The following is a 120,158-nucleotide window of genomic DNA, read 5'->3' on the forward strand; positions in this document are numbered from 1 at the left end:
AAATGGAGTACAAGGTACAGAAGTAAAACACATTTTTTCCTTTTTCTATTAATAATAATAGTGTGGACACATATAACAAAATGAGATGGTGCACATGAAATAAGTCCGAACACGCTGCTCAGCACCTGAGCCTGGGAAACCCGGCACATCAGTTGATGATCTTGTCTCCTGTCATCCTCTTCATCATCCTTATCATCACTGCATAGTCCTTTCCTAGAGCTTAGGAAACACTTCTGAAGTACTCATTTTGTGAAGTTGTGGGGGAGATTTCTGTGAGAATCAGAACCAGTGTGGGTGGAGAGCACAGTTTGAATAAGATTTCTCATCTCCCCACCTGAAAAAATGGTTGAACCCCACAACCCCAAGGATGAAGCTGCATGCTGGTGTCCTCCCTTCTGGGTACTCTGTGGTGAGTAGCTGAGGTAACACTACTTTCCCAGTTCTTCCTAGATCCAAGGCCCCCAGTGCACTTACTGGGTCACACTACCTCCCTGCAGGGTCATGACTAAGAAGTACTGATCCTGAGACCCTACCAAGTGTGGAGCCCAGGGAAGGAGCAACTGTGTTCAGAAGAAGGGGCCGTGTGCTCAGGAGCTTCCTGATGCAGACACCCCAGGAGGAGGCACAGCCATGCAGCTCACTGCACAAGAACCATCAATGGAAGGGCAGCAGGAAAAGGCTGATTATCAATTATGATATGACCTTGGAAGATCAATACAAAGAGCTCATAATTAGACTAATTGGTCCAAAAAATCCACATCTCCAAGGAGTCCCCATCATTAATGGGGAATACAAAGAAAATGTATTCCACATGAGTTTTTTACCCTAACACTAATGAGGAGCTAAAATATATGTTCAACTTTTCTTTCACTTCTGTGTTTTTAAAGATACATATTTAACATCCATTCTTAATAGGATAAAATATAAATAACAAAAATTTGCTAAGTCTACCCTTAAGTGGCATTTACTTGGTCATTATGGTTTTTATGTATTTTTTAAAACATTTAGTCTTCAGTTTCATACTGGGTCTAATGATCAACAAAATTGTCAAAGGACATTGTAGTATTAGAATGATATGAAACTCTCAAGAGTATCTCAGACCATGTTCTAAGAGTCTCCTGTCACTTTTCTTTTTTCTTACTTTGGTTTTCCTAGGATCATGGACATGTCTGCCTTTGTTGAAGGTTGTAGATGTTCAAAAAGGGAGATATGGAGCCTGTGTAAGGGATACACAAACAGGAGCTGCTCAATTTTGTCTCTAACCCTGGGGGACATTCTGAGTAGAATAAAGGTACAGACAGGAGAGCACTCATGTGTTGAAAGACCACTGAGCAAAGCCAACCTGTTTGTAGAGCAATGGCCTATTCAATATTTAACACATTTTCTAATATATATATGATTAAAATATATAATATAATTGTAATATATAATAGAATATATATTCCATATGAATAATAACTATCTAACATTTTGTCCATATTTTACACCTTCATCAAATATCAATCACATAGGTAATACACATTTTCAGTTTAATGTGAATTCAATGGCATTATGTCAGCTAGAAATCACCTTGGATGACATTGCTGAGAATAATAACACAAACAACCTGCCAGGTATTCAAGAAACAACTAGCGGAGACAACAGAACCAAAATCAAATTTTAAGTCTCCTCTTTACTGTTTCCAAAAATCAGAGCGTTTTCAACAGAATCCAGAAGTCTTAGCTTCAGGCACGTATTGAAAACATTCTTAATCCTTCCAGTCCATGAGTAGTAATGAAATCCTGATTTGCTTTTGGTCTCCTCATTAAATGGAATGGGCTGATTATCCACACGCAGGAAGATGTGGCAGCTGCAAGGGTGTCCCAGAGAGGGGGACACAGGGAGGTCTGTGTTGCATTATCTATGCCCACTTGATAATAGATCTTTGTCTTATATTAGCCATTCTTCCATAGCTGGTGCTACTGATGCCACTGGCTGCTCTGACCTGGGACCCACCAGAAAACCGACAGGGAACTGCACAGAAAAACAGGGTCCTCTCCTGGACTGTCAAGAATGTAAAACACAGATTGATTGTGGAGGGGACAACCTGCCAGCACTGTCCTGCCAAGATGCCACGTGCCTCAAACCCACAGTGCATTTCAAACATAGCCTCAGTTAGTTGATCTAAACAGCTAGCACACATTACTAAAAACTCCGATCCTCTCAATTCTGTGAAATAAAATATCATGGTCATGGCACTTATACCTTGGTGAAGATTTTCAGACCAATTTAAACAATCTATAAATAGCTCACACTTCAGGCACTCAGGGATCTCTCAATGAAGGAACATATGTTTGTATACTGTCCTGGTCCACCTCCTCCTGACCTACATAGACATCTCTCAGTGCTGAGGACAGTGTGAAGAGCACATTCCCTCCATGTGGATGACAGTGTGTGGTGAGAAGGATCAGTGTGGGAGGAAAGGAAAACTGTAGTGACATTGCACCATGCTCACCACCACCATGGATGTCACACACATGCCTTGACGCTCAGTCCCCATGACTGACACTGTGCAGTGCTCTCCCCTCTGGGCAGCCACACTGTATGTTGGTCTTTTCTCCATCCTCACCTCCCTCGGCAGTTACCTATTTACACTGGCTCAGGTGGTCGTGACTAAGGAGAGTGGATTCCACATGGATGGTACCCAGGCACCTCCCACCTCATCTTTAGGGCTGACATCTGTGCACACTCAGGTAGGGACTTCTTAATAGGCACAACCAGGGTGAGAAGAAACACAGTGTGGGGCCCACTGACTGGAGCCATCAAGCTGAAAGGCTCGAGGCACAGGTGGCTCATTGACTATGGTGTAACCTTGGAGGCTCAAATCATAGAACTCCTGACTGGCCAATAGGTGAGCATATCACAAACTAAGGACTTCCTAAGAGCAATGGTGGAAGAATAAGAGTATAAAATGAACATCAACTGATGTTTTTCAGTAATTATTTGCAAAAAAAAGTCCATTTTCACTCTTGGATTCTTTAATTAATTTTACGATACAGTAGCTTCCCATGAACATTTTCATTTTGGCATTTTAAAATTATGAATAGTTGCCATTATTGTCATCGCCAATAGCATAGGTTAATGGCATTAAATATAGACTTTGTGTGATACAATAACCATCATCCATCTCCAACATTCTTCATAGTACCAATATGAATCCTTGTTCCCAGTAGGAACACTTCCCAAATTTGCCTACTCCACCATTCTACTATGGAATTCATTGGGAAATTAACACATAAGGGGCATATTGACAGGATCAGGTATTTAGCTTTACTGCATATTCCCACAAACATTGCAACCAGACGCCACAGGGAGAAAGATCAGACTGTCCACCTCTGCAGCCTCCTCAAGGCACTTTTAATATCCCTGTTCCTCAGGCTGTAGATGAAGGGGTTCAGCATGGGGGTGACCACAGAGTACATCACAGAGGCTGCTGCACCATTCCTGGGAGAATGTGATGCAGCTGAACCAAGGTACACTGCAGAACCTGTTCCTAAAAATAAGCAAACACCAGCCAGGTGAGAGCCACAGGTGGAGAAGGCTTTGTACTTCCCACCTAAAGAGGGGATTCTCAGAAGAGAGGACATAATTTTATAGTAAGAGAAAAGGATTCCTGAGATGGGAAGAAGACCATATATAGCAGCAAGAAAATACTTGCCAATGTTATTAGAGTAGGTGTCAGTGCAGGAAAGATTCAGAAGTAGAGAAGGGTCACAGAAGAAACTGGAAATTTCAACACTCTTGAAGTTGGTAATTTGTAAGATCATCAAATTGTGCAGCTGAGAGTCCAAAAGACTCAGCAAAAATGACACCAAAATTGAGAAGCCACAAAGGCGAGGGTTCATAATGACTGTATAATGCAGGGGGTGACAGATTGCCACAAACCTGTCATAGGCCATCACAGTCAGAAGCATATAATCCATACAAATAAAAATGAGAAAAAGAGACATCTGTGTCAAGCATCCTTCATAGGAGATAAGTTCATTGTGACTTTGAATGTTTACAATCATGTTTGGGACCGTGGTGGAGATGACACAAATGTCAGCCAAGGACAGGATGGAGAGGAAGAAGTACATGGGGGTGTGGAGGTGGGAGTCAGAGCTGATGGCCAGGATGATGAGCAGGTTCCCAAGCACTGTGACCAGGTACATGGACAGGAACAGTCCAAAGAGGACAGGCTGCAGGTCTGGGTCCTCTGAGAGGCTCAGGAGTTGGAATTCAGAGACACAGGTTATGTTTTGTGCTAATATACTGCTTGAACACCTTTTGAAAAAACAAAGCAGGTGTTACAAAAAAATATGTAAACAGACACCCCTTATTCTGTAAGCATTTGAATTAAAGTATGTACAAGGAAGCTGCTCATACGTTAGGTCCATACACCTTCAACAACAGTTGTCAGTAGTGAGATTCCCAGTCTCTACATACTCTTTCATTCTTTCTTCATAATTCACCCTCTTTCTGTACTCACATTTGCGACATTTTCATAAGCAAAGTTAGAAATCCAGGAGCAGAGGAGAAAATTTCATGATCACAATGAAATATAGCTTACTATTTAAGGAAAAAAACGAAATAAGTAATGACTTTCCTGTAAGAGAAATTAGGAAGCAGATGATATACCTCTAAGTTAGGCCTTGGAACAAATTTTTTTGACAAGATATTTGTGACTATGTAACGACTGCTTTTCCTGACAACTAAATCAAGGGGGATGCATCATAACCAGAAAGCAGTATGCTCCATTTTCTGCAAGGGGTCTCATCATTCTTTGATCTTCTCATTTTCCTCCTTTGTGCATATTTCTCTTTAAAAATTATATAACATGAAATAAGAAACCTTGCCTTTGATAAACTTCTTTTGATAAACATGATTGACTCAGTGCACGTAATCAATAATAGCACTAACCACAAATGTGCACTAGTGTGCAGTGTACCTGTCAATGATTTTTAAATCCTAGACTGTAAAATCTCCTTTGAGTAGTTTTATTTAATGCAGGTTTATTGTGTCAACCAATACAATATCAGCAAAGTATATATTCTATAAAATGGCACTTAACTCTTTTTCTTTTTCTTGATCCTGTACTTCCTCTAGCCTGCCAAAACTGCCCTTAAACTCAAGTTTTATTTTCAATCTTCTTATTTCTTCATGGATTTTATGGTCAGTCATTCCTGACACCTTGATTTTAATTCTCTTATTTAGGCTACATGAAGGACACTTGGGTTCATTTTCATATCTAGTTCATTTCATTGAACTAGATACAGCACAAAACAGAATATAATAAGAAATAATAAAACAACTTCTTCAAAACTTCCTCATCTGTAAAATGGTGTAATAATTCCCAACCTTGTATGGTTCTCATCAGGAAATTATTTTAACAAATCTTTAAAACTGCATAACTTGTAATTCTCTCCCACTATTAAGTGTCCCTGTGTATATCTTAGAATATCTATACACAGTGATGTCAGACCAACACCAACTGTATCTGCATGTCCACATGTGAAGTTCTCCATGGTCCTCTCTTATACCAAATCTGATATCCATTGTCTAACAACATCCTGACATAGAACATGCTCCATGAGTATTATCTACTCTTATTGTCAATAATACCCATTACCTATATTAAAATATGTTAATCTGCTAATACTTGTGCCAGGACTAACATTGGCAAGAGAACTGAATCAGTATATAAGAAATTTGAGTCTTGGTATCTCTGCCTGATTTCATTCTCCTGCAAATCTGTCTCCCAGACACTTCTACTGTCTTGAAATGGGGAGGTGTTATTTTCTGGTATTTTCATTTTAGTGTTATCTAATGTACAATTTCCTTTACAAAATTGCTTTAAAATACCTGAAAGTACTCATCTAAGTATTCTGCAAAAAAAACAAATGTCTATTGCCCATGAAAATATACCAGTTCACATTAACCTGAGGTCATAATTCCTCTGTGAAGTGCATTCCTCTTCTTCAGTTTTTATCTGATGCAAAGTGCTACCTGAAGAAAGGACACTGTCATTGAGTTGGAGAGTTTATTAATAAGGCAATGATTTCAAAACCCTTCTGCCAATTGATTTGTCACTCAAATAAAATATGCTCGCTTTGGCAACACATATATTAAAATGTAATGATAACAGAGAAGATTAGCATGGCCCATGCTCAAGGATGAAATGCAAGTTCATAAAAGTTTCCATATTAAAAAAAAAGAATGTTCCATAATGTCTTGGTTGGGGAAAGGAGACTGATTTCCAATGGAAAACAAATGCATGTTGAAATTTGCTATTATTGACCTACATTTGTGTCCCTGTAAGAGCAGACAATATCACCTACATCTTCTCAATCCTAATATGTATCAGGAAATGAAGCATCAGCCCGAGTAGGAATATGCTGTCCCTGAAAAGTCCTGAAGAAATTTCATCTTGTGCAGGGAATACTGTTTCCCTCTGGCTGCAACAGAAGAGCTGGTGCCCTAGGCTGGAGTCAGGAAGGCAGCATTTCAGACCCACATCCCACCTGCCAGTGTGTGCACAGTGTGTGAATCTCTCCTCCTCTCCCTGCTCACTGCTTAAGGGAAACACAGATTATAACACCATCCCCACAACATGTGCAGCGTCAAAGGAAATGTGGAACTCAATAAATATTTGGTCACTATGATTTCAATAAACAAAGTCCATGATTAGGTAACTATCAGCATTATGGAGGAAAGCCATGGTCAAGGGCACTGAAGCTGGAATGAGTTGAAACTCTGACACGTGCCTCATGGAAGGCTGCAGTGTTAAGTGCCCTTCAGCTTCTGCCTCATTGCCACTCTTCAAATCCATAAAGATTTCCATCGTGATTTCTGAAACTTTTTCTACTGTGGATGACATTAAATAAAACTAAATGATCCCTATGTCCAAAACATGGACAGAGAAAGACACTATTTCAACTTCCATGGACACTGCTAAAAGGAATGCATGTTCAGACAGAAGGCCACAAGGCTGACCATCCATATTCATTTGGACAATTTTGGACAGAAAGGAAGTGTGGGTTTAATGTCCAACAGACCTGCTCTAGGTGCCTCCCATGTGAAGCAGAACATGGACTTGGAGAGTAAGAAATAGGAAAAAGGAAACTGTTCTAAAATGCACAGTACATGTATCTGTAAGGGCAAAAGTAAAGTGTCCCATCCAGAAATAGGAAAAAAGTCACTTCAGACCACTGAATGCATTAGTTGAGTGGCATGAAGATGAACCTAGTCATGCTAACAGTAACAATAATGTCTAGAATTTTTTTGCCCAGATTTTATTCACATATCTCATATTATACAGAGAATAGCACCAAGTATCTATTTATCTTTACTCATTGCAGTTGCATCAGTGGAAAATCAGCTCAGATGGCAAGGCTGACTCTAGACCCCCATGAAACTAGGGACTACCGTACAGACATAGAGATTGGGAATAACAGACTCTAAAATGGATCAATCAAAATTTTTTTTTAATTTCCCACTTAAGAGTTTTCAGCCTTAGTCCATAGATCTTAACCACTGGTAAATCTCAGGTACATTTTGTAACACTTTCCAGTTTTTTGAGTGGGAATGAAATCAAGACCTAACATTAGGTTTCCTCTGAGATTAAGAGGACTGTTTTCATGCATGGAAGAGCATGTGGTGAGCTCAGGGAGGCTATGGAGGGAGGCCAGGAGCATGATTTACACTGAATGATTATCAGCCTCCCATACTGTGACCTCTCCTGTGACCTGTGATCTCCTCTCTTGTGATCCTCCATAGTGTATGCAGCAAGTGCCCCCACTGCTCTCTCCTGTGAATCCCCAGGAACCTACAGGAAGAGCACCATGGGCCAGGCTCTCTTTCTTCAGCACAGGGATGAGGAATGGCTAGTGGGCTTGCTGATGGAACAGCCTGCCAGGATTCTCCCATGATGCCCTGTGTCCATGGTCAAACAGCCCAATGCAACCAGGCTGCTGTCTCCTAGCAAACAAGAACAAGTTGCGTAATTATAAAGCTCTTTTTTTAATGTAAAAGAATAATAAATGAGGCATGCATTATCAGAGTAGGACACACAAAAAGTGAGACAGAAAACACAAAATCTGTTCCTCAGCCCCTGAGTCTGGAAACCCTGAGTGACAGTTCATGATGTTCTGGCTTCTGTCATCCCCTCATCATCCTTATCAAGACCACCACACATCTTTCCTAGTGCTTAGGAAACATAGTTGAAGGATCAATTGTTTTTATTGTTTTCATTCCTATTGTTTTTATTTCCAATAGGAAATAAATACAGCATGGGTGGAGAGCACATTTTAAATAAGACATAAGACATCCCAGCAAAAGTAATTTTAAAAAATCACAAATACCATACATGAAAATTGACCTCCTGAAATCCCCCCATCTGGGAATTCCAACTTTGATGTTAGTTCTTCTGATACAGAAGCAGTACTTGCAATACCAAGCCTCTCAGTGCACTTTCAGGGTTATGCTGCTTCACTGCTGGGTAATAAGGAGTGCATATGCCAAGACCCACCCATACCTGGTGCCCAACAAAGGCTCAGACTCTGTGCCCAGCATTCCCATGAATATGCTGTCAGCTGGGTGCTTCCTGATGCAGAACCACAGCAGGAGACACAGGCACTTAGCCCACTGGACAAGAACTATCAATGAAAGGGCTGCAGGCACAGGCTGACTGTGGATTAATATATGACCTTGGAGGCTCTATGCACAGAGTTCATAATTAGACTAATTGGTCCATGCAATGCCCATCTCTAAGGACTTCCCAACATTAATGAAGAAAGATGAAGAAGAGAAAATGAAGTTCCACTTAAGATTTTGACCCTAACTGTAATTTGGAATAACCATGCATAATTAATTATTTCTTTTATTTTATGTTTCTTAAATACTTCTATTTTTTTCTTTTTTAAAAAATTTGTTCTAACTGGTTATACATGAAAGCATAATGCATTTCAGTTAATTCATTGTACACAAATGCAGCACAACTTCTCATTTCTCTAGCTGTACATGATGCAGAATCACACAACTCATGCAATCATACATGTATATAGGGTAATAATGTCCATCTCATTCCTCCATCCTTCCCACCCTTCTCCCTTACTCCCCTATGCCCAGTTCAAAGGTAGTCCATTTTTCCCTACCCACCACCCACTATGAATTAGCTTCTGCAGATCAGAGAAAGCATCTGGCCTTTCATTTTTTTGAGATTGGCTTATTTCACTTCACATGATATTCTGTAGCTCCTTGTTAGGCTGAATAATATTTCATTGTGTATATACCACATTTTCTTTATCCATTCATCTGTTGAAGGGCATCTGGGTTGTTTCCATAATTTAGCTATTGTGAATTCAGCTGCTATAAACATTGATGTGGCTGTGTTTCTGTAGTATGCTGATTTCAGGTCCTTTGGGTATAGACAAAGGAGTGGGACAGCTGGGTCAAATGGAGGTTCCACACCAAAAACTTACTACCACCCCCCAAAAATCAATAAATGGACTAAGGAACTGAACAGACACTTTATGAATAGAGCTGCTATAAACACTGATGTGGCTGTGTCTCTGTAGTATCCTGATTTCAGGTCCTTTGGATATAGACCAAGGAGTGGGGCAGCTGGGTCAAATGGTGGTTCCACACCAAAAACTTAACACCAAAAAAAAAAATCAATAAATGAACTAAGGAACTGAACAGATACTTCACAGAAGATATACAATTGATCAACTAATATATGAAAAAAAATGTTCAACCTTTCTAGCATTTAGAGAAGTACAAATCAAAAGTACTCTAAGATTTCATCTCACTCCAGTCAGAATGGCAATTATGAAGAGCCATGTGCCTCAAGTTCACACAGCATTTCAAATATGGCTTCAGTTATTCAATATGAATACCTAGCCCAATTTACATGAGCACCTGTGTTTATTACTGTTCTCTAAAATAAACTTGTGTGGGCTGCCGGGTTCCTGGACGAGCCGCGTGGCATTCGGGAGATTTCCCCAGGAGCGAGTGTGAGGTTTTTTCTTGCAGTTTAAAAATAAAGTTTGTTCCTGCTTCAGTGGCTCGTGATTTGTGCCCAGCCAGACTGCGGCAATTGGCGGCCCGTGCGGGGAACGTCTGAAGCTTCGGGGAGTAGACCGGAGCAGGAAGCCGCGACAGCAGCCCAGCCAGGCCGGAGCAGGAAGCCGCGACAGCCGCCCAGCCAGGCCGGAGCAGGAAGCCGCGACAGCCGCCCAGCCAGACCGGAGCAGGAAGGCGCCAGCCGCCAGCCAGACCAGAGCAGGAAGGCGCCAGCCGCTCAGCCAGACCGGAGGAGGAAGTCCGGTCCCGCCCCGAGCGCTAGTCTCCAGGAAGCCCATCAACCCTTAAAACCCATCAAAGTGGGTGTGGCTACCAGCACAGTTGCGGCTGATCCAGGTACCCGGTTTCCAACTCCCCCACCCTTAGCTGCGATAACTCAAAATATCTCCCACAAGCTTTTGGGGATTGTAGCTATCAACACAAAACAACAACTGTAGAGGCACCTGGTTTCTACCTCAGAGACTAGAGTAGGGAAGATACAGGTGGAAGCTCATTTCCCTTCACACTGGCTATACCCACCACCCTGAATACAGAGGCTCAAACTAGGAATAGACAACGCCACCTACTGGAAGCAAGAAAAACAGTGTTCTGAGAGACTTTTTTTTTCCCTCTCTTTCTCTTTTCTTCTCTCTCTTCCACAACTTCAGCATATGTGAAACCAAGAACTGAGCATGAACAACTGAATTACCAAAGTAATATAATATAGAGGAATTGCATATACCCCACCTCCCCCCCATTTTTTTTCTGTATTTCTATCTTACTTCCCTTTCCCTTCTCTTATTTCTCTTTTCTTCCTTGTTATTTCTTTTCTTTTCTTTTTTTTTAATTCATATTCTCTCTATACCACTTTCAATCTCCTAACTTTTGCTATCTATACATAGGGTAACTATCTAAATAGGAGGTTGAGTCTATACATTCTTCCATAAATTACCAGTCAAGTGGTTAGAGTTCTCCAAAGGTGCTAAGTTAGTTTAACCTCATTCCCTCACTCCTTTCTCTTTAAGTATAACATCCTTCGTCTGAAATTAAGTTTTCTATATGCCACCAGATATGGTACGCCTTTTATGAAACTAAGGAATATATTCTTAAGTAATAATTAAATCCAATATCTATAGTCTTAGAATCTAACTATAAATGTATTAATAATGAAAACTTGTCCTTAGATAATGTACTGTTGATATTGGGATTTGTTAACATTGTCTTTCTCCAAAAAAGAGGGATATTGGAGCTATTCAAGAACAATACAAATATATAAGGGGAAAAACATTAGCTCAACAGTTTCACAAAGCTAGAAAGAATCATGAGCAGTATGAAAAGACAAGGAAAGAAAGGACCACAAACAATACAGGTCAATTCAACATTAGATGAGGTAATATCTGCAGCTGATGGAATGTCAGACAAAGAGTTCAGGATATACATGCTTCAGATGATCTGGAGTCTCAAAGAAGACATTATTCATCAAATTCAGACAATGAAAAATCACTTTGACAATGAATTACATAAACAAATCCAAGAAGAAAAAGATCAACTCTATAGGGAGATAGAGGATATAAAAAACAAACAAACAGAAATCCTGGAAATGCAGGAAACAATAAACCAAATTAAAAACTCAAATGAGAGTATTACCAGCAGAGTAGAACACTTGGAAGATAGAACTTCAGACAACGAAGACAAAGTTTTTCAACTTGAAAAGAACGTAGACAGCTCAGCGAGAATGTTAAGAAATCATGAGCAGAACATCCAAGAATTATGGGATAACATCAAGAAACCAAACCTAAGAGTTATTGGGATACAAGAGGGTACAGAGGTCCAAACCAAGGGAATGAGTAATCTATTCAATGAAATAATACTAGAAAACTTCCCAGACTTAAAGAATGAAAAAGAAATCCAAATACTAGAAGCCTACAGGACACCGAATATACAAAATCATAAGAGATCCACACCAAGACATATAATAATGAAGATGCCCAACATACAGAATAAGGAGAGAATCTTAAAAGCCACAAGAGAGAGGAAGCAGATTACATTTAAGGGTAAACCAATCAGGATAACTGCTGATCTTTCAACACAGACTCTGAAAGCTAGAAGATCCTGGAACAACATATTTCAAACGCTGAAAGAAAAAGGGTTCCAACCAAGAATCATGTATCCAGCGAAATTAAGCTTCAGGATTGAAGATGAAATAAAAATCTTCCACGATAAGCAAAAGTTAAAAGAATTTGCAGCTAGAAAACCAGCTCTTCAAAACATCCTTGGCAAAACATTACAGGAAGAGGAAATGAAAAATAACAATGAAAACCAACAATGGGAGATAGTACAATAAAGGAAAAACTAAGCATAGAGGAAAAACTAATCATGTTAAGTATCATACATAACCAAATATGGCTGGAAATACAAACCATATCTCAATAGTAACCCTAAATGTTAATGGCTTAAATGCACCAATCAAAAGACATAGGCTAGTAGAATGGATTAAAAAAAAAGATCCAACAATATGCTGCCTACAGGAGACTCATCTGATAGGAAAAGACATACACAGACTGAAGGTGAAAGGTTGGGAAAAATCATATCACTCATACGGACCCCGGAAGCAAGCAGGGGTGTCCATACTTGTATCAAATAAAATAGACTTCAAGCCAAAGTTAATCAAAAGGGATAAATAAGGACAATACATACTGCTCAAGGGAACCATACACCAACAAGACTTGACGATCATTAATATATATGCCCCAAACAATGGTGCAGCTACGTTCATCAAACAAACTCTTCTCAAGTTCAAGAGTCTAATAGACCACAACACAATAATCATGGGAGATTTTAATACCTCTCTCACCAATGGACAGATCTTCCAAACAAAAATTGAATAAAGAAACCATAGAGCTCAATAATACAATAAATAACTTAGACTTAATTGATATATACAGAATATACCACCCAACATCAAGCGGATACACTTTCTTCTCAGCAGCACATGGATCCTTCTCAAAAATAGACCATATATTATGTCACAGGGCAAAGCTTAGCAATTACACAGGAGTTGAGATACTACCATGCATTTTATCTGATCATAATGGAATGAAATTGGAAATCAATAATAAAAGGAGAAAGGAAAAACCCTACATCACATGGAGATTAAACAATATGCTACTGAATTAACAAAGGGTTACAGAAGACATCAAAGAGGAAATTAAAAAATTCTTAGAGGTAAACGAAAACTCAGAAACAACATATCGAAATCTTTGGGACACTATGAAAACAGTACTAAGAGGAAAATTCATTTCATGGAGTTCATTCCTTAAAAGAAGGAAAAGCCAACAAATAAATGACCTCATACTACACCTCAAAGCATTAGAAAAAGAAGAACAAATCAGCAGCAAATACAGTAGAAGGCAAGAAATAATTAAAATTAGAGCAGAAATCAATGAAATCGAAACAAAAGAAACAATCGAAAAAATTGGCAAAACTAAAAGTTGGTTCTTTGAAAAAATAAATAAGATTGATAGACCACTAGCCACACTAACAAAGAGAAGAAGAGAGAGAACCCAAATTACTAGCTTACGGGATGAAAAAGGCAACATCACAACAGACAATTCAGAAATACAGACGATAATTAGAAATTATTTTGAAACCCTATACTCTAATAAAATAGAAGATAGTGAAGGCATAGATAAATTCCTTGAGACATATGAACTACCCAGATTGAATCAGGAAGATATAAACAACCTAAACAGATCAATATCAAGGGAGGAAATAGAAGAAACCATCAAAAGACTACCAACCAAGAAAAGCCCAGGACCGGATGGATATACAGCAGAGTTTTACAAAACATTTAAAGAGGAACTAATACCAATACTCCATAATCTATTTCAGGAGATAGAAAAAGAGGGAGAACTCCCAAATTCATTCTATGAGGCCAATATCACCCTGATTCCCAAACCAGAGAAGGACACCTCAAAGAAAGAAAACTACAGACCAATATCCCTAATGAATTTAGATGCAAAAATCCTCAATAAAATTCTGGCAAATCGTATACAAAAACATATCAAAAAGATTGTGCACCACGATCAAGTAGGATTCATCCCTGGGATGCAAGGCTGGTTCAATATACGGAAATCAATAAACGTTATTCACCACATCAATAGACTTAAAGATAAGAACCATATGATCATCTCGGTGGACGCAGAAAAAGCATTCGACAAAGTACAGCATCCCTTTATGTTCAAAACATTAGAAAAACTAGGGATAACAGGAACTTACCTCAAAATTATAAAAGCTATATATGCTAAGCCTCAGGCTAGCATCATTCTAAATGGAAAAAAACTGAAGGCATTCCCTCTAAAATCTGGAACAAGACAGGGATGCCCTCTCTCACCACTTCTATTCAATATAGTTCTCGAAACACTGGCCAGAGCAATTAGACAGACGAAAGAAATTAAAGGCATAAAAATAGGAAAAGAAGAACTTAAATTATCACTATTTGCAGATGATATGATCCTATACCTAGAAGACACAAAAGGGTCTACAAAGAAACTACTAGAGCTAATAAATGAATTCAGCAAAGTGGCTGGATATAAAATCAACACGCATAAATCAAAGGCATTCCTGTATATCAGCGACAAATCTTCTGAACTGGAAATGAGGACATCTACCCCATTCACAATATCCTCAAAAAAAATAAAATACTTGGGAATCAACCTAACAAAAGAGGTGAAAGATTTATACAATGAAAACTACAGAACCCTAATGAGAGAAATAGAAGAAGATCTCAGAAGATGGAAAAATATACCCTGTTCATGGATAGGCAGAACTAACATCATCAAAATGGCAATATTACCAAAAGTTCTCTATAGGTTCAATGAAATGCCAATCAAAATCCCAACGGCATTTCTTGTAGAAATAGATAAAGCAATCATGAAATTCATATGGAAAAATAAAAGACCCAGAATAGCAAAAGCAATTCTAAGCAGGAAGTGTGAATCAGGAGGTGTAGCGATACCAGATTTCAAACTGTACTACAAAGCAATAGTAACAAAAACAGCATGGTACTGGTACCAAAACAGGCGGGTGGACCAATGGTATAGAATAGAGGACACAGAAACCAATCCACAAAATTACAACTATCTTATATTCGATAAAGGGGCTAAAAGCATGCAATGGAGGAAGGATAGCATCTTCAACAAATGGTGCTGGGAAAACTGGAAATCCATATGCAATAAAATGAAACTGAATCCCCTCCTCTCGCCATGCACAAAAGTTAACTCAAAATGGATCAAGGAGCTTGATATCAAATCAGAGACACGGCGTCTGATAGAAGAAAAAGTTGGCTACGATCTACATACTGTGGGGTCGGGCTCCAAATTCCTCAATAGGACACCCATAGCACAACAGTTAATAACTAGAATCAACAAATGGGACTTACTCAAACTAAAAAGTTTTTTCTCAGCAAAAGAAACAATAAGAGAGGTAAATAGGGAGCCTACATCCTGGGAACAAATCTTTACTCCTCACACTTCAGATAGAGCCCTAATATCCAGTGTATACAAAGAACTCAAAAAATTAGACAACAAGATAACAAATAACCCAATCAACAAATGGGCCAAAGACCTGAACAGACACTTCTCAGAGGAGGACATACAATCAATCAACAAGTACATGAAAAAATGCTCACCATCTCTAGCAGTCAGAGAAATGCAAATCAAAACCACCCTAAGATACCACCTCACTCCAGTAAGATTGGCAGCCATTATGAAGTCGAACAATAACAAGTGCTGGCGAGGATGTGGGGAAAAGGGTACTCTTATACATTGCTGGTGGGACTGCAAAATGGTGAGGCCAATATGGAAAGCAGTATGGAGATTCCTGGGAAAGCTGGGAATGGAACCACCATTTGACCCAGCTATTGCCCTTCTCAGACTATTCCCTGAAGACCTCAAAAGAGCGTACTACAGGGATACTGCCACATCGATGTTCATAGCAGCACAATTCACAATAGCTAGACTGTGGAACCAACCCTGATGCCCCTCAATAGATGAATGGATAAAAAAAAATGTGGCATTTATACACAATGGAGTACTATGCAGCACTAAGAAATGACAAAATCATGGAATTTGCAGGGAAATGGATGGCACTAGAGCAGATTATGCTAAGTGAAGCTAGCCAATCCCTAAAAAACAAATGCCAAATGTCTTCTTTGATATAATGAGAGCAACCAAGATCAGAGCAGGGAGGAAGAGCAGGAGGAAAAGATTAACATTAAGCAGAGTCATGAAGTGGGAGGGAAAGGGAGAGAAAAGAGAAATTGCTTGGAAATGGAAGGAGACCCTCATTGTTATACAAAATTACATATAAGAGTTTGTGAGGGGAATGGGAAAAAATAAGGAGAGAAATGAATTACAGTAGATGGGGTAGAGAGAGAAGATGGGAGGGGAGGGGAGGGGGGATAGTAGAGGATAGGAAAGGTAGCAGAATACAACAGTTACTATTATGGTATTATGTAAAAATGTGGATGTGTAACCGATGTGATTCTGCAATCTTTGTAATTTTTGAATAACCAATAAAAAAATAAAAAATAAATAAACTTGTGTGATACTTATGCTGTGGAAAGACTTTGCACGTGAATTCAAACAATCTACAAATAGAAGACATGGGGGGAAAAGGCTCACTCATACATTGCTGATGGGACTGCATATTGGTGCCACCACTCTGGAAAGCAGAATGGAGATTTCTTAGAAAACTTGGAATGGAACCACTGTTCTCTCTCTCTCTCTCTCTCTTTTTTTTTCAGAGAGAGAGAGAGAGAGCTTTAATATTTATTTTTCAGTTTTTGGTGGACACAACATCTTTAATTTATTTTATGTGGTGCTGAGGATCGAACCCAGCACCCTGTACATGCCAGGAAAGCATGTTACCACTTGATCCACATCCCCAGCCCACTTCTCTGTTTCTTAAGTTCCATTTTTACTAGGTTATAATATAAATGAGAAAAAATAGATTGAACCATAATAAATATACACTTGAGTGACATTTATTTGGTTATTAAGGTTTTTTTGTAATTAAACATTCAGTTCTTAGAAATCAGTGGGTCTACTACTCAGAAGGACTGTCAGAGGACTCTAAAGCATTGGAATGATAGGAAACTCTGATGTGTGTCTCAGACCAACCTCTAAGGGTCTCTCAATTCCCTCTGTTCCTGCTTCATGTTTCCTAGGTTCATGGACGTCTCTGCCATTGATGTTGAGTAATTGAATGTTGTAGATTCTGTTGAGAGAAAGTTTGGGGCTTCTCTGTCCATGACACAGACACAAACCAGAGCTGCTCAATATCATCTTCTGCTCTTAGGACATTTTTTAGTAGATTGAAGGTACAGACAGGAGAGCACCACTGTGTTGAAACCCTCTTGAGCATGGCCAGGACCTGTGAATGTAGCAAGGGTCTATTCAATGTTTAACAATAGAGTTTTAATTTTTATCTCTCTGTGCCTAACATGGTAGAGGCTCTGGGAAATCAGAAATGATGGAGAGATTATTTTTCAACCAACATATAGCATATACATATGAAAGGGAATAAGAGGCTGTACCATTACAGAAATATGAAAATAGTAACAGGTCACAGGATAATTCATTTGAATAATACAAATTGACATTTCCATATTTATGATAACTAATTTTCTTTTGCCCATATGTTGTACCTTCATCACATATCAATCACACAGGAGGAAACAATTTCTGTTTAATCTGAGTTCAATGATGTTGTATCAACTAGAAATCAACTTGGAGAACATTACTGAGTATCATAGACACTAGCACCTGTGTCCACCAACAGCAGCCAAAGTGAAATTGTGAGACTCTGGGTCTGATGCACTCATGTTTTTCAGTGTTTTGCAACAATCAGAAAGTTTTCAGCAGAATAAAGAGGTCTTAGTTAGAGCAACATCGCTGGTACATTCTTAATCCTTTAAAGTCCCTGAGTAGTAATGAAATCCAGACCTACTTTGCTCCTATTTGATGGAGAGGGTTAATTATAATATACAGGTGGATGTAACAGCTGCAGGTGTGACCTGGAGTTAGGGATACAGGGGGATGTTCCCCCTGGACCTCTGTCTTGTCTCACCATTCTTGCAGAAATGATGCAACTGGTGCCCTGACTGCTTTGTCCTGGAATCTACAAGAAATCCCAAAGGAAGTGCACAAGAAAACTGGTTCCATCCTGGAGTGACAGGAAACTGAAACACATGATTGTTTTGTGGAGTGGAAAACCTGTCAGCAGTGGGTTGCACAAATGCCATATGCCTCAAATCCACACAGTGTTTCAAACATGGCTGCAGTTATCCAATCTGAATACCTAGCCCAAGTTACATGGACACCTGTGCTCATTTCTGTTCTCTAAAATAAAATTGGGTGATACTTATGCCGTGGGAAGACTTTGCATGTGAATTCAAACAATCTAATAGATAGCTTAGCACCTGGCATTCAGAATCCCCAACAAAAAATCATCCTCTTCTTCATTCACATTCTCATCATCTCCTTCACAGACTGTCTGGAGTGTTGAGGACACAGTTTAAAGGGATGCCTTTTCTCCCCTTGTGGATGACAGTGTGTGGCAGGAAAAGTCAGATGGCAGTTAAAGAGGACTTTCCATGAGATTTCTGTTGTGCTCACCACAACAAAGCATATGAACTCATAGTACCATCCCTGACATTCAGCACCTCATTCTGCCATCTGGGTAGACAAAGTGCATGCTCCACCTGATGGCAAAGAAATAATACTATGCAATGTCCTTCCTCCACCCTTCCCTTCCACAGCAGCTCTTGATTCACACTGGGGCTCTGCTGACTTAGAAATAAGGAGGACAGGTCCAAAGCTCCACCTCCCTGGTGCCCAGTGGCCCTGACTTCAGCCTCCAGATGTCAACACACGCTCAGTTAGGTGCTTCCTGATGCTGACATCCACAGCAGGAAGAGATGCATAATGGCGCCCACTGCACTGGGGTCCTCAAGTTGAGGGGCTGGAGGCACAGGCTGGTTGTTGACTACTGTATGACATTGGTGGCTCAGTGCATAAGGCTCCTAGTTTACCAAATAGCTGAAGGATATCAGCAACTCTTAAGAGCTTCCTAATATTAATGATGGAGAAGAAGAGCAGAAAATGAACATCTACCAATGTTTATCCGTTTATCTCTACTAAGGGAGAGGCTCTTCTCTACTATGAATTTTTTATTCCCTAAAACAAATTTAGCTTTATATTACTATAGTTGCAGTAAATTAAGTTAAATTTTTTTTCTTTTAACCATTCTCAAGTATTATGATAAGCATCATTGATCACATAGATTTTTTTAGAAATATTCATCATCACCATCTCAAAAATCTTTCATTATTACAAAGTGATCCTTTGTTCCAAATATGAAGAACTCCAAAACAGTCTTTCCCATCTTTGGCTGGAGGCATTGCACTTAATGTGGTATTAAACCCATTAATGTTCCTGAAGAGGCAGATTAACTGATCTTGATAATTAGTTATAATGAATTTTCCAACACACATCGCAACTGGAAACCACAGGGTCTGAGATTTAGGCCATCCTGCTGGGCAGCCTCCTCAGGGCACCTTTAATGTCCCTGTTCCTCAGGCCGTAGATGAAGGGGTTCATCATGGGGGTGACCACAGTGTACATCACGGAGGCCACTGCACCCTTCCTGGGAGAATGTGATGCAGTTGACCCAAGGTACACTCCAAAACCTGTGCTTATAAATAAGCAAACAGCTGCCAGGTGAGAGCCACAGGTGGCGAAGGTTTTGTACTTCCCCCCTGATGATGGGATCCTCAGAATAGAGGAAACAATTTTACAGTAAGAGAAAAAAATCCCTGAGATGGGGAAAAGGCCATAAAATGCTCCCAGAAAATATTTGACAATGTTATTATAGAAAGAGTCAGAACAAGAGAGATTCAGAATTTGAGAAGGGTCACAAAAGAAACTGGAAATTTCCATCCTCTTGAAGTTGGTAATTTTTAAGATCATCAAATTGTGCATCTGGGAGTCCAAAAGGCTGAACAAAAATGAAACCAAAGTAAAGAAACCACAGACACGAGGATTCATCATGACCAAATAATGCAGGGGGTGACAGATGGCTACAAACCGATCATAGGCCATCACAGTCAGAAGCATATAATCCATACACGCAAAAATGGTAAAAACAGACATCTGTGTCAGGCAGCCCACATAGGAGATGTCTCTGCTGTGAGTATGGATGTTCACCAGCATCTTGGGGACCGTGGTAGAGATGAAACCAATGTCAGCCAAGGACAGGTTGGAGAGGAAGAAGTACATGGGGGTGTGGAGGTGGGGGTCAGAGCTGACCGCCAAGATGATGAGCAGGTTCCCAAGCACTGTGACCAGGTACATGCACAGGAACTGTCCAAAGAGGAGGGGCTGCAGTTCTGGATCCTCTGAGAGTTCCATTAGATAGAATTCTGAAATGTAAGTTAAATTTTGTGCTTTTGTGTTGCTTGGACACCTTTTGAAAAGCAAAGAGTGTAAGAAAAAAAAAAAAAGAAACCCATCAGCAGGCTCTACTCGCTCTGCATGCATTTGGATTCAGGTATTCACTAGGAAGCTGCTCACACTGGAGATCCACATGCCCTCAACATAGGTCCCAGCACTGAGTCACCCAGGCTTGCACACTCTTTCACTGTTGCTATCTACATCATCTCCACACCCTATTTCAGACATTTAACTGATCAATGTTAAAAGCCCAGGAGCAAAAAGAAGTTCATGATTGCAGTAAATTATAGCCTACCATTTAAGGGGAAATTCAAGAAAAGTAATGTTTTTTATTAAGTAAAAATAATGTTCATGAAAGTTTATTAAGAACCAGCTCAATTTACTTTGTTTTGTTCTAACAAGTTGAGGGCAATGAGTCTCAGCCAGAAAGCATGGTCATGAGCCATTTATCTTCAAAGTGTCTCATCATTTTTTATTTTCTCATTGCCCTCCTCTGCAGATTAAAGCTTGCTCTTTAAAGGCATGTAATGTAATGCAAATTTCCTTGTCTTTGGAACATTTTAAATTTCAATAAATAATATTGAGCTAAATGCACAAAATCAATAGTAACCCTGATTACAAATGTGGCTGAAAGAGATGATATTAAAAACATAAATGATAAAACACTTTGAATAATTTGATTTTACACTGGTTTATTTGTATGAACTCATACAATATCAGCAGAATAACTGGCATATAGAAGAGCTCTTCACTGGTTTTCTTTCCTTTATTCTGTCCTCCTGCTGACCTGTTAAAACTGGTCTATGGTTTTGTGATCTTAGTTCATCAAGTTTGCAGTTTAAGATCTCATCACCAAAAAAAGGCCCAAAGCTCAGCTTTTATTTTTAACCACATTATTTCTACTTTGTGGACTCTCTGGTTAGTTATAAAACTTGAACAACATGCCCTTGGCCCATGCCCTTGGCTCATGCCCCTGTAATATGGGGGAAATAAATAAGTGCAGGGAAAAGTGGTACAAAATTGTGCAGCTCCACTCTGGCTCCACCTCCTGTCCAGGTCCTGATACAGCCCTTCTATAAACATTCAACACCCAGCCCAAAACAGGGCTTCCCTCAGCCTCAAGACAACCCACATTCTCCCTTGCACGTGTACCTGCCTTTAAAAATAAACCTCTGTCCATGCCTCTGTCCAGCTGAAGATTCTTCCCCATCAATATGCCAAGAACCCTACTGGTCTGGAGCTGAGCTCTCCCTCTGCCCTGGGAACCCCTTGGACCCATCTCCAGAAACATCTTTTTCCCCATAACATTACTATCTCTGCCTGAAAGATTTAAGATTCAGTATTTCCCCTCTCTTTATCTTAAATCCCTAGCTCACTAAGAACTCAAATTTCTCAGGTAATTATTTAAATCTGTCTATACAGTGTTAGTCCTGAGACAAGTATTATAAAATACCTATATTTTAACTAACTAGTGGTTAGTTAAAATTACCTAACTAGTGGTTTTCTCTCAGTTAATGTTATATTCATCTTTGGATATTTTAGATTATCCACATACTGTGAAATCAGACCAACACCTGTTGAATCAGGATATCTGCATGTGAAATCCTAGGTAGTTTTATTCTTACTCCAGAGTTGGAAACGACTGTCAGACAACATCCTGGCACTTAGAAAAAGTTCCATGAATATTACCTTCTCTTATTTCAATAACACTCACTACCTATGTTGCAATATATGTATTTGACAATACTTGTCTCAGGACTAACACTGTATAGAGAGATTTTTTAATTATTACCTGAGAGATTTGAGTTCTTAGTGAGCTAGAGATTTAGGATAAAGAGAGGGGAAATACTGAATCTTAAAGGAAACATCCACAAGCCTTTGAGATGTAGAAAGCACAGTTATAAATCTTGAACAACATGCCCTTGGCCCATGCCCTGGGTTCATGCCCCTGTAATATGGGGAAAGTAAACAAGTGCAGGGGAAAGTGGTACGGAATTTTCAAGCACAACCCTGGCTCCACCTCCTGTCCAGGACCTGATACAGCCCTTCTATAAACATTGGACACCCAGCCCCAAACAGGGCTTCCTCTTAGCCTCAAGACAGCCCACATTCTCCCTTGCATGTGTAGCTGCCTTCCTAAATAAACCTGTGTCCATGCCTCTGTCCAGCTCCTGCTGAAGTTCTTCTCCATCACATATGCCAAGAACCCCACTGGTCTGGAGCTGAGCTCCCATTTTCCCCTGGAAACCCCTTGGACCCATCTCCAGAAGTATCTCTTCCCCTGTGACATTACTATATCTGCCTGATTGCACTCTCCTGCAAAACTGTCTCCCAAACACACCTACTTCATGAAATGGGGAAGTGTGATTTTCTGTTGATGTTTCTATGTCAATATTAATTTCTGTTCCCATAAAGTTTTACATTAAAAATTACTTAAAGGGCACCAAAATCTTATCTAAGTAGTACACAACACAATACCTATTGCCCCAGAAATGCACTGTTTAATTACATTGAGGTGCTAATTCCATTTGTGAAGATCATTTCTCTACTTCAAAGTCTTTATCCTACACAAAGCATTACCTGAAGAAAGTACATCGTTTAACCACTAAGGTATGACAATCATTTCAAAATTGTTTTTCATCTCTCCATATAACACAAATAAGAATTTCTATATATCAGCAGGGATATAGGTTTGATCTCCAAAGAACAATGCATGTCAAAATTTACTCTATAAGAGCTACATTTACTTACCAATTTAAAAAAAATCATAATCATTATAGTTATACTTAATAGTTGGATTTGGGTTTTTTCCATATTATTATGAGTGTATTATAGTTGTACATAATGGTGAGATTTATTGTTACATATTCATACATGCACACAATATAATGGTACAATTTGGCCAGTGTCATTCCCTAGTATTTCTCCTTATCCTCCTATCCTCCCTCCCACCGTCCTTTCCTCTGCCATACTGATCTCCCTTTGATTTTTAAAGAGCATTATAGTAACCCATACTAGTTGTGTTTATTCTGATATTACCATATGCCCATGAAGGAGAACCAGATGTGTAGACTCAAAAGGGTCTTGGCATGCATACTGGCTACTTACCAGATGGCCAAATGTGTTGCATGTTTACTGTATTAAGTTTCCTTTTTCTCCAATAGACCAAAATATAACAATCTTTAGGGTTCAGAAACAGACATGGGAGTTCCCCATAGGAAAAGTTTCCCTAGCAGCTGCTGGAACAGTCCCTCATTCCTTCAATTTACTTACAGGTACAGCTCCTCTGCTTCATCACAAGACAAAGTCACAAGGTCCTAGTTCTCCAGCAGTCATTTCTTAATAAGCTCACCAGCCACCTTGCATCCTTAGGGTGGAAGGGGTTGCCTGGAGTGCCAGAGCTGCCCAAGAAGAGTAGGGTGGGGGCAGCTGTGGGATCTGAGGTAGGTTACCAATTTGTTACCAAAAGCTTCAACTTGTCCCCAATACCAATTCAATATTAAAAACAGGGTTTTGAGAAAACAATAAGGATCATTGTTTTGCTAGTAAAGAGAAACACGGAGGAATCTTGTCCTAGAGACTGTGCTTCTCACCTACGTCTTCATCTTAATATGTGTCACCAAACACTGCTGACCATGACATATTTTCTGCATAATGACACCTAAATAAGTCTTATCTGGTTTATAGGATATTTCCATGTTGCTCAGGTAGAAAAGAAAGTGTTTTCATTTGAATCATAAAAGCACCACTTTACTTGATGTCACAGCCCTGCCAGTGTGTGCCCAGTGTGTGAGAATCACTCCACTTCTCCTGGCTCCGACTGCTTAAGGAGAGAGGGAGAAAAACACCCAGCTCCAAAATATGTGCAGCACCAAAGCAAATTTGGAACTTGATAACTGATTGGTCATTGTCACTTTAAATTAAAAGTGTATGATTAGGGAAATGCCAACAATTTTGAGGAAAGAAATGTTCAACAGAACCCAGAGACACCACAGTGGGAAACTCTGATATGTGCCTCAGTAGAAGTCTAGGGTTTCAGGGGATCCCTCAGGTCCTACCATATATTGCTATTTTTTACTTTAGAAAATCTATGTCATGAGTGCTCAAATTCGACTAAGTTAGAGGGAATTAAATAAAAACAAAAGGTTCCTATGTCTGTGACAAGGACACAGAACGATAGTGATTAACTTGCCATGATTTTCATAGGGAATTGCTTCAAAGAATGAAAGTACAGACTGGAAGCAAGAAGTCCATGAATCCAAATTAATTTGGCCCATTTTGGGGAAGAAAGTTCAGGTGAATTCAATGTGGAACACATCTGTTTTAGATGCCTCCCTGTGCCAAGACAAGCATGGGCCCCAGGGAGTCACAAATAGAAAGAGGGACACCTTCCCAAATACACAGCACAGACATGTGGAGCATCAAAATTAATATATCCAAATGAGAAATAGAAAAATTGCAACTTTGAGAAGGGGATGAATTATTTGAGTTTCATGAAGATTAACCTAATCACTACTAACAGTAACAATAATATTTAGATCTTATTTTGCTCAGAATTTTTTTCAAAAATCCCACATTATTCCTGTAAGAGCATGATGTATCTATTTCATCCTTAGTCAATGCAGTTGTATCAAACAAAAACCAACTCAGATATCAATGCTGAATCCAGACACTAGTGACTTGCTCCTTCACAGACACAATAAGTGGGACTGAAAGACTCTAAGACCCATTTGCTGTGTGTTTTTGTTTTCTTCCATGCAACATAAAGTTCTCTATCTATGTCCTAAGGTTTTAAATATAAGGTATACAGTTAAGTTCTTTCCAGTGATGTAAGAATAAACTAAAATAAAGACATAATATTAGGTTTGCTTTGAGATTAGAGGGCTGTTTTTTAGCATAAAGGGTCATATAGTGAGCTCCAAGGAGGTCCTGGAGGGGGCCCAATAGTGTGATCTGTGCTGAATGATCATCAGCCTCCCCTACTGTGACCTCTCCTGTGACCTGTGGTTGTTCTTCCACAGTACATACAGCAGGCACCTGCCCTGCTCTGCTCTTGATCACCAGGAATCCAGCAAGAAACTGCACCATGGACAAGGCTCTCTTTCTGCAGTGACAGGGAAGAGGAATGGCTCTTGGCTTATTGATGGGACAGCCTGCCAGGATTCTCCTGTGATGCCCTGTGTCCATGGTCAGACAGCCCAGTGTAAAAAGGCTGCACACTTTCCTATCTAACAAACAAGAGAAAGTTGCATAATTATAATGTTCCTTTTTTACTGTAAAATAATGATAAAAGGGGCATGCATTTTCAGAGTGCGACAATGCACAAGAAATGAAACCTATGATAGAGAACACGTTGCTCAGTCCTTGAGCCTGGGAAGCTCTGAGCGTCAGTCCATGGTGCTCCAGTTTCTGGCATCATCCTCCTCATTTTTATTACCACCAGAGTCTTTTCATGGTGCTTAGGAAATATTTTTTCTATTCATTCTTTCTGTTTTCTTTTTCTTTTTTAGTACCAGAAATTGAACTCAGAGGTGCCTAGCCACAGGACCATATCCTTAGCTCTTTTCATTTTTTCAGACAAGACCTCCTTAAGTTGATTAGGGCCTTGCTAAGTTGCTGAGGTTGACCTTTAACTTGCAAACCTCTGCCACAGCCTCCCAACCCTCCAGAATTACATACATACACCACTGCACCAGGCTAGTGAACACTTCTGAGGACACATTTTGTACTCTATGGGAAACAGAAGCAGTGTGAATGGAGAGCACATTTTAAATAAGATACCTAATACCCTAGCAAAAATAAAACCACAAACTTTTCAAACAAGATGCCTGAAAATTGATATACTGAAGACTCCCATCTGAATACTCAAACTGTGATGTTTGTCCTTCTGATAGAGAAGCAATACTTTCAATCTTTCTTCCAGGGTCCCAAGGTTCCATCTGCACCTACTGGGTTATACTGCTTCTCTGCTGGCTCATGACAAAGAAGTGCACATGCCAAGACCCACCCATACCTGGTGCCCAACAAAGGCTCAGACTCTGTGCCCAGCATTCCCATGAATAGGCTGTCAGCTGGGAGCTTCCTGATGCAGAACCACAGCAGGGGACACAGCCATGCAGCTCACTGGACAAGAACCATGCACTGAAGGGCTTCAGGCACAGGCTGACTGTGGACTAATATAGGATCTTGGTAGCTCAATGCACAGAGCTCATTATTGAACTAATTGGTCCATGCAATGCAATCTCTAAGGACTTCTCAACATTAATGCAGGAAGATGAAGAAAAGAAAATGAAGGTCCACTTAAGACTTGGACTCTAGCTATAATTGGGAGGGAATTTGTGTACTCAATTTACTGCTCTCACTTCTGTGTTTTAAAGACAATCAGCTTTTAATATCTATTCTCAGTATAAATATGCAATATAAATACAAACAACAAAACATTGCTATTGGAATCTAATGAGCATATGCTTCAGTTACATATAGTTGGTCATTAATTTTTTTAAAAAAAAATGAAGCATTCAGTCATTTAAAAAATAGTGGTTCTGCTCAGGACAATTGTCAAAGGACTCTGCGGCATTGGAATGATGAGAAACTCTAAAGTGTGTCTCAGAATAAGCTCTAAGAGTCTCCTCTCACTACCCTCTGTTCCTACTTTACTTTTCCTAGGCTCATGGACTTGTCTGCCATTGTTCTTGAGTAACTGAAGTTTGTAGATACTGTTAAGGAGAAGTATAGGGCTTGTGTTTCAGTGATCAGACACAAACAAGACCTGTTCAGTCAGTGAAAACCAGCAAAGGGAGGATCTACACTAAAGGGACATTCAACCAAAAGATAAACTAAGTCAAATTAAAAACTAGAAAGAAATCAAAATGACAGGGAATACAAAACATAATGCAATAATAACCTTGGATGTCAACAGCCTAAACTCATCAATCAAAAGACAGAGATTGGCAGATTGGATTAAAAAGCAAGACCCAACAATATGTTCATGGAAAAATACATTTGCAGGCTGAAGGTGAAAGGTTGGGGGCAAAATTTATCACCCACATGGATTCCTTATACAAGCAGGGTTTTCCACTTTCATCTCAGATAAAGTAGAGTTCAAACCAAAGTTATCAGAAGAAACAAAGAAGGACATTTCATACTTCTTAAGGGAAGTATATAAAAGCAGAACAAAACAATTATAAATAGTTGTGCCCCAAACAATGGAACATCTATGTACATCAAACAAACCCTTCTCAATTTCAAGAGTCACATAGACTATAGCACAACAACACTGGGTGAATTTAACACACCTCTCTCACTACTGGACAGATCTTCAAAACAAAAACTAAATAAGGAAACTATAGAACTAAATAATACAATCAATAATTCAGACTTACCATACATATATAGAATATTTAATCCAGCAAATGTATATGCTTTCTTCTCAGAAGCACATGACTCTTCTCTAAAATAGACCATATCTTATGCGACAAAGAAACTCTTAGTAAATACAAAGAGAGAGAGAGAGAGAGAGAAGAGAGAATACACTACATTCTATCAGACCACAATGGAATGAAATCAGAAATCAATGATAAAATAAAAAAAATACAAGCTACTGTAACAAATAGAGACTAAATAATACACTATTGAATGACGAATGGATAGTAGAAGAAATCAAGGATTAAATAAAATTCTTACAAGTAAATGAGAACACTGACATAATATATCACAATCTCTGGGACATCATAAAGGCAGTAGTGAGAGGAAAGTTTATTGCATTGAGTACATTCATTAAAAGAATAAAAAGTCAACAAATAAATGACTAAAACTACATCTCAAACCCCTAGGGAAAAAAAGAAGAAGAAGAAGAAATCAACACCAACATTATTAGAAGACAGGAAATAATTAAAATCAGAGCTGAAATCAATGAAATCAAAACAAGTGAAAAAACTGAGAAAAAAGTTGTTTCTTTGAAAAAAAAATAAATAAAATAGACAAACCCCAGGTCATTCTAACAAAAAAAGAGAGAAACTCAAATGACTAAAATACAAGATGAAGAATAAAATATCAAAACTGACATGTCTGAAATACAGAAGATAATTAGAAACTATTTTGAAAATTTATATTTCAAGAAAATAGAAAGCATCAAAGTCATTAAAACATTTCTAGAAATATGACCTACCCAAACTGAATGAGGATGTCACACATGATTTAAAGAGATCAAGTTCATGTAATGAAATGCAAAATGTCATCACGATCCTACCAACCAAGTAAAGCCAAGGACCAGATGGATTCTTTTTTTATATAGTAACAGTCACATTTGTAACATAGTTTTATTGCCTTGGTTAATTGTATTGTTAGCCTACTATAGATGAAATTATTTAACAAAGAACTGTGATTTTAAGTTTTCAATTTCTTTTCAATATTTATTTTTTGTTTTGGGTGGACACAATATCTTTTATTATTATTATTATTTTATTTTATTTTTTATTTATTTTTTTAAATTAATGAGAGTAAAATGCATTACAATTCTTTGTACACATATACAGCACAATTTTTCATATCTCTGGTTGTATATAAAGTGTGTTGACACCAATTCATGTCTTCATATGTACTTTGGATAATGATATCCATCACATTCCACCATCCTTGCTAATCCCCAGCCTCCTCTCTTTCCCTCCCACCTCTCTGCCCTATCTAGAATTCTAGATAGGACCATATCTGCTGTGCAGACTCATCAGTGCTCCATTAATGACCCTGTTCCTAAGGCTGTAGATGAAGGGGTTCAGCATGGATGTGACCACAGTGTACATCACTGAGGCCACTGCACCCTTTTTGGGAGAATGTGACAGAGCTGAACCAATGTATTCGTCAATGCCTGTTCCATAAGATAAACAAACATGGCCAGGTGAGAGCCAGAGATGGAGAAGTCTTAGTACTTCCCACCTGAGGATGGGATCCTCAGAATGGAGGGCATAATATCAGAGTAAAAGAAAAGGATCCTGGAGATGGAGGAAAGGCCATATGTTGCAACAAAAAAATACTTGAATATGTTATCAGAGAAGGTGTCCGAACAGGAAAGATTCAAAAGTTGAGAAGGATCACAGAAGAAACTAGAAATTTCCACATCCTTGAAGCTGGTAATTTGTAAGATCATCAAATTGTGCATCTGGGAGTCCAAAAGACTCAGCAAAAAAGACAAGAAAATTGAGAAGCCACAGAGGTGAGAGTTTAATATAGCTGGGTAATGCAGAGAGTGACAGATGGCCACAAACTGGTCATAGGCCATAAGAGTTAGAAGAATATAATTAATACATCCAAAAATGGCAAAAAGAGACATCTGCATCAGGCAGCCCACATAGGAGACTACTTCCTTGTGAGTTTGAATGTTCACCAGTAACTTTGGGACCATGGTGGAGATGAAACCGATGTCAGTGAGGGACAAGTTGGAGAGGAAGAAGTATATGGGGGTGTGGAGGTGAAAGTCAGGGCTGATGGCCAGGATGATGAGCAGGTTCTCAAGCACTATGACCAGGTACATGGACAGGAAGAGGCCAAAGAGGATGGGTTGAAGGTCTAAGTCAACTGAGAGACCTATGAGGTGGAATTCAGGGATGCATGTTAGATTTTTTACTTCTTTATGTCACACATCTTTTCAGAAAGCAATGAGAGTGAGAAGAAGAATACATCAGCAGGCCTCCCAGATTCTGTGTGCATTTGAATTCAAGTATGCACAGCAAAGCTGCTCACACTAGACATCTACATACCCTCAACATAGTTCTCAATAGTGCAACACCCAGTCTTGCGCATTCCTTCACTATAGCTGTCTCCATCAGTCAACCCTCTTTCCATTCCCTATTTGAAGACATTGAACTGAGCAAAGTTAGAAGCCCAGGAGCAGAAGAGAGAAGTTCAAGAAGATAATAAAATATAGCCTATGGTTTAAAGGAAAACAGAGAATAAGTAATGACCTTTCTATTAAGAAAAAGCAATCTTCATAAAAGTTAATTAAGAACCAGGAAAATTTACCTTATTTTGGTCTTTGTACCAAAACAAACTTCTATGACTTATTCTATTTAAGACACCATTGGGGCTCCATTGTCTGACAACTAAATTGAGGGTGATGGTCACAGTCTGAAAACAGCTTATGAGCCAGTTATCTTGAAAGGGTTTCATCATTCATAGATTTTTCTCACTTCCCTCATCTGTGAGTTTAAGCTTGATGTTCAAAAATTATGTAATATGAAACAAATATCCTGGCCTTGGCACAATTCAAATGTCAATAAATATGATTGAATTAAATGCACATCTGACTACTAATGTGGCAAAAGTAGATGATATTAAAATTACAAATGATAGGAAATACTTTTGACTAGCTTAATTTTATACAAGCTTTTTTTTCTATTCATACAATATCTGGAAAATATCTGGTATACAAAACAGCACTTTGTGCTTTTTCTCCCTCTGACCCGTTAAAACTGCTTCAGGGTTTTGTGATCTCAGCTCATCAAGTTCAAAGTTTAAGATTCGAGCACCATGGGAGGCCCTAAAGCTCTCTCTTATTCCCAACCATCTTATTTTCACTTTATGGACATCTGGTCATTCCTTATGTGTGGATTGCTGTTCTCTGTCTTAAGCCACCTGATGACAATGCTGGTTTGCTATATGTCAGTTCTCACTGTGATTGTATAAAACAATTCATAAAAGGACAGTACAGGAAATAAGGTAAATACTTCTAGGCAATTCTCAAATTTTTAATATAGGAAAATAAATATATATCTTGGTTCTCATAAGAAATTATGTTTTACCTTTCCAATTGCATATCTAGTAGTTGTGTCTCATTTATTACATATCCACTTGTGGATATTTTAGTATATCCATATAATGTGACATCAGATCAACACCAATTTAATCAACATATCTGCATGTGAAGTTCAGGGGTCCTTTCTTACAATAGAGTTGGAAACCAATGTCTAACAACATCCTGGCACATAGAACAGGCTCCCTGAATATTACCTATTCTTATTGTCAATAATACTCTCTACCTGTATTGAAGCATAAGAATTTGATAATACTTGTCTGAGGACTAACCTCCTATACAAATTGTACAATTATCTAAGAAACTTGAGTCTTAGTATTTCTTCTTGATTCCATTCTCCTGCAAACCTGTCTTCCAAACATAATTATTATTATGAATTTAGAACGATAATTTTCTGCCAATGTTTTCTATGTCAGTATTCATTTACACATCCATCTAGTTTTTCATTAAGATCCATCTAAAGTACCTGTAGTCTGCAACACAATACCCATTGGCCCCCAAATCTACGAGTATAAATTAACATGAAGTCGTAATTCCATCTGTGAGGTACATTTGTAGACTTTAAAGTCTCTATTGGATGCAAAGTGTCACCTGAAGAATGGACATTGCTTATCTGGACAGTTTATTAGTATGGCAACAATTTCAAAATGCTCCTGCCTCTCTCCACGTAACTCAAATAAGAACATCTGTGTAAGATATTGACACAGGACAGGTGTTTGATTTTCAATGGGAAAAATTGCATGTACAAATATACTATTAATGACTTACATTTATGTCACTATTAAAAATAAATCTCATCATATATACCTTGGTCTTAATATGTATCATCAAAACATTGAAACACTGCTGCACCCAGTCATATTCTCTACATGATAACACCTGAAAAATTTTGTCTTGCATAAAGGATAATATTTCCACTTGGCTCCAGTAGAGGAGACGTTGCCCTGGGCTGGGTCAGAAAGGCCACAGCTCAGTTCCACACACTGACCCGCCAATGTGTGCACAGTATGTGAATCTCTCCACCTCCCTCGCTCACTGCTTATTGAAAATAGGGAAAATCACACCCATCTCCAAAACACGGGGCACCAAAGACAAGGCAAGAAGGTAATAACTTTGGTCATTGTGATTTTAATTTTAAAAATTCCATGATTAGGGAAATATCAAAGTTGGGGAGAAAAGCTATGTTTAAGTGATACTGGAACCTTGAAGGATGTGGAATTCTGATCTGTGCCTTAGTTGAAGGCTCAAGCTGTAGGTGCCCCTTCTGTTTCTGCTTCATTTCCTTTTTAAATTCATGAAGATCTGTGTCATGATCCCATCCAAGTTGACTATTGTAAATGATATTACAAAATAATAAGGAGGATCTGTAGCTGTGATAGGGACACAGAAAGACACTTTAAAGTTTTCATTGTTTCCACAGGGCATGGCTTAAAGAATGAAAATACAGACAGGAATCAATAACCCCATTCATCCAAATTGATTTTGGCCAATTAAGGTAGGAAAATGGGGGAGGGGCGGGTTTCAGTGCTCCACAGACTTGCTCTAGCTGCCTCCCTGTGCCAAGCAAAGCAGGGGCACAGGAGTCATAATAGAAGGAAGGAGACATTCTTCCCAGTACAGTGCACATGCATCCCCAGGGTCTATTTAATCCTTATTCACAGCAGTGTCAACTAGAAATCAACTCAGATGACAACAGTGACATCCCTGACTTCACAGAGACAGTAAGTGGGACTGGCAGACTCTGAGACCCATTCCCTACATGTTCTCATTCTTCCCCACCCAACAGAAGTTGTCAGCATAGGTCCAGAGGTCTTAACTGCTGGCAAAACTCAGGTACATTTTTTAAACCTTTCCAGTTTCATGAATAGGAATGAAATAAAATCCTGACCATAGGTTTGCTTTGAGTGTGAAAGAACTTTTTACAAGCATGGAGGAGCATGTGGTGAGCTCCAAGAAGATCCTGGAGGAGGCCTGAGAGCCTTATCTGTGCTGACTGTGACCTCTCCTGTGACCTATGACTGTTCTTACATGGTGCATGCAGTAGGCACAGGGAAATTCGGCACATTAGTTCATGATATTGTCTCCTGTCATCCCCTTCATCATCCTTATCATCACTGCATATTCCTTTCCTAGAGCTTAGGAGACACTTCTGAAGGACTTATTTTGTGCAGTTGTGGGTGAGATTTCTGTGTGAATCAGAACCAGTGTAGGTGGAGAGCACAGTTTGAATAAGATTTCTCATCCCCCCCCTGAAAAAAAGGTTGAACCCCACAACCCCAAGGTTGAAGCTGCACGCTGGTGTCCTCCCATCTAGCAACTCTGTGGTGTTTGTCCCTGTGCTGAGGGAACACTACTTCCCCAGTCCTTCCCACTTCCATGGCCCACTCTGCTGGGTCATACTACCACCCTGCAGGGTCATGACCAAGAAGTGCTGATCCTGAGACCCTACCAAGTGTGGAGCCCAGGGAAGGATCAACTGTGACCAGAGGAACAGATTGTGTACTCAGGAGCTTCCTGATGCAGACACCCCAGGAGGAGGCACAGCCATGCAGCTCACTGGACAAGAACCATCAATGGAAGGGCAGCAGGCACAGGCTGATTATGAACTGTGTTGTGACCTTGGAAGATCAATACACAGAGCTCTTAATTAAACTAATTGGTCCATGAAATCCCCATCTCCAAGGAGTTCCCATCACTAATGGGGAATACAAAGAAAATGTATGTCCACATGAGTTTTGGACCCTAACACTAATGAGGAGCTAAGCTGTATGTTCAATTTACTTCTTTCACTTCTATATTTTTAAAGATACATATTAACATCATTTTATTAGGATAAAATATAAATAAACAAAATTTGCTGTGGGAACCTGAATAAGTCTACCCTTAACTGGCGTTTACTTGGTCATTATGGTTTTTATGTTTGTTTTTTTTTTATTAAACATTCAGTCTTCAATTATATAGTGGGTCTAATTATAAACAAAACTGTCAAAGGACATTTTAGTCCTAGAACAATATGAAACTCTCAAGAGTATCTCAGACCAAGTTCTAAGTGTCTCCTGTCACTTCCCTTTGTTCTTACTTTGGTTTTCCTGGGCTCATGGACACCTCTGCCATTGTTGAAGGTTGTAGATGTTCACAAAGTGAGATATGGGCCCTGTGTAAGGGTAACACAAACAGGAGCTGCTCCATCTTGCCTCTGACTCTGGGGGACATTCCTGAGTAGAATGAAGGTACAGACAGGAGAGCACCCGTGTGTTGAAGACCACTGAGCAAAGCCAACCTGTTTGTAGAGCAATGGCCTATTCAATATTTAACACCTTTTGATTATATATATATATATATATATATATATATATATATATATCATGAATATAATATATAACATAATTATAATATATAATAGAATATATATATATATATATATATATATATATATATATATATATCCTCTGTGCCTAAAATTGTGTAGGTTCTTGGGTATCAGAAAAGAAAGACAGTTGGTCATTCCACCCCAGATATACAGCATGTACTTACATAAGGGGAGTATGAAAATATAACATTATAGAAATATCAAAATAATAATTTCATGTCAAAAAACATTTCACTTGAATAGTAGGAAGTTTAGCCATTCCATATGAATAATAACTATCTAACATTTTGTCCGTATTTTGCACCTTCATCAAATATCAGTCACATAGGAAATACACATTTTCGGTTTAATGTGGATTCAGTGGCATTTTATCAGCTATAAACCACCTTGGATGACATTGCTGAGAATCATAGACACTAACAACCTGTCAGGTATTCAAGAAAGAACCAGCTGAGACAACAGAAGCTAAAATTAAATTTTAAGTCTCTGGATCTGATGCACTAATCTCTCCACTGTTTTTCAAAAATCAGAGTGTTTTCATCAGAATCCAGAGGTCTTAAATGAAGGCAACCCTATGTAGCTGGAACTGACTGCAAAATACATCACCCTTCTCTCAAGCTGATCACCCCATACACCCGGGAACCTCCTTCCAGCATTTCTGGACCTCAGACATCCCAGAATCTTTTATCCTGTGGCATATTCCAACAAATTCTGTGATTTGTGGATATCCAAATTAAAGGTTTAAATGTAAACATATGATAAACCAATTCCCTTATCTTCGTATCAGGCATCTAATTTGACCCCATTCCACCCTAGGTTTAACTGACCAGATATTTATCAAAATTTACCAACCTGATCCAGTGAAGACTGTGATGCACTCTCTTGTCTCCAAGAGAAGTTTGAAGGAATTTAGAAGTTTGAAGGAATTTAAGGGGAAATAAAAAGATAATAATATTCTCTCTCTCTCTCTCTCTCTCTCTCTCTCTCTCTCTCTCTCTCAATAGCACTAATTGTCCCTTAAATGTGTATCCCTTGCTTTATTCCAAAGGTTTCTCATTCTCAAGATAACCCACATTCTCCCTAGAATGTGTATCTACTTCCTAAATAAACCTCTGTCTATGCCTTTGGGGAAAAAAGTTAATCTCAAACTGCTTTGGTAGCAAGCCTTCTAGGATAGGCAACTTAATTACCAAGACACACAACTTTAGCAATAACCATAATAAAAGGTTCACTTCTAGGGAGATCACTAGAATGAAATAAGATCAGTCATTTGAGTCAGAAAGAAAAAGAACATTTCCAATATGCTTCATGTCTTTCTGTGTGGTTTAAATCAAACTTGAGTTTCGCTGGTCTATAAAATCAAACTTAGCAAGACTATAATTACAGGTAACCTTGTATTTTTAAACCCCACCCCCCAAAAAGCTTGCAATTCTATCATGTTTACATGGTAAAATAGTTATGTAGTCTACAGTATTTGTTTAACTGCTTTTCACCCCCCATTCCACCCCCCCCAAACACACAGACATGACAAAAGTTGTCGGGAAGAATTTTGCTTTGAATCATTTTAGCTTCTGGGGCTTGATTTTCACTACCATGAAACTATACCAAACCTATGATTTTTCTGTCTGCATCATAAAAGCTGGATTTGGTATTCTTATTTTGGGCCTAAATGATCTGGCTGTACTTTAAAGAACACAAAAAAGAAAGGAGGAAAGAAAGATGGAAAAAAAGAAAAGAGTGCAATTCAAATTCCAAGCATCTACCATGTAGTCCACCTATCTCAGATGATGACTTAGACCTACCTATTCCTTCTTGTAAATTCAAAGAATTAAAAAAAGAAAAGGAAAGAGACAGGTCAGGAGAACTGGTATTTATTAAGGGCTGTAGGAAAGGGATGTTGCATTTTAAAATTGAATACAGTCTTAATCCTTTCCAAGTCCATGAGGAGTAATGAAATCCTGATCTGAACAAATGCCAAATGTCTTCTTTGATATAATGAGAGCAACTAAGAACAGTGCAGGGAGGAAGAGCAGGAGGAAAAGATTAACATTAAGCAAAGTCATGAAGTGGGAGGGAAAGGGAGAGAAAAGGGAAATTGCATGGAAATGGAAGGAGACCCTCATTGTTATACAAAATTACATATAAGATTTTGTGAGGGGAATGGGAAAAAAATAAGGAGAGAAATGAATTACAGTAGATGGGGTAGAGAGAGAAGATGGGAGGGAAGGGGAGGGGGGATAGTAGAGGATAGGAAAGGTAGCAGAATACAACAGTTACTATTATGGTATTATGTAAAAATGTGGATGTGTAACCGATGTGATTCTGCAATCTTTGTAATGTTTTGAAAAACCAATAAAAAATAAATAAATTGAGTGAGCTGATTATCAGCATGCAGGAGGATGTGGAAGCTGCAAGGGTGTCCCAGACAGGCGGACACAAGGAGGTCAGTGTTGCATTATCTGTGCCCACTTGACCTTAGATCTTTGTCTTATATCAGCCATTCTTCCATAGGTGGTGCAATTGATGCCACTGGCTGCTGTGATTGGCATCCACAGGAAAGTACACAGAAAAACAGGGTCATCTCCTAGACTGATAATAATGTAAAACACAAGTGTATTGTGGGGGACAACCTGCCAGCACTATCCTGCCAAGATGCCACGTGCCTCAAACCCACAGTGCATTTCAAACATAGCCTCAGTTAGTTGATCTAAACACCTAGCACAAGTCACTAAAAATTCTAATCCTCTCGAATCTGCGAAATAAAATATCATGGCACTTACACCTTGGGGAAGATTTTCAGACAAATTTAAACAATCTACAAATAGCTCACACTTCAGGCACTCAGGGATCTCTCATTGAAGGAACATATGTTGGTGTGCTGTCCTCATCCAGGTCCACCTCCTCCTGACCTACATAGACATCTCTCAGTGCTGAGGACAGTGTGAAGAGCACTTTCCCTCCATGTGGATGACAGTGTGTGGTGAGAAGGACCAGTGTGGGAGGAAAGGAAAACTGTAGTGACATTGCTGCCATGATCACCACCACCGTGGATGTCACACACATGCCTTGACGCTCAGTCCCCATGACTGACACTGTGCAGTGCTCTCCCCTCTGGGCAGCCACACTGCATGTTGGTCCTTCCTCCATCCTCACCTCCCTCAGCAGTTACCTATTTACACTGGCTCAGGTGGTAGTGACTAAGGAGAGTAAATTCCACATGACTAAGGAGAGTGGATACCCAGTCACCTCCCACTTCATCTTTAGGGCTGACATCTGTGCACACTCAGGTAGGGACTTCCTAGACACAACCAGGGTGAGAAGAAACACAGTGTGGGTCCCACCTGACTGGAGCCATCAAGCTGAAATGCTGGAGGCACAGGCTGCCCATTGACTATGGTGTGACCTTGGAGGCTCAAAGAATAGAACTCCTGACTGGCCACTAGGTGAGCACATCACAAACTAAGGACTTCCTAACAGCAATGGTGGAAGAATAAGGGTAGAAAATGAACATCAACTGATGTGTTTCAGTAATTATTTGTGAAAAAAGTCCATTTTCACTATTGGATTCTTTATTTTTTAAACATAGTAGCTTCCCAAGAACATTTTCATTATGACATTGTAAAATTATAAATATTTACCATTATTGCCATCATCAATAGCATAGTTTAATGGCATTAAATATAAATTTTGTTGTGATACAAGAACCACCATCCATCTCCAACATTCTTCATAGTACAAATATGAATCCTTGTTCCCAGTAGGAACACTTCCAAAATTTGCCACCCAACATAATCTGCACCATTCTACTATGGAACTCAAAGGGAAATTAACACATAAGGGGCATATTGATAGGGCCAGGTATTTAGCTTTACTGTATTTTTCCCACACACATTGCAACCTGACCCCACAGGGAGAAAGATCAGGCTGTCCACCTCTGCAGCCTCCTCAAGGCCCTTTTAATATCCCTGTTTCTCAGGCTGTAGATGAAGGGGTTAAGCATGGGAGTGACCACAGAGTACATCACAGAATCCACCGCATCCTTTCTGGGAGAATGTGATACAGCTGAACCAAGGTAGGTACACTGTTCCTAAAAATAAGCAAACACCTGCCAGGTGAGAGCCACAGGTGGAGAAGGCTTTGTACTTCCAACCTAAAGAGGGGATTCTCAGAAGAGAGGACATAATTTTATAGTAAGAGAAAAGGATTCCTGAGATGGGAAGAAAGCCATATACAGCAGCAAGAAAATACTTGCCAATGTTATTAGAGTAGGTGTCAGTGCAGGAAAGATTCAGAAGTAGAGAAGGATCACAGAAGAAACTAGAAATTTCAACATTCTTGAAGTTAGTAATTTGTAAAGATCATCAAATTTTGCAGCTGAGAGTCCAAGAGACTCAGCAAAAATGACACCAAAATTGAGAAGCCACAGAGGCGAGGGTTCATAATGACTGTATAATGCAATGGGTGACAGATGGCCACACACCTGTCATAGGCCATCACAGTCAGAAGCATATAATCCATACAAATAAAAATGGCAAAAAGAGACATCTGTGTCAAGCATCCTTTATAGGAGATAAGTTCATTATGAGTTTGAATGTTTACAATCATGTTTGTGACCGTGGTGGAGATGACACCAATGTCAGCCAAGGACAGGTTGGAGAGGAATAAGTATATGGGGGTGTGGAGTGGGGGTCAGAGCTGATGGCCAGGATGATGAGCAGGTTCCCAAGCACTATGACCAGGTATATGGACCGGAAAAGTCCAAAAAGGACGGGCTGCAGGTCTGGGTCCTCTGAGAGGCTCAGGAGTTGGAATTCAGAGACACGGGTTACGGCTTACATTTTGTGCTGGTATACTGTTTGGACACCTTTTGAAAAAACAAAGCAGGTGTTACAAAAAATATATATATAAACAGGCACCCCTTATTCTGTAAGCATTTGAAATTAAGTATGTACAAGGAAGCTACTCACACTTTAGGTCCATACACCTTCAACAACAGTTGTCAGTAGTGAGACTCCTAGTCTCTACATACTCTTTCATTCTTTCTCCATAATTCACTCCTCTTTCCATACTCACATTTGCAGCATATTCATAAGCAAAGTTAGAAATCCAGGAGCAGAGGAGAGAAGAAGTTCATGATCACAATGGAGTATAGCTTACTGTTTAATAAAAAAAGGAAATAGGTAATGACTTCCTGTAAGAGAAATTAGGAAGCCGTTGATATACCTCATTTGGTTCTAAGGCCTTTGAACAAATTCCTTTGAGAAGATATTTGTGATTATGTAACGACTGCTTTCCTGACAACTAAATCAAGGGGGATGCATCATAACCAGAAAGCAGTATGCTCCATTTTCTGCAAGGGGTCTCATCATTCTTTGATCTTCTCATTTGCCTCCTTTGTGCATTTAAGTCTTCACTTTAAAAATTATATAACAAGAAATAAGAAACCTTGCCTATGAAAAACTTCAGATTTTGATAAACAAGATTGACTCAGTGCACGTAATCAATAATAGCATTAACCACAAATGTGGCACTGGTGTGCAGTGTACCTGTCAATTATATTTAAATCCTAGACTGTAAAATCTCCTTTGAATACTTTTATTTCATGCAGGTTTATTGTGTCAACCAATACAATATCAGCAAAGTATCTGTTCTATAAAATGACACTTAACTTTTTTTTTCTTGATCCTGTACTTCCTCTAGCCTGCCAAAACTGCTTCATGGTTTTATGATCAATCTATCAAGTATATTTTTTATGATCTAAAAAAAAGGAAAGCCCTTAAACTCAAGTTTTATTTCCAATCTTCTTATTTCTTCATGGATTTTCTGGTCAGTCATTCCTGACACCTTGATTTCAATTCTCTTATTTAGGCTACATGAAGTACACTTGGGTTCATTTTTATTTTTCACCATGATTGAACTGGATACAGCACAAAACAGAATATAATAAGAAATAATAGGGCTGGGGATGTGGCTCAAACAGTAGTGCGCTCGCCGCCTGGCATGTGTGCGGCCCGGGTTCGATCCTCAGCACCACATACAAAACAAAGATGTTGTGTCCACTGATAACTAAAAAATAAATATTAAAATTCTCTCTCTCTCTCTCTCTCTCTCTCTCTCTCTCTCTCTCTCTCTCTCTCTCTCCCCCTCTCTTACTCTCTCTTAAAAAAATAATAAAACAACTTCTTCAAAACTTTCTCATCTGTAAAATGGGGTAATAATTCCCAACCTTGTATGGTTGTCATCAGGAAATTATTTTAACAAATTCAGGCTGCATAACTTGTAATTCTCTCCCACTATTAAGTGTCCCTGTGTATACCTTAGAATATCTATACACAGTGATGTCAGACCAACACCAATTGTATCTGCATGTCCACATGTAAAGTTCTCCATGGTCCTCTCTTATACCAGATCTGATATGCATTGTCTAACAACATCCTGACATAGAACATGCTCCATGAATATTATCTACTCTTATTTTCCATAATACCCATTACCTATATTAAAATACATTAATCTGATAATACTTGTGCCAGGACTAACATTGGCAAAAGATCTGAATCATTATATAAGAAATTTGAGTCTTTGTATCTCTGCCTGATTCCAGTCTCCTGGAAATCTGTCTCCCAGATACATCTACTGTCATGAAAGGGGACGTGTAATTTTCTGTTGGTATTTTCATTTCAGTGTTATCTACCATACATTTTCCTTTACAAAATTGCTTTAAAAGTACCTAAAAATACTCATCTAAGTATTCTGCAAAACAATGCCTATTGCCCATGAAAATATACCAGTTTACATTAACCTTAATTCCTCTGTGAAGTACATTTCTCTTCTTCAGTTTTTATCTAATGCTAAATGCTCCATGAAGAAAGGACACTGTCACTTAATTGGAGAGTTTATTAATATGTCAATGATTTCAAAACCCTTCTGCCAATTGATTTGTCACTCAAATAAGAATACGCTTGCTTTGGCAACACATATATTAAATTGTAATGATACAGACAAGATTAGCATGGCCCCTGCACAAGGATGACATGCAAATTCATAAAGTGTTCCATATTTAAAAAAAAAAAGAATGTTCCATAACATCTTGTTTGGGGATAGAAGACTGATTTCCAATGAAAACAATTCATGTTGAAATTTGCTATTAATGACCTACATTTAGGTCCCTATAAGAGCACACAATATCACCTACATCTTCTCAATCCTAATATGTATCAGAAAAATGAAACATCAGCCCAAGTAGTAATGTGCTGTCTTTGAAGAGTCCTGAAGAAATTTTATCTTGTGCAGGGAATACTGTTTCCCTCTGGCTGCAGCAGCAGAAGGGCTGGTGCCCTGGGCTGGAGTCAGGAAGGCAGCATTTCAGACCCACATCCCACCTACCAGTGTGTGCACAGTGTGCGAATCCCTCCTCCTCTCCCTGCTCACTGCTTAAGGGAAACACAAATTATAACACCATCTCCTCAACATGTGCAGCATCAAAGGGAAACGTGGGACTCAATAAATATTTGGTCATTATTATATCAATAGAAATATTCCATGATTAGGTAACTATCAGCATTATGGAGGAAAGCCATGGTCAAGGGCACTGGAGGCTGGAATGAGGTGAAACTCTGACCTGTGCCTCAGTGGAAGGCTGCAGTGTTAAGTGCCCTTCAGCTTCTGCCTTGTTGCCATTATTCAAATCCACGAAGATTTCCATCATGATTTCTGAAACTTTCTACTGTGGATGACATGACATTAAACAAAACTAAATGATCCCTATGTCCAAAACACGGACAGAGAAAGACACTATTTTAACTTCCATGGGCACTGCTCAAAGGAATGAATGTTCAAACAGGAGGCCACAAGTCTGACCATCCATATTCATTTGGCCAATTTAGGACAGAAAGGATGGGAGGGTTTAATGTCCAACAGACCTGCTCCAGATGCCTCCTGTGCCAAGCAGAGCATGGACCTGGAGTGTAAGAAATAGGAAAAAGGAAACTGTTCTAAAATGCACAGCACATGTATCTGTAAGGGCAAAAATAAAGTGTCCCATCCAGAAATAGGAAAGTCACTTCAGACCACTGAATACATTAGTTGCATGAGTGGCATGAAGATCAACCTAGTCATGCTAACAGTGACAATAATCTCTAGGATATTTTTGCCCAGATTTTATTCACACATCTCATATTATACAGAGAATAGCACCAAGTATCTATTTATCTTTACTCATTGCAGTTGCATCAGTGGGAAATCAACTCAGATGGCAAGGCTGACTCTAGACCTCCATGAAACTAGGGACTACCGTACAGACATAGAGATTGGGACTGACAGACTCTAAAATGGATCAATCAAAGATTTTTTTTTTACTTTCCCACTTAACAGTTTTCAGTCTTAGTCCATAGATCTTAACCACTGGTAAATCTCAGGTACATTTTGTAACACTTTCCAGTTTTTTTTACTGGGATTGAAATCAAGACCTAACATTAGTTTTCCTCTGAGATTAAGAGGGCTGTCTTCATGCCCTCTCAATCTCAGAGGAAACCTAATGTTAGGTTTCATGGAAGATCATGTAGTGAGCTCAAGGAGGCTATGGAGGGAGGCCAGGAGCATGATCTATGCTGAATGATCATGAGCCTCCCCTACTGTGACCTCTCCTGTGACTTGTGGCTGTTCCTCCATAGTGTATGCACCAAGTGCCCCCACTGCTCTCTCCTGTGATTCCCCAAGAATCCTACAGGAAGTGCACCATGGGCAAGGCTTTCTTTCTTCAGGACAGGCTGTCCCATCTTGCAAATGGGAAAGACTGCCAGGATTCTCCTGTGATGCCCTGTGTCCATGGTCAGACAGCCCAATGCAACCAGGCTGCTGACACCTAGGAAACAAGAAGAAGTTGCATAATTATAAAGTTCTTCTTATTTTTTACTGTAAAATAATAATAAATGAGGCATGCATTATCAGAGCAGGACACACAAGAAGTGAGAAAGATAACACAAAATCTGTTCCTCAGCCCCTGATCCTGGGAAGCACTGCGTGTCTGTTCATGAGGCTCTGTCTTCTGTCATCCCCTCATCATCCTTATCAAGACCACCACAGTTCTGTTCTAGAGCTTAGGAAACATAGTTGAAGGACGAATTTTTTACAGGAAATAAAAACAGCATGAGTAGAGAGCACATTTTAGATAAGATATATGATAGCCCAGCAAAAGTATTTTAAAAAATTCACAAATTCCATACATCAAACTTGATCTCCTGAAATCCTCCCATCTGGGAACTCCTACTTTGATGTTTGTACTTCTGATAAGGAAGCAACACTTGCAATTCCAAGGCTCCCAGTTCCCTTACAAGGTTATGCTGCTTCTCTGCTGGGTAATGATAAGGACTGCACATGCCAAGACCCACCGATACCTGGTGCCCAACAAACGCTCAGACTCTGTGCCCAGCATTCCCAGGAATATGCTGTCAGCTGGGAGCTTCCTGATGCTGAACCACAGCAGGGGACACAGCCACACAGCTCACTGGACAAGAACTATCAGTGAAAGGGCTGCAGGAACAGACTGAATGTGGATTAATATAGGACCTTGGAAGCTCAATCCACAGAGCTCACAATTAGACTAATTGGTCCATGCAATGCCCATCTCTAAGGACTTCCCAACATTAATGCAGAAAGATGAAGAAGAGAAAATAAAGATTAAACTTAAGATTTGGACCATAGCTGTAATTAGGAAGAACCTTGCATAATCAATTACTTCTTTCATTTTATGTTTTTTAAACACTTCTATTTTTTTCTTTATTTTAAATTTGTTCTAACTGGTTATACATGAAAGCAGAATGCATTTTCAATTAATTAATTGTGCACAAACAGAGCACAACTTCTTATTTCTCTGGCTGTACATGATGCAGAATCACACAACTCTTGCAATCATACATGTACATAGGGTAATAATGTGCATCTCATTCCGCCATTTTTTCCATCCTCACACTCCCTTCCTCCATTCTCCCCTACCCACCACCCACTATGAATTAGCTTCTGCATATCAGAGAAAGCATTTGGACTTTGTTTTTTTTTTTTTTTTTTTTTTTTTTTGAGATTGGCTTATTTCACTTCATGTGATATACTCCAGCTCCCTGTTAGGCTGAATAATAATTCATTGTGTATATACCACGTTTTCTTTATTCATTCATCTATTGAAGGGCATCTACGTTGGTTCCATAGTTTAGTTATGGTGAATTGAGCTACCTTAAACATTGATGTAGCTGTGTCTCTGTAGTATGCTGACTTCAGGTCCTTTGGGTATAGACCAAGGCTTGGGACAGCTGGGTCAAATGGTGGTTCCACATCAATAACTTAACACCAAAAAACAAATAACCCAATCAATAAATGGACTGAGAAATTGAACATACACTTCACAGAGGAAGATATACAATTGATCAACAAATATATGAAAAAATGTTCAACATTTTTAGAAATTAGAGAAATGCAAATCAAAAGTACTCTAAGATTTCATCTCACTCTGGTCAGAATGGCAATTATCAAGATCCATGTGCCTCAAATCCACACAGCATTTCAAATATGGCTTCAGTTATTCAATCTGAATACCTAGCCCAAGTTACATGAACTTTCTCATTTCTGTTCTTAAAATAAAATTTTGTGATACGTATGCCATGGGAAGACTTTGCATGTGAATTCAAACAATCTACAAATAGAAGACATAGGGGGAAAAGGCTCATTCATACATTGCTGATGGGACTGCAAATGGTGCCACCACTCTGGAAAGCAGTATGGAGATTTCTTAGAAAACTTGGAATGGAACCACTTCTCTGTTTTTTTTTTAAGTTCCATTTTTATTAGGATAAATTTTAAATAATAAAAATTACTAGTGTACCATAATAAGTATACACTTGAGTGACATTTATTTGGTCATTAGGTTTTTTTTTTAATTACACATTCAGTTCTTAAACAAACAAACAAACAAACAAAAAAACACAGTGGATCTACTGCAACATTGGAATAATGTTAAAATCTGAAGTGTGTCTCAGAACAAGTCTAAGGGTCTCATCTCTCTTCCCTCTGTTCCTGCTTCACGTTTCCTAGGTTTATGAACGTCTCTGCCATTGATGTTGAGTAATTCAATGTACACAAATGGAACACAACTTCTCATTTCTCTGGCTGTACATGATACAGAATCACACAACTCATGCAATCATACATGTTCATAGGGTAATAATGACCATCTCATTCCTCCATCCTTCCCACCCCCACATTCCCCTCCTCCTGTTACAGCAGATGCTGTTGAGAGGAAGTATGGGACTTCTGTGTCCATGCCATAGACACAGACAAGAGCTGCTCAGTATCATCTCCTGCTCTTAGGGACATTTTTTTTAGTAGATTCAAGGTACAGACAGGAAAACATCACTGTGCTGAGACCCTGCTTGAGCATGGACAGAACCTGTGAATGAATTAAAGTTCAATTCAATGTTTCAAAACATATTTTTAATTTTTATCTCTCTGTGCCTAACATGGTAGAGGCTCTGAGAAATCAGAAATGAGAGAGAGATCATTTTTCACCCAACATACAGCATATATACATGAAAGGGGAATAAGAGGCTGTACCATTAGAGAAATATGAAAATAGTAACAGATCAAAGGATAATTCATTTGAATAACACAGATTGCCATTTCCATATTTATAATAAATAATTTTCTTTTGCCCATATGATATTAATTCATTAGATATCAATCACACAGGAAGAAACAATTTCTGTTTAATCTGGGCTCAATTACATTGTATCAACTAGATATCATCTTGGAGGACATTGCTGAGTATCATAGACACTAGCACCTGCATTTTGTTCAAGTAAGGATGAGTCCAGCCAATAGCAGCCAAAGTTAAATTGCTAATCTCTGGGTCTGATGCACTCATCTTTTTCAGTTTTTTCCAACAATCAGTAAGTTTTCAACAGAATAAAGTGGCCTTAGTTAGAGAAACATCTCTGGTACATTCTTAACCCTTTAAAGTCCCTGAGTAGTAATGAAATCCAGACCTACTTTTCTCCTATTTGATGGCGAAGGTTAATTATAAATATACAGGCAGATGTGGCAGTTGCAGGTGTGTCCTGGAGTTGGGGACACAGGGGGATGCTCTGGATTACTTGTGCCCAATGGACCTTTGTCTTGTCTCACCATTCTTGCAGAAATGATGCAACTGATGCCCCTGACGGCTTTGTTCTGGAATCTACCAGAAATCCCAAAGGAAGTGCACAAGAAAATTGGTTCCATCCTGGGGTGAAGGAAATTGAAATACATGATTGTTTTGTGGAGGGGACAACCTGTCAGCAATGGCTTGCCCAAATGCCGTGTGCCTCAAATCCACACAGCGTTTCAAATATGGCTGAAGTTATTCAATCTGAATACCTAGAACAAGTTACATGGACACCTGTGCTCATTTCTGTTCTCTAAAATAAAATTGGGTGATACTTATGCCGTGGGAAGACTTTGCATGTGAATTCAAACAATCTGCAAATAGTACAAAGCTTAGCACCTGGCATTCAAAATCCCCATTAAAAAAATCATCCTCTTCTTCATTCACATCCTCATCATCACCTTCACAGACCGTATGGAGTGTTGAGGACACAGTTTAAAGGGATGCCTTTTCTCCCCTTGTGGATGACAGTGTGTGGCAGGAAGAGTCAGGTGGCAGTTAAAGAGGACTTTCCATGAGCTTTATGTTGTGCTCACCACAACAAAGCATATGAACTCATAGTACCATCCCTGACAATCTGCACTTCATTCTCCCATCTGGGTAGACAAAGTGAAGGCTTCTCCTGATGGTGAAGAAATAATGCTATGCAATGCCCTTCCTCCACCCTTCCCTTCCACAGCAGCTACTGATTCACAATGGGGCTCTGCTGACTTAGAACTAAGGAGGGCAGGTACAAAGCCGCCACTTCCCTGGTGCCCAGTGGCCCTGACATCAGCCTCCTGGTATCAACACAGGTTCAGGTGCTTCCTGATGCTGATATCCACAGCAGGAAGAGATGCATAATGGTGCCCACTTCACTGGGGTCCTCAAGCTGAGGAGCTGGAGGCACTGGCTAGTTGTTGACTACTGTGTGACTTTGGTGGCTCAGTGCATACGGCTCCTAGCTTACCAAGTAGCTGAAGCATATCAGAAACTCTTAAGAGCTTCCTAATATTAATGATGGAGAAGAGGAGCAGGAAATGAACATGTAGCAATGTTTATCAGTTTATCTCTACTAAGGAAGAGGCTCTTCTCTGCTACAAATTTTTCATTTCTTTAAAAAAAATAGCTTTATATTTCTACTGTTGCAGTAAATTAAAGTTATTTTTTTCCTTTTAACCATTCTCAAGTATTATGATAAACATCATTAATCACATAGATTTTTTTAAATATTCATCATCACCATCTCAAAAATCTTTCATTATTTCAAAGTGATCCTCTGTTCCAAACATGAAGAACTCCAAACATTCCTTTCCATCACTGGCTCCAGGCATTGCACTTACATCATGTGCGGTATTAAACTCCTCAATGTTCCTCAAGAGGCAGATTAAACGATCTTGATAATTGGTTATAATGCATTTTCCAACACACATCACAACTGGAAACCACAGGGGCTGAGATTTAGGGCATCCTGCTGGGCAGCCTCCTCAGGGCACCTTTAATGTCCCTGTTCCTCAGGCTGTAGATGAAGGGGTTCAGCATGGGGGTGACCACAGTGTACATCACAGAGGCCACTGCACCCTTCCTTGGAGAATGTGATGCAGCTGACCCAAGGTACACTCCAAGGCCTGTCCCTATAAATAAGCCAACAACTGCCAGGTGAGAGCCACAGGTGGAGAAGGCTTTGTACTTCCCACCTGAGGATGGGATCCTCAGAATGGAGGAAACGATTTTATAGTAAGAGAAAAAGATCCCTGAGATGGGGAAAAGGCCATAGAAGGCTCCCAGAATATATTTGACAATGTTATTAGAAAAGGTGTCGGAACAGGGGAGATTCAGAAGTTCAGAAGGGTCACAGAAGAAACTGGAAATTTCCACACTCTTGAAGATTGTAATTTTTAAGATCATCGAATTGTGTAACAGTGATTCTAAAAGGCTTAATAGAGAGGACACCAAAATTAAGAAGCCACAGAGACGAGGATTCATCATGACCAAATAGCGCAGGGGGTGACAGATGGCTACAAACCGATCATAGGCCATCACACTCAGAAGCATATAATCCATACATCCAAAAACGGTAAAAATAGACATCTGTGTCAGGCAACCCACATAGGAGATGGCTCTGCTGTGAGTTAGGATGTTCACCAGCATCTTGGGGACCGTGGTGGAGATTAAACCAATGTCAGCCAAGGACAGGTTGGAGAGGAAGAAGTACATGGGGGTGTGGAGGTGGGGGTCAGAGATGACAACCAGAATGATGAGCAGGTTCCCAAGCACTGTGACCAGGTACATGGACAGGAACAGTCCAAAGAGGATGGGCTGCAGGTCTGGATCCTCTGAGAGTTCCATTAGATAGAATTCTGATATTTGAGTTAAATTTTGTGCTTTTGTGTTGCTGGGACACCTTTTGAAAAGCAAAGAGTGTAAGAAAAAAAGAAAAAGAAAAAGAAAATTATCAGCAAGCTCCGCTCACTCTGTGTGCATTTGAATTCAGGTATTCACTAGAAAGCTGCTCACACTAGAGATCTACATGCCCTCAACACAGGACTCAGTCCTGTGACACCCAGACTTGCCCACTCTTTCAATGTTGCTATCTACATCATTCACCCCTCTCTCCACACTCTATTTCAGACATTTAATTGATAAATATTAAAAGCCCAGGAGCAGAAAGAAGAAGTTCATGATTGCAGGAAATTATAGCCTAGCATTTGAGAGGAAATTAAGGAAAAGTAATGTTTTTTATAAAGAAAAAATAATGTTCATGGAAGTTTATTAAGAACCAGCTAAATTTACTTTGTTTTATTCTAACAAGTTGAGGGTAATGAGTCTCAGTCAGAAAGCATGGTCTTGAGCCATTTATCTTCAATGTGACTCATCATTTTTTATTTTCTCATTGCCCTCCTCTGCAGATTAAAGCTTGCTCTTTAATGGCATGTAATATAATATAAATTTCCTTTTCTTTGGAACATTTCAAATTTCAATAAATATTATTGAGCTAAATGCACAAAATCAATAGTAACCCTGATCACAAATTAGGCTGAAAGAGATGAAATTAAAAACATAAATGATAAAAAACATTTTGAATAGTTTGATTTTATACTGGTTTATTTGTATGAACCCATACAATATCAGCAGACTAGCTGGCATATAGAAGAGCTCTTCACTGTTTTTCTTTCCTTTATTCTGTCCTCCAGCTGACATGTTAAAACTGGTCTATGGTTTTGTGATCTCAGTCCGTCAAGTTTGCAGTTTAAGATTCCATCACCAAAAAAAGGCACAAAGCTCAGCTTTTATTTATAACCACATTATTTCCACTTTGTGGACTCTCTGGTTCCTGATATTCAGATTGTAATTCTCTAACTTACGCTATGTGAGTGTAACTTGGGGTCATTATTAGTCTCTTCTTGCTGTGATTTAATTTGTCTAAATTTGGGGTAATAATTACCTACCTTGGGTTTTAGAAATCTTTCCAATGACCTAACTAGTGGTTTTGTCTCAGTTAATGTTATATTCATCTTTGGATATTTTAGATTATCCACATACTGTGAAATCAGACCAACACCAGTTGAATCAGGATATCTGCATGTGAAATCCTGGGTGGATTTTTTCTTACACCAGAGTTGGAAACCACTGTTTGACAACATCCTGGCACTTTGGAAAAGCTCCATGAATATTACCTTCTCATATTTCAATAACACCCACTACCTATGTTAAAATATATGTATTTGACAATACTTGTCTCAGGACTAACACTGTATAGAGAGATTTGAACAATTACCTGAGAAACTTGTGTTCTTAGTGAGCTCGGGATTTAGGATAAAGAGAGGGGAAATACTGAATCTTAAATGAAACATCCACAAGCCTTTGAGATGTAGAAAGCACAATTATAAGTCTTGAACAACATGCCTTTGGTCCATACCCTTGGCTCATGCCCCTGTGATATGGGGGAAATGAACAAGTGCATAAAAAAGTGGTACAGAATTGTGCAGCTCCACCCTGGCTCCACCTCCTGTCCAGAATCTGATACAGCCCTTCTATAAACATTCGACACCCAGGCCAAAATAGGGCTTCATCTCAGCCTCAAGACAGCCCACATTCTCCCTTTCATGTGTACCTGCCTTCATGAATAAACCTCTATCCATGCCTCTGTCCAAAATTTCCTCATTATTCCTGTAAGAGCATGATGTATCTATTTCATCCTTAGTCAATGCAGTTGTATAAAAAAAAAAAAAAAAACAACTTAGCTATCAATGATGAATCCAGACACTAGTGACTTTCTACTTCACAGACACAATAAGTGGTACTGAAAGACACTAATAGCCATCCACTGTGTGTTTTTGTTTTCTTCCACCCAACATAAAGTTCTCTACCTATGTCCTAAGGTTTTAAATATAAGGTATACATTCAAGTGATGTAAGAACAAAATAAAATGATATAAAGACATAATGTTAAGTTTGTTTTAAGATTAGAGGGCTGTTTTCAAGCATGGAGGGGCATGTGGTGAGGTCCAAGCAGGTCCTGGAAGGGGTCCAATAGCGTGATCTCTGCTGAATGATCATCAGCCTCCCCTACTGTGACCTCTCCTGTGATCTGCAGTTGTTCTTCCATAGTGCATACAGCAGGCACCCGCCCTGCTCTGCCCTTGATCACCAGGAATCCAACAAGGAACTGCACCATGGGCAAGCTCTCTTTCTGCAGTGACAGGGAAGAGGAATGGCTCTTGGCTTATTGATGAGACAGCCTGCCAGGATTCTCCTGTGATGCCCAGTGTCCATGGTCAGACAGCCCAGTGCTACCATGGTGCTGTCTTTCCTACCTAACAAACAAGAGCAAGTTGCATAATTATAAAGTTCTTTTTTATTGTAAATTAATGATATATGGGGCATGCATTTTCAGAGTGGGACAATGTACAAGAAATGAAACTGATGATAGAGAACACATTGCTCACCCGTTGAGCCTGGGAAGCCCTGAGCCTCAGTCCATGGTGCTCTGGTTTCTGGCATCGTCCTCCTCATCCTTATCACCACCAGAGTCTTTTCATGGTGCTTAGGAAATCTTTTTTTCTTTTCATTCTTTCTGTTTTTTTTTCTTTTTTGATACCAGAAATTGAACTCAGGGGTGCATAGCCACAGGACCTTAGCCTTAGCTCTTTTCATTTTTTGAGACAGGACCTCCCTAAGTTGATTAGGGCCTTGCTAAGTTGCTGAGGCTGGCCTTGAACTTGCAAACCTCTGCCTCAGCCTCCCACCCCTCCAGTATTACATGCACACACCACTGCACCAGGCTAGTGAACACTTCTGAGGACACATTTTGTACCCTATAGGAAACAGAACCAGTGTGAATGGAGAGCACATTTTAAATAAGATATCTGATACCCTGGAAAAAATAAAAACATAAACTTTTCAAACAAGATGCATGAAAATTGACATCCTGAAGATTCCCATATGGATACTCAAACTGTGATGTTTGTCCTTCTGATAGAGGAGCAATACTTTCCATCTTTCTTCCAGGGTCCCAAGGCTCCATCTGCCCTACTAGGTTATACTGCTTCTCTGCTGGCTCATGACAAAGAAGTCCACATGCCAAGACCCACCCATACCTGGTGCCCAACACAAGCTCAGACTCTGTTTCCAGCATTCCCATGAATATGCTGTCAGCTGGGAGCTTCCTGATGCAGAACCACAGAAAGACACACAGCCATGCAGCTCACTGGACAAGAACCATGCACTGAAGGGCTGCAGGCACAGGCTGACTGTGGACTAATATAGGATCTTGGTAGTTCAATGCACAGAGCTCATTATTGAACTAATTGGTCCATGCAATGCAATCTCCGGGGACTTCTCAACATTAATGCAGGAAGATGAAGAAAAGAAAATGAAGGTCCACTTAAGATATGGAACCAGTAAGCTATAATTGGGAGGGACTTTGTGTACTGAATTTACTGCACTCACTTCTGTGTTTTAAAGATAATTAGCTTTTAATGTCTATTCTCAATATAAATATGCAATATAAATATAAATAATGAAACATTGCTATTTGAACCTAATGAGCATATGCTTTAGTCACATTTATTTAGTCATTATTTTTTTAAATGAAGCATTCAATCATTTAAAAAAATAGTGGTCTCCTGCTCAGGACAATTGTCAAAGGACTCTGCAGCATTGGAATGATGAGAAACTCTAAAGTGTGTCTCAGAATAAGCTCTAGGGTCTCCTCTCACTCCCCTCTGTTCCTACTTTACTTTTCCTAGGCTCATGGACATGTCTGCCATTGTTCTTGAGTAACTGAAGTTTGTAGATGCTGTTAAGGAGAAGATTAGGGCTTGTGTTTCAGTGACCAGACACAAACAAGACCTGTTCAGTCAGTGAAAACCAGCAAAGGGAGGATCTACACTAAAGGGACATTCAACCAAAGGAGAAACTAAGTCAAATTAAAAACCAGAAAGAAATCAAAATGACAGGGAATACAAAACATAACGCAATAATAACCTTGGATGTCAAAGGCCTAAACTCATCAATCAAAAGACATAGATTGGCAGATTGGATTAAGAAGCAAGACCCAACAATATGTTCATGGGCAAAGACATCTGCAGGCTGAAGGTGAAAGGATGGGGGAAAACTTATCACTCATATGGATTGCATATACAAGCAGGGGTTTCCATTTTCATCTCAGATAAAGTAGAGTTCAAACCAAAGGTATCAGAAGAAACAAAGAAGGATATTTCATACTTCTTAAGGGAAGTATATATAAGCAGGACATACAATTATAAATAGTTGTGCCCCAAACAATGGAACATCTATGTACATCAAACAAACCCTTCTCAATTTCAAGAGTCAAATAGACTAGAGCACAGCAATACTGGGTGAATTTAACACAACTCTCACATTACTGGACAGATCTTCCAAACAAAAACTAAATAAGGAAACTATAGAATTAAATAATACAATCAATAATTCAGACTTGACATATATAATTCATCAACAAATGTATATGCTTTCTTCTAAGAAGCATGACTCTTTCTCTAAAATAGACCGTATCTTGTGCCACAAAGCAACTCTTAGTAAATACACACACACACACACACACACACACACACACACACAGAGAGAGAGAGAGAGAGAGAGAGAGAGAGAGAGAGATAATACACTACATTCTATCAGACAACATGGAATGAAATTAGAAATCAATGATAAAATAAAAAAAATATAAGCTACTGTAACAAATGGAGACTAAATAATAAACTATTGAATGATGAATGGATAGTACAAGAAATCAAGGATTAAATAAAATTATTACAAGTAAATGAGAACACTGACACAATTTTATCACAACCTCTGGGACAGAGAAGGCAGTAGTGAGAGGAAAGTTTATTGCATTGAGTGCACTCATTAAAAGAATAAAAAGTCAACAAATAAATGACTAAAACTACATCTCAAAGCCTTAGGAAAAAAAGAAGAAGAAGAAATCAACACCAACAGCAGTAGAAGACTGGAAATAATTAAAATCAGAGCTGAAATCAATGAAATCAAGACAATCGAAAAAACTGACAAAAAAGTTGGTTCTTTGAAAAAAATAAATAAAATAGACAAACCCCTGGTCATTCTAAGAAACAGAAAGAGAGAGAAAACTCAAATTACTAAAATGCAAGATGAAGAAGAAAACATCAAATCGGACATGTCTGAAATACAGAAAATAATTAGAAAGTATTTTGAAAATTTATATTCTAAGAAATTAGAAAATATCAAAGACATTACAATATTTCTAGACAAGTGATCTACCCAAACTGATAGAGGAAGTCATACATGATTTAAAGAGATCAAGTTCATGTAATGAAATAGAAAATGTCATTAAGAGCCTATCAACCAAGGAAAGCCAAGGACCAGATGGATTCTTTTTTTTTTTTTTATGTTGTAACAGTCATATTTGTAACATAGTTTTATTGCCTTGGTTAATTGTATTGTTAACCTACTATAGATGAAATTATTTAATATAGAACAGTGATTTCAAGTTTTCAATTTTTTTGAATATTTATTTTTTTGGTTTTGGGTGGACACAATATCTATTTTATTATTATTAATTTTATTTTATTTTCTATTGATTTTAAAAAATAAATGGCAGCAAAATGAATTACAATTCTTATTACACATATACAGCACAAGAGAAAGAGAATATATCATCAGAGAAAAAGAATATATCATCAGGCCTCCCTGATACTGTGTGCATTTGAATTCAAGTATGCACCATAAAGCTGCTCACACTAGAGATCCACGTACCCTCAACATATTTCTCAGTAGTGAAACACCCAGTCTTGCACATTCTTTCACTATAGCTCTCTCCATCATTCACCCCTCTTTCCATTCCCTATTTGAAGACATTGAACTGAGCAAAGTTAGAAGCCCAGGAGCAGAAGAGAGAAGTTCAAGAAGATAATAAAATATAGCTTATGATTTAAAGGAAAACAGAGAATAAGTAATGACCTTTCTATTAAGAAAACGCAATCTTAATAAAAGTTAATTAAGAACCAGGACAATTTACCTCATTTTGGTCTAAATACCAAAAATACTCTTTTGACACATTCTATTTAAGACACCATTGGGGCTCCATTCTCTGACAACTAAATTGAGGGTGATGAGCCACAGACAGAAAGCAGGTTATGAGCCAGTTATCTTGAAAGGGTTTCATCATTCATAGATTTTTCTCATTTCCCTCATCTGTGAGTTTAAGCTTGATGTTCAAAAATTATGTAATATGAAACAAATATCCTGGCCTTGGCACAATTCTAGTGTCAATAAATATGATTGAATTAAATGCACATGATCAATAGTAACACTGACTACTAATGTGGCAAAAGTAGATGATATTAAAATTACAAATGATAGGAAATACTTTTGAATAGCTTAATTTTATACAAGCTTTTTTTCTATTCATACAATATCAGGAAAATATCTGGTATACAAAACAACACTTTGTGCTTTTTCTCCCTCTGACCTGTTAAAAACTGCTTCAGGGTTTTTGATCTCAGCCCATCAGTTCAAAGTTTAACATTTGAGCACCATGGGAAGCCCTAAAGCTTTCTCTTATTTCCAACCATCTTATTTTCACTTTGTGGATATCTGGTCATTCCTTATGTGTGGATTGCAGTTCTCTTACTTAAGCCACTTGATGAAAGTGCTGCTTTGTTATGTCAGTTCTCGCTGTGATTGTAGAAAACAATTCATAAAAGGACAGTACAGGAAATAAGGTAAATACTTCTGGGGAATTTTAAAATTTTAAACATAAGAAAATAAATATCTATCTTGGTTCTCATAAGAAATTATATTTTCCCTTTCCAATTGCATATCTAGTGGTTGTGTCTCATTTATTACATATCCACTTGTGGATATTTTAGTATATACATATAATGTGACATCAGATCAACAACAATTTAATCAACATATCTGCATGTGACGTTCAGGGGTCCTTTCTTACACTAGAGTTGGAAACCAATGTTTAACAACATCCTGGCACATAGAACAGGCTCTCTGAATATTACCTATTCTTTCTGTCAATACCCTCTAGCTATATTAAAGCAAAAGAATTTGATAATACTTGTCTCAGGACTAACCTTGAATAGGAATTGTACAATTATCTAAGAAGCTTGAGCCTTAGTATTTCTTCCTGATTCCATTCTCCTGCAAACCTGTCTCCCAAACATACTTATTATGAATTGGGAAAGTGTAATTTTCTGCCTGTGTTTTCTACGTCAGTGTTCATTTACACATCCATCAAGTTTTTCATTAAATTCCACCTATAGAAAGTGTAGTCTGAAACACAACACCCATTGCCCCCCAAATCTACTATTATAAATTAACATGAAGTCTTAATTCCATCTATGAATTATTTTCATAGACTTCAAAGGCTCTATTGGATGCAAAGTATCATCTGAAGAATGGCTATTCTCTACATCATAACACCTGATAAATTTTGTCTTGCATAAAGGATAATATTTCCACTTGGCTTCAGTAGAGGAGATGTTGCCCTGGGCTGGGTCAAAAAGGACACAGCTCAATCCCAACACACTGACCCGCCAATGTGTGCTCAATGTGTGAATCTCTCTATCTCTCTCACTCACTGCTTAATGAAAAATAGGGAAAAATCACATCCATCTCCAAAACATGGGGCACCAAAGACAAGGCAGGAAGGTAATAAATTTGGTCTTTGTGATTTTAATTTTAAGAATTCCATGATTAGGGAAATATCAAAGTTAGGGAGGAAAGCTATTTTCAGGTGATACTGGAACCTTGAAGGATGTGGAATTCTGATCTGTGCCTCAGTTGAAGGCTCAAGCTGTAGGTGCCCCTTATGTTTCTGCTTCTTTTCCTTTTTAAACTCATGAAGATCTGTGTTATGATCCCATCCAAGTTGACTATTGTGAATGATATTACAAAATAATAAGGAGGACCTGTAACTGTGATAGGGACACAGAAAGACACTTTAAAGTTGTCATTGTTTCCACAGGGCATGGCTTAAAGAATGAACATACAGACAGGAATCAATAACCCCATTAATCCAAATTGATTTGGGCCAATTAAGTTAAGGAAAATGGGATAGGGGCGGGTTTCAATGCTCCACAGACTTGCTCTTGCTGCCTCCCTGTGCCAAGCAAAGCAGGGGCACAGGAGTCAGAATAGAAGGAAGGAGATGTTTTCCCCCAGTACAGCACACATGCATCTCCAGTGTCTATTTAATCCTTATTAAATATTTAATCCTTACTCACTGCAGCGGTGTCAACTAGAAATCAACTCAGATGACAATGGTGAATCCAGACACTAGTGACCTTCCCAACTTCACAGAGATAGTAAGTGGGACTGGCAGACTCTGAGACCCATCCACCACATGTTTTCATTCTTCCCCACCCAATAGGAAGTTTTCAGCATAGTTCCAGATGTCTCAATGGCTGGCAAACCTCAGGTACATTTGTTAAACCTTCCCAGTTTCATGAATGAAATAAATACCTGACCATAGGTTTGCTTTGAGTGTGAAAGAACTTTTTACAAGCATGGAGGAGCATGTGGTGACCTCCAAGAAGGTTCTGGAGGAGGCCCGAGAGCCTGATCTATGCTGAATTGATCACTCCCCTACAGTGACCTCTCCTGTGACCTGTGGCTGTTCTTACATGATGCATGCAGCAGGCGTCCCATTGATCTGTCCTGTGATCCCTAGGAATCCCAAGTGGCAGAGCAACACTCTATCTGCAGTAACAGGGAAGATAAATGGCAGGTTGGCCTGCTGATGGGACAGACTGCCAGGGTTCTCCTGTGATGTCCTGTGTCCATGGTCAGACAGCCCAGTGCAAACAGGCTGCACCCTTTCCCACCTAACAATGGAGTAGAAGTTACAGAAGGAAAACACATTTTTTCCCTTTTCTATATAATAATAATAATGTGGACACATGTAACGAAATGAGATGGTGCACATGAAATAAGACCGAGCACGCTGCTCAGCACCTGAGCCTGGGAAACCGGGCACATCAGTTCATGATCTAGTCTTTTGTCAGCCCATTCATCATCCTTATCATCACTACCTAGTCCTTTCCTAGAGCTTAGGAAACACTACTAAAGGACCCATTTTGTGCTGTTGTGGGTGAGATTTCTGTGTGAATTAGAATCAGTGTGAGTGGGAGAGCACAGATTGAATAAGATTTTTCATCTCCCACCTGAAACAAAAGCTTGAATCCCACAACCCCAAGTTGAAGCTGTATGCTGGTGTCCTCCCATGTGGATACTCTGTGGTGACTGACCTCATGTGAGGTAACACTACTTCCTCAGTCCTTCCCACATCCAAGGCCCCTCTGGACTTACTGGGTCACACTACCTCTCTGCAGGGTCATGACCAAGAAGTGCTGATCCTGAGACCCTACCAAGTGTGGAGCCCAGGGAAGGAGCAACTGTGTCCAGAGGAACAGATTGTGTGCTTAGGAGCTTCCTGATGCAGACACCCGAGGAGGAGGCACAGCCATGCAGCTCACTAGATAAGAACCAACAATGGAAGGGCAGCAGGCACAGGCTGATTATCAACTATGATATGACCTTGGAAGATCAATACACAGAGCTCTAAATTAAACTAATTGGTCCAAGAAATCCCCATCTACAAGGAGTTCCAATTATTAATGGGGAGTGCAAAGAAAATATATGTCCACATGAGTTTCAGACCCTAACACTAATGAGGAGCTAAGCTGCATGTTCAGTTTACTTCTTTCACTTCTACATTTTTAAAGATACATACTTAACATCCATTCTTATTAGAATAAAATATAAATAACAAAAATTTGTTAGGGGAACCTGAATAAGTATACTCTTAAGTGGCATTTACTTGGTCATTATGGTTTTTCTGTGTTTTTTTTTTTTAAATTAAGCATTCAGTCTTCAATTACATAGTGGGTCTAATGATCAACAAATTGTCAAAGGACATTGTAGACTTAGAACGATGTGAAACTCTCACGAGTATCTCAGACCAAGTTCTAAGAGTCTCCCGTCACTTCCCTTTGTTCTTACATTGGTTTTCCTAGGCTCATGGAGACCTCTTCCATTGTTGAAGGCTGTAGATGTTCACAAAGGGAAGCATGAGTCCTGTGTAAGGGAAACACAAACAGGAGCTGCTCAATGTTGTCTATGCTCTGGGGGACATTTCTGAGTAGAATGAAGGTACAGACAGGAGAGCACCCATGTGTTGAAAAACCACTGAGCAAAGCAAACCTGTTTGTAGAGCCATGGCCTATTCAATATTTAACACATTTTCTTTTTTTTTTTTTAAAGAGAGAGTGAGAGAGAGAGAGAGAGGGAGAGAGAGAGAGAGAAAATTTTTAATATTTATCTTTTAGTTATCGGCGGACACAACATCTTTTTGTTTTTTTTTTTGTATGTGGTGCTGAGGATCAAACCCGGGCCGCACGCATGCCAGGCAAGCGCGCTACCGCTTGAGCCACTTCCCCAGCCCCACATTTTCTAATATATATAAAAAATTAAAATATATAATATAATTATAATATATAATAGAATATATATATATATATATATCCTATGTGCCTAAAATGTTGAAGGTTCTTGGGTATCAAAAAAGAAAGACAGTTGGTCATTCCACCCCAGATATACAGCACGAACTTACATAAGGTGAGTATGAAAATATAACATTATAGAAATATCAAAATCTTTGTAATGTTTTGAATAATAAAAAAAAATGATAAAAAAAAGAAAAAAAAAGAAATATCAAAATAATAATTTCATGTCAAAAAACATTTCACTTGAAATAGGAAGTTTAGCCTTTCCATATGAATAATAACTATCTAACATTTTGTCCATATTTTGCACCTTCATCGAATATCAGTCACATAGGTAATATATATTTTCAGTTTAATATGGATTCAATGGCATTATAGCAGCTATAAACCACCTTGGATGGCATTGCTTATTATCATAGACACTAACAACCTACCAGGTATTCAAGAAAGAACCAGCTGAGATAACAGAAGCCAAAATTAAATTTTAAGTCTCTGGATCTGATGCACTAATCTCTTCACTGTTTTCCAAAAATCAGAGTGTTTTCAGTAGAATCCAGAGGTCTTAGCTGCAGGCACGTATTGAATAAAGTCTTAATCTTTCCAAGTTCATGAGGAGTAATGAAATCCTGATCTGCTTTTGGTCTCCTCTTTAAATTGAGTGAGCTGATTATCAGCACGAAGGAAGATGTGGCAGCTGCAAGGGTGTCCCAGAGAGAGCGACACAGGGAGGTCTGTGTTGCATTATCTGTGCCCACTTGACCTTAGATCTTTGTCTTATATTAGCCATTCTTCCATATCTGGTGCAACTGATGCCACTGGCTGCTCTGACCTGGGATCCACCAGAATTCCCACAGGGAAGTGCACAGAAAAACAGGGTCCTCTTCTGGACTGACAAGAATGTAAGACACAGGTTGATTGTGGAGGGGACAACCTGCCAGCACTGTCCTGCCAAAATGCCATGTGCCTCAAACCCATAGTACATTTCAAACATAGCCTCAGTTAGTTGATCTAAACACTTAGCACACCTTACTAAAAACTCTGATCCTCTCAATTCTGTGAAATAAAATATCATGGTAATGGCACTTATACCTTGGTGAAGATTTTCAGACAAATTTAAACAATCTACAAATAGTTCACACGTCAGGCACTCAGGGATCTCTCATTGAAGGATCATATGTTTGTGTGCTGTCCTCATCCAGGTCCACCTCCTCCTCCTCACCTACATAGACATCTCTCGGTGCTGAGGAAATGTGAAGAGCACATTCCCTCCATGTGGATGACAGTGTGTGGTGAGAAGGACCAGTGTGGGAGGAAAGAAAAACTGTGGTGACATTGCTGCCATGATCACCACCACCGTGGATGTCACACACATGCCTCCACGCTCAGTCCCCATGACTGACACTGTGCAGTGCTCTCCCCTCTGGGCAGCCACACTGCATGTTGGTCCTTCCTCCATCCTCACCTCCCTCAGCAGTTACCTATTTACACTGGCTCAGGTGGTCATGACTAAGGAGAGTGGATTCCACATGGCTGGTACCCAGGGGCCTCCCACCTCATCTTTAGGGCTGACGCTGTGCACACTCAGGTAGGAACTTCCTAATAGAAACATCCAGTGAGAAGAAACACAGTGTGGGGCCCATCTGACTGGAGACATCAAGCTGAAAGGCTGGAGGCACAGGCTGCCCATTGACTATGGTGTGACCTTGGAGGCTCAAAGCATAGAGCTCCTGACTGGCCAAAAGGTGAGCACATCACAAACTAAGGACTTCCTAACAGCAATGGTGGAAGAATAAGGGTAGAAAATGATCATCAACTGATGTGTTTCAGTAATTCTTTGCGAAAAAAGTCCATTTTCACTCTTGGATTCTTTATTTTTTAAACATAGTAGCTTCCCAAGAACATTTTCATTATGGCATTGTAAAATTATAAATATTTGCCATTAAACTAATAGCATAGTTTAATGGCATTAAATATAGACTTAGTTGTCATACAGTGACCATCATCCATCTCGAACATTCTTCATAGTTCCAATATGAATCCTTGTTCCCAATAGGAACACTTCCCAAATTTGCCACCCAACATAGTCTGCACCATTCTACTATGGAACTTGATGGGAAATTAACACATAAGGGGCATCTTGACAGGGCCAGGTTTTTAGCTTTACTGCATTTTCCCACACACATTGCAACCAGACCCCACAGGGACAAAGATCAGACTGTCCACCTCTGCAGCCTACTCAAGGCCCTTTTAATGTCCCTGTTCCTCAGGCTGTAGATGAAGGGGTTCCTCAGGGTGTACATCACTGAAGCCAATGCATACTTTCCAGGAGAATGTGATGCAGCTGAACCAAGGTATACTGCAGAACCTGTTCCTAAAAAATAAGCAAACACCTGCCAGGTGAAAGCCACAGGTGGAGAAGACTTTGTACTTCCCTCCTAAAGAGGGGATTCTAAGAAGAGAGGATATAATTTTATAGTAAGAGAAAAGGATTCCTGAAATGGGAAGAAGGCCATATACAGCAGCAAGAAAATACTTGCCAATGTTATTAGAGTAGGTGTCAGTGCAGGAAAGATTCAGAAGTAAAGAAGGGTCACAGAAGAAACTGGAAATTTCAACATTCTTGAAGTTGGTAATTTGTAAGATCATCAAATTCTGCAGCTGAGAGTCCAAAAGGCTCAGCAAAAATGACACCAAAATTGAGAAGCCACAGAGGCGAGGGTTCATAATGACTGTATAATGCAGGGGATGACAGATGCCCACAAACCAGTCATAGGCCATCACAGTCAGAAGCATATAATCCATACAGACAAAAATGATAAAAAGAGACATCTGTGTCAAGCATCCTTCATAGGAGATAAGTTCATTGTGAGTTTGATGTTTACAATCATGTTTGGGACCGTGGTGGAAATAAAACCAATGTCAGCCAAGGACAGATTGGAGAGGAAGAAGTACATGGGGGTGTGGAGGTGGGGGTCAGAGCTGATGGAGAGGATAATGACCAGGTTCCCAAGCACTGTGACCAGGTACATGGACAGGAACAGTCCAAACAGGACAGGCTGCAGGTCTGGGTCCTCTGAGAGGCTCAGGAGTTGGAATTTAGAGATGTTTTGTTCTTGTATACTCCTTGAACACCTTTTGAAAAAACAAAGTAGGTGTTACAAAAAAAATACGTAAGCAGGCTTCCCTTATTCTGTAAGCATTAGTATGTACAAGGAAGCTGCTCACACTTAGGTCTCTACAGCTTCAACACAGTTGTCAGTAGTGAGACTCCTAGTGGGAAATGTGGAATTTCATTCTTTCTCCATAATTCACCCTTTTCCCATACTCACATTTGTGACATTTTCATAAGCAAAATTAGATATCCAGGAGCAGAGGAGAGAAGTTCATGATCACAATGGAGTATAGCTTACTGTTTAACAAAAAAAGGAAATAAGAAATGACTTTCCTGTAAGAGAAATTAGGAAGCAGTTGATATACCTCATTTGGTTCTAAAGCCTTGGAACAAATTCCTTTGACAAGATATTTGTAACGGTGTAATGACTTCTTTCCTGACAACTAAATCAAGGGGGATGCATCATAACCAGAAAGCAATATGCTCCATTTTCTGCAAGGGGTCTCATCACTCTTTGATCTTCTCATTTACCTCTTTTGTACATTTAAGTTTTCTCTTTAAAAATTACATAACTTGAAATAAGAATCCTTGACTTTGATAAACTTCAGATTTTGATAAACAAGATTCAGTCAGTGCATGTAATCAATAAGCACTAACCACATATGTGGCACTGGTGGGCAGTGTACTTGTCAATTATATTTAAATCCTAGACTGTAAAATCTCCTTTGAATAGTTTTATTTCATGCAGGTTTATTGTGTCAACCAACACAATATCAGCAAAGCATCTATTCTATAAAATGGCACTTAACTCTTTTTCTTTTTCTTGGCCCTGTACTTCCTCTAGCCTGCCAAAACTGCTTCATGGTTTTGTGATCTCAGTCCATCAAGTTTATTGTTTATAATCTACAAAGAAGGAAAGCCCTTAAACTCAAGATTTATTTCCAATCTTCCTATTTCTTCATGGTCAGTCATTCCTGAAACCTTGATTTCAATTCTCTTATTTAGGCTACATGAAGTTCACTTGGGTTCATTTTCATTTTTCACCATGATTGAACTGGATACAGCACAAAACAGTAATAAGAAATAATAAAACAACTTCTTCCTCATCTGTAAAATTGTGTAATAATTCCCAAACTTGTATGGTTCTCATCAGGAAATTATTTTAACAAATCTCTCAAGCTGCATAACTTGTAATTCTCTCCCACTATTAAGTGTCTATGTGTATATCTTAGAATATCTATACACAGTGATATCAGACCAACACCAATTGTATCTGCATGTCCACATGTGAAGTTCTCCATGGTCCTTTCTTATACCAGATCTGACATCCATTGTCCAACAACATCCTGACATAGAACATGCTCCATGAATATTATCTACTCTTCTTGTCCATAATACCCATTATCTATATTAAAATAAGTTAATCTTATAATACTTGGGCCAGGACTAACATTGGCAAAAGATCTGAATCATTATATAAGAAATTTGGGTCTTGATATCTCTGCCTGATTCCATTCTCCTGAAAACCTATCTCCCAGACACATCTACTAACATGAAATGGGGAGGTGTAATTTTCTGTTGGTATTTTAATTTCAGTGTTATCTACCATACATTTTCCCTTATAAAATTGCTTTAAAACTTCCTAAAAAATACTCATCTAAGTATTCTGCAAAACAATGCCTATTGCCCATGAAAATATACCAGGTTACATTAACCTTAGGTGATAATTCCTCTGTGAAGTACATTCCTCATCTTCAGTTTTTATCTGATGCAAAAGGCTACCTGAAGAAAAGACACTGTCATTTAGTTGGAGAGTTTATTAATATGTCAATGATTTCAAAACCCGTCTGTCAATTGCTTTGTCACTCAAATAAGAATATGCTCACTTTGGCAACACATATATTAAATTTGAATGATACAGAGAAGATTAGCATGGGCCCTGCACAAATTCATTCACAAATTCTGCAAATTCATGAAGTGTTCCATATTAAAAAAAAAGAATGTTCCATAACATCTTGGTTGGGGATAGGAGACTGATTTCCAATGGAAAAAATACATGTTGAAATTTGCTATTAATGACCTACATTTGTGTCCCTATAAGAGCAGACCATATGACCTACATCTTCTCAATCCTAATATGTATCAGGAAAATGAAGCATCAACCCAAGTAGTAATATGCTGTCCTTGAAGACTCCTGAAGAAATTTCAACTTGTGCAGGGAATACTGTTTCCCTCTGGCTGCAGCAGAAGGGCTGGTGCCCTGGGCTGGAGTCAGGAAGGCAGCATTTCAGACCCAAATCCCACCTGCCAGTGTGTGCACAGTGTGTGAATCTCTCCTCCTCTCCCTGCTCACTGCTTAAGGGAAACACAGATTATAACACCATCTCCACAACATGTGCAGCATCAAAGGGAAACGTGGGACTCAATAAATATTTGCTCACTATGATTTCAATAAACATATTCCATGATTAGGTAACTATTCGCATTATGGAGGAAAGCCATGGTCAAGGGCATTGGAGGCTGGAATGAAGTGAAACTCTGATCTGTGCTTCGTGGAAGGCTGCAGTGTTAAGTGCCCTATAGCTTCTGCCTCACTGCCATTATTCAAACCCATAAAGGTTTCCATCATGATTTCTGAAACTTTTTCTATTGTGGATGACATTAAATAAAACTAAATGGTGCCTATTTCCAAAACATGAACAGAGAAAGACACTATTTTAACTTCCATGGGCACTGCTCAAAGGAATGAATGTTCAGATAGGAGGCCACAAGTCTATTCATCCAAATTCACGTGGCCAATTTAGGACAGAAAGGATGAGTGGGCTTAATGTGCAACAGACCTGCTCTAGACGCCTCCTATGCCAAGCAGAACATGGACCTGGAGTATAAGAAATAGGAAAAAGGAAACTGTTCTAAAATGCACAGCACATGTATCTGTAAGGGCAAAAATAAAGTGTCCCATCCAGAAATAGGAACGGTCACTTCAGACCACTGAATGTATTAGTCAAGTAGCATGAAGATCAACCTAGTCATGCTAACAGGAACAATAATGTCCAGATTTTTTTCCCAGATTTTATTCACATATCTCATATTATGCAAAGAAGAGCACCAAGTATCTATTTATCTTTACTCATTGCAGTTGCATCAGTGGGAAATCAGCTCAGATGGCAAGGCTGACTCTAGACCCCCGTGAAACAAGTGACTGCCTTACAGACATAGAGATTGGGACTGACAGACTCTAAAATAGATCAATCAAAGATTTTTTTTTTTTTTTTACTTTCCCACTTATTGATTGAGAGGGCTGTTTCCATGCATGGAAGAGCATGTGGTGAGCTCAAGGAGGCTATGGAGGGAGGCCAGGAGCATAATCTATGCTGAATGATTATGAGCCTCTCTTACTATGATCTCTCCTGCGAACTGTGGCTATTCCTCCATAGTGTATGCAGCAAGTGCCTCCACTGCTCTGCCCTGTGAGTCCCCAGGAATCCCACAGGAAGAGCACCATGGGCAAGACTCCCTGAGGGGACAGCCTGCCAGGATTCCCTGTGATGCCCTGACCCATGGTCAGACAGCCCAATGAAACCAGGCTTCTGAATCCTAGCAAACAAGAACAAGTTGCATAATTATAAAGTTCTTTTTTTACTGTAAAATAATAATAAATGAGGCATGCATTATCAGAGTAGGACACACAAGAAGTGAGACACATAACACAAAATCTGTTCCTCAGCCCCTGAGCCTGGAAACCCTGAGTGACAGTTCAATATGCTCTGGCTTCTGTCCTCTCCTCATCATCCTTATCAAGACCACCACAGTTCTTTCCTAGAGCTTAGGAAACGTAGTTGAAGGACCATTTGCCATGGTAGGTGAGATTTTTATAGAAAATAAAAACAGCATGGGTCAAGAGCACATTTTAAGTAAGATATATGACAGCACAGCAAAAGTATTTTAAAAAATTCACAAATACTATACATGAAACTTCACCTCCTGAAATCCCCCCATCTGGGAACTCCAACTTTGATGTTTGTTCTTCTGATAAAGAAGCAATACCTGCAATTCCAAGGCTCCCAATGCACTTACAGGGTTATGCTGCTTCTCTGCCGGGTAATGATAAGGAGTGCACATGCCAAGACCCACCGATACCTGGTGCCCAACAAAGGCTCAGACTCTGTGCCCAGCATTCCCAGGAATATGCTGTCAACTGGGAGCTTCCTGATGCAGAACCACAGCAAGGAGACAGAGACACGCAGCTCACTGAACAAGAACTAACAGCGAAAGGGCTGCAGGCACAGGCTGATTTTGGACTAACATATGACCTTGGAAACTCTATGCACAGAGCTCATAATTAGACTAATTGGTTCATGCAATACCCATATCTGGGACTTCCCAACATTAATTCAGAATGAAGAAGAAGAAAAATTGAAGATCCACTTAAGATTTGGACCCTAGCTGTAATTAGGAAGAAATTCGCATAATCAATTACTTCTTTCATTTTATGTTTTTTAAATACTTCTGTTTTTTTTATTTTTTTAATTTGTTCTAACTGGTTATACATGAAAGCAGAATGCATTTCAATTAATTGTACACAAACGGAGCACAACTTCTCATTTCTCTGGCTGTACATGATGCAGAATCACACAACTCATGCAATCATACATGTTCATAGGGTAATAATGTCCATGTCATTCCTCCATCCTGGCCACCTTCATATTCCCTTCTTCCCATTACTTCCTTATGCCCAGTCCAAAGTTCCTCCATTTTCCCCTACCTACAACCCACTATGGATTAGCTTCTGTATATCAGAGAAAGCATTTGGCCTTTGTTTTATTGAAATTGGCTTATTTCACTTCACATGGTATTCTCTAGCTCCCTGTTAGGCTGAATAATATCTCATTGTGTATACACCACATTTTCTTTATCCATTCATCTGTTCAAAGGCATCTAGGTTGTTTCCATAGTTTAACTATTGTGAATTGAGCTGCTATAAACATTGATGTGGCTGTGTCTCTGTAGTATGCTGACTTCAGGTCCTTTGGGTATAGACCAAGGAGTGGGACAGCTGGGTCAAATGGTGGTTCCACACCAAACTCTTAACACCAGAAAACAAATAACCCAATCAATAAATGGACTCAGAAACTGAATAGACACTTCACAGAAGAAGATATACAATTGATCAACAAATATATGAAAAAATGTTCAACATTTCTAGCAATTAGAGAAATGCAAATCAAAAGTACTCTACGATTTCATCTCACTCTGGTCAGAATGGCAATTATCAAGAGCCATGTGCCTCAAATCCACACAGCGTTACACACATGGCTTCAGTTATCTAATCTGAATACCTAGCTCAAGTTACATGAACGCCTGTGCTCATTTCTGTTCTCTAAAATAAAATAGTACATAGCTTAGCACCTGGCATTCAGAATCTCCAACAAAAGATCATCCTCATCTTCATTCACATCCTCATCATCACCTTCACAGAATGTCTGGAGTGTTGAGGACACAGTTTAAAGGGATGCCTTTTCTCCCCTTGTGGATGACAGTGTGTGGCAGGAAGAGTCAGGTGACAGTTAAAGAGGACTTTCCATGAGCTTTCTGTTGTGCTCACCACAACAAAGCATATGAACTCATAGTACCATCCCTGATGATCTGCACCTTGTTTTCCCATCTGACAAAGGGCATGCTCCTCCTGATGAGGAAGAAATAATGCTAGGCAATGCCCTTCCTCCACCCTTCCCTTCCACAGCAGCTACTGATTAACACTGGGTTTCTGCTGACTTAGAACTAAGGAGGGCAAGTACAAAGCCCCCCACTTCCCTGGTGCCCAGTGGCCCTGACTTCAGCCTGTGGGTATCAACACATGCTCAGTTAGATGCTTCCTGATGCTGACATCCACAGCAGGAAGAGATGCATAATGGCACCCAGGGCACTGGGGTCCTCAAGCTGAAGGGTTAGAGGCACAGGTTGGTTGTTGACTACTGTGTGACTTTGGTGGCTCAGTGCATAAGGCTCCTAGTTTACCAAGTAGCTGAAGCATATCAGCAACTCTTAAGAGCTTCCTGATTTTAATGATGGAGAAGAGGAGCAGAAAATGAGCATCTACCAGTGTTTATCAGTTTACCTCTCCTAAGGAAGAGGCTCTTCTCTACTATATATTTTTCTTTTTTAAAAAAAATGTTTTAGCTTTATATTACTATTGTTGCAGTAAATTGAAGTTAAAAAATTTTTATTTTAACCATTCTGAACTATTATGATAAGCATCATTGATCACATAGATGCTTTTTTGAAATATTCATCATCACCATCTCAGAAATCTTTCATTATTTCAAAGTGATCCTTTGTTCCAAATATGAAGAACTCCCAAACATTCCTTTCCATCACTGGCTGAGGCATTACACTTACATCATGTGTGGTATTAAACTCATCAATGTTCCTAAAGAGGCAGATTAACCGATCTTGATAATTAGTTAAAATGAATTTTCCAACACACAATGCAACTGGACACAATAGGGTCTGAGATTTAGGGCATCCTTCTGGGCAGCCTCCTCAGGGCACATTTAATGTCCCTGTTCCTCAGGCTGTAGATGAAGGGGTTCAGCATGGGGGTGACCACAGTGTACATCATGGAGGCCACTGTACCATTCCTGGGAGAATGTGATGCAGCTGAACCAAGGTACACCCCAAATCCTGTCCCTATAAATAAGCCAACAACTGCCAGGTGAGAGCCACAGGTGGAGAAGGCTTTGTACTTCCCTCCTGAGGATGGGATCCTCAGAATAGAGGAAATAATTTTATAGTAAGAGAAAAAGATCCCTGAGATGGGGAAAAGGCCATAGAAGGCTACCAGAAAATATTTGACAATGTTATTAGAGAAGGTGTCGGAACAGGAGAGATTCAGAAGTTCAGAAGGGTCACAGAAGAAACTGGAAATTTCCACACTCTTGAAGTTGGTAATTTTTAAGATCATTGAATTGTGCAACAGTGATTCTAAAAGACTTAATAGAAAGGACACCAAAATTAAGAACCCACAGAGTCGAAGGTTCATCATGACCAAGTAGTGCAGGGGGTGACAGATGGCTACAAACCGATCATAGGCCATCACACTCAGAAGCATATAATCCATACATGAAAAAATGGTGAAAATAGACATCTGTGTCAGGCAGCCCACGTAGGAGATGGCTCTGCTGTGAGTTAGGATGTTCACCAGCATCTTGGGGACCGTGGTGGAGATGAAACAAATGTCAGCCAAGGACAGGTTGGAGAGGAAGAAGTACATGGGGGTGTGGAGGTGGGAGTCAGAGCTGACGGCCAGGATGATGAGCAGGTTCCCAAGCACTGTGACCAGGTACATGCACAGGAACAGTCCAAAGAGGACAGGCTGCAGGTCTGGATCCTCTGAGAGGCCCATGAGATGGAATTCTGATATGTGAGTTAAATTTTGTGCTTTTGTGTTGCTTAGACACCTTTTGAAAAGCAAAGAGTGTAAGAAAAAAAAACCCATCAGCAGACTCCACTTGCTCTGCATGCATTTGGATTCAGGTATTCAGTAGGAAGCTGCTCCACTGGAGATACACACGCCCTCAACATAGGTCTCAGTCCTGAGTCACCTAGGTTGCATACTCTTTCACTGTTGCTATCTATATCATTCACCCTCTCTCCACACCCTATTTCAGACATTTAACTGATCAATGTTAAAATCTCAGGAGCAGAAAGAAGAGGTTCATGATTGCAATAAATTATAGCCTACCATTTAAGGGGAAATTCAGGAAAATTAATGTTTTTTTATTAAAAAATAATAATGTTCATGAAAGTTTATTAAGAACCAGCTCAATTTACTTTGTTTTGTTCTAACAAGTTGAGGGTAATGAGTCTCAGTCAGAAAGCATGTTCATGAGCCATTTATCTTCAAAGTGTCTCATCAATTTTTTATTTTCTCATTGCTGTCCTCTGCAGATTAAAGCTTGCTTTTGAAAGCATGTAATATAATGCAAATTTCCTTGTCTTTGGCACATTTCAAATTTCAATAAATATTATTGAGCTAAATGCACAAAATAAATAGTAACCCTGATCACAAATGTGGCTGAAAGAGATGATATTAAAAACATAAATGATAAAAAAACACTTTGAACAATTTGATTTTATACTGATTTATTTGTATGAACCCATATATTATCAGCAGAATAGCTGGCATATAGAAAAGCTTTTCACTGTTTTTCTTTCCTTTATTCTGTCCTCCAGATGACCTGTTAAAACTGCTCCATGATTTTGTGATCTAATCCATCAAGTTAGCAGTTTAAGATATCATCACCAAAAAAAAGGCTCAAAGCTCAGCTTTTATTTCTAACCACATTATTTCCACTTTGTGGACTCTCTGGTCAGGCATTCCTGATATGCACATTGTGATTCTCTCACTTAAGCTATGAGAGTGTAACTTGGGTTTATTATTTGTCTCTTCTTGATATGATTAAATTTGTCTTAATTTGGGGTAATAATTACCTATCTTGGGTTTTAAAATAGTAACGCTGATCACAAATGTGACTAAAAGATTTAAGATTCAGTATTTCCCCTCTCTTTATCCTAAATCACTAGCTCACTAAGAACTCAAATTTCTCAGGTAATTATGGAAAACTCTCTATACAGTGTTAGTCCTGAGACAAGTATTGTCAAATACCTATATTTTAACTAAGTAGTGGTCAGTTAAAATTACCTTACTAGTGTTTTATTCTCAGTTAATGTTATATTCATCTTTGGATATTTTAGATTATCCACATACTGTGAAATCAGACCAACACCAGTTTAATCAGGATGTCTACATGTAAAATCCTAGGTGGTTTTATTCTTACTCCAGAATTGGAATCGACTGTCTGACAACATCCTGGCACTTTGAAAAAGCTCCATGAATATTACTTTCTCATATTTCAATAACACCCACTACCTATGTTAAAATATAGGTATTTGACAGTACTTGTCTCAGGACTTTTGCTTTCCCACTTAACAGTTCTCAGCCTTAGTCCACAGATCTTAACCTCTGATAAATCTCAGAAACATTTTATAACTTTTTCCAGTTTTTTGAGTGGGAAAGAAATCAAGATGTAACATTAGGTTTCCTCTGAGATTGAGAGGGCTGTTTTCATGCCCTCTCAATCTCAGAGGAAACCTAATGTTACTTTTCATGGAAGAGCATGTGGTGAGCTCAAGGAGGCTATGGAGGGAGGCCAGGAGCATGATCTATGCTGAGTGACCATGAGCCTCACTTACTATGATCTCTCCTGTGACCTGTGGCTGTTCCTCCATTGTGCATGCAGCAGCACCACCCACACACACACACACACACTGCTCTGCCCTGAGATCCCCAGGAATCCCACAAGAAAAGCACCGTGAGCAAGGCTCTCTTTCTGCACTGACAGAGAAGAGAAATGGCTGGTGGGCTTGCTGATGGGACAGCCTGCCAGGGTTCTCCTGTGATGGCCTGTGTCCATGGCCAGACAGCCCAGTGTAAAACAAGGCTGCATCTTTTCCTATCTAGCAAAGGAGTAAAATTTACATATGTAAAACACAACTCTTCCTTTTCTATGTAATAATAATGAAGTGTATAAATATAACTAAAGTGGGATGGTGCTACATGAAATGACATAGAACAAGTTCCTCAGCACCTGAGCCTGGGAAGCCCTGCACCTCAGTTCATGATGCTCTGGCTTCTGTCACTTTCCTCCTAATCATCTTATCACCTCCCTAGTCCTTTTTCAGAGCTTAGGAAACACTTCTGAAGGACTCATTTTGTGCTGTTGTAGTTGAGATTTCTGTGTGAATCAGAACCAGTGTGGGTGGAGAGCACAGTTTGAATAAGATTTCTCATCTCCCCCTCTGAAACAAAAGCTTGAACCCCACAACCCCAAGGTTGAAGCTGCATGTGGTGTCCTCCCATGTGGCTACTCTGTGGTGAGTGTCCTCATGCCGAGGTCACACTACTTCCCCAGTCCTTCCCACATCCAAGGCCACTCTGCACTTACTGGGTCACACTGCTTCCCTGAAGAGTCATGACCAAGAAGTTCTGATCCTGAGACCCTACCAAGTGTGGAGCCCAGGGAAGGAGCAACTGTGTCCACAGGAACAGATCATGTGCTCAGGAGCTTCCTGATGAAGACACCTCAGGAGTAGGCACGGCCATGTAGGTCACTGGACAAGAACCATCAACTGAAGGAGTACAAGCACAGGCCGAGTGAGGACTATATATGAGCTTGGAAGCTCAATGCACAGAGTTTATAATTAGATTAGACTAATTGGTCCATGAAATGCCCATCTCCAAGGACTTTCCATTATCATCAATGGGTAAGGCAAAGAAAATAGTTTTGGTCCCCAACACTAATAAGGAGCTCACCTGGGTATTTATTTAATGTACTGCTTTCCCTTCTCAGACTTAAAAATATATCTGCTTGTAAGATGTATTATAATTAAAGTATAAGGAGCAAAAATTTGCTGTGGGAACTTTAATAAGTATATACTTCTGTGACATTAACTTAATCATTTTTTAAATGAAGCATTTAGTCATCAAGATAATAGTGGGCCCACTGATCAATACGATTTCCAAAGGATTACTTTGCAATATTGAAATGATGTGAAACTCTAAAATGCTCTGAGTGTCTCCTGTCACTTCCCTTCACTCTGACTTTGCTTTTCCTAGGCTCACGGACATCTCTGCCATTGTTCTTGAGTAATTGAAGGTTGTAGATGCTGTTAAGGGAAAGTATGGGGCTCCTGTGTCCATGACATAGACACTAACCAGAGCTGCTCCATCTTGTCTCTGGCTCTGTGGGACGTACCTGAGTAGGAGGAAGGTACAGACAGGAGAGCACCAGTGAAACCCCGCTGAGCAAGGCCAGGACCTGGGCACAGAGCAAGGGTCTACTCAATGTTTAACACATTTTTTTCATCTCCTGTGTCAAAGATGGTATAGGCTCTATGGAATCAAAAATGCAAGGGGGATGGTTATTCCACCCAATATACAGCATATACTTACATCAGGGGAGTATGGAAAGGTAATGTTACAGAAATATGAACACAGTAAGGTCATTCACAAGATATTTCAGTTGAAGAGTATGAAGATGAGCCTTTCCATAGTAATAATAACTCTCTACCATTTGTGCCTGTATTTTACAACTTTATCGCATCTCAGTCACATCGGGAGCACAGGTTTTCTGTTTAATCTGGATTCAATGTCATTATATCAACTGGAAACCATCTTGGATGACATCACTGAGTACCAGAGAAGCTATCTAACTGCCTATCTCTAACTGCCCTTTGTTCAATAAGGAATGAGTCCAGCTAACAGCAGCCAAAATTTAATTGTGAATCTCTGGGTCTGATGCACTGATCTTTTTCACTGTTTCCCATCCATCAAAACATTTTAAACTGAAGCAGATTGTAGCCATTTATAAACTATTTCCAAGGCCCTGACTAGTAATGAAACCCAGGCCTGCTTTGCTCCTCATCAGATGGAGAGGGCTGGTTACCAGAATGCAGGAAGACATGGCAGCTGCAAGGGTGTCCTGAGTCGAAAAACATGGAGGTCTCTGCTGGAAGGTTTCAGCCCACTTGACCTCAGATCTTTGTCTCATCTCAGGTATTCTTCCTGAATTGGTGCACCTGATACCACTGACTTCTGTGTCCTGGAATCTACCAGAAATCCCAAGGGAAGTGCACAGGAAAAGGGTCCCATCTTGGCGTCACAGGAAAGTGCAACACAGGAGTGCTTGTGGAAGGGACAACCTGCCAGCACTGGCCTGCCCAGGTGCCATGTGCCACAAATCCACAGTGCATTTCAAATGTGTTTTCAGTTAGTCAACATTAAAAGTTACATAAACACCTGTGGTCCTTTATATTCTCTAAAATGAAACAACTGGCACTTTTACCTGGGGAATACTTTGCACAGGAATTCAGACTATCTACAAATAAGGCAGAACTCATAATATGGCACTCAGAGATATCTCAAAAAACATCATAATGTTTAGATGCTAATCTTATCCTGATCCTCATCCTCATCACTTTCATATGTGTTTTTGGAATGCTGAAGACATAGTTTTAAGCACACACTTTATTCCCCTTGTGGATGACAGTGTACAGCTAGAAGAGTCAGAGTGGGAGTATGACAGGACTTTCCATGAGCCTTCTGTTGTGCTCACCACAACCAGGCATATGAACTCACAGTATCATCACTGACAATCTGCACCTTGTTCTCCCATCTGGGTAGACAAAGTGCATGCTCCTTCTGATGGTGAAGAAATAATGCTATGCAATGTCCTTCCTCCATCCTTCTCCTCCCACAGCAGCTATTGATTCACACTGGGGCTCTGCTGATTTAGGACTAAGGAAGGCAGTTCCAAAGCCCCCAAATCCCTGGAGTCCAGTGGCCCCCACATGAATCTCAGGATATCCACTCAGACTCAGCTAGGAGCTTCCTGATACAGACATCCACAGCAGGGAGATGCGCAGGAATGGAGCTCACTGGCTGGGGTCCTCAAGCTGAAGGGCTGGAAGCACAGGCTGGTTTCTAACTATTGTACAACCTTAGCAACTCAGTGCATATGGCTCCTATTTACCAAGTAGTTGAACATGTCAGCAACTCTAAGAGCTTCCTAATACTAAGGATGAAGAACAAGAGTAGAAAATTAACATCACCATGTGTTTAATCAGTTCATCTCTACTAATGAAGGGGCTATTCTCTACTATAAATTTTTAATTTACTTTTAAAAAAACCTTTTAGCTTTATATTACTATTATTTTGGTAAATTCAACTTACAAAATTTATCATTTTTACCATTCCCAAATATATTGATCAGCAGCCTGTATCACATAAATATTTTTATGAAATGTACATCATCTTTATCTCTAAAATCTTTTATTATTTTAAAGTGACAGTTTATTAAAAATATAAAGATTGCCAAACATTCCTTCCCAACACTGGCTACAGGTATTGCACTAAAAACTTGTGAAGAATTAAATAGATCATTAATACTGAAAGTCATATTAACAGAACTGGATGTTTAGCTTTACTGCATTTTGAATCATACATTGAAACTGGACTCTGAAGGTGCTGAGATTATATTGTCCTGCTGTGTAGCCTTCTCAGGGCATCTTTAATGCCCCTGTTCCTCAGGTTGTAGATGATGGGATTCTGCATTGGGGTGTACATCACGCACAGTGTATATCACTGCGGCCACTGCACTCTTTGTGGGAGAATGTGAGACAGCTGATCCAAGGCACACTCCACTGCCTCTTCCTAAATATAAGCAAACAATTGCCCAGTGAGACCCATAAATGGAGAATTCTTTGTGCTTCTAACCTGATGATGAGCTCCTCAGAATAGAGGAGCTCATCTTATTTTATAATAGGAGCAAAGGATGTCTGTGGTGGAGAAAAGGCCATATATGGCAGCAAGAAAATACTTGGCAGTATTATTAGATAAGATGTAAGAAGAGGCAAGAATAAAAAGCTGAGAGGGTCACAGAATAAATTAGCAATTTCTACATTCTTGGAGTAGACAAAGTGCAATAAAGACATATTGTACCACTGGGATTCCAAAAAAAAAAAAAAAAAACAAAATGATACCAAAACTAACAGGCCACAGAGATGAGGGTTCAGGGGTGACAGATGGCCACAAACAGATCATAAACCATCAGAGTCAGAAGCACATAATCCATACACCCAAAATGGTAAAAAGAGACATCTGTGTCAAGTAGCCCACATAGGGGGTGGCTGTCTCATGAGCTAGGATGTCCACAATCATCTTGGGACCACAGTTAGATGAGACAGGTGTCAGCCAAGGACAGGTTGGAGAGGAAGAAGTGCATGGGGTGTGGAGGTGGGAGTCAGAGCTGACGGCCAGAATGATGAGCAGGTTCTCAAGCACTGTGACCAGGTACATGATCAGAAACAGTCCAAAGAGGAGGGACTGCAGGTCTGGGTCTTCTGAGGGTCCCATGAGATGGAATTCTGAGACACATGTTAAAATTTGTACTTCTACATTGCTTGAACATCTTTGAAATAAAAAAAGAAGATGGAAGAAATGAAACAAATTACCAGGCATAATTCTTTTTATGTTGTTAATTCTAATATTTGAGGTAATTTATTCACACCTCAGTTCCATATACCTTCATTAATATTTCACAGTTGTGACAATATGTATTTTTTCTGTATTATCTCCACCTATACACCCCTAGTTTAGAGACATTCTACTGAATATTGGAAGTATAAGGAAATTAGAGAAAACTAATCCATCATCACAGTAAAATAAAGCCTATTCTTATCAGGAGAAAAAAAAGAAGAAAAATTATCTTTCATTCCTTAAAAAAGATCCATTGATTCTGGTAAAAAAGAAATTAGGAAGGTTTTTAATATGCTTTGTTACATTCTAGGATAATGATACAAACTCCTTTGTTGTAGAATTGTGTTTTTCAGTGTATCTGTGAAAGACAAATAATTGCTTTTAATGCTTTAACAGATACACAGAGAGAAGTCATTAAACTGTAAGTTTATTTTTGTGACAATCTATTCAAAATTCTTATGTGTCTCCCTATTTTGCACAAGTGAGAATTACTTTGTAATATATGGGTGTATGTTTGTTGATTGACTTCCACAATTTAAGAATGTTCACTATTGCTATTACACTCATATTCTTATTGTTACAAAAAAATAAATGGAAGTTTTAAAAAGTCATATTTTCACCATTGTCAATTATGTAGAACAGCAGCCTTAATCAAATGGATGTGCCTATGACACAATCACCTTCAACCAACTCTAAAACTTTTCATTTTTTCAAGGTGATACTTTGTTCCAATGTAAAAAATTCCCAAACATACCTTCCCAAACTAGCTAGAGTCACTGCACTAAAAATGTGAGAAATAAAGCCATTAGTATTACTGAAAGGGCAGATTAACAGGTCTGGACATTTAGCTTTAATGCATTTTTGAGCAAACATGGCAAGTGGCTGCTACATGTGATAACACTAAACATTTCTGCTGGGCAGCTTCCTCAGAGCAACATTAATGTCCCTGTTCCTCAGGCTGTAGATGAAGGGGTTCAACATGGGGGTGACCACACTGTACATCACTGAGGTCACTGAACCCTTCCTGGGAGAAGGGGATGAAGGTGACCCAAGGTACACTCCAAATGCTGTCCCATAAAATAAGCCAACAACTGCCAGGTGAGAGCCAGAGGTGGAGAAGGTTTGTACCTCCCCCCTGAGGATGGGATGCTCAGAATGGAGGAAACAATCTTATAATAAGAGAAAAGGATCCCTGAGATGGGGGAAAGGCCATAGATGACTCCAAGAAAATACTGGACAATGTTATTAGAGAAGGTGTCAGAACAGGAGAGATTCAGGAGTTGAGAAGGGTCACAGAAGAAACTAGAAATTTCCACATCCTTGAAGCTGATAATTTGTAAGGTCATGAAACTGTGCAGCTGGGAGTCCAAAAGACTCAGCAAGAAAGACACCAAAGTTAAGAAGCCACATGGCAAGAGCTCATAATGACCATATAATGCAAAAGATGACAGATGTCCACATACCTGTCATAAGCCATCACAGTCAGAAGCAGATCATCCATATACATCCAAAAATGATAACAAAGGATATCCATGTCAAGCAGCCCACATAGGAGATGGCTCTGCTGTGAATTTGGATGTTCACAATCATCTTTGGGACTGTGGTGGAGATGAAACCGATGTCAGCCAAGGACAGGTTGGAGAGGAAGAAGTACATGGGGGTGTGGAGGTGGGGGTCAGAGCTGACAGCCATGATGATGAGCAGGTTCCCAAGCACTGTGACCAGGTGCATGGACAGGAAGAGTCCAAAGAGGAGGGGCTGCAGGTCTGGTTCATCTGAGAGGTCCATGAGATGAAATTCTTATATGTGAGTTAAATTTTTTGCTTTTAAATTGCTTGGACATGTTTTGAGAAAGCAAGCAGAGCAAGAAAAAAAAAGAAAGACATCATCAGTTATCCCTTACTCTGTATTCATTTGAATTCAGGTATTCACTAGGAAGCTGCTCATGCTGGAGATTCAATAGTTCTCAGTAGTGCAACACCCAGTCCTGCTCAATCTTTCACTGTTGCTCTCTCCATCATTCAGCCCTCTCTGTACATCCTGTTTGGAGACATTGAACTGAGCAAAGTTAGAATTCCAGGAGTAAAAGAGAGAAGTTCATGATCACAGTAAAATATAGCCTACTGCTGAGGGGGAAATTGGGGAAAAAGTAATGACTTTCCAATTAAGAAAAAATAATCTTCATAAAAATTTATAAGAGCCAGTTCAATTTACCTTGCTTTTTTTCTAAGAAGTTGAGACAAATTTCTTTGGCTTATTCCATCTAAGATCTTAACTGCAAGTAAATACCAGGTATACATTTAAAATCTTTCCAGTTTGGGGAGAAAGAATAATATCAAGACCCAATATTAGGTTTCCTTTGAGATTGACAGGGCTGTTTTCAAGCATGGAGGAGCATGTGGTGAGCTCAAGGAGGTTCTGGAGAGGGCCCAAGAGCATGATCTGTGCTAAAGGATCATCAGTCTCCCCTACTGTGACCTCTCCTATGACCATGGCTGTTCCTCTATAGTGCATGCAGCAGGACCCCCACTGCTCTCCCTGTGGTCTCCAGGAATCCCACAGGAATAGCACAGAGGACAAGGCTCTCTTTCTGCAGTGCCAGGGAAGAGCAATGATTGGTTGGCTTGCTGATGGGACAGCCTGCCTGGGTTCTCCTGTGATGCCCTGTGTCCATGGTCAGACAGCCCAGTGCAAACAAGGCTACAGTCTTTCCCACCTAACAAAAGAGAATAAATTACATAGCATAATATTCTTCTTTGTTTTCATTAAAGTGAAAAAAAAATAGGGCATGCATAACTAAAGCAGGATGAAGGTCATGTGAAGGGCCTAGACCACATGGCTCAGCACCTGCATCTCGAAAGCCCTGAACCCCTGTTCATGATGCTCTGGATTCTGTCATCCTCATCATCATCCTTATCACCACCACCATCGTCCTTTCATAGATCTCAGGAAACACTTTGAAGACCCATTTTGCTGTTGTAGGTGAGATTTCTATGGGAAATAGAACCAGTGTGGGTGGGGAGCACATTTAAAAAACATATATGTTAGCCCAGCAAAAATTTAAAAAAAATCCACAAACGCCACACATGAAACTTGTCATTCTGAGATCTTCCCATCCAGATACTCAAACTGAAATGTTTGTCCTTGTGATACAGAAACATTGCTTTCAATCTTCTTTCCTGTATCCCAAGGCTCCCTCCTCACTTACTGGGTTATGCTGCTTCTCTGCTGGCTCATGACAAAGAAGTGCACATGCCAAGACCCACCCATACCTGGTGCCCAACAAAGGCTCAGACTGTGCCCAGCATTCCCAGGAATAAGCTGTCAGCTGGGAGCTTCCCAATGTAGAACCACAGCAGGAGACTCAACAATGCAGCTCACTGAACAGGAACCATCCACTGAATGGCTGCAGGCACAGGCTGACTGTGGACTAATATAGGACCTTGGAAGCTCAATGCACAGAGCTCACAATTAGACTAATTGGTCCATGCAATGCCCATCTCTAAGGACTTCCCAATGTTAATGCAGGAAGATAAAGTAAAGAAAATGAAGGTGCACCTAAGATTTGGACACTAGCTTAATTACCAGGAAATTCAGGGACTCCATTTGCTTCTTTCACTTCTGTTTTTTAATGATGCATCAGTTTTTAAGATCCATTCTTATTAGGTTAAAATATAAATAACAAAAATTGCTCTTTGAACCACAATAGTAGTGATATTTATTTGGTCATTAAGTGTTTTTCAAATTAAACATTCATTAATTAAAGAAATAGTGGGTCTACTGCTCCAAATGATTGTCAAAGAACTCCGCACGCAGCATTGGAATAATGTGGAACTCTAAGATGTGCCTCAGACCAGGATCTAACAGCCTCCTGTCTGTTGCCTTGGTTTCTACTTTTTTCCTTAGGTTCATAGGTATTCCCGCCATTGTTGTTGAGTAAATGAAGGCTGTAGAAGCTGTGAAGAGGAATAAGGTCCTCATGTTTCCTTTATCCAGACACAGACAAGAGCTGCTCCATCTAGTCTCTGGCTCTGTGGGGCGTTCCTGAGTAGGAGGGAGGTAGAGACAGAAGAGCACTAGAGTGTTGGAACCCCACTGAGCAAGGCCAGAACCTGTGCACACAGCAGGGGTCTATTCAATGTTAAATAACAACATTTTAAATTTTATCTCTCTGTGTCTCACATGGTACAAGCTCTGGGGAATCAGAAATGCAAGGGAGGTGATCATTCTACCCAAAGGTACATCACATGCCTACATAAGGGGAGTATGGAAATGCAACATTACAGAAATATGACGACAATAGCTTCAGGTCACAGGATATTCCAGTCAAATACTATGACCTGAAGTTAGCCTTTCCATATTAATAATAACTATCTACCTTTTCCCCATATTTTATGTCTTCATCACATATCCCTCACAAAGGGAGCAAACACTTTATGTTTAATCTAGATTGAGTGACATTGTATCACCTAGAAATTACCTTGAATGACATTTACTAATTATCTGAGACACTAATGATGGGGAGGCTGATTACCATAATATAGGAGGATGTGGTAGCTGCAAGGATATCCTGGAGAGGGAGGTCTGTTGTCATCCTTGTGTCCTGCACAAGGAGGGATCAGATAAACACAGGGAGGTGTGAGCCCACCAGAAATGAAAAGTCTGAAATATATTTAGAAATAAAGAAAAAAGACACAGAAAATATAGGTTCACAGCTGGGGTCTGGTGGGTGGATGGGATCTCTAACAAAGAGAGAAAGCCCACCAAACTTTATTTTATAGGGAAACACATAGAGAGACTTCATTGTTAGGAAGCCTTCTTTAAGATAAGCCAGAGGCCAGAGGGTGTGGGAAATTGGCCTGCTCAAGGCCTTATCACTTGCACAGTAATTCTTCCTTCTGCAGGCAGCTGGGCCTCAAGGCTGTTTAGGTGCACTGGAATCTCTTCTACCCAAGGCTAGTGGGTGTCTAAGTTCAAAGCTATGGAACTCATAAATTCCATGCCAGGCAAGGAATTGGCCCCATTAACAGTGGGCACCTAAAAATGGGCTTGTTCTTCTACACCTTCCCATGGAAAGATGCCCAGATGCAGCAGTCAAGCTTTCCAAGGTTATGGAGTTCAAAGCAATTATTTATTTGCTGCTCCCAACAGTCCGTGCTGAATTATTTGTGCCCATGTGACCTGAGATCTCTGGCTCAACTCAGATATTCTTCCTAAATTGCTGCACCTGATGCCACTGACTGCTCTGTCCTGGGACCTTGTAGACCAGAAATTCCAAGCAGAAGTGCACAGGAAAAGAGTCCCATCCTGGAGCGACAGGGGCACCTATGAAGTGGACAACCTGGCACCAGCACTGGCCTAACAAGACTCCATGTGACTAAAATCTACAGTGAATTCAAACATAGCCTCAATTATTCAACCTAAAAACCTAGCACAATTACATAAACACCTGTGCTGCTGTCAGTTCTCTAAAATGAAATAACCTATACCTGGGGAAAACCTTGCACAGGAATTTAAACCATCCCTACAAATAAGGCAGAATTCACAATCTGGCATTCAAAATTGTCTCAGTAAAGCCTCATAATGTTTGGATGCTCTCCTCATCCTCATCCTCATCTTCATCCTCAATCTCACCTTTAGACCTTCTGGAGTGTCGAGGACAGTTTAAAAGAACACACATTCTCCTCTTGTGGATGACAGTGTATGGAAAGAAGTGTCAGTGTGGGAGTAAGGCAGGACTTTCCATGAGCTTCCTGTTGAGCTCACCACAACCAAGCATATGAACTCAATATCATAACTGATCATCTGCACCTCATTCTCCCATCTGGGTACACAAACTGCATGCTCCTCCTCATGGTGAAGAGATAATGCTAGGCAATGTCCTTCCTCCATCCTTCTCCTCCCACAGCAGTTATAGATTCACCCTGGGCTTTCCTGACTTAGGACTAAAGAGAGAAGCTCCAAATCTCCAAATACCTGGTGCCCAGTGGCCCCACTTCAGCCTCGAGGTATCAACCCAGGCTCAGCTAGGAGCTCCTTTTACAGACACCCACAGCAGGAGGAGAGGCAGGAATGCAGCCCACTGGACTGGGGTCCTCAGGCTGAAGGCCTGGAGGCACAGGCTGATGGTTAACTATTATGGGACCTTGGAGAAGCAGTGCATAGTTCTTTTAAATTACCAAGTATATGAAGCACATCAACAACTCTAAGAGCTTCCAAATATTAATGATGAAGAAGAGGAGGAGAAAATGAACATGAATGAGTATTTATCATTCATATCTACTAATGAAGAGGCTGTTCTATAATATTAACTTAAATTTTAAAACATTTTAGCTTTTTAATTACTATTATTCCAGTAAAATTAAGTTAAAAAATGATAATTTCCATCATTCCCAAGTATATTGATCAACAGCAGCACTAATCACATCAGTATTTCTATGAAATATTCATCATCATTTCCAAAATCTTTCATTTTTCCAAAGTGATACTTTATTCCCACATAAAGAATTCCCAAATATTTCTTCCCAACACTGGCTACACCCATTGCACTAAAAACCCATTATTATTAAAATCCTTATAATTACTGAATATGCAGATTAATAGAACTGGAGGTTTAGCTTTGCAGAACTTTTGCAATTTATATTGCAACTGGACTCTAAAGTTGCTGAGATCAGAGTGACCTGCTGTACAGCCTCCACAGGACACTTTTAATGTCCCTGTTCCTCAGACTGTAGATGAAGGGGTTCAGCATGGGGGTGACCACAGTGTACATCAAAGAAGCCACCACATCATTTCTGGGAGAATGTGATGCAACTGATCCAAGGTACAATGCGGAGGCTGTCCCTAAAAATAAGCAAACAACTGCCAGGTGAGACCCACAGGTGGAGAAGGCTTTGTACTTCCCACCTAAGGAGGGGATCCTCAGAATGGAGGAAATAATTTTGTAGTAAGAGAAAAGGATCCCTGAGATGGGAAAAAGGCCATAGAAGGCTCCCAGAAAATACTTGACAATGTTATTAGAGAAGGTGTTGGAACAGGAGAGATTCAGGAGTTGAGAAGGGTCACAGAAGAAATTAGAAATTTCCACATCCTTGAAGCTGGTAATATTTAAGGTCATGAAACTGTGCAGCTGGGAGTCCAAAAGACTCAGCAAAAATGACACCAAAGTTAAGAAGCCACAATGGTGAGGGCTCATAATGACCAAATAATGCAGAGGATGACAGATGGCCACAAACCTGTCATAAGCCATCACAGTCAGAAGCAGGTCATCCATGCATCCAAAAAAGATAAAAAAGGACATCTGTGTCAGGCAGCCTACATAGGAGATGGCTCTGCTGTCAGTTCGGATGTTCATGATCATCTTTGGGACTGTGGTGGAGGAGAAACCAATGTCAGCCAAGGACAGGTTGAAGAGGAAGAAGTACATGGGGGTGTGGAGGTGGGGGTCAGAGCTGACAGCCAGGATGATGAGCAGGTTCCCAAGCACTGTGACCAGGTACATGCACAGGAACAGTCCAAAGAGGATGGGCTGCAGGTCTGGGTCCTCTGAGAGGCCCAGGAGATGGAATTCTGATATGCCCGTTACATTTTGTGTTTCTAGACACCTTTCAGAAAGGCAAAGAGTGTAAACAACAACAACAACAAAACATTATTAGTCCCTCCTCACTCTGTCCATTTGAATTCAGGTATTTACTAGGAAGCTGCTCACACTAGAGATCCACACGCCCTCAGCATAGTTCTCAGTAGTAAAACACACAGTCTTGCATACTCTCACTGTAGCTCTCTCTGTCATTCACTCCTCTTTCCACACCCTGTTTGGAGACATTGAACTGAACAAAGTTAAAAACCCAGGAGCAAAGGCAAGAAGTTCGTGATAATAAAATATAGTCTACTGTTTAAGAAAAAAGTGGGGGAGAAGTAATAATTTTCCTATGAAGAATAAATAATCTTCATAAAAGTTACTGAAAAACCAGTTTGATTTACCTTGTTTTCTTCTAAGAAGTTGTGACAAATTTTTTTCACCCCTCTTTTCTTCCTATTTGTAGACATTGAACTGAGTAATGATAGAAACTCAGGTCTAGAAAGAAGATGTTCATGATCACAGTAAAATATAGTCTACTGTATGAGGGAAAACAGAGAATAAATAATGGCTTTCCTATTAAGAAAAAAACTATCTTTATAAAAATTAATTAAGAACCAGTCCAATTTACCTTTTTTTTTAATTCTAAGTACTGAGATAATATTGTTGACTTATTCCTTCTAAGACATCATCTGAACTCCAATCTCTGATAAATAAACTGAGGGTGATGAGTCACAGAAAGAATGGTTATAAGACCATCAAAGAGTTCTATTATTCTTTGGCTTCCTCATTTCCCTCTTCTGTGGATTTAAGTTTACTGTTCAAAGATTAAATAATATAAAATAAGTAGCCTTGTCTTTGGAAAAGTTCAAATATCAATAAATATGGTTGAGTTAAATGCATATAATCAATAGTAACACTGACCACGACTGTGGCACAATTAGATGATATTGAAAAAATAAGTGATAAGAAACACTTTGAATACTTTAAGCTTATGCAGTTTTATTTGTATCAAACCATATAATATGATTAACATGTTTGCTGTATCAAATGGCTCCTCACTCTTTTTCTTTTTCTTGATTCTGTATACCATCTGGCTTACGAAAACCGCTTCATGGTTTTGTTATCTCAACCCAAAAGTTTCATAGTTCAGGACTATCTCACAAGGACAGCCCCAAAGCTCAGGTCTCATTTCCAACCACCTCATTTCCACTTTATGGACAGCCTGGTCATTTCAGAAACATGGATTCCAATTCTCTCACTTAAGCCAATCGTGGGTTCATTACTTTTCAGTTCTCACTGTGATTGAATTGGATAACAGCAAAAAGAACAGTACAGGAAATAATGTAGACCCTTCTGACCCAAAGAGCACCTAGTACCTATTTATTCCTTACCACAGTTGCATCAATGGGAAATCAATTCAGATGACAATTCTGAATCCAGACACTAGTGACCTGACCTACTTCACAGAGGACTAACAGAATCTGAGACCCATTGACAACATGTTTTTCTTTTCTTTCCCACCCAACAAAGGTTTCTACTTATGTCGTGAGGTCTTAACTACATCTTGGGTATACATTTAAAGACTTTCCAGGTTTGTGAGAATAATATCAAGACTCAATATTATGTTTTCCTTTAAGAGGACACTTTTCAAGCATGGAGGGGCATGTGGTGAGCTCATGGAGGTTCTGGAGGGGCCTAAGCACAATCTGTGCTGAGTGATCATCAGCCTCCCCTACTGTGACCTCTCCTGTGACCTGTGGCTGTTCCTCCATAGTGCATGGAGCAGGCACCCCCACTGTTCTCCCCTGTGATCCCCAGAAATCCCACAAGGAAGAGCACAGAGGACAAGGCTCTCTTTCTCCAGTGACAGGGAAGAGGAAGGGCTGTTTGGCTTGTTGATGGGACAGCCTGCCTGGATTCTCCTGTGATGCCCTGTGTCCATGGTCAGACAGCCCAGTGCACACAAGGCTTCGCTCTTTCCTACTTGATAAACAAGAGGAAGTTGCATAAACATAATGTTCTTCATTGATTACTGTAAAGGAATAATAAATTGGGCATGCGTAACTGGAGCAGGGTGATATACATGAAATGAAACAGATTGCATAGACCATGTTGCTCAGCACCTGAGCCTGGGAAGCCCTGCACCTCCGATCAAGATGCTCTAGCTTCTCTCATCCTCCTCCTCATCCTACCGCCACCACCATAGTTCTTTTGTAGACCTTTGGGAACCCTTTTGAAGAACCCACTTTCTGCTGTTGTGGGTGAGATTTCTATGGGAAATAGAACCAGTGGGAGGGGGATACAAATCATATCTTACCTAAAATAAAATCATAAGCTTCACAAGCAACAGACATGAAAATTGACACAGTGGAATTTGCCTATCTGGATACTCAAAGTGATGTTTGTCCTTGTGATACAGAAACAATAGCTTCTTTCTGTATCCCAAGGCTCCCTGTGCACTTACTGGGTTGTGCTGGTTCTCTGCTGGCTCATGACAAAGAAGTGCACATGCTGGGCTGGGGTTGTAGCTCAGTGGTATAGTGCCTGCCTCGCAGGTGTGAGGCACTGGGTTCCATTCTCAGCACCACATAAAAATAAATAAATAAAGATATTGTGTCCATCTACAACTAAAAAATATTTTAAAAAAAGAAGTGCACATGCCAAGACCCACCCATACCTGGTGCCCAACAAAGACTCAGACTCTGTGCCCAGCATTCCCATGAATATGCTGTCAGCTGGGAGCTTCCCAATGTAGAACCACAGCAGGGGACACAGCCTTGCAACTCACTGGTCAGGAACCATCCACTGAAGGGCTGCAGGCACAGGCTGACTGTGGACTAATATAGGACCTTGGAAGCTCAATGCACAGAGCTCACAATTAGACTAATTGGTCCATGTTATGCCATCTCTAAGGACGTCCCAATATTAATGCAGGAAAATGAAGAAAAGAAAATGAAGATCACTTAAGATTTGGACCCTGGCCATAATTGGGAAGAACCTTGTGTACTCAATTACTTCTTTCACTTCTGAGTTTTTAATAGCTACACCAGCTTTTAAGATCCATTCTTATTAGGTTAAAATATAAATCACAAGACATTACTACTTGAACCATCTGAAGTATACATTTTAATGATATTTATTTGGTCTTTAATTTTTTTTAATTAAGCATTCACTCATTAAAAAATAGTGGGTGCACTGTTCAGAATAATTGTCAAAGGATTCTACTGTCATATTGGAATAATGTGAAAGTACAATGTGTCTCAGGCAAAGCTCTAAGGGTCTCCTGTCACTTAACTCTGTTTCTACTTTCTTCTCCTAGGCTCATGGACATTCCTGCCATTGTTTGTGAGTAATTGAAGGTTGTAGATGCTGCTAAGGGAAGTATGGGGTTCTGGTGTCCATGACACAGACCCAAACAGGAGATGCTCAGTCTAGTCTCTGGTGCTGTGGGACATTCCTGAGCAGGAGGAAGGTACAGACAGGAGAGCCCCAGGGGGTTGAAACCCCACTGAGCAAGGAAGGCCAGGACCTGTGCATACAGCTAGTGTTCAACACATTTTTATTTTTTATCTCCTCTGTGCCTAACATGGTACAAGCTCTGGAGAAACAGAAATAAATGTTAGATGGTCGTTGCATTCAAATATACATCATATATTTAAATAAGGATATATAAAGATGCAAAATTATAGAAATATGAAAACAGTAACTTGAGTTCAAAAACATTTCAGTTGAATAGTTGCAAGTTTAGATTTTCCATATTAATTATAACCATCTGACTTTGGTCTATAATTTATACCTGCATCACATCTTCATCACACTGATGGTTTGTTTTGTAGTTTGATGTTGTTCTGATTAGTTACACCTGATAGTAGAATGCATTTGACACATTACACTGTATCAATCAGAAACCAGGTCCAGTGATTTCAAGGACAGTAACAACCTGCCTTTGTTGAAGAAAGAGGAGTTCACCCAACAACAGTAAAAATTACCCTGTGAATTCCTGGATGTGATGCACTAATCTTTTTCACTGTTTTCCAACCATCAGAATATTTTAAGCTGAATCCAGAGGTCTTAGCTACAGGCACCTCTCTGGTTATCCTAGCTCTTTCAAGATTCCTAAAGAGTAATGACCTGCTTATCTCCTATTGAGATAAGAGGACTATTTACCAGAATGCAAGAGCTTGAGGCAGCTTCACGGGTCTGTTGGAGTGGGGGAAAAGGGAGGTATATGGTGGATTACTTGACCCACTTGACCATAGACCTTTGTCCCCTCTCAGTCATTCTTACTGAACTGGTGCAACTGATTCTACTCAGTGCTTTGTCCTAGGATCTACCAGAAATCTGAAAGGGAAGTACAGAGGAAAGGGGTCCCATCCTGCAAACACACAAAAGTGAAGCCCAGTGTTGATTGTAGAGGGGACAACTTGCCAGCACTTTCCTGCTCAGATGCCATGTGAGTCAAACCCTCAGTGCATTTCACACATGCCTTGTTATCCTTGCACAGTTACTAAAAACTCCGATCCTCTCTATTCTGTCAAATAAAATATCATGGCACTTATACCTTGGTGAAGATTTTGCAGATGAATGAAATAATCGACAAATAGTTCACAGTTCAGTGCCTGGCACTCAGGGATCTCTCATGGAAGGATCATATATTTGTGTGCTATCCTCATCCAGGTCCACCTCCTCCTCCTCACCTACATAGACATCTCTCAGTGCTGAGGACAGTGTGAAGAGCACTTTCCCTCCATGTGGATGACAGTGTGTGGTAAGAAGGACCAGTGTGAGAGGAAAGGAAAACTGTAGTGACATTGCCGCCATGCTGACCACCACCGTGGATGTCACACACGTGCCTCGACGCTCAGTCCCCATGACTGACACTGTGCAGTGCTCTCCCCTCTGGGCAGCCACACTGCATGTTGGTCCTTCCTCCATCCTCACCTCCCTCAGCAGTTACCTATTTACACTGGCTCAGGTGCTTGTGACTAAGGAGAGTGGATTCCACATGGCTGGTACTCAGTCACCTCCCACCTCATCTTTAGGGCTGACTCTGTGCACACGCAGGTAGGGGCTTCCTAATAGACACAACTAGGATGAGAAGAAACACAGGATGGAGCCATCAATCTGAAATGCTGGAGGCACAGGCTGCCCATTGACTATGGTGTGACCTTGGAGGCTCAGTGCATACAACTTCTGACTGGCCAAGAGGTGAGAATATTACAGTCTCCAAGATGTCCTAATAATGATTTGGTAGGAAGAAGGGTAAATAATGAACATCAGCTAATGTCATTTAAGCATTTTTTTAAATTGAAAAAGAAGTCCATTTGTACTATTGATTTCTTTAATTGTGTTTTAAACATAGTGGTTTATAAGGTCCACTTTCATTATGGAAATTTTAAGTTACAAATACTTGCAATCATTAATTACCATTGTCAATTGCATATCTCAGGGGCATTAAATATTGACAGAGTTGTGAAACAGTCACTACCAACTATCTCTAATATTTTTTATCTCACCAAACTAAAAATTTGTTCCCAATGTGAAAACATCCTAACATTCTTTCCCAGCATGAGTTCCAACCATTCCACTATAAAACTTGGTGAGAAATTAGACCCAGGGGCATACTGACAGAACCATGTATTTAGATTTTCTGCATTTTCCAACACTTATTGCAACTAGACACCACAAGGGGTGAGATTAGACCGTCCTGCTTGTAGCCTTCTCAGGGCCCTTTTAATGTCCCTGTTCCTCAGGCTGTAGATGAAAGGATTCAGCATGGGGGTGACCACAGTGTACATCATTGAGGCCACTGCACCATTTCTGGGAGAATGTGACACAGCTGATCCAAGGTACACCCCTGAGGCTGTTCCAAAAAATAAGCAAACAACTGCCAGGTGAGAGCCACAGGTGGAGAAGGCTTTATACTTCCCACCTGAGGATGGGATCCTCAGGATGGAGGAAATAATTTTGTAGTAAGAGAAAAGGATCCCTGAGATGGGGAAAAGGCTATATATGGCAGCAAGTAAATATTTCACAATGTTATCAGAGAAGGTGTTCAAGCAGGAAAGATTCAGAAGTTGAGAAGGGTCACAGAAGAAACTAGAAATTTCCACATCCTTGAAGCTAGTAATTTTTAAAATCATCAAACTGTGCAGCTGGGAGTCCAAAAGACTCAGCAAGAAAGACACCAAAACTAAGAAGCCACAGAGGCGAGGGCTCATAATAACTGAATACTGCAGAGGGTGACAGATGGCCACAAACCGGTCATAGGCCATCACAGTCAGAAGCATGTCATCCATACAGACAAAAATGGCAAAAAGAGACATCTGAGTCAGGCAGCCCACGTAGGAGATGACTCTGCTCTGAGTCTGGATGTTCACCAGCATCTTTGGGACTGTGGTGGAGATGAAACCGATGTCAGCCAAGGACAGGTTGGAGAGGAAGAAGTACATGGGGGTGTGGAGGTGGGGGTCAGAGCTGACAGCCAGGATGATGAGCAGGTTCCCAAGCACTGTGACCAGGTACATGGACAGGAACAGTCCAAAGAGGATGGGCTGCAGGTCTGGGTCCTCTGAGAGGCTCAGGAGTTGGAATTCAGAGACACCTGTTAGATTTTGTGTGTCTATTTTGCTTGGACACCTTTTGAAAAAGCAATGAGGGTGAGAAAAGGAAAATAACAAAATAAGCACCCGTCACTCTGTATACTTGAGATTCAGGCAGGCACAAGGAAGGTGCTCACACTTAGGTCTGTGCACCTTCAATAATAATGCTCAGTAGTGAAACACCCAGCCTCTGCACCCTCTTTCATTTCCCTTTATCCCTCATCCAACCCTCTCTCCATACTCACCTTAGAGATATTGAACTGAGCAATGTTTGAAATCCAGGAGCCGAGGATAGAAATTCATGATCACAATAAAATATGTCTTATTGTTTAAGGAAAAAATAGTTAATAAGGAATGACCTTCCTTTAAGGGAAATTAAGAAGCAGTTTGATACCTTATTTTATTTTTAGGCCTTTGGACAAAGCTCTTTGACAAGATTTTTACAATTGTGCAAGGACTTATTTTCCTGAATACTAGAGCAAGAGTGAGGGATCCTGACCTGAGAGCAGCATGTGCCCTTTTACTGCAAGGGGTCTCATCATTCTTTCCACTTATCATTTGCCTCCTGTGTGGATTTGTATTTTTTTTCTCTAAAAATGATAGAATATAAAATAAACATCCTTGTCATTGTAAACTTAAAATTTGAATAAATATGAATGATTCAGTGCACAATATCAATAGTAGCACTGACCACAAATGTGGCAATAGTGTGCCCTGTACAAGTCATAAAAATCATAAGCTGTAAGAAGTTGTTTAGTTGTTTTTTTTCATTTCTGTGACCAAAAGACCTGACAAAAACAATTTAGAGGAGGAAAAGTTTATTTGAGGCTCATGGTCTTAGTACATCGATGGCCTAGTCCATTCCCTAGTTCTGCCTGAGGTGAGGCAGAACATAATGGCAGAAGTGTGTACAGCTGGAATAGGTCACCCAGAAAGTGGAGAGAGTGTTTTCTCAGCAAGAACAAAATAGAAACTCCAAAGGCATGCCCCCAGGGACCCACCTCCTCCAGCCACACTCTATCTGCCTTCAGTCACCACCCAGTTAATTCCTATCAGGGAATTAATATACTAATTAGGTGAAGCCTCATATAACTCAAACATTTTCTTGCATTGTCTTACACATGAGCTCTTGGAGTACACATGATGTAACATCAACTCCTCTGAAGAGTTAAATTTTCTGAAGGCTTATTTGAATCAACCCATATAATATCAATAAAATAACTGCTGTGTAAAATGGCTCTTCACTCTTTTTCTTTTCTTTGACTCTCTACTCCATCTGGCCTGCTAAAACTGCTTCATGGATTTGTGATCTCAAAACATCAAGTTTATTGTTTTAAGATTTAACCCCAAAGAAAGCCCCAAAGCTCAGCCTTTCATGCAACCACTTTATTTCCTCTTCATGGACTGTCTGTTCATTTCTGATATGTGGCTTGCAATTTCTTTATTTCAGCCACATGAGGGAAACTGGTTCATTCATTGTAAGTTCTCAATGTAATTAAATTGGAAAACAATGAAAAAATGATAATAAACAGTCAAGGAAATAGTAAATACTCCTGGGAATTTCCAAATTGTAAATAATTACCTACCTTTTATACTTGTTTGAAAATTTATTTTTAAATCTTTCCAATTGCATACCTAGTGCTTATGTCTCATTTGTTAATATACGCACTTTTGGATATTTTAGATAATCCAGATTCCACAATGTCAGACCAACACCAATTTAATCAGCATATCTGCATGTGAAGTCTTCAGTTGTCCTTACACCAGAATTGGAATTTACTGAATAACAACCTCCTGGCTTTTAGAACATGCTCTTTGAATGTTGGAAATTATAATAGTCAATAATACTCATGACCTCTGTTAAAGCCCACAAATTCAATAATACTTGACTCAGGACTAACATTGGATAGAGACTGAATCATTACCTACAAAACATGAGGCTTAGTATCTCTGCCTGATTCCATTCTCTTGCAAACCTGTCTCCAAACACATCTTATGTCATGAAGTGCGAATGTATAATTTCTGTTGGTGTTTCCATGTCAGTATTATCTATCATAGAGTTTCCTTTACAAAATTGCCTTAAAAGTATCCAAAGCTCATTTAAGTAGTCTGCAACACCATACTTATTGCCCCTGCAATGTACTAGGTTACATTAATTCCATCTGTGAAGTACATTCCTCTTCTTCAAAGTCTATCTGATGCAAAGTGTTACCTGAAGAAAGGACACCATTTAATGGGAAAGTTTATTAATATGTCAAACATTTCAAAATGCTTTTGCCTCTCACCAGGTCACACAAGTAAGAGTGCCTGTGTAATATGTTGGCCAGGAATAGTTGAATGGTTTCCAATGTACAAATATACTATTAATGACCAACATTTCTGTCACTATGAGGACAGTCAATATCACCTACATCTTCTCAATCTTAATATATATGATGAATTTGAGGCTAAACACTAACTAGTAATATTTTGTCCTTCAAGACTCCAGAAGAAATTTCATCTTGTATAGGGAATACTATTTTCTCTGGCTGCAGCAGAAGAGCTGGTGCCTGGGCTGGAGTCAGGAAGGCAGCATTTCTGACCCACACCCCACCTGCCAGTGTGTGCACAGTGTGCGAATCTCTCCTCCTCTCCCTGCTCACGGCTTAAGGGAAACACAGATTATAACACCATCTCCAAAACATGTGCAGCATCAAAGAGAAATTTGAAACCCAATAAATATTGGGTCACTCAATAAGAATTGTGATTTAATATAAGATTCCATTCTTACAGAAGAAATCCACGGTCAAGGGCACTGGAGGCTGGAAGGAGGTGAAACTCTGTGCCTCAGTGGAAGGCTGCAGCATTAAGTGCCCCTTCAGCTCTGCCTCATTGCCTCTCTTGAAACCCATGAAAATCTCCACCATGATGTCTCAAAATTTGTCTACTGTGGATAGTATTAAATAAAAACAATATGTGGATGCTAATTCACTAAGGCAGGGGGCACAAGGGAAGAAAAGTGTTACCTTAGAGTAGGCAGAGGGAAGGGATGTGGGGATAGGAAAGACAGTGCAATGAAGCAGACATTATTACTGAGTGTATATTGTGACTGCATGACCAATGTGATTCTGCAACATGTACACTCAGAAAACTCAGAAATTATATCCCATCTATGTATGATATATCAAAGTGCAGAAATGCATTCTACAGTCATATGTAACTAATTAAAACAAATTTTAAAATCTTTAAAAAATAAGAAAAAAAAAACAGGTCTCTATGTCCAAAGCATGGACATATAAAGACACTGGTTTAATTTGTCTCTACTCCCACGGACAATTCTAATAGGAGGGTCAGAAATAAATCTCCCATTCAGAAATAGGAAAACTGTCACTCCAGGTCACAGGATGTATGAGTTGAGTGGCATGCAGATTAACCTAGTCATTACTAACAGCAATAATAATATCCAGGTTTTATTCTTCCCAAAATGTATTTATACATGCCATATTTTTCACATAAGAGCAACAGTATCTACTTAATTCTAACTCGCTGCAGTTGCATCAACTAGAAATCATCTCAAGAGGACAAGGTTGAATTGAGAGACACTAGTAACACTAGTGACCTCTTTTTACACTGACACTGACACATTAAATATTTTTATTCATTTCCAGCAAACAGTTTTCAGCATAGGTCTACAGTTCTTAACCACGGGTCTATTACAAAAATGTTTCCAGCTGCATGAGCAGGGATGAAAACAAGACCTGAACTTAGGTCTGCTTTGAGATTCATTGGGCTGTTTTCCAGCATGGAGGGGCATGTGGTGAGCTCATGGAGGTTCTGGAGGGGGCCCAAGAGTGGATCTGTGCTGAATGATCATCAACCTCCCTACTGTGACCTCTCCAGTGACCTGTGGCTGTTCTTCCATAGTTCATACAACAGGTGCCCCCCATTGCTCTGCCCTGTGATCCCCAGGAATCCCACAAGGAAGAGCACAGAGGACAAAGCTCTCTTTCTGCAGTGACAGGGAAGAGGAATGGCTGTTTGGCTTGCTAATGGAACAGCCTTCCAGGATCCTCATGTGGTACCCTGTGTCCATGGTCAGACAGCCCAATGCAAACAAGGCTGCGCTCTTTCATACTAACAAAGGAGTATAAGTTACACAAGCAAAACACATTTCTTCATTTTCTATACAATGATAATAATAATATGGACACTTATAACTAAAGTGAGATGGTGCGCATGAAATGAAACAATTGATACAGAGCACATTGTTCAGCCCTGAGCCTGGGAAGCCCTGCACCTCAGTTCATGGTGCTCTGGCTTTTGTCCTCCTCCTCCTCATCTTCATCATCACCACCCTAGCCCTTCATAGAGCTTAGGAAACACTTTTGAGGACCCATTTTGTCTGGTTGTGGGTGAGATTTCTGTGTGAATTAGAACCAGTGTGGGTGGAGAGCACATTTTGAATAAGATTTCTCATCTCCCCACCTGAAACAAAAGCATGAACCCCACAACCCTAAATTGAACATGCACGCTGGTGTCCTCCCACCTGGCTACTCTGTGGTGTTTGCCCCTGTGCTGAGGTAACACTACTTCCCCAGTCCTTCCCACATCCAAGGCCCCCTCTGCACTTACTGGGTCATGCTGCTTCCCTGCAGGGTCATGACCAAGAAGTGCTGATCCTGAGACCCTACCAAGTGTGGAGCCCAGGAAAGGAGCAACTCTGTCCACAGGAAGAGATCATGTGCTCAGGAGCTTCCTGATGCAGACACCCAGGAGGAGAGACAGCTACACATGTCACTGAACAATGCCATCAACTGAAGGACTGCAAGCACAGGCTGAATGAGGACTATTATATGACCTTGGAAGATCAATACAGAGATTATAATTAGACTAATTGGTCCATGATATCTCAATCTCCAAGGACTTCCCATCGTTAATGGGGAAGACAAAGAGAATCCACTTCCACATGAATTTTAAACCTCAAAACTAATGATGAGCTCAGCTGTGTGTTCGATTTACTACTTTCATTTCTATAATTTTAAAGGTACATATGTTTTCAAGGCCCATTCTTTTTTAATTTTAATTTTTTATTTGTTTTAATTAGTTACCCATGACGTATACAAGGTCCATTCTTATTAGGGTAGAATACAAATAGTAAAAATTGCCATGAGAACCAAACTAAGTATACCCTTCAGTGGCATTTACTTTGTCGCTACGGGGTTTTTTGTATGCTTGTTTTTAAAGTTTTGGGGGAATTGTTGATAGACCTTTATTTTATTTATTTAAATGCAGTGCTAAGAATTGAACCCAGTGCCACACTCATACTAGGCAAGTGTTCTACTGCTGAGTCAAAGCCCCAGGCCCTGTTTCTTTTCTTTTCTTTTTTTTTAATTTTAGCATTCAGTCATCAGGAAAATAGTGAATCTATTGAAGAATACAATTGTCAATGGACACTGCAGCATTGGAATTAGGTGAAACTCTAAAGTGTGTCTAAGACCAAGCTCTAAGGGTCTCCTGTTACTCCTCTTTGTAAATATTTTGTTTGTCATAGGCTTGTGAACATCTCTGCCATTGTTCATGAGCAACTGAATGATGTATATGCTATGAAGGGGAAGTATGGGGCTCATGTGTCCATGACACAGACACAAACAAGAGGTACTCAATTTTGTCACTGCCTCTGAGGGACATTCCTGAGTGGGATGAAGGTACAGAGAGAGCACCAGTGTGTTGAAACCCCACTGTGTATGGCCAGGACCGGTGCACAGAGCAGGGTATATCCTATTATACAAAATTACATATAAGAGGAAGTGAGGGGAAAGGGGAAAAAAACAAGAGAGAGAAATGAATTACAGTACATGGGGTAGAGAGAGAAGATGGGATGAGAGGGGAGGGGAGGGGAGGGGGAATAGTAGAGGATAGGAAGGGCAGCAGAATACAACAGACACTAGTATGGCAGTATGTGAAAAAGTGGATGTGGAACCGATGTGAATCTGCAATATGTATACAGAGTAAAAATAGGAGTTCATAATCTGCTTGAATCAATTGTATGAAATATGATATGTCAAGAAGTTTGTAATGTTTTGAACCACTAATAATATAAATAAATAAATAAATAAATAAATAAATAAAAGAAAAAACAAAAACAAAACCTTTTTTTTTTGTATTTTTTAACTCCTTGTGCCAAATATGGTATGGACTCTTTGATATCAGAAGTGAAAGAGTTGGTCATTCTATCACAAATATACATGATATAACTACAGAGGGGTATTTTGGAAATGTGAAACCAGTAAATTTAGGTCACAAGATATTTTAATAGTATGAAGATTAGCATTTCCATATTATTAATCACTATGTAGGTCATATTTGCCCATATTTTATACCTTCTCCTATATTAATCATGTAGGGAGCACAAGTGTGCTCATTAATCTGGATTCAGTGACATTGTATCAACTAGAAATCACCTTGGATGACATTGCTGAGTAACAGAGACACTAACAACCTGCCCCAAGTTTAACAAAGAACCAGCTGAGACAACAGAAAATAAAATCAAATCATGAATCTCAGTGTGAGATGCTAATCTTTTCACTGTTTTCCATCCATCACAATATTTTAAGCTGAATCCAGAGTTCTTAGCTGCAGGCACCTACCAAATACAGTCTTAACCTCTTCCAAGTCCCTGAGTAGTCATGAAATCATGACGTGCTTTGCTTCCTCCCAAGAAGAGGACTGATTCAGAATTCAGGAGGATGTGGCAGCTGCAAGGGTGTCCTGCAGAGGGGTACACAGGGAACTCTGGGCTGGTTGATTTGTGCCCACTTAACCTTAGAACTTTGTCTCATTTAAGCCACTTTTCCAGAATTAGTGCAAGTCTTAGTCCTGGGATCTACTGGAAATCCTAAGTGAAGGGTATAGAAAAATAGAGTCCCATTCTGAAGGGACAGAAAAATGAAATAGGGTTGCTTGTGAAAGGGACAATCTGCCAGCTCTGTCCTGCCAAGATGCTATGTGTCACAAATTCACAGTGCATTTCACACATGGTTTCAGTTATTTGACTTAAACTGCTAGCCCAAGTTACAAAAATATCTGATCCTCTCTACTCTGTCAAATACACTAACCTGGCACTTATATCTTGGTGAGGATTTTGCAGAAGAATTTAAGAATCTACAAATAGCACACAGTTCAGCGCCTGGCACTCAGGGATCTCTCATGGAAGGATTATGTTTGTATGCGGTACTCTTCCACCTCCTCCTCATCACCTTCATAAAGGTGCTAAGGTCAGTGTGAAGGAGCACATGTCCTCCATGTGGATGACAGTGTGTGGTAAGAAGGATCAGTGAGGGAGGAAAGGAAAACTGTAGTGATATGCTCACCACCACCATGGATGTCACACACATGCCTGGACTCTCAGTCCCCATGACTGACACTGTGCAGTGCTCTCTCCTCTGGGCAGCCACACTGCATGTTGGTCCTTCCTCCATCCTCACCTCCCTCAGCAGTTACCTATTTACACTGGCTCAGGTGGTCATGACTAAGGAGAGTGGATTCCACATGGCTGGTACCCAGGCGCCTCCCACCTCATCTTTAGGGCTGACATCTGTGCATGCTCAGGTAGGGACTTCCTAAGACACAACCAGGGTGAGAAGAAACAGTGTGGGGCCCACCTGACTGGAGCCATCAAGCTGAAATGCTGGAGGCACAGGCTGATCATTGACTGTGGTGTGACCTTGGAGGTCAAAAGCATAAAATTCCTTAGAGCCACAGGTGGAGAAGTCTTTGCACTTCCCACCTGAAGAGCATATCACAAGTTCTATAGTGTCATGAAAGAAAGATGAATATCAACTAATGTTTTTCAGCAATTCTTAGTAAAAAAGAAGTTAATCTGTACTATAGATTTCTTTTAATTGTTTCCTTTTTTAATAGGAGCTTCTTAGGTCACTTTCATTATGGTAAATTTAAATTATAAAAACTTGTCACTATTATCATTGTTAAATGTGTAGCTTAGTGGCATTAAAAATAGACATAGTTGTAAAACAATCACTATTATTTATCTCCATCATTCTTATCTTACCCAAGTAAAACCTTGTTCCTGGTGTGAAGAAAACTAAATATCCCTTCCCAACATAAGATCCAACCATTCTACTATAAAAATTGATGAGAAAATAGCATACAGGGCATAATGACAGGTCCAGGCATCGACTCTTGCTGCATTTGCGGCATGCATTGACACCAGAGACCACAGTCCTGAGGTCAGAGTGCCCTACCCTGCAGCCTCCTCAGGGCACTTTTAATATCCCTGTTCCTGAGGCTGTAGATGAAAGGGTTCAGCATGGGGGTGACCACAGTGGACATCACTGAGGCCATCACATCTTTTTTGGGAATATGTGATGCAGCTGATCCAAGGTACACTGCAGAGGCTGTTCCTAAAAATAAGCCAACAACTGCCAGGTGAAAGCCACAGGTGGAGAAGGCTTTGCACTTCCCACCTGAAGAAGGGATCCTCAGAATGGAGGAAATAATTTTATAGTAAGAGAAAAAGATCCCTGAGAGAGGAAACAGACCATAGATGGCTGCAAGAAAATACTTGGCAATGTTATTAGAGAAGGTGTTATTAGAGAAGGTGTCATTGCATAAATACAATGTTTTTTTTTTTGTTGTTGTTGTTTACTAATCTTTCTTAGATTCAGGAGTTGAGAAGGGTCACAGAAGAAACTAGAAATTTCCACATGCTTGAAACTGGTAAATTGTAAGATCATCAAATTGTGCAGCTGAGAGTCCAAGAGACACAGGAAAAAAAGACCCCAAAACTAAGAAGCCACAGAGGCGAGGGCTCATAATGACCTGATAATGCAGTGGGTGGCAGATGGCCACAAACCGGTCATAGGCCATCACAGTAAGAAGCATGTCATCCATACAGACAAAATTGGCAAAAAGGGACATCTTTGTCAGGCAGCCCATGTAGGAGATGGCTCTGCTTTGAGTCTGGATGTCCACAATCATCTTAGGGACCATGGTGGAGATGAAACAGATGTCTGTCAAGGACAGGTTGGAGAGGAAGAAGTACATGGGGGTGTGGAGATGGGGGTCAGAGATGACAACCAGGATGATGACCCGGTTCCCAAGCACTGTGACCAGGTACATGGACAGGAACAGTCCAAAGAGGATGGGTTGCAGATCTGGATCCTCTGAGCGTCCCATGAGATAGAATTTAGAGAGACATGTTAGATATTTTGCTTGCATATTTCTTGGGCACCTTTTGAAACAAACAAAAAAGTTTTGAAACAGAAAACCATAAAACAGGTACCACACATTCTATAAACAATCGAATTCATATATGAATCGGCAAGATGCTCACACTTTAGGTTCGTACATTTTCAATAATAATGTTTGGCAGTGAAATACCCAGTCTTCACCCAGTCTCCTTTATCATTACTTCCTCCATCATTCACCCTCTTTCTATACTCACCTTGGAGATAGTGAACTGAGCAATATTAGAAATCCAGGAGCAAAGGAGAGAAGAAGTTCATGATCACAATGAAATTTAGCTTACTGTTTAAGATATAATCAGATAATAAGTAATGACTGTTCTATAAGGAAAATTAAGAAGAAGTTTGATATACCTCATTTTGTTCTAAGGCTTTTGGACAAAAACCTTTGAGAATATATTGAATACTGTGTAAGGACTGCTTTTAATGGCCACTGAATTAAAGTTAATGCAGCATAACCAGAATGCATTATGTTCCAATTTTCTGCAAGATTTCTCATCAGTCTTGATCTTCTCATTTGCTTCTGTTGTGGATTTGTGTTTTCCCAAAAATAATATAATATGAAATAAGTAGCTTATTTGTTCCCACTGGATAGTTTTCAGCACAGGTCGACAGGTCTTAATACAGGTACATCTTACAAATATTTCCAGTTTCATGAGTAGGAATGAAAACAACACCTGACCTTAGGTTTGCTTTTAGAGTGAGAGGGCTGTTTTCAAGCATGGAGGAGCATGTGGTGAGCTCCAATGAGGTCCTGGAGGGGGCCCAAAGTATGACCTGTGCTGAATGATTGTGAGCCTCCCCTACTGTGACATCTCCTGTGACTTGTGACTATTCTTCCATGGTGCATGTAGCAGGTACCCCTATTTTTCTGCCCTTATCCCCAGGAATCCCACAAGGAAGAGCACTGTGGGCAAGGCTCTCTTTCTCCAATGACAGGGAGTGAAATGGCTGATTGGCTTGCCCATGCGACAGGCTGCCAGGATCCTCCTGGGATGCCCTGTGTCCATGGTCAGACAGCCCAACACAAACAGGCTGCTCTCTTATCCCATCTAACATAAGTGAATTGCATAAATACAATGTTTTTTTTTTATTTGTTTACTGTAAAATACACTAAATTGGGTGTGCATAAGCAGAGCAGGATGCTGTACATAGAATGGAAGACAGAACAAGAACAGGCTGCTCAGCCCTCAGCCTGGGCAGCCTGCACCTCAGTTCATGATCTCTGGCTTCTGTCATCACCTCATCATCCCATCACCACAGTCACAGCACTTTCATAGTGATTAGAAAATGATTTTAAGGATTGTCATATTTTGTGCATTTGTGGTTGTTTCTATGGAAAATGGAACCAGTTGGGATAAGAATAAATTTTTAAAAAGATATCCGATTCCTTCATCTTAAATAAAACCCAAAACTTCATTAATTCATATGCAATTCTGTACTTGTGTGTGTCCTTCCATCTGGCTACTCAAACAGTGATGTTTGTCGTCAAGCTGAGAAAATGTTACTCCCAGTAATCCTTAGCACATCCCAGAGCCCATGCTGCAGTTATTGGGTTACTTGATTCTCCGCTGGGTCATGAAACAGAAGTGCCCATCCCAAGACCCACCCATACCTGGTGCCCAACAAAGGCTCAGGCTCTATGCCCAGCATTCCCATGAATATGCTGTCAGCTGGGCACTTCCTGATGCAGAACCACAGCAGGGGACACAGCCACATAGAGCACTGAACAAGAAAAATCCGCTGAAATCCTGCAGGCCCAGGCTGACTGTGGACTAATATAGGACCTTGGAAGCTCAATACACAGAGCTCACAATTAGACTAATCAGTCCATGTGATGCCCATCACTAAGGACTTCCTACTATTAATGAAGAAAGATGAAGAAAAGAAAACAAAGGTCCACTTAAGATTTGGACCCTAGCTATAACTGGGAGGCACCTTATGTTCTCAGTTTACTTTTTTCTCTTTATTAGTATTTAAAGATGTATCTCCTTTTAATGTCTAATTCTTATTAGGTAAAAATATAAATAACAAAAATCACTATATGAAGTATACATTTAAGTGACAGGTATTTGGTCATTAAGTGTTTTTAATTAAAGCATTTAATTTTAATTAAGCATTCAGTCGTTAAATTAATAGTGATAAATTAATTAAGCATTCAGTCATTAAATTAATAGTGTTAAATTACTTAAGCATTCATTCATTAAATTAATAATGTTAAATTAACTGCTCAAAGGACTCTGAAGCATTGGAATGATGTGAAACTCTAAAACACGCCTCAGACCAAGCTCTAAGGGTCTGCTGTCACTTCCTCTTGTTCATACTCTGCTTTTCCTAGTCTCATGGAACCCGGGCCACACGCATGCCAGGCAGTGCAGTATTGAGCCACATCCTCAGAATATTTTAAGCTGAATCCAGGGGACTTAGCTGCAGGCACATTTTTCAAATTACTGACTAGTAATGTAGTCCAGACCTGCTTTGTCTCCTCTTCAGATGGAGAGGGCTGGGAACCGAATGCAGGAGGATGTGGCAGCTTCAAGAATATCTTGGAGTAGCAGAAACAGGGAGGTCTGTGCTGGATTATTTGTGCCTACTTGACCTTAAATTATTGTCTCATCTCAGCCATTCTTTCAGAAGTGGATCAAGTGACAAACTAACTGCTCTGAATTGGGATCTACCAGAAATCCCAAAGGGAAGTACACATGAAAAGGAAGCCCATCTTGCAGAGAAAGGAAAGTACAACCCACTGCTGTTTTTGAAGGGGACAACCTGCCAGCACTGGCCTGACAACATGCCATGTGCCTCAAACCCACACTACATTTCAAACGTGGCTTCAGTTGTTCTATCTGAACACCATCACAATTCATATAAACACCTATACTCTTTCCTGCTGTCTAAAATAAAATTGTGTGACACTTATGCTGTGGGAAGACTTTGCACATGAACAATCAACCTACAAATAACACATAGTTTAGCAGTGGCACTCAGTTATCCCCCAAAAAAGATCATCCTCATCCTCATCATCTCCTTCATAAATCTTTTGAATTGCTTAGCACACATTTAAAGGGACACATTCTCTCCTCTTGTGGATGACAGTGTGTGACAGGAACAGTCAGTGAGGGAATAAGACAAGGCTTTCCATGTGCTTTCTCTTGTGCACACCACAACCAAGCCTATGAACTCACAGAATCATCACTCATCATCTGGCCCTTGTTCTCCCATCTGGTAGGCAAACTGCATGCTCCTCCTGAGTGAAGAAATAATGTTGTGGAATGCCCTTCCTCCACCCTTCGCCTCTTACAGCAGTTACTGATTCACGCTGGGGCTCTGTGGATGTAGAACTAAGGAGGGTAGCTCCAAAGCCCCAAGTCCCTAATGTCCATTGGCCCTCACGTCAGCCTTCGGGTACCAACACAAGCTCAGCTAAGAGCTTCCTGATGCAGACGTCCACAGCAAGAAGAGCAGGTATGGAGCCCACTGGACTAGAGTCCTCAAGCCGAAGAGCTAGAAGAGGCATAGACTGATTGTTGACTACTGTGTGAACTTGGTGGCTCAATGCCTAGGGCGTCCAATTTACCAAGTAGTTTTGAAGCATATCACGAAGAAGAGGAGGAGAAAATAGACATCAATAAATGTTCACAGTTTGTATCAACTAGTAACGAGGTTCTCCTCTAATATCAATTTCTTTTTAAAGACTTTTTTCATATTAGTATTATTATGGTAAATTTAAGCTACAAAAAGTTAAAATTTCACCTTTCTCAAGTATATAGATGTGCAGCATTAATCACATGTGTATTTTTATGACACTGACACCGTGATCCATCTCCAAAATTTTTCATTTTTCCAAAGTGATAATTGGTTCCAAATGTGAAAAATTCCCAAACATTCCTTCAAAGATTAGCGACAGGCATTGAACACAGAATGTGAGAAACTAATTAGAAAAAATTTAAAAAAGGAAGGAAAGGCTCTGCTTCTGTTGGCCTCACACATGTATGCTGGAGAGAGTTCACTCCACAGCCAGTCAGAGTCCTGGAAGGGCACAGGCTCAGGAGTTTGGCTGTGGTTGCTTGGCAACGTCTGTTTCCAGGAGGACCACTACCAAACCATGAGCTCCGCTGTGGATGGTGCTGTGGGGAGACTTGGCTCAACTCTAGGGGCTAGGTTGGGATTGCAGAGGTGGTTTTAGGTGAGGGGGAGGGAAGATGCCTGTGAGACCCTAGTCTCTGCCAAGGGGAAGCCTTTTGGCTTGGGAACTCAGGACCAGGGGCCCTCAGGCTCCTCCACTGGCCTGAGGATGACGTGCCTGTGCTTTGGGCAGGGTGGTCTTAATGGATGTAGCTGGCCCAGGTACCAGGTAGGATACAACCTGTGAACAATGTGCAGAAGGCTGTAAGTGTGGGCAGCAGATGAGAAGAACAGGTAATAGGCTGGAACCTAGCAGCAAGAAGCCTGAGGCACCAGAAGGAGGACATGTGTGAGAAGTAAGCAAAGTCCAGGTTGCGCAGCAGGAGGAAGACCAGGGAGGAAAGACCTCCCTCACTAAGACACCTGGTGGCACTGCCCCTAAACTGCCTCAGCCCTGGGACCTGCAAACTAGGAGGGGCCTGATGCCTAGTCCACCTTGATGAGTAGCCAAGTAAAAACTGGGTTCCCATTCACTAAAAAATAAAAAATAAAAATAAAAAGAATGTGAAAAACTAAAAACTAAAGCTCTGAGTATTACTATAAGAGCAGATTAAAGGACTGAATGTTGAGCTTTGCTGAATTTTCTAACAAACAATGCAACTGGATTCTTCATGTGCTATACTAGACATTTCTGCTGTTTCTGCCACCTCCTCAGGACACTTTTAATAGCGCTGTTTCTCAGGCCATAGATGAAGGGGTTCAGCATGGGGGTGACCACAGTGTACATCACAGAGGCCACTGCACCCTTCCTGGGAGAATATGATGCAGCTGAACCAAGGTACACTCCAAAAGCTGTTCCTAAAAATAAGCCAACAACTGCCAGGTGAGACCCACAGGTGGAGAAGGCTTTGTACCTCCCCCCTGAGGATGGGATCCTCAGAATGGAGGAAACAATTTTATAGTAAGAGAAAAGGATCCCTGAGATGGGGAAAAGGCCATATACTGCTCCAAGAAAATACTTGACCAAGTTATTATAGAAGGTGTTGGAACAGGAGAGATTGAGAAGCTCAGAAGGGTCACAGAAGAAACTAGCGATTTCCACGTCCTTGAAGTTGGTGATTTGTAACATCATTAAAATGTGCAGTTGGCAATCCAAAAGGCTGAACAGAAATGACAACAAAGTTAAGAAGCCACAGAGGCGAGGATTCATCATAACCAGATAATGCAGGGGATGACAAATGGCCACAAAACGATCATAAGCCATCACAGATAGGAGCATATAATCCATACATGCAAAAATGGTAAAAAGAGACATCTGAGTCAGGCAGCCCACGTAGGAAATGGTTCTGCTGTGAGTTTGGATGTCCACAATCATCTTTGGGACTGTGGTGGAAATGAAGCCGATGTCAGCCAAGGACAGGTTGGAGAGGAAGAAGTACATGGGGGTGTGGAGGTGGGACTCAGAGCTGACAGCCAGGATGATGAGCAGGTTTCCAAGCACTGTGACCAGGTACATGGACAGGAACAGTCCAAAGAGGAAGGGCTGCAGGTCTGGGTCCTCTGAGAGGCTCAGGAGTTGGAATTCAGAGACATCTGTTAGATTTTGTGCATCTATATAACTGAGACATCTTTTGATAAAAAGAGTGAGGGAAAAGAAACATATCAGCAATCACTCCTCACTCTGTGTACATTTGAATTCAAGTATTCACAAGGGCTGTTCTCACACTGGAGATCCACATGCCTTCAATGTAATTCTCAAAAGTGTACACCCAGTCTTGCATTCGCTTTACTCTCCGTCATTCACCCCTCTTTCCACACCCTATTTTCAGACATTGAACTGAGAAATATTAGAAGCCCAGGAGCAGAGGACAGAAGAATTTCAGGATCACAATAAAATATAGCCTACTGTTTGAAGGAAATTTTAGGAAATAGTACTAACCTTCATATTAAGCAAAAAAATAATCTTCAAAGTTAACTAAGAACCAGTCCATTTTAACTTATTTTTTGCTAACAAGTTGAGACAAATTTCTTTGACTTATTCCACTAAAGACACCACCTAAACTCCTGACAGTAGACGTGTCAGTTATCTTCAAAGGGTTTCATCATTTGTTGATTTCCTCATTTCCTTCCTCTGGGTTTTAAGCTTGCTGTTCAAAACATTTATAATATAAAACAAATATTCCAGTCTTTAGAGAACTTCAGATTTCAATTGATATGATTGAGTTAAATGCACATAATCAACAGTAACACAACCAATGTGATAGAAGTAGATGATATTGAAATCATAAATGAAGAGAACATTTTGAATAGTTTAATTTTATAAAACCTTATTTGTATCAACACACACAATATCAGGAAATTATCTGCTGTAAAAATAAGCCTTTGTTCTTTTTTTTCCCCATCTGACCTGTTAAAACAGCTTCATGGTTTGTAATCTCAAACCATCAGGTTTGCAGTTGAAGATTTTAGCACCATTGAAAGCCCCAGACTCAGATCTCTTTTCTAACCACCCTGGCCACATCATGGATGTCTGACCATTCCTGAGACATGCACTGCACTTCTCTTCCCAAAGCCATATAAGGGTAACTTAAGTTTGTTATTTGCCAGTTCCCACTGTGACTGAATTGGAAAACAACGCAAAAATAGAAAATAAAGCAAATACTTCTGGGTAACTTCCAAATTGTAAATATGGGGAAATAATCATGAGCCTTGTATGGTCAATATATGAAATTATGTTTTAAATCTTTCCAATTGCATACTAATACTTATGTCTCATTATTATATACACTTGTGGGTACTTTAGGATGTACTTTAAGACATTAGACCCACACCAATTTAATCAGCATATTTGCATCTGAATTCCTTTCTTACAACAGAAAAGGAAACCACAGTCTAACAATATCCTGGCACTTGGAACATGCTCTAAACTATTAGGTATTATTATAGTTAATAATACCCATGACCTATATTAAAACATACAATTTTGATGACACCTGACTCAGGAATAACATTAGAACAAGATTTGAACAATTACCTAAGAAATTGGTATCTCTGCATGATTCTATTTTCCTGCAAACCTGTCTCCCTAACACACCTACTGTCAGGAAGTGGGGTAATTTTCTGTTGTTATTTCTATGTCAACATTATCTACCCAGACAGCTTTCTTATTAAATATTGCCTTAAAAGTAATTAGAGCTTATCTAACTAGTGGGCAACACAATACTAATTGCCCATAAATGTACTGCTTTACACTCACTTGTGGTGTGAAGTCTCCCTGTGAAGCACATTTCTCTATTTTAAAGGCTTTATCGGATGCAAAGTATTGGAGAAAGGACCTCTTTAAATTAGAAAATTATTATGGCAATCATTTCAAAGCCCTTCTGCCTCCCTCCAAGTCACAAATAAGAATGTCTGGATAACATGTTGGCAGGGGATAGTTGTTTGATTTCCAATGAAAAAGGCATGTCCAAATTTACTATAAATGACCTGCATTTCAGTCCCTACAAGAACAGTCAAAATCGCCTACATCTTCTAAATTCCTTATATGTATCCGGAAAATGAAGCTCCACGCCCAAGTAGTAATGTGCTGTCCTTGAAGACTCCTGAGGAAATTTCGTCTTCTGTAGGGAATGCTATTTCCTCCTGCTGCAGCAGAAGAGCTGGTGCCCTGGGCTGGAGTCAGGAAGGCAGCATTTCAGACCCACACCCCACCTGCCAGTGTGCACAGTGTGCGAATCTCTCCTCCTCTCCCTGCTCACTGCTTAAGGGAAACAGAAAATAACACCATCTCCACAACATGTGCTGCATCAAAGGGAAATTTGGAACTCAACAAATATTTGGTCATTGTGATTTTTATAGATGATTTCCATGATTAGGTAATTATCAGCATGATGGAGGAAAGCCATGGTCAGGGGCAGTGGAGGCTGGAATGAGGTGAAACTCTGACCTGTGCCTCGTGGAAGGCTGAGGTGTTAAGTGCCCTTCAGCTTCTGCCTCCTGGCCTTTCTTCAAAACCATGCAAATCCCTGCTATGGTTTCTAAAACTCTGTCTACTGTGCATGATATTAAATAAAAATTAAGGTTTCCTGTGTCCAAAACATGGACACAGAAGGACACTGTTTTAGCGTGTCTCTGTTCCCTTGGACACTGCTGGAAGGAAGGAAAGTTCAGCCAGGAGGCCACAGTGTGTTCATCCAAATTGATTCTGACCAATTTAGGAAAGAAAAGGTGGGTGGTTTCAATGCTCAACAGACTTGCTCTAGGTGACCCCCTGTGCCAAGCAGGGCACAGGCCCCAGAGGGTCAGAAATAGAAAAAGTCAGACATTCTTCCAAATACACAGCACATCTGTAAGGCCAAAAATAAAACATGCCATCTAGAAATAGGAAAATTGTCACTACTGGCCACTGAACAAACTAGTTGAGCACCATTAAGCTTAACCTAGACATAACTAACAATGACAATAATATCCAGGTTTTATTTTGACCAGATTTTATTCACATATCCCATATTCTGTCATTACTAAGTGCAGTTGTATCAACTGGAAATCAACTCAGATGAATGGCTGAATCTAGACACCAGTGAAACTAGTGACTGCTTCACAGACATACTGATTGGGACTGACAGTCTGCAAAACGGATCAACAAAATATTTTTATTCTTTCCCACCTGACATTTTTCAGGATAAATCCCCAGATCTTAACCACTGGTAAATCTTAGGTACATTTAAAAAATCTTCCCACTTTTATGAGTAAGAATGAAATTAAATCTGACCTAAGCTTTGCTGTGAGATGCTGTTTTCAAGCACTGAGGAGCATGTGGTGAGCCCCAGGAAGGTTCTGGAGGGGCCCAAGAGCGTGATCTATGCTGAATGATCATGAGCCTCCCCTACTGACCTCTCCTGTGACCTGTGGCTGTTCTTACATGGTGCATGCAATAGGCGCCCACACTGCTCTGCCCTGGGATCCCCAGGAATCTCACAAGGAAGAGCCCATGGGCAAGGCTCTCTTTCTGAAGGACAGGCAAGAGGAATGGCTGTTTGGCCTGCTGATGGGACAGCCTGCCAGGATTCTCCTGTGATGCCCTGTGTCCATGGTCAGGCAGCCCAGTGCAAACAGGCTGCTCTCTTTCCCAACTAACAAAGGAGTACAAGTTACATTTTTTTCTACAAAACAATATGTGGACACATATAACTAAAGTGAGATGGTGCACATGAAATGACATAGAACACGTTGCTCACCCCTGAGCCTGAGAAGCCCTGCACCTCAGTTCATGGTGCTCTGGCCTCTGTCCTCCTCCTCACCATCCTTTTCACCACTACCACAGTCCTTTCATAGAGCTTTGGAAACACTTTTGAAGGACCCATTGCACTGTGGTATGTCAGATTTTTGTAGTAAATAGAACCAGTGTGTAAACTGCATGATTGTGGCATGCTTGGTGCCTAGGAAGTTTCTGTGCAAAGGTACAGAATGCCTTGCTGCTGGGAAACTTCTATGTGAAAGACTTCGGATGCCTGGCTGCTGTAGCGATGTTGTTCATGAGGAAGCTCTGTGTTCAGAGTTTTATAAGTTTCGACCTTGCTCTTAGGCACGTTAGCTCCTGGGAATAAAGGAACTTGCTTGCTAGATAACAATAACGTTTCACCAAGCAGTGGTTCTCCTATCTGCCCTCTTAAGAGTAACTTTAGACAAGGGACTTTCTTGAGAGCTGCACAGAGCTCCTGACATTGCATATTGAAATGTAACTGCAGAATAAGCAACATTACTGATACTCTAAACAATATGTAGTTATGGCACTAATGACCTAATGTAACCTATTGATATAAACAAATGTGGCCGCTTGGACAAGGGGCCACTTCTTTTCCTGCCTCTACATCTTGTCTCTGTGACTCCGTTATTATTATTCCTTATACCAGTGTGAGTGGAAAGCACATTATAAATAAGGTATATGATATCCCAGCAAAAATAAAATCAAAAATTCACAAACATCATACATGAAACTTATCATCTTGAGATCTTCCCATCTGGATACTCAAACTGGGGATTTGTACTTGTGATATAAAAACAATACTTTGGATCTTTTTTCCAGGATTCCAAGGCTCCAATTGCACTTACAAGGTTATGCTGCTTCTCTGCTGGCTCATGACAAAGAAGTGCACATGCCAAGACCCACCCATACCTGGTGCCCATTGAAGGCTCAGACTCTGTGCCCAGCATTCCCGTGAATATGCTGGGAGCTTTCTGATATGGAAACACAGCAGGAGACACAGGCATGCAACTCACTGGCAAGAACCATCCACTGAAGGGCTGCAGGCACAGACTGATTGTGGTCTAATATATGACCTTGGAAGCTCAATGCACAGAGCTCACAATTAGACTAATTGATCCATGCAGTACCCATCTCTAAGGACTTCCCAATGTTAATTCAGGAAGAAGAAGAAAAGAAAATGAAGGTCCACTTAAGATTTGGACACTAGCTGTAATTAGGAGGAACCTTATTTTCTCAATTTACTTCTTTCAGTTCTATGTTTTTTTAGAGCTTCATAAGCTTTTAGGTCCATTTTTATTAGGGTAAAATATAAAGAACAAAAATTAATATGTGAGCTATAACATTTATATGCTTCAGTGACCTTTATTTGGTCATTAAGCTTTTTTATTAATTAATAATTCATTAATTAAAGAAACAGTGGGAGTACTGCTCAGAATGATTGTCAAAGCACCATTGCAGCATTGAAATGATGTGGAACTCTGAAACAGGTCTCAGACCAAGCTCCAAGGGTCTCTGGTCACTTCCCTTCATTCCTGCTTTCTTCTCCTAGGCTCATGGATATCACTGTTATTGTTCTTGGTAATTGAAGGTTGTAGATGCTGTTAAGAGAAATATGGGGCTCAGGAATCCTTGACACAGACACAAACAAGAAATGTTCCATCTTGTCTCTGGCTCTGTGGGATGTTCCTAAGTAGGAGGAAGGTACTGACAGGAGAACACCAGAGTGTTGGAACCTCACTGAGCAAGAAAAGAGCAGGATCTGCACACAGAGCTAGCATCTATTCAATATTTATCATCCTTTTACTCTTTTTTATCACTTCTGTGCCTAACATGGTAGAGTGTCTGAGTAATCACAAATGAAAGGTGATGGTCATTTAACCCCAAATATGCAGCATATACCTACATAAGAGATGTATTAAAATGTAACATATGTAAATTTTAAAACTGTAATTTCAGCTCAAAAAGGTATTTCATTTAATAGGAAAGACAGCACAATGAATGGAACATAACTTTTCTATGTTCATATGTGAATATACCAACAGTGAAACTCAACATCATACACAACCACAAGAACAGGATCCTAATTAGAATAACTTATACTCCATTTATATATAATGTTGAAATACTACTCTGCTGTCATGAATCTCTAAAAAGAACAGATAAAAAAATTCACTGAAAAAAAGATATTTCAGTTGAATAGTATGAAGCTTAGCCTTTCCATTATTAATAACTATCTAACATTTTCCCACATTTTACACCTTTATCACATATCGGTTGCACAGGGAACAAACATTTTCTGCTTAATCTGGATTCACTGTCATTGTATAAATTAATTATCACCTTGGATGACATTGCTATTTCAGAGACACAAGAAGTCTGCCCTGAGTTACAGGGGAAAATGAATACAGCCAACAACAGTAAAAATTAAATTGTGAATCTCTGGCTCTGATGCATTAATATTTTTCACTGTTTTCCAACCATCAGAATATTTTAAGCTGAATCCAGGAGTCTTGTCTGCAGGCACATCTCTGATATATCTTCAACCTTCCCAGATTCCTGAGTAGTAATGAAACCCAGACCTGCTTTGTCTCCTCTTCACATGGAGAGGGCTAATTACCAGAATGGAGGAGGATTTGGCAGCTGCAGAGGTATCCTGCAGAGGGAGACACAGGGAGGTCTGTGCTGGATTACTTGTGTGCACTCGATAGTAGATCTTTGTCTTGTTTCAGCCATATTGGTGAAACTGATGCCACTGACTACTGTGTCCTGGGATCTACCAGAAATCTCAAACATAGAAGAAGAAGGGTCCCAACCTGGAAGAACACAGACATGAAACACAGGGGTGCTTATGAACGGGTCAACCTGCAGCACTGGCCATATGCCTCAAATCCATAGTGCATTTCACACATAGCTTCAGCTAAGAAGAAGTACATGGGGGTGTGGAGGTGGGAGTCAGACCTGAAAGCCAGGATGATGAACAGGGTCCTAAGCACTGAGACCAGGTACATGCACAGGAACAGTCCAAAGAGGAGGGGCTGCAGGACTGGGTCCTCTGGGAGGCTCATAAGTTCAAATCAGAGACACATGTTAGATTTTGTGCATGTATACTGCTTGGGCAATTTTGACAAGGAAAGAGGGTGTTTAAAAAGAAACACATAAAACAGGCACCCCTCATCCTGGAAACGTTTGAATTCAAGTGTGCACAAGCAAGGTGCTCAAGCTTTAGGTCCATCCACTCTCAACAATAATTCTCAATAGTAAAAAACCCAGTCTCTACATACTCTTTGAATATACTTTCTCCATCATTCACCCCTCTTTCCATACTGACTTTAAAGATTGAACTGAACAGTGTTAGAAATCCAAGACAAGAGAAGAGAGAAGGAAGTTTATGATCACTATTAAATATAGCTTACTCTTTTGGAAAAAGTAAGGAATATGTAATGACCTTCCTTTCAGGGAAATTAAGAAGCCATTTGATGACCTTATTTTATTTTAAGGCTTTTGGACAAAGTGTTTTGATAAGATATGTAACTCTGTGTGATGACTGCTTTCCAGTCCTCACAACTAAATCAAGGGTGGTGGATCATAACCAGAAAGTAGCATGTGCCCCTTTTCTGCAGAGGTCTCATCATTCTTTAATCTTCTCATTTGCTTCCTGTGTGTATTTGTGGTTTTTTCTTTAAAAAATATGGAGTATAAGGGCTGGGGATATAGCCCAGTTGGTAGAGTGCTTGCCTCACATACACTAGGACATGGGTTCAATCTCCAGCACCACAAAAAAAAAAAAAAAAATTCACTTGCAAATGTTTTCAGGCTGGGGTTGTGGCTCAGCAGTAGAGTGCTCACCTAGCATGTGTAAGGCCCTGGGTTCAATCCTCAGTACCACATAAAAATAAATAAATAAAATAAAGGTATAAAAATTAAAAAGAATATGGAGTATAAAATAAGTATCCTTGTCTTTGGTTAACTTCAAATATTGTTAAATATGAATGAGTCAGCACAATATCCATTGTAAAACTGACCATAAATGTCACATTAGTGTGCAATGTACCCAGCAATGATTTTAAAATCATAAATTGTAAGATGTTTCAGTCATGCTGACCACCGTGGATGTCACACACATGCCTCGCCTCTCAGTCCCCATGACTGACACTGTGCAGTGCTCTCCCCTCTGGGCAGCCACACTGCATGTTGGTCCTTCCTCCATGCTCACCTCCCTCAGCAGTTACCTATTTACACTGGCTCAGGTGGTCATGATTAAGGAGAGTGGATTCCACATGGCTGGTACCCAGGGTCCTCCCATCTCATCTTTAGAGCTGACATCTGTGCACACTCAGGTAGGGACTTCCTAATAGACATAACTAGGGTGAGAAGAAACACAGGATGGACCCACTGAACTGGAGCCATCAAGCAGAAAGGCTGGAGGCACAGGTGTGACCTTGGAGGCTCAAAGCATAGAACAGACTGGCAAAATAGGTGAGCCTCTCACAAACTCTATGATTGTCCTAACAATGATGGTGGAATAAAAAGTTTGGAAAATGAGCACCAAATCATGCTTTTCAGTAATTTTTAGTTCAAAATAAGCTTTAAAGAAGAGTGAAATTATGGCATTTGCCTGTAAATGGATGGAGTTGGAGAATACCATGCTACGTGAAATAAGCCAATTTCACAAAACCAAAGGCTGAATGTTTCCTCTAATATGTGGATGCTAATTCACAATAAGGTGAGGGCATGGGGGGCACTAGGGATGAATAGTGTTACTTTAGATTAGGCAGAGGGAAGTGATGGGAGGGAAAGAGAGAGGATGTGGGGATAGGAAAGATAGTAGGATGAAACAGATATTATTACTACATGTATGTATGTGGCTGCATGACCAATGTGATTCTGCAACAGGTACACTCAGAAAAATGAGAAATTATATCCCATCTATGTATGATCTATCAACGTGCATAAATGCATTCTACTCTCATGTATAACTAATTACAACAAATTTTAAAAAATAATTTTATTTTATTTTTTTTTAATTTTTTATTGGTTATTCAAAACATTACAAAGATTGCAAAAGAAGTTTGTTAGTAATTAAAACAAATTTTAAAAAAGAAGATTATTTATTTTATTGATTTCCTCTATTTATTCTTAGAAAATACTACCTTCTTAAAGCCACATTCATTATGGTCAATTTAAATTACAAAAAAAGAAAAAAATTGCTATTATTACCATTGTCAAATGCAAAGCTCAGTGGCATTAAATATAGGTATAGCTGCCAAAACATCACTATCATCTATCTCCACCATTCCTTATCTTACAAAAGTGAAACTTTCTTTCCAATGTAAAAAAGTGCCAAACATCCCTTTCCAACAGGAGTTCCAACCATTCTACTGTAATATTTGGTGAGAAAATAGCATAAGGCACATCTTAAAAGGACCAGGTATGTAACTTTGCTGCATTTTCCAACACACATTGCAAGCAGTACCACGGAAGCTGGGATTAGATTGCCCTGCTGTGAAGCTTCCAAAGGGCACCTTTGATATCCTTGTTCCTCAGGCTGTAGATAAAGGGGTTCAGCATGGGGGTGACCACAGTGTACATCACTGAGGACACCACATTCTCTCTGGGAGAATGTGATACAGCTGATCCAAAGTACACTGCAGTACCTGTTCCTAAAAATAGGCAAAAAACTGCCAGGTGAGAGCCACAGGTGGAGAAGGCTTTGTACTTCCCACCTGAGGATGGGATCCTCAGAATGGAGGAAATTATTTTATAGTAAGAGAAAAGGATCCCCGAGATGGGGAAAAAGCTATATAGGGCAAAAAGAACATACTTGCCAGTACTAATAGAGTAGGTGTCAGAACAGGAAAGATTCAGAAGTTGAGAAGGGTCACAGAAGAAACTAGAAATTTCCACATCCTTGAAGCTAGTAATTTGTAAGATCATCAAATTGTGCAGCTGAGAGTCCAAGAGACTCAGCAAAAATGATACCAAAATTGAGAAGCCACAGAGGCGAGGGTTCATAATGACTGTATAATGCAGGGGATGACAGATGGCCACAAACCTGTCATAGGCCATCACAGTCAGAAGCATATAACCCATACAAATAAAAATGGCATAAAAGGACATCTGTGTCAGACAGCCCACGTAGGAGATGACATCATTGTGAGTTTGAATGTTTACAATCATGTTTGGGACTGTGGTGGAGATGAAGCCGATGTCAGCCAAGGACAGGTTGGAGAGGAAGAAGTACATGGGGGTGTGGAGGTGGGAGTCAGAGCTGACAGCCAGGATGATGAGTAGGTTCCCAAGCACTGTGACCAGGTACATGGACAGGAACAGTCCAAAGAGAAGGGGCTGCAGATCTGGGTCCTCTGAGAGGCTCAGGAGATGGAATTCAGAGACACGGGTTAGATTTTGTTCTTGTAGGTAGCTTGGACACCTTTTGAAAAAAAGCAAAAAAGGTGTTAAAAAAGAAATACGAAAAACAGACTCTCCTCATTCTGGAAATATTTGAATTAAAGTATGCACAAGGAAGGAGCTCATGCTTTACGTCCATACACCTTCAACAATAGTTGTCAGTAGTGAAGCACCCAGTCTCTACATATTCTTTCATTATCACCTTCTCCATCATTCACCCCTCTTCCTATACTCACCTAAGAAGCATTGAGCTGAGCAGTGTTAAAAGTCCAGGAACAGAGAAGAAGGCCATGATCAACCCATATAATTTAAGCCAAATATCTGTTATATAAATGACCCTACTTTTTTTTTCTTTTTCTTGATTCTGTACTCTATCTGGCCTGCCAAACGTGCTTCATAGTTTTTTTTTTTTTTTTTTTTTTTTTTTTGTTTTTTTTTTTTTTTTTTTTTTTTTTTATCTCAAACCATCAAGTGCATTGTTTATGATCTAGCACCAAGGAAAGCCCCCAAACTCAAGTTTTATTTCCATTCTCAGTCCTTCTTCATGGGTTCTCTGGTCAGCCATTCCTGACACATTGATTTCAATTCTCCTATTTAGGCTACATGAAGTACACTTGGGTTCATTATTTATCATTTCTCTATGAGAAATAATTGGATACAATACAAAACAGAGTATAACAAGTAAAAATGTAACAACTTCTTCGAATTATCCTCATTTGTAAATTGGAGGTATTAATTACCTACCTTGTATGATTGTCATGAGGAAATTAAAAAAAAACTTTCAAGTGGCATAACTCATAGTTCTCTCCCATTATTAAATCTACCTGTGTATATTTTAGAATATCCATACACAGTGATGTCAGACTAACACCAATTATATCAGCATATCCACATGTGAAGTTCTCAGTGGTTCTTTCTTACATCAGATCTGAAATCCTATGTCTAACAATATCCTGCCAAATAGAACACTCTTCGTGAATATTACCTACTCTTATTGTCGTAATACCCATCATCTATATTGAAACATATGAATCTGATAATAATTGTGCCAGGACTAACATTGGATAGACATCTGAAACATTACCTAAGAAATTTAAGTCTTAATATCTCTATCTGATTCCATTTTCCTGCAAACCTGTTCCCCAAACATACTTATTGTTATGAAATGCAGAGGTGTAATTATCTGCTTGTGTTTTCATGTCAGAATCATCTATCAAATACTTTTCTTTCACACAATTACCTAAAACATAGGTAAAAAAAAATATCTAAGTAATTTTCAAAACAATGCCCATTGGCCATGAAATGTAGAAGTTTACATTAACCTGAGCTTTTAATTTCTCAATGAATTACATTTCTCTTCTGCAAAGTCTTTATCTGATGCAAAGTGATAGAAAGGACATCATTGTTTAATTCAGTAGTATATTAGTATGACAATCGTTTCAAAGCAGTCTCCCTATCACTTAAATAACAGTGTCTGGATAATATGTTGTCAGGACATGATTGGTTGATTTCCAGTACAAAAGCTGTGTCCAAATTTACTCTTAATGACCTACATTTAGGTACCTACAAGAACAGTCACTATCACCTACATCTTCTCAATACTAATATGTATCATGGAAATGCAATTGCACCCTAACTAGGAATATTCTTCCTTGATGACTCCTGAAGAAGTTTGGTCTTGTGCAGGGAATACTATTTACTATGGCTCTAACAGAAGAGCCAAGGCCTGGGCTGGAGTCAGGCAGGCAACATTTCAGACCTGCATTACCTGCCAGTTTGTGCACAGTGTGTGAATCTCTCCTCCTCTCCTTGCTCACTGCTTAAGGGAAACAGATTATAACACCATCTCCACAACATGCGCAACATTGGGAACTCAATGAATATTTGGAAATCGTTATTTTAGTAAAAAAAATCCATAATTATGTTAAGTATTAACATTATGGAGGAAAGCCATGGTCAAGGGCACTGGAGGCTGGAATGAAGTGAAACCCTGCCGTAGGTCTCAGTGGAAGGCTGCAGTGTTAGGTGCCCCTTCAGCTTCTGCCTTGTTGCTTTTATTCAAATCCATGAAAATCTCTGCCATGATTTCTGAATACTTGCCTACTGTGGATGAAACTAAATAAAAGTAAAGTGTCCCTATGACCAAAACATGGACACAAACGACACTGTTTGAACTTGTCTATTCCCATGGACACTGCTGGAAGGAATGAAAGGACAGTCAGGAGGCCACAGGCTGTTCATCCAAATTTGTTTTGGTCAATATATGGAAAAGGGTGGGGTGCTTCAATTCTCAACAGACTTGCTCAAGACGTTGCCCTGTGCCAAGCAGAAAACAGGCTCCGGGGTGTAAGAAACAGAAGAAAGGAAGCCGTTCCTCCCAAATGCACAGCACATGCATCTGTAAGGGCAAACATAAAGTATCCCATCCAGAAACAGGAAAACGGTCACTTCAGGTCACTGGATATATTAGTTGAGTGGAATGAAGTTTAACCTATCAGGACTAACAGTACCAATAATATCCAGATTATTATGCCCTCATTTTATTCCCATATCCCATATTATTTACATAAAAGAACCAAGTATCTATTTATCCTTACTCACTGTAGTTGCATCAATGGGAAATGAATTCAGATGACAGGGCTGAGTCTAGACACCAGTAAAACTAGGGGCTGCTTAACAGACACACTGACTGGGCTGACAGACTCTGAAAAGGATTGATTTAATTATTTTATTCTTTCCCACCTGACAGTGTTCAGTACGGGCCCAGACATTTTCTCTGCTGGTAAATATGAAAATATGAAAAAAAATACATTTTAAAAATATTTCCAGTATTTTGGGGGAAATGAAATAAAACCTGAACTTAGTTTTGCTTTGGGATTGAGAGGGCTGTTTTCAAGCATGGAGGAGCATGAAGGGAGCTCCCCAGAGGTTCTGGAGGGGCCCCAAGATTGTGATCTAATCTGAATGACCACCAGCCTCCCCTACTGTGACCTCTCCTGTGATGTGTGGATGTCCTTCCATTGTGCATGCACCAGGAACCCCACTGCTCTGCCCTGTGATCCCCAGGAATCCCAAGAGGAGGAGCACCATGGGCAAGGCTCTCTTTCTGCAGGACAGGGATGAGGAATGGCTGGTTGGCCTGCTGATGGTACAGCCTTCCAGGATTCTCCTGTGATGCCCCGTGTCCATGGCCAGACAGCCCAGTGCAAACATGGCTGCACTCTTTCCCAACTAACAAAGGAGTACAAGTTACAAAAGTATAACACACTGCTTCATTTTCTATAAAATAATAATAATGTGGACACATATGACTAAAGTAGGATGGTGTTTATGAAAAGGAAAAAAAAAAGGTAGTTGGTTAGCACCTGAGCCTGGGAAGCCGTGCACTTTCTGTCATCCTCATCATCATCTTATCACCACCATCACACTCCTTTCTTAGAAGTTAAGAAACACTTCTGAAGGATTCATTTTGTGCTGTTGTGGGTGATAGTTATGTGAGAATCAGAATCAGTGTGGGTGGAGAGCCCAGTTTGGATAAGATTCCTCATCTCCCCCCAGAAACAAAAGCTTGAACCCCACAACCCCAACTTGAACATGCATGTGGTGTCCTGCCATGTGGCTACTCTGTGGTGTTTGCCCCTGTGCTGAGGTAACACTACTTCCCCAGTCCTTCCCACATCCAAGGCCCCCTCTGTACTTACTGGGTCACGCTGCTTCCCTGCAGGGTCATGACCAAGAAGTGCAGATCCT

General features: G+C 39.9%; 6 protein-coding genes, 2 non-coding genes and 2 pseudogenes across 8 annotated transcripts; 3 read left to right on the forward strand and 7 right to left on the reverse strand.

Annotated features, from left to right (window-relative positions):
* Nucleotides 1-6,119: 6,119 nt before the first annotated feature.
* Nucleotides 6,120-6,226, forward strand: LOC143383944 (U6 spliceosomal RNA). Its single transcript, XR_013089224.1, has one exon. It is a non-coding gene; the product is annotated as a U6 spliceosomal RNA (small nuclear RNA).
* Nucleotides 6,227-19,664: 13,438 nt separating this feature from the next.
* LOC143401097 (olfactory receptor 7E178-like) lies at nt 19,665-30,431 on the reverse strand. The gene is made up of 3 exons (XM_077110306.1): nt 30,347-30,431; nt 29,855-30,173; nt 19,665-20,607 (listed from the first exon to the last, which is right to left on the reverse strand). The coding sequence occupies exons 1-3, from the start codon at nt 30,429-30,431 to the stop codon at nt 19,665-19,667; spliced, it is 1,347 nt and encodes a 448-aa protein (XP_076966421.1).
* An 11,297-nt stretch (nt 30,432-41,728) lies between these two features.
* On the forward strand, nt 41,729-41,832 carry LOC143384662 (U6 spliceosomal RNA). Its single transcript, XR_013089411.2, has one exon. It is a non-coding gene; the product is annotated as a U6 spliceosomal RNA (small nuclear RNA).
* A 6,566-nt stretch (nt 41,833-48,398) lies between these two features.
* LOC143401107 (olfactory receptor 7E178-like) lies at nt 48,399-52,501 on the reverse strand (annotated as a pseudogene).
* Nucleotides 52,502-64,963: 12,462 nt separating this feature from the next.
* Nucleotides 64,964-65,059, forward strand: LOC143384641 (U6 spliceosomal RNA; annotated as a pseudogene).
* A 4,543-nt stretch (nt 65,060-69,602) lies between these two features.
* On the reverse strand, nt 69,603-78,971 carry LOC143401119 (olfactory receptor 7E178-like). Its single transcript, XM_077110307.1, has 4 exons — nt 78,732-78,971; nt 73,903-73,965; nt 71,790-71,854; nt 69,603-70,545 (listed from the first exon to the last, which is right to left on the reverse strand). The coding sequence occupies exons 1-4, from the start codon at nt 78,969-78,971 to the stop codon at nt 69,603-69,605; spliced, it is 1,311 nt and encodes a 436-aa protein (XP_076966422.1).
* A 4,882-nt stretch (nt 78,972-83,853) lies between these two features.
* On the reverse strand, nt 83,854-85,878 carry LOC143401125 (olfactory receptor 7E24-like). Its single transcript, XM_077110308.1, has 2 exons — nt 85,865-85,878; nt 83,854-84,787 (listed from the first exon to the last, which is right to left on the reverse strand). The coding sequence occupies exons 1-2, from the start codon at nt 85,876-85,878 to the stop codon at nt 83,854-83,856; spliced, it is 948 nt and encodes a 315-aa protein (XP_076966423.1).
* A 4,562-nt stretch (nt 85,879-90,440) lies between these two features.
* On the reverse strand, nt 90,441-94,258 carry LOC143401131 (olfactory receptor 7E24-like). The gene is made up of 2 exons (XM_076858187.2): nt 94,230-94,258; nt 90,441-91,404 (listed from the first exon to the last, which is right to left on the reverse strand). The coding sequence occupies exons 1-2, from the start codon at nt 94,256-94,258 to the stop codon at nt 90,441-90,443; spliced, it is 993 nt and encodes a 330-aa protein (XP_076714302.2).
* Nucleotides 94,259-105,410: 11,152 nt separating this feature from the next.
* Nucleotides 105,411-106,373, reverse strand: LOC143401135 (olfactory receptor 7E24-like; the record flags this gene model as incomplete). The annotated part of the gene is made up of 1 exon (XM_076858201.2): nt 105,411-106,373. A coding segment is annotated over one exon (963 nt), but the record flags the coding sequence as incomplete, so codon positions are not given.
* A 9,114-nt stretch (nt 106,374-115,487) lies between these two features.
* LOC143401140 (olfactory receptor 7E24-like) lies at nt 115,488-116,700 on the reverse strand. The gene is made up of 2 exons (XM_077110310.1): nt 116,645-116,700; nt 115,488-116,430 (listed from the first exon to the last, which is right to left on the reverse strand). Exons 1-2 carry the CDS (start codon nt 116,698-116,700, stop codon nt 115,488-115,490), a joined length of 999 nt encoding a protein of 332 aa, XP_076966425.1.
* Nucleotides 116,701-120,158: the final 3,458 nt, after the last annotated feature.

This window comes from Callospermophilus lateralis, chromosome 1 (genome assembly GCF_048772815.1).
Source record: "Callospermophilus lateralis isolate mCalLat2 chromosome 1, mCalLat2.hap1, whole genome shotgun sequence".
Taxonomy (NCBI): Eukaryota; Metazoa; Chordata; class Mammalia; order Rodentia; family Sciuridae; genus Callospermophilus; species Callospermophilus lateralis.

Bases quoted from the DNA above. Each gene is read 5' to 3' on its own strand.
- LOC143401097 (XM_077110306.1), bottom strand. From the start codon at position 30,431: ATGGAAAGAGGGTTGACTGATGGAGACAGCTATAGTGAAGGAATGCGC. The intron at 30,174-30,346 runs GTATGTAGATGT...TCCACCTCATAG, and splicing joins TATTGAGAACTATGTTGAGG to GTCTCTCAGTTGACTTAGAC. The intron at 20,608-29,854 runs GTTTGTGGCCAT...GCTTTTCAAAAG, and splicing joins ACTCTTATGGCCTATGACCA to GTGTCCAAGCAACACAAAAG.
- LOC143401119 (XM_077110307.1), bottom strand. From the start codon at position 78,971: ATGGACCTCTCAGATGAACCAGACCTGCAGCCCCTCCTCTTTGGACTC. The intron at 71,855-73,902 runs GTACGTCCCACA...CTGATTTCACAG, and splicing joins TGTACCTTCCTCCTACTCAG to TATGTGGATAATCTAAAATA. The intron at 70,546-71,789 runs GTAATTTTAACT...GCTTTTCAAAAG, and splicing joins GAGAATAAAACACTAGTAAG to GTGTCTAAGCAACACAAAAG.
- LOC143401131 (XM_076858187.2), bottom strand. From the start codon at position 94,258: ATGGGTTTCAAGAGAGGCAATGAGGCAGA. The intron at 91,405-94,229 runs GCTGAAGGGGCA...CTTTTTCAAAAG, and splicing joins AAGAGAGGCAATGAGGCAGA to GTGTCCAAGCAAAATAGACA.
- LOC143401140 (XM_077110310.1), bottom strand. From the start codon at position 116,700: ATGGCCTTCTTCTCTGTTCCTGGACTTTTAACACTGCTCAGCTCAATG. The intron at 116,431-116,644 runs GTGAGTATAGGA...TTTTTTCAAAAG, and splicing joins CTCAGCTCAATGCTTCTTAG to GTGTCCAAGCTACCTACAAG.